Source organism: Clytia hemisphaerica, unplaced genomic scaffold, assembly GCF_902728285.1.
Source record: "Clytia hemisphaerica strain Z4C2 unplaced genomic scaffold, Clytia hemisphaerica genome assembly, whole genome shotgun sequence".
In the NCBI taxonomy this organism is placed as follows: Eukaryota; Metazoa; Cnidaria; class Hydrozoa; order Leptothecata; family Clytiidae; genus Clytia; species Clytia hemisphaerica.
The window spans coordinates 1-137,500 of NW_027103726.1; the positions used below are offsets into that span (position 1 = coordinate 1).

Below are 137,500 nucleotides of genomic sequence, written 5' to 3' on the forward strand. Positions count from 1 at the left end.
ACCACTCTAATCCCCCTATGTTATTAAGTCCATGCTACGATGTTACTCTGTACAGTTTTATTTTTTTATTAATTTCGCCTAGCGAAAGTATTGTTTTCAGCGTGTTTCTGCGGCGACGGCGGCGGTTAGGAATTTTTTTCGGGCGTAACGGGAGGAATGAGGGCGTCACATATAGGGCGTCCCAGGATACTTTGCTAAGACAAGGCCCTGTCTATACGTTAACTTGAAATAAGTAATGCTAATTAGCTTGGGATTTATGATGAAATGTAACACGGGTCCAAATCTATCGCTATTCCCCAAGCTTCCCTGACCGCTGAAGTACAAATAGATTATTATGTGTATGGCTGAAAATGATCCTGTTTTGTATTCATCATTGTCAGATTTTTTACAAACATATCACTATGAGAATTCAATAAAGGATACTAAAACACAATTCCTGTGTAAATTTGAACAAGATTGGAGAAATCTTCACAGTGTTATGGCTGAAAATTATTGTTTTTGGACTTTGAGGAAATTTCATCATGATAATGATAATGATAATGATATATCTTTCTTTTTCAGGTCTATGTACATTTAAAAATCTCCTAAACGAAAAATAACCCTAAGGGCTTTCGAGCTCGAAAGGACATGAAATGAAAATACTATGTACATTAAAAGGAAGTCTACAAGGTGTCATAATGAATAAACAACAATAAACATTACAACAACAACAACAACAGATTTAATTAAATCTGTATATAAAATTGAATTGGGTGTGTAGAGAAGGAATAATACTTTATTAAGTGACGAACAGTCTTGATTTAAGTTTCTTGGTGAAAATCGAAAAGCTACTGGTGGATAAATCCAGGCAAAAATGGTTCCAACAATGAGGGCCATAAAAACGAATGGGAGAAGGAGAGTCAGCAAAAACTAAAGTTGTCAGTGAATTGGATGCAGGTTGACGCGTGCCAAGATTATGAATTGGTTTACTGAATAACATGTTAAGACTTTTAGGTGATATTTTATGGATGAATTTATAGATGAGTTCATCGCGGCTGGTGACCGTTCCTTTTGATTTTTCAAACCCGACACAAATTTTTTACAAACATATCACTATGAGAATTCAATAAAGGATACTAAAACACAATTCCTGTGTAAATTTGAACAAGATTGGAGAAATCTTCACAGTGTTATGGCTGAAAATTATCGTTTTTGGACTTTGTCGTAAATTTCATCGCGGCTGGCGACCGTTCCTTTTGATTTTTCAAACCCGACACAGATTTTTTACAAACATATCACTATGAGAATTCAATAAAGGATACTAAAACACAATTCCTGTGTAAATTTGAACAAGATTGGAGAAATCTTCACAGTGTTATGGCTGAAAATTATCGTTTTTGGACTTTGTCGTAATTTTATCGCGGCTGGCGACTGTTACTTTTGATTTTTCAAACCTGCACAGATTTTTACAAACATATCACTATGGGAATTCAGTAAAGGATACTAAGACACATTCCTGTGTAAATTTGAACAGATCGGAGAAATTTTTCACAGTGTCATAACTGAAAATGATTTTTTGGACTTTGTCGTAATTTCATTGGCTGGGGCGACCGTTCCTTTGAAGATTTTTCAAACCCGAAACAGGTTTTTTCCAAATATACCACTATTTAGTACATACCACACTATTGTACCATTTTATTTGGTTTATCCTACTCTCCTCCATAAATTATCCCAACAGAAAAATAATGCTTAGCTAAAAGCCGTGGCCTCTAATTAGGCTATTTTCTCCCCAAAATTTTTATCCGGACAATCAAATTAACGGCGCATCATGGCTTCACTATTGGCAAGTTTTCTCTTAAGCCGGAGCTTCCAGCGCAGCTGGTTTATTTGTGTTAATTTCAAATTGTAAAAATTTCATGACTATTAAATACTTGACTAATTATATTTGTGTAATTAATAAAGTAGTTTGATTTAGCGGTTCAAATTTCTGCCATGCTGGAAAAACGGACAAATGATGTCCACTAATTGCACAAGTTTGAGAGAAGACTGTTAAATTTTTGCGAATTCGGCCTATTATATTTTTGTCTCTTCGGGGGAGAGGCACGAAGAAGAGAACTGTTTATCTCTCTGCAAAAACAACAACAAAATAACAAGATATACACAAATTCAATTAATCGTTTAATCTATATTGGCATTAGCATGCCTACATTTACTCATATATTACTGATAGTGTATAATATCATAAAAGATGCTAACAAAGTTTTCCAATCAGCTGAATGATGAAAGAGATTGATTGAAACACTGCGTCGAAACTCGGAACTCTTGTGAACAATACACGTTTTTTTTTTATTAGAACCTAGTTTATAAGAACATATAGGCTGAAACTCGTCGAAAAATTAAGAACATCTTAAGAACATGCCCAACCTCAGTTTGGAAAAAAATGACAAGAAACTACAATTTTTTCCTCTTTTTGAGCAGTTTTAACCGAATTTAGGGGTGGATCTTCAAAAGTCGAGAGTCAAATATTGTCCAAATTTTGCCAAATTTAAGTGCTCTTTATTTTGTATCATATTGTCGATTTAGAGTAGTCTGAAAAATTAAGAACGCACTTAAGAACATTTTATCTGAAAATTGCTAAAAAAAATAAGCACATCCAGGCTCAGCCAAATTTTAGGTGTTCTAATAAAAAAAAAACGTGTATCCCATAACCACAAAACGATGAATGTAGATTTGCACATGAAAAAATAAAAATAAATTAATTAAATATAAACATCAATCAGTCCCAAAATGAAGTATAAGCTGAATCTTGAACCTTTCTCAGGCAAGAAAAAGTAAATTCTTATATTTTTTACGCCGTATTTTGACGAGACGTATATGATTTAGTGATTTCTTTGTTTTTTGAATGGTATATTTTTTGAAAGCTAGTGGGAAATTTTAGTTTCTATCTGTTATTTGTAGAAAAAACAGGCGGGTCGCTCAAGGCCGCACAACTTTGGTGGGATGGGAAGGCTTAAAATCCCACTGCACTAAGGAGATCCAATTCTAGCCCTTCGGGGCTTACTTCATTGATCAGCCCCAACTTAGGGCTGTTTTTAAGAGTGAAATGCATGCAGGGGTTGGATTTGTTTCAAAATAATCACATAGGTGTGTTTGAAAGTCTTTTGTTTAAGCACTTTTATTAGCGCATGTACCTCATATTTATCGATATACAGTATTTATAATTATCGATACATATTTTCAAGGCGAAATTTTCGACTTTTCAGTCGTCTTGTTTTTTTTATTTTACCCTGTGAAAAGTTGTATTGAGCAGCTATCTTTATACTTTTTCCAGGAAGATTTTTTGAAACTACTACAAGTATTACAAAATCGAGTACAAATGACTTTTTTATCTGTCTTTTAATTTTTTCAACATCCTCTTCTTTGACATTATTGTTATGACTCACTAGCAATAAATTCTTGGTGAAATGTAAAGGTCTTATTAGTTTGTATTTTAAATTCTGTATTAATAATGGAGTCGTCGATTTCTTATACATTTTGAAATTTCTTCGCTTTGCGAAAACAGAACGCTCGTTCCGCAAGCCCTTTTATGTTGATCCATTTTTTCAGAAGAAAAATATTCAATAAGTGACACCTTTTTTACGAACAGAAGGTTATTCTATTTAGCTGTCAAATTGAAAGCTTTGCAACATCCTTGTGTCATAGACCTGCAAATATCAGCCCCATCGGAAAATTGACTTTGCTTTCATACAAATTTGAAATTTAAGGGGAAAGATTGCACTCTAAAGCCATCCCAATGGAATTTTTGACCTGGGAACAAGAATTTCTATTTCCATTGGGAATACAAAAGAAATTTTCATCACAAATGTTGGAAGAAGCTCCACTGAGGCTTTGAGACAGGGGTGTTTTTCAAAAAGTTTAATAAGGTATTCTCATGATAATGAATAAACAACATTAATTATCAAATAACAAGATGAAAATTTTTGATGCCTTTTTCTTTTTTTTCAGAAATCAAAATTCAGTTGGCTACCGTCAGCAGATACCAAATTCCATCATTCGCGACCAAGTCTTACGTCACCCGAATCGGAACATTCTTCAGGAAATTCAGATTCCGAAACGGATTCATCGGATAATGATGACGATGACTACTCAAGCGAACGCGAAGGAACGCCTCGCCATCCTGAAGAGATAAGCTCAGTTACAGGTTCATCTAATGATCTTGAAGAATGTATCGAAACATTACGTCATATTATTGTCGATGTTGGGGATGAGGACCTTATGAGGTTGGCCCTTATGGCGGATGGTGATAGCACGAGGGCGTTAAATTTCCATTTTGGCGGTCAATAGATCAGTATTTTTGATAGACTCTATAACTTCTGAGAAGGTTGTCTGTTCACCAAAACTTTGTATTCCGCACATAATCAAAGATTGCATATAGGGAACAAAAGATATGATTAAAGTTAAAGCCTTGTTGGAAAGATACTTCTAATTTGGTTTATTTGATTTAAAAATTATTTTCAAATAAGATTCTTAGATTTTTCAGAAAAGCACAAGATTTTTTTACGCTCTTCTGGCTCCTCTAGCATTATATTATGAATGGGTCTTTTATTTCCGAGGAGGTTGTCTCCAATTTTTCACGTTTTGTGTCAGCCAGGTACACTCTCTGTCAAACAGTTTGTAAATAATTTTTCTCCATAGAGATTCATTTATACATTTCTTGTTTTTTTATACTTAATTGTATTAATGACTAATATATTTGAATTTAATTATTTTCGATGTTTTCAGTTAATTTATTTTGTAGTTCAAAATTTCATTCATGATTTTATAAAAAATTATATTTTTCAAAATTCTGTAGATCAAATTACCACTATTTTTTCGTTGAATTGTTACCGGGGGTAGTAGGATTGCAAGATGACGGGTATGTGCCGCCCAGATTTCGTTCACAACACTTAATGGAACTGAGATGTATTTTTTTAATTTTCCAAATCCTTACAGGGACTGCCACGTTCCTAAAGGCACCCTTAAGGACGACACATCCCGTACCCTTCACATACCTAAGTACCCTCTCCCTGGAATGGTCACACTTTGCAAACATTCTGAGATTGATTAAGCGTTCTAATGGGAATAATTTGGAAACTTTTTACGCTTATGAGGTAAAACCAACCCTCAGACCCGTGAGAATTTAAACCTTTTTGCGACACTTATTTTTTCCTGGTTCTGGTCCTTCTTCACCGATTTTTGGTCCAAGATTTTAAAACCGTGACCATGTAAAAGATTTCTTTCGAAATAAACTCATTTCAATTTCACTTTGAGGTTTCTGGGGAATTCGTAAATACTAAACTGCATACTGATACAGTCTGCTTGACATTAATATGGTAATATTTGCTCTTTGATTTTTTCTACAGTGATTAGATTGACACATGCGCGATAAAAGTTCTATTATTGGTCTTCAGAAGTTAATATATTCTTTGAAAACTTAACCTCTGATACTCAGGGTACGAGAATGTATTTGTTTCTCATTTTTTAGCATTGTAGCCCTAATGATAGTTCAACTTCATAAAGAGTTGTTTCAGAACATATTGTTACATCTTACTGATTATATCTGGACATAAAATTTTAACTTGAATTAATTTTTTCCAACGAAAATCTGAATGGAAGTTGATTGAGACATTTTTTGAATAAATTCTCTAAATCGAAATCTATTGGAATTAAGTTATGATGATAGGGTATTTACTTAGTCCTAATGAACGAAGGAAATGGGGAAAATAGTTTCAATATTTATTGTTCTATGCTAGATATTTTGACGAAAATGTTTGACCTAACTTTTGGGATTACAATTTGGGGGCCTTTATAACTCGACATAATAAGTCTGTCAAATTATATAAAACTTGTTTGTTATACTTTCATAACATGAAAGTACTACCTGAGAGATGATTTATGTTGACATTTTCAGCTTTTACGATGTGTCCCAGACCCACTGGGACCCCAGCCCAATCAGAAAATTTGCCTAAGTTTGGAACAATAGAATTTCTATCCCAATTTGGACTTAAGTAGAAATTTTTGGACCCGCATTGGGAAAAAGTTCCACCGGGGCTGTGAGGCAGGGGTGTTGTTACATTATTCACATATTTCTACACAAAATTTTCAACCTACAAAATAAAAACAATTTTCTTGTCTCTTCTTTTCGTCCTTTCTTTTACTTTTCCTCATTTGTAGCACGATAAAATTTTAATATCTTTGTTAATTTTTTGTCAGAGTATATTTCTAAAGTATGAATTTCACTTAGAGAACAATAATTTCCGAGGAATACCGAAATTCTATTCTCAACAACCGAATCTTTTCACCTACATTCTGGGGGTTAAAAAGTGAAAAAATCCAATTTTCAGAATAACACAATGCTCTTTAGAATACACGCTTTTTTTTATAAGAATAGTGTACTTTGGTTGAGGGTGAGCATTATTCTTATTTTTCTATTGTTCTAAACAATAGGCCTATTGTTTTAAACCCGAAATCTCACCCTGATATTCTTATAGAAGTTATTCTTATAAAAGAAAAAGCGTGTATTGTTTTGGCACAAAATATTTCTAAAATTTGCTGTTAGAGTTAATCCAATTGAAAAAATGTCAACATTTTACTATTACTAGATATAAAGCCATAAAACCAAACCTACATTCTGGGTGCTATAAGGAAAATGGGAGTCAACTTCAAAGACTAAAAAAATTGGCCTATCTATCAAAAGTAATGAAAATAACCCCTGGGAAAGGATTTTTGGGAGATTTCTTTGAAAACATTTAAAATCTTTTAAAATGCAAATCTACATCTTTCAGGTCTGATTCAAATTTCACCTACATTCTCGGGGTCATGTGCTGTACCCTTCAATACTGGACAAAAGGTTGTAGACAAATGAAATTTCAGTGAAAAATGATGAGAAAAATGACTCTTCAATGTGTCCGAGAGGGGATGGAAGTTAAGAAAAACACTTTTGAAGTCGTTGCGTTGCTTTTGAATTGCTTTTGAGGGAACCACAAGCAAAAAATCAGCGTTTTGATACTGGTGTAAGCCAGTTAATCAAGCCCTTGTGGTATGCCCTTGCGGTTGGATTGTGGATGGGTTTGGAAAGCACCCACAGCCTCTTGGGAACTTGTTTTTGATCGATATTGAAGTATTTTGCAAATATTGCAGAAGTCTACAAACCTTTTGTCCAGCATTGTTACCGTTCCCACAAACCTAATATCCATTCTGCCTGGATGGCCCCCCCCCTTCCACTTTCATCAGAAAAAGGATGCTTTTCAGTTTTAGATGAAAAGTTTAAGAAAAATACTTGAAGTCTCAGGGATATAATCACCTTGGTAATGGTTTCAAAATGGGGCAGACGTTGCACTCAAAACAATTTATAAAAATGCCCATTGCAATTTCAGACTCCGCATTGTTTTTAAGTTGTTCTTTACAGGGTGTCCGGAAAAAAAGTATCGAGTCTTACCACTTCTATAGGAAGAAAGTTCTTGTGTGTGTTTCACTAAATTTGCAATGTTTATTTGAGTTTTTCTTTGTGTCATATTAATTGTCATGAGACTACATCTTTTATGATTAACTAAAAAAAAACAATTCTGAATAACTTTAACGTCATGAGAATAGCACACCGGTATGCAAACGTCATAATTATTACTTTTGGTTTTTGACCGAAATTCAATCCCACAATCCTTTTCATATTGATTCGTAATGCGTGCAAGTTATTACTTTTGTATTGTCAATAAGTGTAATTGACTTGCAAAAGCAATTAATGCAAGGGATGATGGGATTAAAAGTCGGACAAATAGTAATTTTGATGTCTATTTTTAGAATCACTACGGTATGCTATTGTAAAGAAAGTTATTTGTTTTTAAATCATACTGGCTTTTGCAAAACAATATTGTTGTGTTGATATATTATATATATTTTCTTCACATTTTGTTAAACTCAGAATTATGTTCTAACTCGATACTTTTTTCCGGACACCCTGTATTTTTTGACGATTAATTGTTTCATCGTTACTCTATTTCTTTTTCAAAAATCAATTTTGATAGCTTGGGAATTGAACAAAGAAATTCCATCTCAATTCGATTATTTCTAACTCCAGGGAGATAGTGAGTTTTGATTGTTTTACTCTGTTCCATTTTTTTTCGGACACACTGTATATTCTGTTCGAATTTCATTTTAAATGGTTTTATTACTGTTTTATAAAGGTGTTGACTTTTATAAAATACAGAGTGCCTCTCTTACTAATAAATTATGTACAAAACTCTACTAAATAAAATCCCTAACAAACAAACAAAAAAAATCAAAAAGATTATCATCATGCATAATGCATCTAAAATTTCAACTGTTGCAAAAAGAATTTGTTTTCAAAATAAAAATATTATGTTAAAACAAAACTTAAACTATTATTTGTAGAGTCAAAAACCCTTTACGCCTAGACTTAAATTCATAACAGGGAAAAGGGCTAATAGTTTTTCATAACCGCCATCGATAGATCTTTTCCTAAATTACGTTATGAACGTCACTTGCCTCGTATTCAAACAATTACCATTGTGATTATGTCCCTTGAGACGTGATCTTTTATGAATAGAAAGTAGTTTTAATAAAATCCACTGCGGGAGTTAATCACTATGGCAATAATTTCTAAAAGAAGCAAGTAATGTCCGTCCTAAAAAATTGACAGTCTGCACGTTTTCAAACGTTGCTCTTGAGGAGAAAAAAATATATAACTAAAAGTAACACCTCGTTGGAAAGATCATTTCGAGCAGTTTGAATTCTGTGAAAAGTTTAAAATGAAAAATGAAAATTAAAGAAGACAAGATTTTTCCTAGTCGGCCAAAAATTTTTATTCAGCTAGAAAAGGGCAAAAAAACTTTTTAAATTGAGAAAGTTATCCAAAAATGTGTAACTAGCCATTACCTATTAAATTATTTTACGGAAATACAATAGAAACATTAATTACACCATAAGTGCGCCTTGGATCATCCATTAATACATTCATTCATTCATTCCTTTATCTTGGGGGTGAATAAAATAAGTGTGAAAGTTTACTGTTTTGTATGCAGTAGAACAGTGGGGGACGTACGAGATTTCGGTATTGCGGAAATGGGCCTATTTTTGTGCGGAATTTCGGTAATTACGTCAAAACACTTCGGTATTTCGGAATCCAAAAAGACTTCGGTTTCGGAAAAATTCCTATTTTTACTGCAGAAATTCGGTCTGAAGAGCTTTAATTTCGGTTTTTCGGTATCCAATTGTGTGCTTCGGAATTAATTTCTATCCACAAAAGACGCTTTCTGAATCAATGGCGTCAAGCTAGAGGTAAACACAATCTTATTTCTTGCGCGGACCTTTTGTAAGCAGCAAAAAATGGAAGATTTTTCAAAACGGACCAATGTATGGCACGATGCCTTGAGAGCTTTGTGAGAAGGTCATTTATTCTTCTTGTTTTTTAATATGGCCAGTATTTAGTATAAAGTATATAACTTCGGTTTCAAGGTCAAGAATGTTTTTTGCAGGGGCTTCTTAAAGGGTCTCTATCTAATTATAATTCATTACCCTCTTCAATAAGAGTGAACAGGAATAAGAGGGTACGCAAGCTATTGAGGCGATCCATTTACATTACCGAGGACATTGGTGTGAGCTAGATTTTTTCCCTTTTCCAGAGAACAGTATGAGCTGAAGCCGCTTCCAGAGGCTATTGGTATGGTATCTGAAGCATTGTTCTCTATTTTGTCATTTGAGACAGACATCAGAAAGAACATTAATAAAACCCCGGATACTCTAACTGATGCTCATGGTTTTTTTTCGACCAAATCGTTTATCTCACTTCAACTTACGGAATGGTCTTTAAAAAAACTTAAAGAAAACACCGACATGTTTAATTTGAAAAGCACTAGCACGTTGAATATGATGACACTTTTTGTTGAATTTATAAGGTTCGTAAGAATCTCTTAAACGTTTGTATCCATGTTCGGCTCACTATTTTACCAACAGAAAAGGTAGCTGGTATCCTGTGACCAAAAGTTCGATAAACTTCAAAGAACTTGTTCAATGATTTTTATTAATTTTGTAAAGTATGTTTATTTTGAAACTAGAATTAGGGTGTGATAGCAACCTCGTTCCCAGCGTACTATTGGCTTTTTCGACGTTTACTGATGGGCGTCAGATACTGGAATTGTTTGGTTTTCAAACGCGTAAAATTACGCAATCGTAAATGAAAACGTCAGATTTCCGTGGGTCTTTAATTTTGAAGTCATTGCAGCGTAGTGCATCTTTCTAACGTCAAATCATTTTAAGACGTAGTGTTCCCACTGACCTTTATATACCCTGGACCAAGCTTCTCAATCCCAGCCAAGCAAAATCTTTGATCGGAGTTTTTTGAAAATTGGTACCCTAATGGCAGCACTACTCGATAGCAGTGTAAAAGCATCGAGAGTGCTAGGTCTACATTTCCTCTGATGACAATTCTTTTGATGATGTAGCGGCGTTAGACGTTAATTTTTAACACTGCAATGGCCTCTCCTCGGGTGCCAATTCCAAAAGAACTCCAATCAAAGATGGCAGATATTGCTTGGTCCAGGGTTATAAAAAGGTCAGTGAGGAACTCGACCAGCCAGTTCCAGGGTTTTCTCTGGCGTCCATCAGTAACAAAAATAAAGCCTGGGATACACGGGGCACGAGCTCGAGGTTGGTGTAATAGTTGTACTGTATGACCGCGACCTTACTTCAACAAATAAAAATATTCTTTTCCCACAGTTTTCCCACAGTTTCTTCCTTAATTTTGTCCGCGGGAATAGCAAAGTTTTTCTTTAAGTGAAAATTATCTACAGAAAAAAAATCGGTATCGGAATTAGCAAAATATTTTTGCGGAAAATCGGAAATCAGGTAAAAAATGCTCGGAATTTCGGAAATCAGAAGCCCCGTACGCCCCCCCCCCCCAGAACACCGCTTTCTCGCATAACCGGTAGAACTTTTTCAGCGTGTGGGAGTAAAAATAACTAACTGAAACTCCATGAGGACTTTGCCTGTACCAGACTACCACGGCTTTGCCCTCGACACCGTCCATATTTTTTAAATTCTTGTATTCCTCCGTCTTTATGTATGGTGGTAAGCTCTATATTTTTTATTCAAAAAATTTGAGCAATTTATTTTCAATGCTTTTATTGATAGATGTATGGTTGTTACTTTTCTGCTTTTTACTTTTTAAGCAATGAAAATTTTATAAACAACACTCAATACATTTCTTGTTGTGTTTAATTTTTGTAACATTTTGTAAAATCAACACAGCGAAACACCTCAGAATATTTAAAAAAATTCTGCGGTAAGTCTCAACAACCAAGATTTTTCTTTTCCTTTCCACCCGCCCTTCTTTGTTTATGTTTTCGGCCGCCATCTTTTTTCGTCGCTAGTGACGACGAATTTTATAAAAAAAACACGGTGTCGATAAATTCGGTCAAGTTCTCCATCGTAGACGCGAAAGTGGTAACAAGCGATAGACCAACAGAGTGATAAAAAATCGCGTGTTGGGATAGAGATAGGCTAATGAGGACTATGATATTCCCATGTTCTATATAGCCGGGGATTTGTTATCCATCATTTTTGAGGCAGAAAACTCAGTGGGAATGGAAAAAATAGCATAACATTTACGAGGATCGGTTTATTTGATCATTTTAAGTGGGGTAAAAAATTTGAGTATCATTTTCCACTGGGGACAATATTTTGGCCAATTTTTACGGTGGGAAGGGGTTCCGTGGGTCAGTGAGATGGGTGTGTAGTGGATACAAGAGTTAAACAACAGTGAAATGAAATCGAAAAAAAAAGAAATACTTAAGATGATTATTCATTCATTCACTTAATGTTTATCCATTCATTCTCACAACCCACCATCAGACAATTCATCTTCAGAGGGATCAAGAGACGAAAGCGAATTAAAATCATTGTAGTCTTCTTGACATTCAACCAATCGAAGTTCGTCTGAAAAATAGGAAAATGAAAGAAAATTAAGTTGTTAATGATTACAAAATTATATTTTTAAAGCAGTCTCTAAAGCTTAAAAACGCACTGGAAACTTAAATTTGCTATCAGAGTTAAGGAAAATTTGAGCAATAAAGGCTGTCTCAATATAATCTCATAAAAACCTCATGGTTTGGTTCCCCCTGCTAAAAATCCAAATTTTTCTCGATTATCATTTTTATCCCCCCCCCCACTATATTTGAATTTTCAGTCCGGTTTGTCCGGTGCCAAAAAGTATCTCTCAGCCACACCGGAAACATTTTTTTTCCGGTGTTAATTTTCGAATTTCTGGACACCGGACAAAGTTTGTTTCAAAAGTAATGCGCACCGGACACGCCGGACTCAATTCCGGTGTCGAGATCGTCCGGTGTTAAAAAGTATCCTCGATCAACACCGGAATTTACGTGTCCGGTGTTTGTAAAGTCCGGTGCGTCGACAGGGGCGTTACAACTTACGTGTAACCAATGTAACGTTAGATTGACGTCAAAATAAAGTGATCTGTCAAAAAGCTTCTTTATTGAAGAAATCTTGACTTACGTAGTTCATCCAATGTTTTAAATTCAACTCCAGAATCAGCCAGTTTGATTTCCAAATGTCCCATTTTCTCTGTCAGTAATTCCAATTCTTTCTGCGACGATTCCAAAAGAGTTTTTTCTCGTTTGGCTTCTGCCTTGTACTCGTTATATTCCTTTTTGTTTCTTTCTACTTGAAGTTTGTTCTGACGCTCAGCTGCTTTCTGCCATTTCTCTTTAAGAACTTTCATCTGTAAAACAAAAAAAAGGAACCATGCAAATTATATATAACTTTCAACCTACGCTTTTATAAGCTTCATCTGCACAAAACAAAGTATCTCTTTGGGCTTGCCAGTAGAATCCTGGAATGAAGAAATTGAATATTGGGGAAAAAATACGCGTCAAAGTGTTCTATAATGCCTCGTTTATTTGATAATTAGCGTTTGCCTAAGGACTTTCAAGCATCAACACCAAACAACTTTCTTAGATCTATCTAAGTATGAAAACAGCAACTCAGCGATGACGTCATGCTTAGCCATATAGCAATGGTAGAGTATCCAGCTACGGTTTAATTCCCAGCAGTCATACTAAAGACTTCGTTCCTACTACAAAAATGGTACTTAATGCCTTTCTGGTAGATGCTCAGTAATTATGAGAAGGAACGAGGGTAAGTGGAGCAATCCGGAGAGAAGAGTGGCGTCCTCCGCTTACTTCGGGTGAATAGCTATCGAAAGAGCAGCCTTCGACTGTGATCGAAAACTTACTTAGCTACTTAACCAATATAACAGCTTGAAGTTGTCTAAAACCAATACACTACTTGTGTGTACACACACCCAGTAACTACGATTAATTTCAAAAATTCATTGCCGTAGAGGTATGTTGTTATTGTTTTTTCTCATTTGAGATTTTTCAAAATGACCACTGCGATGGAGTGAGGGAGACGACAAGAGAAGTGTTGCTATTCATAAATCATACTTCATCGCAGAGGCCTCCGTACGGGGATTTTTATATCAAATAGACAATGTGCACAGAGTGTACTACGAAGCAATTTTCGTTAGATACACTCTGGTACAGAGTAATACACTACAGGCTAAAGTCCCCCCTATGGTTAAGAGATTTATCTTAACTTACATTATCTTTAGCATCGTCGATATTCTTGGTAGCATTATCAACTTTGATTCGTAATTCGATTGCACTGTGAGCCAAAGCATCTCGCAACTTCTCAATCACTTGAATCTCCAAATTGCTCAACTCTTTTAAGAATTCTCCTTCCGCCTTCATGGCTGATTCCACTAACGCTTCACCGCAAACTAAAATGGAGAAAAAAATTCTCCGTAAAATCTACTCTATCACATGTAAAAGGGACATAAAAGTACTGACCAAATTTGTAAACAAACCGTATGCAGCGGGATACCTAAAACAAAATCACCATAATTGAATTGGCAGTGAAAATGAATTTATCCTAACAGTCACAGTAATTGTTATTCTTATTTTTCATGGTCAATTCACACATTCTACACATCACTTTTCTCGAGATAGAAAAAAAATTTATTACTGACCACATTTTCAAAGAGAACAATTATCAGCTATCTGGACTGGTATTTATATATTTTTTCTAATTTAGATGTATTCCAAAAGCGACTTACTGCTCATTTTCTCGACCACTTTGCGAGCAGTGTTTGCTTTAGCCTGGATATCTTCCAATGCAGCACGATGCTCTTTCATTTCTTTCATCAAGTCGTCATGAAGCTAAAAATTTAGGAATTGAAAAGATATTCATACATGCTGAACTCGTATAATTTGTCTAATTTTGAATACAATCAAAGTCATAATATTTGAGAAAAAAGGGAAATTCTTATCATCTTACAACCACAAACGATTTGGAAGTGCTCTAAATCAGGTTGGAAGGGTAGAGTTTTAACGCTGAGGATCCAAAAGTCTAAGAATGGTCCAATAGGGCAGAATATAGAGCCTGGAAGTCTATAAACCCAACCCGATTTGAAATATTCGAATAAATTTATCAATCAGCCCAAAAACAACTTTCTCGCCCGAACTGTAAAATGCTAAAAACGAGGAATTAACCTAAATTCTCAATATATTTTGAGCGAGATTACACTTCATCAAAACTGAGGATGTTATTAAAAACATTTTTATAGAAATTTTTAAGAAAATATCTAAAAACAGAGAATGGATAAAGCCCTTTGCAGAAGAAACATAAATCCCAGCCTTTTGAGAAAAAACTACTCAAGATAAATCCCAACCTTTTGAGAAAATAGTAATCAAGTTAAATCCCAACCTTTTGAGAAAAGAGTAATCAAGACAAATCCCAACTTTTTGAGAAAATAGTAATCAAGTTAAATCCCAACCTTTTGAGAAAATAGTAATCAAGACAAATCCCAAATTTTTGAGAAAATAGTAATCAAGTTAAATCCCAACCTTTTGAGAAAATAGTAATCAAGACAAATCCCAACCTTTTCAGACCTTTTGATAAAATAGTAATCAAGACAAATCCCAACCTTTTGAGAACGTAATTGAACTTGCTTTTGGAAGCTCAACTCTACTCTTCGGTTTTCAGCTTCTTCTTTCTTGATTCGTAATTTCTCCTCTAATTCTTCAATCTCTTTCACGTTGAAATCTAAATGTTCGTTCCTGATCTTGATGTCTTGGTTGTAGAGTTCAGTTGCTTTCTTCTGCCGTTTCTCTTGTTCGTCCTCGATTTCAGCTGAGAGAAAAATACATCCAATTAAAATTCTATATAGCTCAGTCCATAGAGCATTAGCCTTACAACCCAAAGGTTGTGATTTCGTTCCCCTGTCACCGCTAATTCAGCAAAAGAGTATATAGTAGATTGGGAATCCGATCAGGCTCGTAGATGGGAGCTGAGAGTAGGTTTGGTGCTCAGTTTCAGCATTCGATCTCCCAGGCTAAGCGCCAATAGAAAAGGGGTTATAGACTCCCTCACTCTCAACTCCGAAGAGAGCCACACAAGATGAATGTTCTTACTATGCTAAAGCTCTGCAAAACTGCAAAGAGAGGTAGTACGCGAATTAGTCCTAGACCTAAAGAATGGAGTCACCTCATTACACCTAAATAACTACTAAAGTTATGAACGCGAATCGGTTACCCTTGCTTTTTAATTACAAGAATTTAAAAAAATTTGAGCTGTGGTGATTTTCGAAAACCCTACCTTGCCTTGTCGCACTCATTTTTCCCGCGTTAAATACTTGATTATTTATATAAGTGTACTCTTAGGTTCAGAATAAACGTATTCGCTGGGTTATAAGTTTGAATAGGAACATTAGAGACCTCAAATTTTTCAAAAGAAACCAAAACGAATGAAATCATACTAAGTTTTTCTTTGTCCGCTTTGCACGTTGTAATCCACGTGTCCACCATATCAATTTCACTCTCCACCACAGCGTCTATTTCAGTTTTACTATCATGGCATTGAGACATACGGTTTTCCTCTACTTCTCGTTTGTTCAACTTGGTGATTTTTTCAACATCTGCCTCAGCAAATTTGATGGCATTATCTGTAGAATATAATTCAAATAACTTGCATATTATAAGTGTTTGATGAGAAATAGTCAATAAAGCGTGGCATGCCTTTTGAAATATTCGGTGAATGCAACGGTGAGACATGAGTTTTTTGCCTAAAAGCTATCATAAGTCAGAAAATAATACGAATAAAAAAAACTTTCCAATTTCTTTCAATTGCCAATAGAAGAACAGCACTTTTTATTAGAGAAAGTAGATAGCAGGCCATTTTTCATGGTCATGCCCTTTAAGCACCCGGTTATCAGACACTGCCCTTGAAATTACTAAAATATTGGTAAAAACAGCCTTTTTAATAAAAAAACACTGGAAAAAGTGCCCTTTTTGGTCACCAACAGATGCTGCCTTGTCTTTCTAAAATATGGCCTGGATAGCAAGAAAATTCTTACCAATATGCTGTTTTGAAATGTTTGATTTCTCAATCCGAAGATCAACATCCAATCCAGCTTGTCTGACTTCATGTCTTACTTCTTCAAACTTCATCAATTCATAATCTACTTGATCATTTTCAGTTGTACACTCTTTAGATTTTTCCCAGATGGATAAAAATGCTGGGAATACTGATTGGACGATTTCCATTGCTCTTTTCAATGTGCTATCACCATCGTTTGCAATTTGTTTGGTTTCTTTCATTTTGGCTGAAAAAGAAATTTAAAAATTGTTTCTAAATTGTAAACAATCATGGTTGAAATATATTGAGAATTCCGATTATTTTAACGTTTTTCAAGATTTAAAGTTCTGGCGAGAAAGTCGATTTTTTCTCTTTAATTTTTAAAATCGAATATTTCAATTTGGGATGGGGGATGGGTTTGCAGACCTCGAGGCCTATATTCTGAGCCTTATTGGACTATTTTTGAGCTTTTGGATCCTTAGATCCTATCTAGCGTTAAAACTCAGAGTTAAAACTCTACCCTTCGAACCTACTTTAGAGTACTTACAAATCGATTGTGGTTTCAAAACTTCCTGGGGAATTTCCCTTTTTTCTCAAATATTATGACTTTGATTGTAGCTGTATTGTTGCAGGGTACTGACCCTTACTGACCCTAATTATTCAGGAAAAATTTGTCTTAGATACCACAACTCCCTCTTAGTACCTGGTAAAATAGGGACCCCCACCCCCTACATAGAAGCCGGTTTACCAAGAAAAAACATTCCCAAATCACCCTAGTACTAACTTTTTTAAGATTGAAAATTAGAGACCGACATGGGTAAATTTAAAGGACCTCCGAGGTAGGTCCAATAAAGGCGCGAAAGTTGTTTTACCTAATGCAGTTTCGGCAGCTGCAATCAAATATTCTCTTCTGACATTGTCCTTGTTTTTGATCATATCCTCAAGGTTTTTTATCTCAGTCTCAATTTCACGATCTAGAAAATGAAAAGTTTACTCCATACATTTGTTTTGAAAGGAAGATGAAATATAATTTTTCTGTAGTTTGGAGTAAGATTCTCAGTAAATTAGTGATTAACACTATGTTTTCAATGTAAATAATAAAATTTATTCATATTATCAAAGATTCAAATCAAAAATACTAACCAAGATTTTTCTTTGCTTGTATTCTCTCAATAATTTCTGGAATCTTTTCATTATCAAAATAAACCAATTCCTTTTTCATTCGAACTTCTCTCAAATTCTTCAACTCTTTAATGTCTTTCCTTTGTTCATGTCTATCACCGTCAGCGCGACAAGCAGTTTTTATTGAAGGTGGAGGAGCAAATGAATCAGACATATGTGGAACAATGTCAAACCCACTATCATGTGAGGTACTTCTTGTTGATGAATCATCTTTAACAGGTGAAACCATGACTGTATCATCCATTCTTGTTTTGTTTAATAATTTGTGATTCAAATCAGCTAAAAATATCTTAACAACACAGATAAAATTATATCAAATAAACACTTAACAAATCTTTCATTCGTTAATGGTAAAACTATAATGTTCCCAATCCAGGTTTCTCATAAGTCATTTACTATTTATTGCCTGATCATAAAATTAACATACTTTGGATTTCAAATTACCCTTGGTCAATTAAATTCATAAAATGTACACAATGATAATATAAGATAAATTCATCAAGCCTTTTTCTAAAAAGCAATAATAAGCAGTTAATCAACAATCAGCACTGAAACATATTGGCCATTTTGAATATTTCAACTTTTTTCAGAATCGGGTGAGAATTGCAGTTTCAGTACTTCCATTTTGCTTCATTGGATTTTACAAATTGGGAGGTGATAAGTAGCTTCCAGGCTACATTCTCAGCCTTATTGGAACATTTTTGAGCTTTTAGATCCTGAGATCCTAAGCTCCTAAGTCTTAAGTTTAATGTTAAAACTCAGAGTTAAAACTCTACTTCCAAACTGTACTTCAAAGCACTTAAAAATCATTTGCTGATTTTTAAACTTTGGAATTCCCCTTTTGTGCCAAATATTTCGGCGCTGATTGTAGACTGAAAGTCAGTTAGTGGAAGTACTTCGATTTGTGCCTTTACGTCACATAGAACGATAGAAAATAGCAAAAGAACAAAGGAATTACCCATAGCCACCATTTCGCAACTATGGGAATCACGATTTTACAGAAATGGGAATCTTCATATAGAATAAAGCATCTTCTGAAAATTTCATTCTTCCCCATAAATGCGAAAATGAAAGCTTTTGTTTTCTGATCGTCTTTTTAATCTGCCATGATGTGTTATAAAATTTCTTATAGAAAGACACATTCTCCTACAAGAGGCTTCTAGAAAAAAGTTGTTAAAAAGTACCGTCAACTGCTCTAATCTGGGACTATCTGACAAAACATGGGACGGCAATTCAATCACCATTTCACCGAACCTCTAAAGTCATTTGATTTGAGTTAATGAACAGCTTTTTAAAAAATACACAATTTCCCTTTCACACCAAGTAAGCTTTTAAATCAAAATATGAAAAAAATCCGTAGTGGAACATACACGAGTGTCTGTTACGAAGAAGAACAAATAGGCCAGGCCAGATATCAACAAGTCCCATGTCGCGTACACTCGTACGAAGTTGGAGCAGTTGACGGTACCTCCTGAAGTTAAAATTTTCCTATTTTTCCGACCCTTAGTGGGACTGAAATTTGATTTTCTGATTTTTCCGACCCTTAGCGGGACTTTGGAAGTCCAAAAAAGGTACCCTTAAGGGCGGCAAATACCGTACCCTCCATTTGCCTGAGTACCCCCCCCCAGTATAGACCCCACAAAAATTACGGGAAACGCATGTTTGGACTTTGTACCCTATGCTGCACTCAAGCACTTAAGTTTATTTTTCCTTTTTTTGCAAAAGTTCTAGGAATGAAAATAAAGGGATAATGATAATTGAATACTATCCATTGATGACCCGCTGCACTATCGTAAAGCTAGAATCGCTTCGGGTACTCTCCGCTTGAGAAAATGATTGACAGATTGAAGTTTTTCACCCGCGCAGGAGTTTGCGGAGCATTCTCGGCTCAATCCTCGGACCGCGCTAAAAATGGTAGACTGAGCTGTGATAGATCATTTCGATGGAAGTTGTTGGAATGTTTACAAGGCTCTTGACAGAAAATCGTTTGTTTTATTGTCAATGATGACAGTGCGGTTATTAATTTTGTTAGATCTGACGAATTGATGTTTGTAAGTGCACTTTATAGTTTTGATTCCCATTGAAGAATCATATTCTGGTTTTCATGTTATTAGATGCTGTTTTAGAGCTTTAGGCAGCCTAGACTAATGTTAAATTTCGTTTCCGCGCAAATTCGTCACATTTTGTCTCGATAACCTCATAACTATAGAACTTATCGTTAGAGGCAATCGAGCAAGAACAATAAAAAAAATCTTTATTTGGCTCTGTAGAAAAATTGCAAAATAGAAACTCGCTTAAATTCGCAATACTGATTCTTTACCCCAAAACGAAACTTTTCTATTTTGTAAATCTTTCTAACACTTCCCCATACGTAAAAAATAGAGTACTTTCGTTTTCCCCCCAAACTTGCGAAAAATGTTAAGACCGCATGTTGTCCTCGCGGACTTTCCCAGCGTAATTTATTTGTGTGATGTCATAATGTTATTGTTCTCTTCTCAGATTATTACTGACGGCACTTCAATCGCTTACGGGATTGGACAATGGTTGACAATAGATCGTGACGTATACAACAATTCGATGACGTGGACGAATAAAAGTTCATTTTGGGTGGCTTGATAACACTCGTAAATTCTTTATTTTTCTCGTGTATTTTGTTTTTTCGTTTTAGAAGAAATACTATACGGTAGAAAATAAGGTTTTATACTATTATTTTTTAATTTGATATTTTAAATGCCTATTATAAAGAAAAATTTGTAAGTGGGCGGAAAAATGAAAACGCCTTTGTTTTGAACGCCCGACTGCAAAAAACTCGGGATTCTGGGACTTCTTTTGAGACGGGGGTTAGACATGAAAACAAAGAGCTAAGTAGAATAGCAGAATCGACTTTTTAAAAGTTTAAATACAGTGTAAAGTATTTTTGTAATCAAACATTATATTTAGCAAATATATTGAAAAGAAATATTTCGTTATAAGCAAAGATAACTTGTTCGGAAATAAAAAGTCTTCATTCTTCAACCCCCGGGTTTTTCATCGCATAATTTCTACGGGAAATCGAAAGTAATTTCATTCGGCTTGTGATGTTTGAAAGCTTGGATGTTGGGAAGCTGCAGGAAAAAAGGTAAACAAATTATAGTCTTTTTTCTGAAAGAAAAATTAACATTAGTCTAGGCTGTTAGGTCTACACTGCCACCCCCCCTGGCTGAAAGTTGACTCAAACTCAATTTTAGACATAAAATCTCACTGCAGATTTATTTTTTTACAGGACTTGTAGTTTTAATTAAGATTGTGTGGTGTGGATGAAAAGATTCTTGCCAGAGCTATATGCCAGCTTATAATTTATGTATTTTACAATTGGATGCTCTTATATCGGATGGCCAATAGTCACCTTCATTTTTTTATTTTATTTTTTTATCCACGGATCGCTGATAGTCACTTTTCCGGGGGTTAGGTAGGGTCGGGTTGCTAGTAACGGCTTGTCACTGTGCCGGGTGCATACTCGGCGCCTTGGGCCCTGCAGGGTTGCTAGTAACGGCTCGAATTTCAGTCAGGTTTAAAAAAGGGGTACTGTTACCCATATTATAATAATATTACCCCCGTCTTTTGCCAGTTCAGTATAATATGTTATGAATTGCGTAGTTTTGCTGTGCGGCGATGGCTCAACGGATAGAGCACTGGCTTCCGAAGCTGAAGGTCTTTCTTTGGTGGTGGTTCGAATCCCACTCGGTGCGAAAATTAGACTGGTCAAAATTGATGGACAAATGATTGACAGGTATGAAAACTCAGTCAGAAATGATAAACTAAGTCTCAGAAACTCAGACAGTCAGAAAAGAGAAAAATAGGATAAGAGATCGGAAAGAAAACAAGGTGACGATTGGCCATCCGATATAACATCTACCTTTACAATTGTTACTTGCACTTAGGTGGCCGCATCTTTATGATTAGTCCAGGCTATAAGGCGGTCTCCATCCTTTTTATTTTGTGGATACCGTCTCTCATGTATTTTAAGTGTTCAAATGGTAAATAAATAGTTACTTACTAAAACAACCAAAATTAACCAAAAGTGAAAGTAAAAGTAAGTCCAGTCAGCCAGTAAAGTCTGATCTGAAAGTATCTCAAGAAGCCATTAGATTTGATGATAATGACTAATGTGCAACAAAATTAATCTTAAAGGTAAAGAAAAACACAAGCAACGATCAAGTCAATTGAAATTTAATTACTCACCCTCTTGAAAATCTTTTGGTTTTACGACAAGAGAAGGGTCTGTTTAGAGCAGGTATTTGTTTTCGGTAAAAAATTTTAAAAGTGAAAGTACCGACATGCTTTGCGAAGAATCCACAGTCCTCTAATTGTTCTTCTCCGTGAAGGTTTATGCCAGTCAATCTCCTATGGAATCAAAAATAAGCAAAAGAAAGAGTGCGACTTTTGAGTTCTCAGGAATTTTGCCTCGCCTACCATCACTATCATTCTAAATTTGCAAAGGAGACATCGAGACTATTTAGCTGGCTCTTTTATAGACTAGAGTCTACTTTTGGCTGAACTTTGCTTTTTGATAATTTTTTATGACGCTGAGTCCAGTGAAGTAGACTAGGAGCATTTGGCGAGGTTGCCATTTTGAAAAAAAAATTAAATAATCCAAAGAACAAAAAAACTACTTGGAGTTGAAAGATATACTCAAAAATGAGAAACAAACATCAGTAACAGATTTGCAATCCCATATTCTCAAATAAAAACATCGCTTCATACTGTTTTTATTTTCAAAAAACAACTTAAATCTGGCGGACTGTTTTACAGTCCGCCTAGGCAAAAGGCTATTACCATATACTACCGGGCCACTTAATCGCGCCATCCAGTCTATAAAAAAAGCTTTAAGTGGACCCCGGGCTAGCTCTTTTATTCAAACTAACAGGAATACCAAACTAACAGCTAAACTCAAAAAATTGTTGTGGGCAGCAGCGTTTTTCCAGTTTTTAGTGTTGAAAATGACAAGTTGATCGAATCCTAAATGCTAGAAAAAATCAGGTTTAGAGCTAACGAATTCTGATCCTTCGATGAGTCTATACATGTTTGAACGGAGATGGATCAAGTATCGTTTTTCGAATGGCTAGAGCAACCAAGACAAATAGTTTTATTTTCATCGTTTTTTATGATTTTATGTTTTGCTATAACAAAGATTTCAAAACTGCGAAAACACAGACATCATGATTTCAGAGTTAGAGATCCACGTAAAGGGCACCATTGGGTACATTCAGACTTTATTATAAAGCCAACTTTTTGCAACATCTGTGAGACAACAATTGTTCGGGGAGTATTCTGTGACACATGCTGGGTTTGTGTTCATGATGAGTGTGAGGAGGATGGAAACAAAAGATTAGCATGTAAAGTTATGAGTTTATCAACAGAAAGAAGGACTATGAAGCATCACTGGGTCAAAGGAAATCTTGCTCTCTGCAGCGCATGTGCTGTATGTACCAATCCATGTGGAGTTGAACCAAAACTATGTGATTATCGATGTGTTTGGTGTCAAACCACTGTCCATGAAGGCCAATGTTTTGGACAGTTTTTAGATCACTGTACATTTGGTGAAAACAGTAAAATGGTTCTTCCCCCATTTTCTATAACTTTGAAGACAGTTGGGTGGAAAGGTGTGTATACAAGATTTAAATCATATTGTTTATACAATGTAAAAATCTTTTTGCTGTGTGGAAAGATGTGTAAACTTTTATGAAAATTCTCAAAAATTTGAGATATGAGGGCATCTTGGCGATGATGATTTCAAGTGGGTCTGTCAAAATGTCTAATCAGAGTTGCTTTAACTTAAAAATTACAATTTTAAGGTGTATCAATAGTAAAATTATTGATAGCTTGATTGATTTTATTGATAACTCTAGAAGCGGCTAGTTCGAAACGCAGGTCACAGGCCACAGGTCGCAGGTCACAGGTCACAGGTCAGTGATGACAGGTTGACTCTAATCAATGTCATTGCAGAGGAAAATGTTTGGAAAACACAAAGAATTATCAAAAACATAATTCTCAAGCAATTTCATCCATATAAAACCATTTCAAACATCAAAATTTAACCATGTACTTTTATCGATCTTTCGCAGTTTGCGCCGTGTATAACGCAGACCAGAAAATTTAAAACCATATTATACGTATGACAGGTATATTACATATTGTAATGTTTGTAATGTTATATGATGGTTACATATAATTAAAACTCATCGTTCTAAAACTACCTTCTCAGAGAACTCACGAGCTTCTGATTGGTGTAATTTTATATCCAGCCATATTGTTATCATCACATTCGGTATGCTAAATATTTTTGGTGTTTTTCTCTTGTAAGACATGATATTTTGTGATTATGTCAACATTTTTGTCAAAAATTGTCATTAAGTCATTAAAATAACAATTGGATGATTAATTAGTTTCATCCTTCTAAAACCACTCTCTTAGGGACCTCACAAGCTTCTGATTGGTGCCGTTTTATATCCATTCACACTATTAACATCACATTCTGTATTATAAATATTTTTCGTGTTTTTGTCTTGTTAGGCATCATATTTTATGATTTTGTAATTATTTTTGTAAGTAAGTGTCACTAGGTTGTTATTTTATTCAATTGTCATTTTATAATATCTAAATAACATGTATTACTTTTTTGTAATTTAACGCGTTATGAATTGATGTTATGTTATGTATATGTTATGATCTTATTATCTTTTTTCCGGTCTGCACTTTGTTGACCTGTGACCTGTGACCTGTTGACCTGTGACCTGTGACCTGCGTTTCGAACTAGCCGCTCTAGAAGGGACATCAGTAAAAGTTACAAAGAAAGCAAGCTGTTAAAACAAAGCACAAGGGATGCTCGTGGAAGTTAAGAAAAAAGCGAGTTGATAAAACTAAGCATAAGAGACGTTTGTAAAAGTTATGAAGAAAGCGAATTCTGAAAACTTAAACATAAGAGACGCTTGTGAAAGAAATGTAACGAGTTGACATTTGTTGACCATTCTTGTTATTTTAAAGCTTACAAAGAAAAACAAGTTAAAAACTAAGAAAGTGAATTAGAAACTCTAGTGAAATTTATGAATAAAACAACAAAGGCTTAGAGAAAATGTTAAAAACGGATGCTACGGTTGTGCCTAAGAGACAGGGGTATTCTGTTTCTCAAAAAGTCTGCTATATGTATCATGCAACCGTCATACTCTGTCTTTAGACATTTTGTTTGTAAAAATTTGGACACTTAAAAACACTACAATGACTTTTAAGTTGTATCAATAATGTTTTATTGCTTATTTTCTATTGCTTATTTTTCATTGTTATCAATAACTTTCTATCGCTAAATAGCACTGCAATGACTTCTTTAACAAAAAAGCTCTTATCGCTATTTCTATCGCTAATTTGGCATTGCTAAATTCTTATCGATAAAAGTCTATCATTAAGCCTATGTGATGTATCGATAGGTGTATCGATAGAATCGTTAATTTAACCATATCGATAAAGTGTTGAAAACGAAAGTAATCCTTTTTCTATGGAATGTCACAATTTTTCTTTTCTTGAAAACTAATAAATAATTACTTCAAACTTGATTACTGCACCTCAAAAAACCATAACATTAGACATAAACTCAAGCTGAAAAACATCAGCAAAGGTGCAACAATAATCCTTATTCAGCTGATGGTAAATTGTTTTCCTGGGAATAGAATCGCACGACAAAATGACGTCATATTTCAAATCAAATAAAATTGATCTTAATCCTTGATTTATAGCAACAAAATACTTGGTTTTACTACAGTAATATAATGTTTTTGCTGGTTCTTGTGAATTTAGAAACACCTTTAAAAGTTAAAAAGAAAGCAAGTTGATAAATGTGAACTTAAAAAACACTCTTCAAAGTTAGGAAGAAAGCAAGTTAGTAAAAGTAAATCTAGAAACACTCTTGTTTGAAAGTAACAGAGAAAGCAAGTACTTAGAAACACTCTTCAAAGTTACGGATAAAGCAAGCCAAAACATTGAAAGTTATGGAGAAAGCAAGTTGATAAAAAGAGTGAACCTAGAAACACTCTTGAAAGTTACGAAGAAGGCAAATCAATAAAACAGAAAGTTATAAAGAAAGCGAGTTGATAAATGTGAATCTAGAAAAACTCTAGTTTGAAAGTAACAGAGAAAGCAAGTTGACAAAAGTCAACTTAGAAACAGTCTTGAAAGTAACGAATAATGCAAGCCAATAAATTGAAAGTTATGGAGAAATCAAGTCGATAAAAAGAGTGAACCTAGAAACACTCTTGAAAGTTATGAAGATGGTGAATCAATAAAATTGATCATACACTCTTGAAAGTTATAAAGAAAGCAAGTTTATAAATTAAAAGTGATCTTGGAAACACTTGGTAAAGTTGTGATAAAAGCAAGTGGATAAAAAAGTGAACTTAGAAACACCTGTGGATAAAATTACGAGGAATTTGGAGATAAGAACATTGTAAGAATAAGATCAGCCAAATTTGCTCAAAATTATCTGAATTCAAAAGAAATTTCATAATGGCGGTAATTCTTTTAGTTCCCAATTTAAAATGAAACAAATTTGTTTGTCCTTTCAATCCATGGTAATTTTTTAAATTTTAAGCAAATTGATTTCAAGAACACCAATAAGAACATTATGGGCTAAATATTGTTAAAAAATATACGATTGCATTCAAAAATAGAACCCCAAAAAGTGAGGTTTTCAATCACAGCCACTTTTTAGCCCACAGCGTTGATATTCTTGTGGCTGCTGTGTAGTACAAAATTCTATAAAATAAGGAAATTGATGAGCTTTCCAAAAATGTGGCTCCCTTTGAAGTTGAGTGATTCAGTCTTGAAATATAAGATGGCAAATTTAGGGCAGGTTTTGTGGCTGTATGTCATGTGGCTCACTCAACAGGTTGGTTGGCTTATATGTGCTGTCCTGCTTTAAGACTTCAATATTTTTTAACCGTTTTTCTTGGAATTTGTAGTTTGAGGTCTGATAAAGATACTTATGGGTTTAATTTGTGGCTGCAGGGTTTTTAATGGGCTTAAAACAGCTTAAAATGTGGCTTCAATCACTAATTTATAAATTTATAAATTCCAGGTTGGGTTTTGTTTTCGAAATATGAATATTTGCAAAACCTGATGCAAAGCAAACACAATCTGATACAATACAGTGTTATTTTAAGAAAAAGTGTACATTTTGTTGCTGCAAATACCATTTTTTGTACATAAAACCTTCTGAGCTGTTACATATAAGTATTAGTTGGCATTTTTAGGGTTGGCTCATGTGCTGTCCTGCTTTAAGACTTCAATATTTTTTAACCATTTTTCTTGAATTTGGTAGTTTAATGTCTTATAAAGATACTAATAGGTTTAATTTGTGGCTGTAGGGTTTTCAATGGGCTTAAAATGTGGCTTCAATCAAAGCATATTAAAAAATCGTCAACTTTGAGCCGCAATTCTAGCCCAGTGACCCAATGATTTTGGTTCCATTTTTGATATTTTGTGGATAAACCCTTTTGCTACGAGTTTCATCTGAAAAAAATGATTTTTACTCAATGAACAAATTTGTGGCTGCTGTTTTATCAACATAGTGTTTTTCTTGATTTGTGCCGCAGTTTTGGCCCATTTTACAAAAAAAAATTTTTCAACCTACTTATATCACCTTTAGAACCAATATTGTGAAGTTTCGTTTGAAAAGAGTTATTTTTAAAAAGGATATTCAAATTTCTTTTTTTTTGCTGTTTTTGAAAACCTCACTCAATTTTTGAATGCCATCATACACAACTGTAATCAAGAAGTTCTAATAAAAAATGTGTATTCCAATCTTTCACTCTTTGCCTCCAAAACTAAAAGCCTTCTGCACTGCATGGAAAGCTTTATCAACCAAGAGGAATGCATTGGAAATGCTAAACTGTTGTGGTGATTTCATGTTGCAAGATTATCAGACATTCTACTCAAATTAAACAAAGTCACAGGAAAAAAAGTATCAAAAGTTGGAGTAATTTCTTTAAAACACCTCACAATTTTAATAAAAATTAGAAAATGATAATTACTTACCTAACAAACTTACTTCAACCAAACCAGACTTTTTATTTTTATTATTAATAAATCGCTTGCAGGGACACATATGGCTTATTACAAATGTCTACTAAAGAATTAACTTTTATCCTTCATCCACCTCAACAAAATCAGTCATGAAAAGTTTTATTTTGTAGCTTCAGTATTGACAATTATAGTGGATCTTATACATGCTTGAAAAATGCTAAAGTCATCATTAAAAAGCCAATGTTTTTATTATCATTGCAAAGGTACATAGTAGGGGAATAACTCAGGGTATTTCCAAGTTTTTTGTGGTTTTTCCCAATTAACATTTTTAATCCAAAACTGCTGACATAATTGACAAAGGATCCATTCAAAGAATCATCAGAATTTCCCTTGGAACATTTAGTTGCTGTTTAGTAATGTACACTATGGCTTTTTTACAGAGTAACAAAAAGGAGAAAAATAACATTCAAAATATCAAAATTATTACTAGCTACCAATTTTATAATAAGCAACTAATTAAAAAGCATCTTTGTCACTAAATGTATGAAAAAAAGTTAATACTTAAAATTACGAGTTTATGGTCCCGTTACGCTGAGCAATAATGAGCTACAATTTAAGATATCTTAGAAATAGAAATAAAGGGCCTGTAGTTTTAAAAACGATCTGCTCAATATCTAGTGAAGATTTGTTGAAATAAGCAATTGTTTTTTTCCTCAGGACGAAGAAGACATGTCATAAAGGAAGTAAAAGCACCTCCATTTAAAGATTGGGAACCGACGCTAGTTATTGCCAACCCAAAGAGCGGCAGTAACCAAGGGGTCAAATTATTGAGAGCCTTCCGACTTTTGCTGAATCCAGCTCAGGTATGAAGGATAATCACTGTTGGAACCTTTTCATCTGTAGACAAATCTGCCCGATGAGATTCTTCCTTGGATTGTTGTTCTCGTTTGTGACCCTTAGAAGAACAAAATTTTGCCAAATCTATATTTTGACTTTCTGGCATTACATCCAGATTCACCAAAATTGGTTGCAACACAGGATAATTTTTAATAATTTAAGTCAATAAACTGACTCTCACTTTGATGTTTATTTTAACTCAATAAAAATGAAACCCATTAATTGAAAAAGTATTGTTTTAAACACCCAACCATGAAATATCCTAGTCTATTTTAATTATTAATAAAGGTTAGACTTTTGTTCATGTTATTGCTATTGGAAAGGAATCAGGAAAATTCAATGAACAAAAAGTGACTCATGTTATGAGCAAAAGAAATTTTAACCAATAATCAAAGCACTCTATTTTACGTTATCTATTATTCAAATTAAATTTTAAGGTTATTGATTTATCTGAAATACCACCAGAAACTGCATTGGAATTTTGCAGGCTTCTACCAACAACACAATGCAGAGTTTTAGTTTGTGGTGGCGATGGAACAGTAGGATGGGTTCTTGATGCACTTGATAAAGTTGAGCTACCTGTAAGTTAAGCTATCTGAGTGAATAATTTTCTCATGTGATTCTTGGAGTTTCTATAGTTCAGGGTGTCAAATTTCCTTAAGGGTGAAATAAGTTGGTCATCCAACATCCAATGGTCCTGTCATTTTCTAGAACATTGAAGTAGCCAGCCATTTGAAACTTCTGTTACACTGAAAAGCTCAGTTTTGTTTCATGAAATGTTTCAACATAAGCTTTAGAGCAAAAAATAATTACCAGTTTTGTTTGATTTTCTAGAAAAGACCATTAATTGGTATACACCCAATGGGTACTGGCAATGATCTTGCACGTGTTCTTGGATGGGGCGTCAAATATGTCGGGGATGAGCATGAGATTGACGAACTCTTACAAGATTTTGAGAATGCTACCAGAACACCCTTTGATAGGTATATTGTTAGAAACAATCTAACATCTTTTATAATAAGCAACAAAGTCCAAATATAAGCATTATATTTTTTCTAATTGTCTGGTTTTGCTGGTTTCTAATTTTTTTATTGTGGATTTTTCTGACCAAAAATTGTTCAAATTGTCCTAAATGAATGTCTCATAATTTTTGCAAATATATACTTTGAGATAATGCTTAAGGAGTTGTAGCTTTGTCCTTTTCAGCTTTTCTGATGAGAATCTCTAAAACTCGATAATTGCCATAATTCAAATGATTTTTAAAAGGCCTGTTCCCTGTCAAAAATATGTTCTTTTGGTTTTATAGATGGACTGTCAATATTAAGAATACTGGTTTGTTTGGAAAAAATCTTCCTGCAAAGGTAATACTAGTTTTTCCAATTTCTAACCTTAAACTTATTGTGCTTCTTGCAAAACTTGAATCCATGAAAATGGAACCATTTTATGTAAAGTAGGCCTAATTTGATTTTGATTTTTTATTATTTGATTTTATTATTATTTTATAGTGCCAAATTAATCACTTTTAAAAAGATTTATTGATAAAATTGAACTCAAATCAAAGTGCACATTGTTTTATTACTATTTTTATTCCTATTGAAAAAAAAAACTTCATATTACTTGAGAAATAAATCACTACAATTTTTTACATCATTTTCCTCTGAAAATACACCAAAACATCACTTTCCTTAAAAAAAGTAAATCGTTTTCTTCTAAAAATACGAAACATAATTTTCCTTGAAAATGCACTGTATCATTCTGCTTGGAAGGTACAAAAAAACAATTCCCTTTGAAAACACAAAACATTAACCTCCTTGATATATAAGAAAAACCATGTACCTTGGAAATATGCTGTGCCTTTTACACTGAATTACAAAGAATCCAGGAATCCAGGAAAATGAGAATAGGAAACAGCATTCTCCTTGGAAAGTAAGGAACATCATTCCCTTGGAAGATACAGCCACATAATTTTCCTTGGAAAAAAAGAAATATCATTTTCCTTGGAAGATAAAAAGAATCAATTTCCTTTGAAAATAAAAATTGTTTTTCCTTGGAAAATACGGAACGTTATTTTCCTTGAAAAATATGGAACATCATTTTCCTTGGAAAATACGGAACATAATTCTCCTTTGAAAATATGTAAAGTCATTCCCTTTGAAAATGAGAAATATCATTTTCTTTGGAAGATAAAAAGAATCAATTTCCTTTGAAATTGAAAATAAGAAATATCATTTTCTTTGGAAGATAAAAAGAATCAATTTCCTTTGAAAATAAGAAACATTATTTCCTTGAAAGATAAAAAGATTCAATTTCCTATGAAATTTAGAAACATTATTTCCTTGGAAAATACAGAACATTGTTTTTCCTTGGAAAATACGGAACGTTATTTTCCTTGAAAAATATGGAACATAATTTTCCTTGAAAATTTTCCTTGGAAAATACGGAACATAATTCTCCTTTGAAACTATGTAAAATCATTCCCTTTGAAAATAAGAAATATCATTTTCCTTGGAGAATACGGAACATCCAATAACATTGCTTTCCTTGCAAGATCATTTTCCTTGGAGAATACAGAACATTATTATCCTTGGAAGAAAAAAAGATTCAGTTTCCTATGAAATTTAGAAACATTATTACCTTGGAAAATACAGAACATTGTTTTTCCTTGGAAAATACGGACCTTTATTTTCCTTGAAAAATATGGAACATCATTTTCCTTGGAAAATACGGAACATAATTCTCCTTTGAAAATATGTAAAGTCATTCCCTTTGAAAACAAGAAATATCATTTTCCTTGGAAGATATAAAGATTTAATTTCCTATGAAAATTAGAAACATTTCCTTGAAAAATATGGAACATAATTTTCCTTGGAAACACCATTTACATTGGAGAATACAGAACATTGTTTTCCTAGGAAAATACAGAATAGAGAACATCATCTTCCTTGGAAAATACAGAACATAATTCTCCTTTGAAAATAAGACACATCATTTTCCTTGGAAGATTAAAAGAATCGATTTCCTATGACAATTAGAAACATAATTTCCTTGAAAAATATGGAACATAATTTTCATTGGAAAATACAGAAAGGTGAATTGTAGAAAAATAGTACAATGTCCCGTCCGCATGAGGCACTTTTTGATGAACTCTACTAAATAGCCTTCCTTAGATTGTCATATAATTTTTTTGTTACAGCCCCAATCTTGAGAAAAATGTTGCGGACGGGACACTTCGTTGTGGACAGGACAAAAAGTTTTTCACTCATAGCTAGTACATGTAAAGTCAAGAAAAATGATACTGCTGCAAAAAGCATGTGGTTCCCTAAAGTTCATTGGCTTGATACAGTTAGAACATTAAAGTTGTCTAGAAAAAAAGAGAAATCAAGACTTTTGTGCCGTTGCAGACAGGACAAATTTTTGCACCGTACTAGTTTTTACCAGTTAAAAAATTCTAAATAGATTATTTAAAGGCAATAAATGTCTTTAACACAAGAAACCATTTAATATGTCACAACAAAACAAAAATGGGGGTCCTCTAGTTCCCAGATCTTGTCTTGTAAGCATAAATAGAGCCTTTGTTGCGGATTGAACATTGTACTATTTTTCTGCAATTCACCCAGAACATTGTTTTCCTTAGAAAAAACAGAATGTCATTTTCCTTGGAAAATACGAAACATAATTGTCCTTGGAAAGTACGGAACATAATTCTCCTTTGAAAATAAGAAACGTCATTTTCCTTGTAAGATAAAAAGAATCAATTTCCTTTGAAACTAGAAATATTATTTCCTTGAAAAATATTGAACATTATTTTTCCTTGGAAGATACGAAACATTGTTTTCCTTGGAAAATACAGAACGTCATTTTCCTTGGAAAAGACGGAATGTCATTTTCCTTGGAAAATACGGAACCTCATTTTCCTTGGAAAAGAAGGATTAGAACAAATTATTAACCTTGATAAAAGCATTGAATAATTAATACTTTGATGTAATTAGCTTTAACTGGGATTAAATTTCATGTGGATCAACTCTATGATTTTGGCCAATTTTCACAATTCAAATTGTTGTCGAAACCCTAAGAAAATGAGAGCAATTAGGTCAAAAAGAGACTGGTAACCAAATTTTGTCCATGCAAAAATTTCAAATTTCAAATTTCCTTGAAAAACTTAAATAATTTTCCTCTAACAATAGGAGACAATGTATTTCTTAGGGAATACCAAAACCTCATTTTCCTCGCGGGAAATACACTGAATAATTTCCCTTGGAAAATACCAAATATCGATTTACTTTAGGGAAGATACTGTATCATCTTCATTGAAAAACACAACGCTTTTACCATAGGAAATACATAAATACCGGGTGATTCACACAAAATTTTATACATTTCTTTTGAGTTTATGCAGTTAATTAGAAAATGACTTATAAATTGACTTAATTAATAAGTTTTATGACATTAAAAATTATTAAAAATGCCTTTGAAAATCACTTTCAAGACGCAGGCAATCGCGCTCGTGCTAAAAGCGTTTGTGCTTTATTTTGTGGATTTTTTTATAGATTTGAAAGAAAACAGAATTCTGTACAACTTTTTATCAGAGTGGATGAAATCATACCAAAATTAAGTAAATAAAAATTAGCCAAAAAAAAAAAAAAATTGTATGCACATGACCAACCATAATCACGATGTGAGCCTCAGCCCGAATTTCGCGTATGTTTTCCTTTGCAAATACAAAACATCTTCTTTTTTTTCAAGGAATTTTCCTTAAGGTTAACACAATGATAAACTTCTTACTTCAAACTTATATTTGATCAAAATATTTATTTTTGTTTTCAGAATCTATCCATGAACAGCTATGTTTCATTGGGGTGTGATGCTCAAGTTGTTTTGAATTTCCATAAGCACAGAGAGCATCAGCCATCACTATTTACAAGCAGAATAATTAATAAGGTGGGTGTTAAACCTTTATGTTTACTGTGTTTTATTTGTTGTTTTGTCTTTCTGTTTTTGTTTTTATAATCATTTTTTACCTTTTTTTGATTAAAGGGATTAAGGTTTTCTTGTTTACTGCTATGATGATTGATGGTAAGTTAGAAAAAAAACAGAAACCTCAATCAAATGGATTTCAACTTAAAGAGATGAGATAGCCAAAGTTGAAATGAATATCTCGATCAATACAATTACTGCAACCAACCTCAAGTTTCAACATTTCGCTTTTCAGCTGATGTACTTCATCTACGGGTCAAAAGATGTCTTGGAAGCGCAGTGCAAGAACTTACACGAACGCGTAGAGTTGGAGCTGGATGGAAAGAAAATTAAATTACCTCATTTAGAAGGAATTGTTATATTAAATATAAATAGTTGGTGTGGTGGATGTCAGATATGGAACAACAACCAGTTTGAGGTCGATAAAGAATCAAGGTACGTGGATTAATTGTTGTTAATTTCTGTTACATCTTCATCGTGGGGAAATAATTGGGTTGAGGCTTTATTTTTACTTGAAGAAAACTATCGCTGTGACCTCAAAAAATTTTCTTTCTACAATAGCATAAGATATTTCATGAAGTCATCTCACTATTTCAACAGCCATGACTTAAATACTGGAAACAAGGAAATTTTGTATAGCTACTGTTTACATTTTTTATAGTCAATCCATATCCATTTGGGTAATCATTAGCGAGCATTCAAAATTAAAAAACCTTTCTTCCAATTAACAAAATGAATTTCAAAACTTCTGTGTAAAAAACAATCAGCCATTAGTGAAACTATATTATACCTTTGCCTCATCTAGTTTTAACGATGGATATTTGGAGATTGCTGGTTTGTACTCTGCCCTTCATATTGCAAAACTACAAGTCAAATTGGCTGAACCAATCAAACTAGGACGAGCCAAAGTTGTCAAGGTTGGTTGGTTTACTTTTGATACGTTTTGCCTACGAGTACAACTTATTAGAATATCTGATTGATTATATGATTATGTCTTACTGCCAGTGTCAAAATTTTCCTTTGAAAATACAGGGAAATAGTACATCGACATGTCTGCAACAGAAAGCTGTCGAGTTTGGTTGGCTTTTCATACTTTTCTCTTAAAGTAGAAAATAGCCTAATTGATAATTTTGCGTAACTGCCGTTGTTAGAATTTTCCTTTAAAAATACAGGGAATTAGTACCTAGTCTGCAGCAGAAAATTGTAACGTTTAGATTGCATTTTCATACTTTTTCTTTAAAAGTAAAAATAATCGGATTGATAATTTATGCGTAACTGTTGGTATAAAAATTTTCCTTTAAAAATACAAGCTAATAGTATCTTTATATAATCTGCAGTTGAAAATTGTTAAGTTTCGTTGGCTTTCCATGCTTTCTTTCTACGCGTGCGGTCAAATGTATCCTCAACTGTTGGTGTCAAAATTTTCCTTCAAAAATACACGGAAATAGTACCTCAATATAGTCTGCAATAAAATACGTTTCATTGACTTTTGATTCTTCTCTCTCTCCGGTATAGATAATCTGTTTTGTATTTTGTTTTTAACTGCTGGTGTCAATATACACTAACCACTCACATACCCCGGGACACTCGATCCCAACAATGGTTATAAAACATCTCCTGGAAAACTTAATTTCTGAATTTTATTTTGGATGTTTACAATGTTTATCTTACTTTTCATCACAGATCACAGTTCATAAGACGAAAGAGGCGAAGAAAGTTCCCATGCAGTTGGACGGTGAACCCTGGGAACAAGGTTCATGTGTGATCACTGTCACACATAAAGGACAAGTCCTCATGTTAAAGAAAAAGGATGATAGTTGACAACGCTTTTGCAAAAAAGTGATTAGGTAGTACAATATTGAGGGCTTTTTGAATGACTTCCGGGGTATTAGGTTTGCGAATAGATGGGTATGTTAGAAGCACAGTTCAAAATTCAACCCTGTGAGAGACTGAATTTCGAAAATTTTACGACCTTGTGAGAGATTTTTGTCCAAATTTTCAGCCAAAATTTTCAATTTGGTCCAAATTATGAGAATTTATGACACTGTGAGGGGGTCAATTTTTGATATTTCGTGATTGCTCATTTTTTGTACCCCTGTAAGAGACTAGGATGTAAAATAATGATCCTTGTGGCACGCACATACCCCACACCCATTTTGCCGCTTTTTCACTTTTAAAACTCTCAGAGGAGTGAGGGAAAAGCTTTGATTTTAAACAAGTCGAGTAAGGGACCACTCACATATCGATTTTCCCACGAATAACGTCAAAATGACGCTAAGTCCAAGACTATAGCGTCACTGCCTTTGACTCACCCTGCACTTCGCGTCAATTTGACGTAAGTCGTGGCAAACAATGATATGTGAGTGGCCCCTACAAAAACCTTGCGAATCATTATTTCAAAAGGTCGTTATTAGTTGTTTTACATAATCATGTCAATATTTAAAAAATGTATTTTTATTTACTTTATATTTTTATTACCCAGTGGTAGCTTATTATACAAGAGTACATACTTTTTTCCTGGATTTTTTGAAGATATACTTTTATTAGGCGGATTTTCAGTTATTAAGATAATTGGCTACGAAGCCTCAGTTAAAATTCGATTCGTTTTTCTTTTGCTCCTTGATTGGGCAAAACGGTTTAAACTCATTTAAGCTGCAGGGCCTTTGCCATCTGAAACCTTTTCCCTTCATTAATAGGAGTTTACAGACAAAAAAAGTACAAGAATTACCCAAAATAATGTCGTGTTCAACAATGGGGTCAAAGCAGGGTCAATGCAATATGAAAGTGGCCGAGACATGACAAAACATGGCAGATATTGTTTAACAGATACTAAGATATTTTATCACCTTTTTGTCGAATTTTATGGTCCGTGCACTACGTAGCATCTGGATTTAAAATATTTTTTGACAAAGGTCGATTTCAGGAAAAAGGACGATCATTAACGATTATCCAGATTAAACTGGCATTCATTACTCTTTTGTGCTTAATTGTAAGGGGTTGTAAGGGGGGTCACTTTGCAATTTTTTAGAAAAAATCACGCCGCATTAGCATCCTATAATGACCACCCATTTTATGAAATTTTACTGAAAAAGTGCCAAAACCTTCATTTTCCTAGAGGATTTTGGGAAAATCACCCCAAAATGACTTAATATTGACTCTCCCGCTCCCCCTCCATTTTATGGATTTTCTCCCAGAGTACCAACCCTACCCCCCTACAATTAAGTAGCGCAAAAGAGTAAAGGATTCGTACTCCTTATACTACCTGGGGCTTTGTAGAGGTCTACCATTCAGACTGGGTGAAACTGAATGAACAGTCTACAGTGTTCCTCATAAAGAAGATACTCAGAAAATAAGATCGCATCTCTTAAAAAGGACGGAGCTATTGAGCTTAATTTTTTAAGCCAGCAACTAGCTGAAAACATAGCCTTTAAGTTTTGTTTGGTTTTAGAAATTTATTACAAGGATAATTTTTGGACCTACCTCCGGGTACCCCGGTGGAGGTTCTATAAATCAACCCTTGTCCGTTCGTTCGTCCGTCCGTCTGTTACCAGCTTTTCTCAGGATTGGCTCATTAGTTTTTTCTGATTTTTTGCACGATGATGCAAAATGGCAATGCCCAGAACGTGACGGAGCCCGATTTTTGAGAAAAAATTTATTTGGGCAAATTTGGGCCAAAAACTACCTAGGGTTTTTTGGACTTTGTGCAAAATCCTGTCGTTACTTTTTTCTGATTTTTTGTACAAAGATGGAGGGCAAAATTCTCTAAAGAATGGCAGAAAATATAGCTTTTCTCAATGTTGACTCGTTATTTTTTTCTGATTTTTTGCACAATGATGCAAAATGGCAATGCCTAAAATGTGTCGGAGCCCGATTTTCGAAAAAAAATATATTTGGGCAAATTTGGGCCAAAAACTGCCTAAAAATAGGGTTTTTTGGACTTTGTGCAAAATCCTGTCATTACTTTTTTCTGATTTTTTGTACAAAGATGGAGGGCAAGATTCTCTAAAGAATGGCTGAAGTGGTTTTTCCTGGAAAATTCTTATTCGCCTTAAAAGACGGATTTTCGTATTCTGTGGAAATTCCCTTTAACCAAATAAGAAAATATAGCTTTTCTCAATGTTGACTCATAATTGTTTTCTGATTTTTTGCACAATGATCCAAAATGTGACGGAGCCAGATTTTTAAGGAAAATTATTTCGGGCAAATTTGGGCCAAAAACAGCCTAAAAGGTTTTTTGGGCCTGAATGGTTTAAGTGATTTTCGTATTTGGGGAAATTCCTTTTTACCATTTTACATTATTCAACACACAAGCTTTATTTTTCCATTCTGAATTTTTGTTCAATTATTGTCACTTTTTTCTTATATTCATCTGATGTTAATCATTAGGTAGGTCCATTGGGGGGGGGGGCCTCCATTCAGCATGTTGCTTGTTTGTTTTGTTTGAACAGATCAAGTACGTTTTCTGATAGTTACTGAATTGAAAAATGATGACAAAATCCAGGTTTTTTAGCAAAATAAAGACTATATAACAAATTAAAGGAAGAAATTTTTCGGTTCAGTTTATTTCTTGACAAAAATCAGATTAATTTTCGTGAGCGAAAAAATCGCGAAATTTTATGGATCCATTTTAGAGAATCGGTGTTTTGAAAATTTTCGCTTAAATTTAATTTCACGAATGAGCTAAGGCTCAGTTAAAAATTGCCCTGAAAACTTCCATTCTCGTCAAAAATAGCAAGTTTACAGGGTACACGTTTTTTTTTATATAAGAACATATGTAAGGGGGGGTTTGTAGGGGTTCGAAATACCGTTTTCCCGTCAAAATTTTTGCTGAATCCCGGAATCCCGAAAATAATAACACCGTCACACCGGTTTGTACAGGTTCAAATACCGGCATAATGACAAAAAATAATCTGATTTTAAAATACCGTTTTCCCGTCTTTTTTTTCGTCAAATCCCGTAATACCGTACTAAAAAAAGGCGGGCAGTCAGGCAAATTGACCGACGGGTATGTGCGGCGGTTAAGGGTATGTTTTTCGAAGATTTTATATTTATTACGATGATTTTGAGGTTTTATAGATTTCCAATTTTTTTGAGAATTTTTCGCGAGCATAAATTTCGCGAATTGCCCTGTTAAGATTTATTTTCGCGAAAAAGGCCAAAATCGCGAAAGTTTCTACAGAAAATGGCTTCGAAAATTTTGGATGATCTCTTAAAAAAAAGATGTGTATTTTACGCCGAAAATGATCTCGCTCGATATCCGAAAAAAAGCAACAATTCGCTAAAAAACGCGAGATTTCCAAATTCCATGAAAATGACAATGAAAAGACATGTCAATTAAAAGAAATTACAGTAATATTTTTTTTTTTTGATAATAAAAAGTAAGTTTTAACTTATTGTGTGTAATCTGTATCATATCTCTAAAAGGTACAGCCTGTTACGAATAACATGTGGAGGTGCGGGGGATCGAACCCCGGGCCTCTCGCATGCAAAGCGAGCGCTCTACCACTGAGCTACACCCCCCTGTGAGGCTAATATACACACGGCTGATATGTTTGTTAATAATAAACAATACACCGTTTAAGAGTCTCGCCATCTCCACCGTAGAGGCAGTAGTTAAAAATGCTCACTTTAGTAGTTTAGTACTGTGGAAGGTTAGAGAAATGTAAACATTGGCATTTTTTTTCTTTCCTTTAAAGAGAATGTTTTAGATATTTGAACATGATATCAATGATAATTTTATGGATCTCTCCTGAAAATTTCATAAAAATTCATCAAGAGGAAAAGAAGTTATGATTAAAAGGAGTTCTTTACATACCATTTCTCTGCTGGGTTTTCTTATGAGAACTGGACAGCTCGATGTTTCCTACCATTTTTTACGGGGGAGAGTGAAGTTTCCCGTGGTTGCAAAAATCAAAACAATGGAAAATTGTTCATACGCGTGCGCAGTCGTCACTGTTAAACGGTGTATTAAGAAAAAATGTTTTTCCGAAATTACCCTTTGGCTACTAAGATGTGAAATGAGAAGAATCTTATCTATACATCAGGCCCGAATATAATAGGCCCATTCTCGCTACATATAAAAGTACAATGATGTAGTCAAAAAATCTCATGCCTTTGTATTTTGTATTGACGAAAATTCTTCGGCAGAATTTCTGGGCGTGGTTCTTGTTTGAATCTTCACGTGACTTTAAATAACAAACGACATGAAAAGTGTGGAAACATTAGTAGGAAAATTGTCGTGAAATCAAAATCGATCGGTTATAATTCTATATACACAAGAAAGTTCCTTGATACACACAATCGAAAAAGCTAGAATACAGAGAATATCAAAAAACTTGAATGGCTTGAGAATCAGGGAGGTAGTAGAGGTCACTATGTCTTCCCGTGTGCAGCAGCTTGTACAAAGGGATTTTATGATTGATGATTGATCCTTGAATGTAGAAGATCAAAATTTGAGAGGTGGGGCCGGGTGTGACCACCTGTTGCCATGGAAACTGACGTCATTGGTTACCATGGCAACCAAAATAAAAAGTCGCCAAAATTGAGAAGTTTTCGTTTCATTCGAAAGAGCATGAAAGAATATCTTCCAGTAAACATAAAATATTACTACGAAAACATTTGAAAATTCGTTTAAAAAATATATTAGGCGAGACCAATTTGATTAGTTGTTATCAGGCCCGGACCGACCCTGAAATTCCGAAAATCGAAATAAAAATAAAATTGATTTTGGCAGTGCATTTTTATTTTCATTGCTTTACAGATGGACAAATTTTCAAAATTTATATAGTTTTTTCAAAGTTTCGAGAATTTTATGTTCAAATTTTCAATTTATCTATGAATTCGAGCTATTTGTGTCTTTTTATTTTCTATTTTGCACTTTTGTCAAGCGGAAGTAGTTTTTGCTGCCTTTTTAGGAGATTTCATAGGTAAAATTCTACTTTTATTTTTTTGCCGACCGACCGACCCTCTTTTTTGGGTAGCTTGGCCCCTAAAACAACAAATCAAATTGGCCTCGCCTTATTAGCCAAAATTGATATTTTCAGTATTTTTCTAAATAGCAATTCTGTAAGAACTAGGAACTATTATCGGCCTTTATTTTTCTGTAAACCTAACAATCAGGCTAGGTCAGTCAGGTTAGAACAGCACCATTTTTTTCCAATCTGGAGTATCTAAAGCATCATAAATCATCTCTCATAAAACGAAGACCACGCAAAATTGGATAAATATGTGTAACAGAAAATTTCGTTCCTTATATATGACGAGTTTCAATTTTTTTTTGGAATTTCTAAATTTTCAGTTCTTTAGGCTTAGTATAATTTTTGATTCACCGAAAGATTTTGAAGTTTTGTATACGAAAATTTCGAGGCTTACCCCTGAACTAAATAAATAAATCATCTCAAATGTTTTATCCTTGAAGCTCGCAATATCTTTTTTAATACAACCGATGTCTCAGCCACAAAAATATTTAAGCGTTTGTAGTTGATAGTAAAAGATAATATAGAATATATTTTTTATACAATGATGAAAAAAAATTAATGAATAGATACAAAAAATTGTTATAATTTTGTAAGTGTTGAAATCGAAGAGAGTGACATAAAATAATATGAATGGGAAAAAATAACAAATAAAAGAAATTGACAATATTTTGAGAGGAAAAAAACACAACAACAAAAAAGAGAGCAGCCCCTATTTATAATATGTCATTTTTTTCTACCATATAACATAAAAACTATCAAAAAATAATTATTAATACTAAAAACTACAGAATAGTAATGGCTGTATTCTAAACTGAGCGGCGATTAACCGCTTTTTTGTTTAGAAAATACTTGCATTGTCAGGCAATCCTTGACCAAAAAGTATCTTTAAATTTCTTTTTTTAATTGATTAGCGCTAACATTTGAAGTGTAACATTGTTGAAGCTATAATTCAACTATCGTTGCATTTCTAGACCACCATACTCAAACACGATAGCCTAAATCTATTAATAACATCATCATCATTTAAGACTTTTATCCCTAAAGTAATAGTGTCGGGGTGTTAAACTTCTTTTCATGCTTTAAATTTGTAATTTTATCTATAAATATACTAAAAAATGTTTCCATCTATACCCTGAAGTAAAAAACTGTTCTTTTTGTTCATGATTCATTAAATTTCCAGTGGGGAACCTCTCAAGCATTAGTTGCTACCTCTCCAGTGGAGTGAGCAGGTGATGGTGACCCTTGGTTCATCTTCTCCGCCAACTTCAGTCGACGGTAATTCTCGTAATGAATGGCTTTGGTGACTTCGATCATGTCCTCCATGTGTGTTCTGTAAACATCAAGAAAATAAAATTTAGTTGAAGAAAAAGCGGGAAGAACTCAGCTTGAACGAAGAGCCTTAGAACAAAGATAGATACAACAATCATAACGTCCTAATAACGTTCATAAGGTGGACGCTGAAACGCTGTTATGCAGCAGCAATAATCAGCGGTCAAAACAAAGCTTATTATCTGAGACGGAAAATGACTCAACACGACAAATTAGCTTTTCAATATTTTTGCTGAGTTTGGCTAAATACTAAGGGCTTAAAAGCGGGATGAGGTGGAGTTTTTACAAGCTATTATTTAACGCTTGGTTCTAAAGAACGCGTCATTTTTATCACTTCAAATTACCAATAATTAAAGTATCTTATAAAAACTCAATCTCATCTGGTAAAAGCCTCTTTTTCCATACTTCTTTGAGACAGAAATCCGTCTGACACAGAAGAATTGTGAACATTGAATTTATTAAAACTCAGTAGACGAACAACCTTTAAACGTTCATACAAACTTGGAAGTTAGCACTAGGTTAACGTTGTTTTGACGTTAAGAGTAAGGTTGGGCAGTACTGTTATTTGTACAAAAATGTACAAAAATACGTGATTACCTTATTGGAACTAATTTTCGCGGGAATAAATTTTAGCGTTTTTCGCGGTTTTTTGGAATTAGTTCCAATAAGGTATCTGAAAAATCTCGGAACAAGATATTGAAAAACGTGGTGAGAATAATTCCATGAAATAAATAAATAAATATAAATAAAAAAGTTCTTACTTAATGAGTAGATCTCTCAGGAGTGGAAATTCGCAATGTGCACGGTTTTCAACTGAAAAAGAGAAATGCTTGAAATTAACATTAGTTTAAAATTGTAGACTAAAATATTAGGTTTTAGCTCTCTTTTAAGAAAATCAAAATATCAAAAAATGTCTTGAATACGTTTCGTTCGAATTTCCTTAGAAAAATTGCGTCAACGTATCTCTATATCCTGGAAACGATCATCATTGAATTCTTGCTGGAAAACATGAAGAATCGGAATTCAAAAAATACTAGAAGTTCCATAAAAACCAAAGTTTTTGACGAGTAAATACAATTGATATAATATATAAATTAAGCTTCGAGCTCACCTTCGATGATTCCCCATTTCGTTTTGCGACCGAGAACATTTTTACTTCCAACACTGACGTATCGATCACTTCCCACAACTGCAAATGGGATTTGCTCCTGGAATGATTGAATAAATATAAATTTCATTTTGAGTAAGAACTCTATGTTTCGGGGGGGGGAGTACTAGGGTAACGAGCTGACGGGTATGTCAGCGGGACTAAAAAGAAGGAAAAAAGGAAAATTTTGTGAATTTTACGACCCTTATTTGGAACAAATTAACCAGATTTTTCTGGGGGCAAAATTTTCTTATTTTTCCTACCCTTAGTGGGACTGTCAGGTTCCAAAAAGGTACCATTAAGGGCGGCACATTCCCGTACCCTTCACTTGTCTAGGGATCCCTTCCCCTCCAGCTCTATGTTCCTTTGGAGCTCCCACATAATATGGATGATTAAAGAAGTCGGACAAGTAAAATATTCTTTTTTTATCTATTTAAAAAATTGTTCAAAATGGCCCTGCAAGTAAAGCAACATAGTTTAACAACATATAGTTAAAGTCACAAAAATATATAAATCCCCAGTTTCTTTAGGAATATGCAACACTTGAATGCTTTCTAAGATCGAGTCACTTTTACGACAGCTGATTGGTTGAAAATGAAGTAATAGGTAGGGAAAATAGAAGAGTTACATCATTTCGGAGAGTGAAGCGGATGAATTTAAAATCTTTTACCTTGACTTTGTTGTTGAATTTGATCTCCTCTTCTGTCAGGTTAGAGTGCATGATGGGATAGATGTTCAAGTTGTTCAATTGGACGTCTTCGCGAATCTGTAGTAAAGTAAGATAATGTTATTCAAAAGAGCTAAAAATCGACACCTTAATAGAAACATCCAGTATCAAGTAAAAGGACTTATAAATAAATGATGGATGGATTTTGGTAGTTTTTGAAAACAATAGATTAAAAAAAAGTTGGTAGTCTATTATATTTGTAAGTCGTTGGTTTGAAGTTCCAATGAAATTTGGCAAGTCCTCTCTAAAAGGATTTGTAGAGCTACTAGGATCTATTTGGACACTGAGAAACAACATATACCCTTTTCTTGAAAGCTTCTCGTTCTTCCAGTGTCAAAGTATCAGCTTTTGCAATAACTGGGATGACGTTGACACATTTGTCCAAATGTTTCATAACAAGGATATCCAATGGCTTCAATCTAAAAAAAGAATTCAAGGGGGGGGGTTACTGAAGCATTATTGAAAACATAGCTTTCTAAACAATGCTGAAGGTTATGATGTCAATGAAAAAACACCTCTGGAGTATTAATAAACAATCTGATTGTTTTAAAAAGCTCGAAATCTGTGGCAATCACCTAGAATTCCACAATGCATTTTGCTCTAAGGTTTTGCAATGTCAATAGAGTCCAGGAATTTACTTTACTGGCAGTTCAGCTAAAGCCTAGACCTGATAACTACTTTTATTCGCCTTTGACTGCCATTCATGTATTCATTTATAAAGGTGGAAATCTCAGAGTAAAAATGAAAAGATTCATGCAAGGTAAGAATAAAGAAAAATGATACCCACCTGTGTCCAGTAGGTGCGATAAAATAGAGACAACAATGAACTCTGTTATCAGGGATTTTCATACGTCTGTTGATACTGATCTCTTCGTTCAAATAAATATCGTATTGGCGATTGATGTATCCAAGCACAGGATCCCAGCTAGAAAACAATAACCATTAAAATATCTGTTTACCTCATGATAGATAAAAAGCCATTTTCTCATTCAAAAACATAAATACTGCTTACTATTTTAAGTTATGCGACACAATGTGAGCTAAGAAAATTAATGAGGACCATAATTGTATGCTTTCTATAGCATGGTCAAATAAAATAGATATTTTGCAGAACCTGAAGTAAAGTCAAAGGTTAGAGGACTGCAGAGCTAAAAATTGAACTAGAAGCTGAAAATGGTAGTCTGGGTAGTCAAATATTTTCTATACCAATTTTTATTATTGATTTGATCACCGAATCCAGGTGTATCTGTCACTGTTAACTTCAGGTTGACGCCCTTTTCCTCCAACACTGTAAAAATGTTATTCAATGTTTTTTTAAACCATGCTTAGTCAGAAAGTTTCATATAGGAATAATTGGTTATGTATCTCTTAAAGAAAATGAGTAAATTTTACTATTGTATTAGGCGAGACCAATTTAATTTGTTGTTAAAATCAAAAAAATAATAATATCGAATTTCCACTACAATATATTTTACACACTAGTTATTTGCAAGAATCAAATTAGATTAAAACTGAAAATTAATTCAAGAAATTGAAAATTTTAGAAAATCATGCATTCCATCCATACACTGATCTTCATCGAAGATAAAAAAAGTGAATTTTTGAATCTGGATATATTTTTTGGAAAACATTTTCGGTACTTTACCAACCCTGATAAATGAAAAATTTATTCTTATTTTTCCGACCGACCAACCCATATTTTGCTAACGATCTGCCCGTAGAACAACAAATTAAATTGGTCTTGCCTTATCAAAATAAAAATCGATTTTGAAAGAAAACATTGCTGTGTATTTTAAAAGGAAAATAAGTAAATTGTATATTTCTAACCTGTTCTAATAGAAAAATAACTTTTGACAGAAATCATTAATGTGTGTTTAAAACTTTAGGAAAATAGTCAATTAGGAATATTTGAAAGAAAAAGTTGAAGAAAGATGCAAAGTATAAAAGTCAAGATAATAATAATTCTTACCATGTGTAACACTCTTGATTTCTACAGTTTTGGGGATTTCAGAGTTTTCAGGTGTACAACTTGTTCGAGAAGCTCTTGTTTTGAATAGTGTGTTGATGAGGGTAGATTTACCAAGACCAGAGCAACCTATAAGAAAAGAGAATTAGCTTCATAAAATCAAACTAAAAGTAAAAATATTCATCTATTGGCTGTCAGAGAAGATGGGAGTGAGGGAGTCTGTTCACTTTTCTATTTCAAATGCTGGGGTGGAGAGTTCCTGAACTCTTATTACTTGGATCAGATTGCCAAACAAAGTTCCTCAATGTCCCAGTAAGCGAAAACCAGGGATCAAATCCACAACACTGAAAAATGCTCTAATCAGCTACCTGACCATTAAAATAAATGGTATTAAATCAAAAACTATTCTAAAATCTTGATTTAGGCAGAATTTGTAGCCTTGAAATAATATACCTTAAAGGAAGAAATTTTGGCGGAAAGAAAATTTGGCGGATTTGGCGGATTTGACTGAAATCCGCCAAATTAAGTTCCCGTCAAAATTTCTTTTTTCTGCCATCCGCCAAATTAAATTCCCGCCAAATTAAACATTTTGAAAATATGATCTCTTTTAAGGTGTTTTTGCTGTTTTTTCGCTGTTTTGACGCCATCTTAAGGTTAAATTTTTAAGCGACTGCCAAATTAAATTCCCCCCAAATTAAATTTTTTCGTCCATCCGCCAAATTAAATTCCCTCTGAAAAAACTTTTTTGGCCATCCGCCAAATTAAATTCCTGCCAAAATTTCTTCCTTTAAGGTAATCCTTATGAAAAGACCTAAGGTACAATTTTAAGATAAATTTATTAAGAAAAGTTTCAATGCAACAACAAGGAGCAACCCTAGCAAAGAGAGAGAACTACTATAAAATAATCTACACATTATCATACTTTTATCAAGCAGAGAGCTAAAATAGATCATCAAACTTACCAACAACCATAACATTGAACTCAAAACCACGTTTCAAAGAATTTAACCGAATTTGTTCTTGAATTGAATCAAAGCCAACATAGCCATCAACTTGAGTTTTCAGTTTTCCTCCCCATTGAGTGGTCATTGACATTGTTTCAAGCATTATATTTAAAAAGTTTGTATATGAAAGCATTCCTGAAAATGAAATTATGAAAGCATATTAGAGATAAAAAGTTGTGACAACCTGTTGAAAATATCCATTCTAAAGAGGCAAGATATATTTCTTTAAATATTTGTGATGGTTTAAATTCTGTGATATCTGTTGACTTTTCTGTCACCCCTTTTCATAAATCTCAGTTTCTTTTAAGTGCAATGGCTTTGTGTTCTGTTCTGTTAAAATATTGAATAAAAGAACAGTAGATAATGGAAAATGTATCAATTTAAATTTGACAAATTAAAGAATGAAAAATATATCATACCTTTCTCTGCTCTGGCTTCAGCTTTTTTGCAAACGCTTTCTTTTTCTGCTTCGCTAAAATTTGGGCCCATAAGTTGGACTGCTAGAGTTATAATTGTTGCAACATCAACTTTGCCTGTTTCTTCCACATCTGCAAACTTGTAAACTTTCAACAAAGCTGAAATGAATGAACATAACGAGAATTCTTAAATTGTTGATAATAGGAAAAATGCAACACAAAATTACAAAATCATCAAAGAGGGAAAAAAACTTCACACAAATAAATATGACCCCCCAAGCAATTTGGAGTACATTATAAATGAGACCGGTCTTGGTGCGGACAGATCGATAATATGTGCGGCAAAAAAGCGGCGAAAAGATTACCGTGCAGTAAAATGATACCTTTGTATCTACCAGAAATTATCCGAAAATCTTTCCTAGAAATTCCATTCAAACGCACTTGATCGGTCACTAAAGAGCACCATTAGAATGAGTGCGGTATTCAGTGCGGTCATGGTGCGGACATTTTGTTTTTATTGTTTTGCTTGTTTGAACTCGAGGCTGAAATTCTTACGGCAATCGAAAGAAATATAAACAAACGGCTGGGACCGCACCATCGTCCGCTTTCGTTGGCACTTTGTCCGCACGGACCATACGGTACTGTGTGGTCTTCTGGCCGCTTTTTCAGGCTTTTAGTCGCACAATTAACCAGTCCAAAAGCGGCAGAAGCATGACCGCACCAATACCGGTCTCATTTTTAATGTACTCCAAATCGCTTGGGGGGTCACAAATTAGCCAAAATATCTTCAAGAGTCTTGTCTAATTTTCTTGACCTTCAAGACAGAAACAGAAATATCTCTTCCATACTTTAATAAGCAAAATCTTTGAAAACTGAAAAATATTCTCTCTCAGTGCACATTTTTTTTCTTACCAGCTTTTTTAACATAGTCACTTACAGAAAAATAGAGTGAACATGACTAATTCACAAAATGAAACAAATATTATACCTTCAGCTTGGGCGTTGGTCAAAATATTCTAAGAAGAAAAGAAAATAATTACATAAACTAAACATAAACCATTTTACAACAGCCAGGCAGAGGAGTAACTAAAATAATCCCATCATCTTGGGGAACCTGCCATTTAGCCCAGGATAGGTGAACTAGCCCTAATATATATAGGCAAGTTAGCTGATAATGAAGAAAAAAATGTTTTTAGATCAAGTACCTTTATGACAATGATTTTTACATGTAATTCTTTTTTTAATATGGGTACATATTATCTGAATATGGCAGATGGAAAGCCAAAGGGTCTATTTTGTTCTAAGACTTGGCTCCCGGCCAGGAATTCCTTTTTTTCCAAAGAGTTTCAGGCTCAAAGTTCCTTATAGAGTTCCTTATTTACTTTATTTAGTTCCTTATTTTGAAGTTTATAACTTCTGTATAGGTAGAACTTTTCTCTTTTTGACACATTGCATACCGTTTCAGAAAAATTTCACCATCTCTTTATTTAGGTTATTGTAAATGTTTGTAAGTTCAAGTTTAACTCTTACTGGTCCTTAACTTGATTTCTTATTCTCAGCCTGAGCAGTTCCTTAACAATGCCTTATTTTTTGGACCAATTTCAGGCTTGAGTTCCTTACTAACGTGCTCCTTATAAAAAAAATGTAATATCTGTCTATTTTAAAAATTAAAATAATTAATAATATAATAATATAATAATTAAAAAAAATGTAATATCTGACTATTTTGGCAAGAAGAGAAGATTTTTAGAATAGAACAGACAGTTTAGACCTAGACTCCTATTAAGATTACAGGATTTCAGGCCTGGCTATGAATAATAACTTAAGCGTGCCAAAATAGCACTCCATAAAAAATATGTCATAGATTATGGCGTGTTATTTTTGTACGTTCTTGCATATTTTAGAAGTGCTATTTTAGCACTCGCTCGGGTGAGTTAAGGCATGTCCCAAATATATTTTGCGTGACGCGCACCGCTTCCCATTATTCCTTAACTCTCATATATAGCTCAAAACAATCGTATCAATGAGAAGATTTTGAAAAGTGCTGGGTCAAAAATTTACAATAAGTCAATCTGAAGATATTGGTCAAAAACTGATTTTGACGTTATAAAATACATCGAAAAAACACGTCAAAAAGACAATTTAATTGATGTCATTATTGAAAAAAGGCAATAATTCTGATTAACTTACTACAATCAAAGCAAAATTTTGACTGGAGATGTTGAGTATTTATTTTGAAATATTTCGTGAAAAAAAATTGGAAATTCATGATGACGTCAGCATTTTTTGACGTTTTTTAAATTTTTTCGACAACAAATGACGTCATTGAAATATTCTGAAATTTTTTTAACAAATATTTCAGAATCGTTAATTTACAACTCCAGTCAAAATTTGGTGTTGATTGCATTAATAGAATTGAAGTTATCGCCGTTTATTTGAATCTTACTCATGACGTGTTTTTTCGATGTATTTTATAACGTCAAAATCAGTTTTTGACTGATATCTTCAGATTGACTTAATTTAAATTTTTGACCCAGCACTTTTCAAAATCCTCTCGTTGATACGATTGTTTTGAGCTACATATGAGAGTTAAGGAATAATGGGAAGCGGTGGGCGGCGTCATGCAAAATATATTTGGGACATGCCTTAACTCTGCCGTCCAAAGCAAAAACCAGGTAAGTCCAAAATTTCGAAAAATTATTTTTTGCTAAAAATTGACTCTATAGCACCCAAGTAACCTATTTTTGAAAAAAAAAATTCAAAATATTTTTCCTACCGGGAAAAACGGCCATGTCATTTTCAGGTGTGTCCATCGAAAAAAGGAAATTCCCAAGCAAAGGAAGGTAAGTCCACCTATTACACAGAAATGGACATACCTTCTTTTTAAAGAAAATAAATTATTTCTCTGAGATGGACTTACCTCTTTTATGGACTTACCTTAGTCTAATTATGGACTTACCTTCTTTTAAAAAATGCTACTGCACTGTCAATTTTCCAGATACGAACGTTTAGCATTTCGAATGTGTCAATCGAATGTTCGAATTCATTCTAGAATTCTAAAGTTTGTTTCGAAATTTCCCTCACTCTGAACTCGTCTTGTTAATTTAAACATGGACTTTTTTTGAAAAAATACTATATAACCACGACATTCATTTCTTATGTCAAAAGCAGGTAAGTCCACAATCTCTCAATAAATCGATAATAAATAGCTGAGTAAAAGAAATTGACTAGCCTTTTACTTTCTACAATTACTTTCTTTCCAAAAATACAAAACTTGAGCTAGTTAATAGAGAAAAGGTACCAAATTTCGGCTTGCACGCTTGATGATTCTTGTCGCCTGAACAAACCTATGCTCAGACAGGGTGTCTACGGATTTTTTTCTCAGGATTTTCAAGGTTTTCAAGTTTTTTTGGTCCTTTTTAAGTGGTTTTTCAAGGTTTTTTGGCTAACGATTTTGCACTTTTCAAGGTTTTTTTTATACTCAGTTGACATATCTCTCTACAGGGTTTTTTTTCAGAGTGGTACTATGCGAAAGTAAAATAGAAGACGACAAATAAAATTTATTGGCTTTTAGCAACCGGCGAATTATTTCCACAGTTAAATTCCTATCTCCCTCTCGAGAACGATATATACCACATTTTTACTCCAGCTACCTAGTCTTTCAACTGTTGAAATAAAGAATTAGAAGTAAAAACCAAATGTTTACAGTGACCTAGGAGGTGCAACCATGGTTTGCGTTAACAAGAGAAAATTTTAATTTTGACTCTTTCAAATGGCTAAAAAACGTCCTGTTTTTGATTGCTTTTGCCAAAAGTGTTGTCTTAAGTAAATTATTTTCGATGCTACAATCTTTTAAAAAATCTTAGAGTTTGATTATTATTTTTAATCGAACTTTAATCGTTCAATGGAGTTCGATTGGTTCGATTGTTCGATTGGTTCGACAAATTCGATTGATCGGGCCTGGTATATTTAAGGTATTTTTCCTATGAAAAGACCTGCTACATACATTTCTCAGGTGATCAAATTAAGATTACATTGTAACAGATCACCATTTCCAGCTGTACAGCTGTACCCCAGACCCGATCAATCAAACTTGTCGAACCAATCGAACTAATCGAACTCCATCGAACGATTAAAATTCGATTAAAAAAATTAATCGAACTGTAAGATTTTTAAAAGATTGTGAGTGTTCGATTAAGTTTGACCAATGGGTTTCGGTTCGATCAGTTCGATAAACCAATTTTGTTTGACAAGTTTGTGCTGCTCCACCACCGTATATTAGTTTCTTTTCAAAGCCAAATTCGGAATGTAAATCGGGAAATTACTTCCGATAACGGATTACACACTTTTCCTGTATTGTTTTAGCGCCAGAGGCGGTTTGTTGGGGCGTAGTATTCCGCCACTCGGCCGCGCACGAAATCGCAACAGAGGGGCTACGGACTTTATTTTGGATAGACAAATATCCGGCTACAATAAACGTTAAGCTGTTTAGTCCGGGAATTGTTGAAATGGCAATCACGTGCCAGGCAGTCAGGCACATCCTGGCAAATGAACGGGGTGAGCATTTGCATGGGGTATTCGTCACCCAGTGTAAATGAGATAGGACGTCTCAGGCTAAAAACGTGAAAATGAATAAAAATGAACTTCAAACTGAAAATGGGAAAAAAGGAAGAAAACTGGGGACTTTATTTTTTCGTTAAAAGTTTCTTCAATCTTCGAAGACAAAATTGACCCATGGAAAAAAAATTTCATCTATGCAGATTTTTGAAATGAAGCAAAATATTTCCAACCTGGTGTGGTTCAATTGCGTGGGGTATTCAGTGCTATTACATCACTTTTGTTTTCGACCCCTTGCATTTGCCACCAATCGCAAGTGAAAAATACCCCGTTCATTTGCCAGGATGTGCCTGACCGCCAGGATAAAGTTTTTGCAAGCGAGGGAAGATGTGAGGATTTAATATCATCGAACTGCTCTGACCAAACTAATGGAACTGCTATTGCTTCAAAAATTGTGAGTGTTCGATTATCGAACTTTAATCGTTCGATGGAGTTTGATTAGTTCGATTGTTTGATTGGTTTGACAAGTCTGATTGATCGGGTCTGGTGTACCGTGAATTCGGGTAACATGCATCAGTGGAGGCAAACATGCATAGCCCTCAAATGAATGACCCGTCTGGTCATTAAAATACAAAGTTAGATAAAAATAAAAATGGTAGAGTAGAGCTGCAAGCGGAGCTGCGTAGTTCATTTGTTTTGAAATTTTACTGCTTTGATTGGTGAATCATTTGATGGCTATGCAATTTTCCCTCTACTGATGCAAGTTAACCGACTTCACGGTATGCCTTTCATTCCCAGCTCTTGTTTTTCTTGTCCATGAAAGGTTAGCTACAGAATAAAAATTTACCTTCGATAGATTTGGTGCTGCCATTTTTAGTGATTTGAATAACCAGTTTACACAAGATAAAGCTGTTATTTATTTGATTTTAAGCTAAAGTAAGAATCGAGTCAATCAAAAAATTATCACCTTATAAATAAAATCCCAGACAGCAAGCCAAGACAAAAAATTATCAGCTTTTTGTCTGGTTTGACTGAGAAGTTTTTCAGTCTTGTCAGTCTTGAGAAATAAAAAAAGAAACCTTTACAAAAATAAATAAAGGAAAAATTGCAATAGGAACTGTTCATTTCTATCCCTACCTGAGGAGACATACATTTATATCAGAAAAAAAAAGTCACTTTTCATTCACTTTTTACTTCAAAACCAAAACAACCTCCCACTTTCAGCGTTCTAAATAAAAATGGCCACGGCAACTTTTGGCCATAGCCCGGAGTCGCATAAGGAGGCGCCTTTCGCGCTAGAAAAACGAAATAAGTCGATCGAGTCGCGGATGTTATTGTTGGCTTAACTTGACCCATAAACTGTATTCTTTAACTTAAATATTTAATTTTCTTCAGTTGTCAAGAGTTCAATCAATAAAAACACTGTGTAATCTTTTGAACGATTTGATTCTTAGCACTAACACTCCATAGGGAGCTCTCTAAATCTACTACAATAGACTGGTGTGCGAGAAAGACATAACAATATAACATCACAAGGTAAAACAGCGATATTACATTTTCGCCGTACGAGATGTTTCGCTTACAACGAGGACGATTTCAACAAACAATGTAAAGAACAGGGTCACAAAGACTTAGAATGTTTCCGTTCGTAACCCCTCTCACACTTATAATACCAACAAGACAAGTTTCATTTGCAAAAGTTTCTAAATTGTAATTATTTAATATTCATTTTCTATTCTACATTAGATATAAATCCACATTTTAATGCGATAACATTGGCCGGTTATTATTAAAGCAATCAGGGATTATATAAACATGGGGTTTTGTGGCTCAAAAGTAATTTGACGTTATTACATTCAAGTCTACATTTAGCTCATTTCTAACCAATGACCGATCTAATCGAATATGATACATGTGAGTATTGAATGAAATTATGTGAAAAGTTTTCGTAAATTGTGATGGAAATAGAATACACGAGTTACATAACACTCCAAATGAGGCTATACATAGTCCTTCCCGTTTCGTCTGGATAAGGCAATGGTTCTTTTAAGAATATCAAAATTAACACTTCACTTCATAGACAGACTTTAACTATAAATTCAACGAATGTCCTGCTGATGGGACTGAAAATATGACGCAAATTTAATTTAAGATTTTTCTTTAAGTGGCAATTTCACTATCAATTTGGTAAAGCAACTTACTTAAACTAAAGGACAGGGGAAGAAAAGAATGGGACCATTGACAGTAATTTTAGATGTGTTTTTCGAAAGTATTTCACTTGATTACAAAAAGGGGTATCTAAAACTTGGAGAAAAAAAATCACACATTGAGAGTTCGATTTCTTCGAATCGTAGATCTGAATCTTTTAGTAAGAAAAAAGAATAATAATTTCATAAATCATATATACAATTTGTACAAAATAAATACAAAAAAATTGTCACTGAATTCTAACTAACTCTAAAAGAAGACTGGAGAGACAATAATGGAATTGCAATTTCGTAATCGTCTTTGTCAGAGTGGGGAACTGGCGTAACAGGGTACAAATCAAGCATCTAATCGATAAGAAAAATTCAAAACTGAAATTGACATTATAAAAGATCGGGGAAAAGGATAAGGGAACAGGGTCCAGGGTTTAAGTCGTCATGTCATATGAATACAATTCATAAAATATAAGCAACAAAACCGCCTACATCTAGTGAAAAAATTAATCATAAAACAAAACGAAATCAGAGTATTTTCATCAAAATTTCTCCATGAATTGTTTTTCATTAGGTAATCCAAGACATCAAAACAGAGCTAACTCTAGTATCAGTCTATTTGCTCTGTGTACGATTTGACAAGCATATAAGCACTGTCAAAATCGTATCCAATCATGTTTGTTGTATATCTCTCATTGTGACATGCTGCATAGAGCACTCGTAACAATTTCTTCTTGCCGTAAAATGCAATGTTAATATTGTAATACTTGAAATGTCTGAATCTGCTCCATATATAACTCAATAGGCACTCGGTTTATTGAGACTTACAAACCTTTCAATTTCAAGGAAATAACCATTTACTGTTCATTTATTAAGAACCACCAACCTACCGTGACTTTCATAATATAGTTCATAAGGGATACCATATATAATGCGTGCTACGTGTTGAAAATGCTGTAAATTTAACTGAATTAAAGGGTAGGTAGAAACACCATGTAGGATGAATTGACATAGTGACAGCACAGCGAACAGGATAAGATATAGGGCAGGATCTATGAACAGGACCTTATTTTTCATTTTTTAAAGCTTAGTCTCTTTTTGTGTAGTGACTGAACTACTACTACCGTGTAGGGGGTGCGAATAAAACCTTCTTGGTAAAATGAGAGGACCTTGACATGAAAATCAGGCTTCTTTCCTCCTTTGCTTTTCATTGGATGAGGCACTCAACCAACTTTCACAGCCATGAAAAAACTCGAACGAGCTGTATGCTCTCTCCCTTATGTAACAACAGATGCTTTACAATCAACTTTAGTGGGGTCGTTAGCAAGGAATATGATATTCAATTCTTGAAGCCAAGCGAGGCATTCGTCTTCAGATTTGAAGGCTAATTGGGTTGTTATATGTGCGACACTTAAACTTGGTCGATACCTATCAACCACGGTTGAAAAAGAAAGAAAAAAAAACATGAATATACAGAGAAAAGGTAGATTGAGCTTTGTAAAGGACTGAAGTTACAGAGGACAGATTTAGTCTCAAGGTCTATCCCGAGGGTTAAAACTTACCTGCGCATCGGTGAAAAAATTCCCAGAGTCCCGAGAATTTATCCCAGCGAAAAATAGTAAACTTTTTGGGGCAAATTGTTTTGTAAAGATATTTGAGATTCTCATATATTTAAGTCGAAGTTTCTCCAAATCCAATCACATTCTTACCGATACTGTCGCCCACTGGCTAAAAAATCCTCAATGGGGAGCTTAGATTTTTTAATAAGAAAATTTTAACACTTAAAAGTGCCTTAAAAAGAAATACAGGATGTGTTAACAGTACTACTATACAGAGGAGGTAATTATAAAGAAATGTATGTGCTTAGATGGGGTTGACTTTATATACTAAAAGGATAATGGTTGAAGAGATAAGTTTAAACTGCTCATTAGATGTGAGGAAAGGCGACTGATTTCTAGGATAGGCTGGCTGGTTTCAGAAAGAAGGGGAGGGGAGGGGTGTTTATATACTTACGCCTTCACTAGCCGTTTGAGCTTCTTTACGTTCCCTAGCTATAAAAAGGTCAATGAGAGATCCACCCATTTTTGGTGCTTGTAAATAAAACTTGAAAAATGAACGATAATTATCTAGTGCCAATGCAGAGCGCACCGACAGGGCGTGTTGAACAAGCGCGTCTTTCTTCAGATCTTTGGTCAGTGAGGCAAGACAAGAATTTAAGTCCAAAGTGCTTTTTGTGTAAATATAGTAGAGAATACTGTAGGCCGTAAACTCGGCTACTTGACCGTTGATTCCTTTGCTGTAAAGCCTACGTAAACACGTTTGGCATTGATTGAATTCCTCTCGATCACCCTGGAAAAAGAGAGAGACAAAATGAAAGATTACCAAGTTGTGGTTATTATAAAAGGATGGGTCATATTAAATGGCTTTAAAAATATTTAAAAAGGATGGGATACAATTATGAAGAGGGGAATGTCTGCCTAAAACTTACTTTTTCGAGAGCAATTCTAGCGTGGGTTTCATATACTGTAACTGTGAATTCGTTTTCAATTCCTTGGACGGTCAAATCTTGACGGATGGACTTCATCTGTTCGCAAGCGAAATGGTAGTCGTTCTTCTTCTTCCATTGCGTTTCGACGTGTTCCAATGACTTCTTCAAAATGTTGACGGGACGGACTGTCGATGGATCAGGCGCCTGCGAAGGAAAAATGGGGAAATCATAGAACCGAGAAATCAACTGTAATGTATTTGAAACCATACATGACTAGGAATCAAAGATGGCTCTTCCAGTTAACTATTAGTTTCCCCTAAGTGTAATGCAAGCAAGCACCTACTGAAAACCCTTCCGTAAGTTTTGCATGCATGTTAAAATTTATGTAATAACTTAACAATGTTTCCTTTACAGAACATTGTAAAAAAATCTAACGTAAAATGGAAAATGTCATGTTACAGTAAAAGGGGTTAAAACATATTACCCACCGAAGTTAAACGTAAATATGGTTTTGTCAAATCTTGGCAGTATCCGTTGATGTGAAAGTTCATGTCGACATCTTCATCCATTGGCTGCAAAAGAAAACAAGATGTATTGTTATAGAGTTGAATGGTCCGTACGATTGGTAGAAAATTGGTATGACAGGTTCCTAGTTAACCATTGAGTTAATAAAATATTTGCAAATAATAAATTTAGGAGTGAAACTTAGCACCGGTTGTTGATGTAATGGAGACTCCCCAAAAAGCCATTTACGCCATAAAGTTTGCCAAAGTTTCAGTATTGAAATCTTTAGGAAACTAGTAGAGAAAAACTTACTGATTCTCCTTTCGGTATTAAATTGGACGAATTGAAGCTCGAAGACTTCTTGAAGTCTTTCTGAAATCGTGCAGCTCGATCTTGTTTCTTCTGTGTAACCTCTGTATCGTTTTCAATCTTAAATTGTTTCATGTTAGGTGTACTTTTGCTTTTGGCCATGATGTTGTTATTGGAATTTTTGATCATTTTCTTACCGAGTCTGTTCTTCATTTTCTTACTGAATGCAGGTCGAACGTTCTCCAGACTGTCGTTAGAGGAGCCACCACTACTTGAAGAGCGCCTATGGGACGGTCTACGAGTAGGTGTATTACTCCTCGAACGACTTCTGGAGCGCGACCGACTGCCAGTGTTACGATATGAACTTCTTGAGCTACGTTCGTATCCTTTTGGTGGAGTTCTAAACAAAAACGATTAAGGGAGTCAAATAGAATGTCCAAAACCATACATGACTTCTAAAAGAAACATTTTCAAGTGTTATAGAGTACATTTAGTAAGATGGATTAAAGAAAACAATTCCTAGGTTTTTCAGCTCAGTTTAGAAATCTTACTTGAAAAGAGCCTTTAACTGCCAGTTGATAGTCCATGCACTACCATCACTGATAACTTGATTTACAAAGGTTTTCAATTTCTCTTCCATTTTATCCTTAATTCGTTCACTACCACACTGCTCAAATGATTCTCTGACCCATGTTTTCATTGCTTCAGGCCATTCCTTCTTTTTATTGTTCTCGCTGAAAAGAATTATTAAATTTTTAAAATAATAAAGACCTGTAAAGACAGCGGTATTGACAATAATTCAAATGAAAATCTATTTAAATCTATTGTTAACATGAAAAGCAGTACGATCAACTTAGCAATTTGAAGGGTTTTTTTACCTTTAAGGTCATTTACATAAGTATGCACACTCTAGAGCCATGTAAGTGTAATTCAATACTTAGTGGGATAAATGTTCGTAGGGACTTTATTTCGCAGATTGCGCTATTGGGAGACAATATTGTCACGATTTTATGCCTTCTACCGCCAAATCCTACCAGCTGGTTGTTGAAATAAACATCATTAGCGCTTCTCTGATGTCAGTAAGCATTCAAAAATTGTTTATTTGACAATTTCGAGTTTTGTTGAAAAATATTGTGCAGATGATGCCTTTCCAAATTTCCTTTGCAGATGACACCAAAATTTTATCCCATTCAAAGTAATTCCTTCTAAAGAGAGTGCACACTTCCAAACCAATGTATTTTAGAATACATACCTTTTTAAAGGAGTTGTGGGCTTGGTGTGCTTTGCTTTAGGCTCATCTGTGTTTTGATCACCATTTTTCAAGTCTTCTCTTTCACGTTTTTCAACATTTGTATTAGCATCAGGTTCTCCGTCATTGGGTTTTTCTCCAACCTTGAGGAATCCCCCAGATGCCCATCCTTTATTTTGAGGGTTCATATCATTTGATTGTTTGAAATTCATTGTAGCTAAAACAAAAATTCAGCAAAGGGTTCGTAAGTGGGTGGATAGGACAACATGACGTCAAATCTCAACATTGTTAGTTGTACTAAGTGTGAGTTAGATATTGTTCTGAGAAAAAGCTGATGATAGACCACTTATTCTTACTTATTCCACTTAGTCTTTTATGGTTCAATAACAGAACGCTGACAATCTTAAGTTCACTTTAATTGGACAACACAAGCATTTCTTCATCAATTTAAGTTTGCTAAAATATGGATTGGATGAATAGCGACAAAGGATTGAAAAAAATTTAGGTACCTTAAAGGAAGAATTTTTGGGGGAATTTAATTTGGCGGATAGCTGGATAAATTAAATTTGACGGGAGCTAAATTTTGCGGTTGCAGGATATTTTTGGCCAAAAGCGTTATTAAATAGGCCAAAAAAAAAGTTTTAAGGCTTGAAATAGCATGAATTTGGGGAATGCGTGAAATAAATCAAATTTGGCGGGAATTTAATTTGGCGAATGGAGGAAAATATAAATTTGGCCGGAACTTAATTTGGCAGAATTTGGCTAAATCCGCCAAATTTTCTTCCTTTAAGGTAGTCATATTAGGCTAATAATGCCAGTACAAGTTATAATGCTTACACTTTTGTTTCCACATCTTGTTATGTTTGAGAGCATCTGCAAAAGATTTTGGTTTTTCGATGACTTTTTCTTTGAATTCTTCTTGTTTTGATTTGTCTTTCATGTTATTTTGGTTCTGTATTGGCGAAGAAAATACAAAAGGTGTAACTAATCAAATTTTGAAAGGGTTTAGAAACATTTAAGGGTTGAATTTAGACTGATCAGTTGTCTGTACTGTACAGCTCCATAGATTCATCCCTGAGCTCAAGGAGTGGGGATCTTTTATTTTTGTTTGGGGAAATTTTTGGGGCTATGTTTTGAGTACTTGTACTGGAGGATGAGCTGATTTCAAATAATTTTTAATTTTCAATCATTTTTTCCTTGTGTGACCATGCATCATGTTGATATTTTTTGATAGGAAAAACTTTCTTATTTAGGTGAACTTGTTTTGTTTAACAACTTCCAAGGATAATTTTTCTTTTATCAATTTTCCCCTCCCATAAAAAATTGCTGGGGGACCCCCTTTGCACTTTATGCAACTGTAGTACAGACCTCCTGCCAGAACTGTACACAATAAGGAGCTTTTCAAAATGTACTTTAACGCACCTGAATGTTTTTAAGCGGAGGTCCTCCATTTTGTTGATTTATAGGAGCACCATAATAACCACCTTGAATGTTATTGTTAATGTAATTAGCAGGAGGTGGTCCATTGAATCGTGGGCGACCATTGTAAGGACCATGATTTCCATACTGAGGCATGTAATTATTTTGATAACCTTGGTAGCTAGGATTATAAGGCATTCTAAAATAAAAATAAAAGACATTAATTTTATAAAATATAATGGGATTACACATGAGACAAGAATCATGACTGAACTCGTTAGCAGCATGTCAGTCAGGCTTTAAATATTGATTATTTCTTTGTCATCATCTCTTTAAAGGGTAATCTCTTTGAAAGGTAATCTCTGGGTATCAAGACAATAATAATAAGTTAAAGCAATCACTGATGGGACATTTGGATCCACTTGAATTGTTACTTCAGGCCATGTCTAAGCTAAATTTAAAACCCAGAGATGTATACTATTATATAATAAGTAACTTTGGCAATCGGCAAAAATCCTTTAATAAAAAAGCAGCAATCCTTTTGGAGAAGCAGCATTTTTTTAAATTTTAAAAGATAAGCTAGTTAGCATCATATCATTACCTTTGGTACGGTCCAGGTGGTGGTTGATTATAATAGCTACCAGGTGGTGGACCATTAAAGTGAGGATTAAAATTATTGTATGGTGGGTATCCATTCCCAATCATTCCGTTTGAATAAGGGTTTGCATAACCACCATTCATACCATTATGTTTTGGTTTATTCTTATTAGCTTGCAAATCTTTCAATGCATTTTGAGCTTTATCCCAGGCATTATTATCAGCACTCTTTTCCTCAATTTGTGTTTCATTGTTATTCTCCATTTCTTTCATCTTTGTATCTATTCTTGTCCTTGTATATTCAATTTTTATGCTTAACTTAATGTTACTGGAAATGTAAGGAACAGTGGTCTTAATAAATCAATACCTCTTTAACCCATTAATAAACGCAATTTTAACATTCAAAAAAGTTTAGAAGCTGTAGGCTGCTCCATTATAGATATCCATATAGGGGCAAGCAAACCTTTTCAAAAACAATCAACATATTTTGAATTGTGTGGATACCTCCAGGAAAAATGGCAAATTTTGCAATAATCCCCTGCGCCCTGGAAAAGGAATTCTATTGGTCCCGGATAATTCTACTTTATTACCAGTAAAATGAGGGTTTACCCCTTGGAAATTCCAGAATTTCTTTGAACCCTTGACAGCAAACCAACATTTTCTTTTAAGTACAGCATTACTTGTTTTCTGGCCCTTTTTTAACAAGATTTACTTTCAGGGGTTGAAATCTTCAAATTTCCATCCCAGGTGGGTTAGTGAGAAATACCATTGTATGTTTTTTTGAAAGCGGAACATACTTCCTTAATTAATTGGTCTTTTTTAGTAAATTAAATGTAGCATAGGTTGTGCATTAGGATTAGTTGCAAGATGACAGGGGTAGGGTAGGGCCAGTCCCCTCCAGCAATGACCCACAAAACTGCCTGGTCATGTTTGGGCCTAAATATTGCAAGACATTCTTTCAGACCAAGTTTGGGGGGTTTTGAGATTTTATGGGGGATCAAGTAAAAATAGGGGGATAACAACTTTTGTTCAAAATATCAATCATATTTTATATTGAAATTGATATTTGGTGTGGGACAACTTAGAAACAAGTGTAGATAGCTAAATTTTTGCCTGTCGCACCATGTTGAACTCTTTTTTTCATATAATTTTAAACACAAATTTCAATGTTTTTGGTTTTGAATGACCAGTGGACTGCTGCTGTAAATGGCATGGGTTCGAAATTTCACTAAAATAGGGGAGGGGGGTACACAATATAGTTCTTCAGTTGAGCTAGAATCTGAGAATACATCTGTGTGCATGTTTTAAAACTTTGGGGCAGCCTGGAGACTTCAAAAATTGTCAGTTTTGGCTGAAATTTGGCTCACTTGTTCCTTGCGTGAATATCTGAGGGTGTTTTTTCTCATTTTCAAAAATTTTGAATTTTAGGGCCTGGGATCGAGTTTTTCACCAAAACAAGGCTAAAATTTTGGGGCAACCTGGAGACTTGAAAAATTGGCGGATTTGGCTGAAATTTGGCACACTTGTTCCTTAGGTGAATATCTGGATGTTTTTTTTCTCCTTTTTTCAAAAAATCTGATTTTTAGGGCATTAGGACGTTTTTGCCAAAACGATCTTTTGGGACAATCAGGCCTTTGAATAATCTGGTTCTCATGAGGAAACCCTGCAGAGAAACGGTAGAGCTCCTTTTAAGGCGGCAATCACAAATATCTTTGTTTTGCGTTGCCCTACCAACTCTCGAAAATTGAGTCGGTGATTTAGTAAATTTATTGTCAGACTTTTTTGTCGATGACGTTTTCTTCGTTCAAAAACTTTATTATTGCTGATTTTTTGCAAGCGATTTCTAGCGCATTCGCGGTATTTTGACTTTGTTTATCATTAAGTGTGCCAGTTTGGGTCACATTGTTCAAAGGTCATAATTTGAAACCACCCATAACAAGCGGTTGTTTTGGCTGCTGGCTGGCTGGCTTCAAGAATATACTCAAAAAATGGATGATGGAGGTCGGACGAGAAGAAGAAGCCCAGAAACTTTTACGACCGATCGGACTCACTTTATAGACCCAACGAGGACGGGAAATGAAGATATTTGTGATTGCCACCAAAAATTCACCAAAATTCGAAATTTCCAAGGCAATTGAATTAAAAAAGGCAAAAAAGAGTGGAATTTCCGATGCATTTTGCAAAAGTATATACATGGATTTTTATCAGAATTTGCGACCACCACTGGAAAAGAAAAATTATTTCCAAAGCTAGAAAAAATTTTAGAATGCACGTCGTCCGTCAGTCAGGAACAGTCGCCTTATTAGGAGACGCCTCCTGATTAGGAGACCCGTCTCCTAATCAGGAGGTTCACGTCTCCTAATTTGAACGAAGAAACTGCGCATAATTTGGTTGCTCCCATTGGAAAGAGCACAAAAATGGTGACCATAATGGTGATTTTCAGAAAAATCCACCGGTGGAATCAATCACAATTCTAACAATCCATAAGAACCAATCAGAAGTAAGAATCTGTCTTCTGAACAAAAGGGGTGCATGTCACTAGTCCGACACTTTCTAGTCCGACAGTAAAATAGTTCGAATCTATAAAATAAATTTAGAATTTGCAAGTCTTTTTTTCCGACGTCACTTTTGTCCGAAAACGAAAGATTTTAGAGTGTCGAATGTTGAATAAGGGTTTTTCACTGAGATAATATTTTAATAAAATTTCATTTTGGCGGCATTAGGAATAGGTAATTAGGTAATTAGAAATAAAAGACCGACCAGGGTTGTAAATCAATAAAGAAGGGTCGTAAAACAGCCAAATCCAATTTCTTGACTCTTAAAAGCCTAATCCTAACAAGCTTCCCAAAATTTAAGAAAAGTCGGGTTCAGGGGCCAAAATTTAAGAAAAGTCGGGTTCAGGGGCCTAACCTCAAAATCGGGACTCTGGATTTTCAAATAAAAGATGTGCCTCCTCTTCCGCGATTCATATTTCGTTTTTTATATGTTTTTTTTTACTCGTTGTCGGACAAAATTGTTGTCGGAATACTGACGCATTCGTCAAATCCAACGTCGGACATTTTTACTCTCGGACTAGAAAGTGTCGGACTACTGACGACCTCCCAACAAAAGCGTCTCAAAAAGAAAAATAGCGGACATGAAAAAAATCAAGAGGGGCTTCCTTGTAGTGCTTTATATTAGGATTGTGATCGATTGCATCAACAATTCAACATTCAACAATTTCTGTGCTCCTATAATTTCTACAATATATTTTACTTTTAAAAGGATATAGCTATGGGTTGTGAATTTTAGAATTAGAATCGCAGAAAAATTGCCTCCCCAGTTTGCACTATTTTTGGTCGACCCACCATGTTACTGTGTACTGTATGTGCAGTTTGTATGGTTGGGGAAAGCAGCACAGATATTTGTTCAGAAAAAATATGAGATTGTTGGTCCCTCAGGTTCTTGCTTGGGATTAAGATACAACAACCACAACTAACCACCAATCAAAATAATGTTGACGGAATCGAATACACCAGAAACCAAATTTTTTTTTGAGGTCCATTTCAAGACTTTTAAGAACAAGAGTCACCTGAAGGGAATCTGAAGTAAAGTCCACAACATTAAGGTAAGGGTTAACACATTTCAATTACCTTTGAATAACCCAGTAGAGTAAAAGCACGCAACATTGTAATGTCTTGAAAATTTTATCTTTACTTTTGACGTTTTTGTGCTGTTTGCGATGTTTGTCGTCGAAAACAACTCGCGATTCTTATTCACAAAGGATTATGGGTATTTTGTCTCTTTTATCCTTGAGAAATGTTCATTAAAAAGTTAGGCAATCAAGTCAAATATTGAACCAGGCTGGCACATCATTTGAAAAAGCGAAATTATGCTCAAAAACAGCACAAGACAATCCTTTGAAAAGAAAAAAACACCAAAATTACACAAAAAGTGACCCCTCAAAATTTTTCCTCCTAGTGAATGTTAGACGAAATTCATAATCGCAAAAAATCTTTAGCGATTCTGTTGTGTTAAACCCTGATAAACTTGCAACAACACTGCGGCAACAATCTGAAAACAGACGCGCGACATTTCGTATCGTCTCCGCAACCGGGTTCGAACGATTGCGACGACCAAAACAACAAAAATGGCGGAGAACACAGACACCACTTCAGGGTCTCCTGACGAATCTTCTGAAAATATGGGTAATATTGGGGGAAATATGAGTTCCATTGCCCCACCAGGCCCAACAATGAGCGACGACTCATTCACGGCAGACTACATGACCGATAGGAGTTTAAACGGAATCGACAACCAACGATTGATGGGCTTAATTCGGCAACACAAAATTTTGTATGAGTGTTCAAACTCTCACGATCAACGGGCGAAAGACGCTAAAGACGAGGCATGGCGTAAAATCGCGATTAGTTTCGGAGGTGATATCCCAGTGTGGGAACTAACAAGGCGTTATAAGAACGTTCGAACGGCTTTTGGGCGATTTCTTCGAAGAAGTATCAAGAGGCAAGATGGCAGCATCAGAACACTAGAGAAATCAACATGGGGCTTTTTAGCCTGGTTAAAGCCTTACATCAAACATAAATTTGACTATGACGAAGAAAACTATGGTGCCATCGCCGACAATAAGACTACAATCGGGACTAATCATCAGCAACCTCCGTCGTTCGCGGTTTTTCATAATTCGGCAACGACGAGATCACCACAACAACAAACTGCAAACCCAATACCTTACATTGTTCGAAATGATAACGAGATCGAGTTCATAGATAACGATTCAAACTCGAACGGAGTCGGATATATTTCGGCAAATGTACAACATTCACAACAACAAGGGTCAACTTACACACGCATCGCCACGACGCCTCCACAATCACAACAACATCCAAATTTCCAAATTACGACTTACGGGTCCACCTCAAAAGCACCATCCAGAACATACGCTACAAGTGATCAGCAACAGCAGCAACAACAAATTGTTATAGAAAATCATCCACAACAAACACGACCGTCACAATCTTTCATAGAACTACCGTCTTCGTCAACAATAAGACGAAAACGCCCTTTAGAGAATGCAGAAGAAACTTGTCCCCCTTCCACATCAACTTCCCGCCAATATAATGATCGTGTAGTTCACAACGAAGACGAAGATCTCTTATTTCTTCGCAGTTTAGCACCTCAAATGAGACGAATTCCATTACAACAAAAGTTTTCGATCAAAACAAAAATTATGAAAATATTACACGATGCTGAATTTGGAGACAATTCTTAACATGGGGTTAAGCATCGGGGAGAGTCATGAAAATATTACACGATGCTGATATTTTTGAGAGAATTCTTTAAAAAACACGGGGGTTCGCATCGGGGAAAATTATGAAAATATTGCACGATGCAGAATTTGGAGAGAGCTCTTAAATAGATAAAGCAGGTAGTTTTCGTCGGAAAATGAAATTTCAAGCAAGACTTCCTGAAAAGCACGTCACTTTTCCGGACGAAATTTTTCCCTTTTAGGGTAACCTGGCAATCACTTGGAGGAAACAATAAATCAATGAGAGACATAGTCATAATACCTACGTAGGAATGAATTTCAACAAGATGTGCTCTCTCACCCTATTAATTATCTGTGGTTATTTTTCTTAGAGATTTGTATATTTCTCAAACTACATTATACTAAATAATACTCTTATTTTTTTACAAATAGCCCTGAAATTGTGAAATTTTACTCTGGATTACGTTGATGCTGATGCTGATTTTTTTACACTCTATAAAGTTGTGAAATAACTGCAAGGTTAGTAATAGGTCCTAGCGAATCGGAATGAAACTCCGTTCATTCAGGTTCATTTAGCTAAGAATATTTTTGGATTATTTTTATCAAAAAAGTTAATGGAATAACACCATTCTTATAAACATGTGTTAATCGAGTACTGTGATCTCAAAATATGAAAAAAACTTTTCAATTTTTTACCCAGAGCCACTTTCAACACTTTTTGATTTTACTCACGAGCGCTGGTACAATCCCTTCGTGAGCGCTATCAAAATCAATTAAAAAGCGATCCAAGACTGGGTTCGAGTTTGGAGGTTTTTTCAAATTCATCTGACGTAGTATTGCCATATTCCTGCGTTATTGTTATCGTCAACAAGCTCCGTGTCGTCACATTCAATCCGACCTGGTATTAACTGAACATGATAATTTGTTTCAACGTATAGAATATGTCTATACAAAGTATTACCAGAGTTGATATCTTCATCGTGTGGTATGGTCCATCTACTACAGTCAGCCATCAAGTTGGAATTGTCCTCTGGATACTTTTGAAGGAATTGAGTACATTGTGGTTTTGAGGTAGCGTTAAGCCATTTGATTGTAAAGTCGAAAATTGAATCACGAAATGACTTACCATATAGGTTCAACTGACTTTTGAAATGAAGTGTGTGACCAATTCTATCTTTAATGCAATAAATACGAAATTGTTTAATATTAATATGACGAGATATTTGTGTCAACATTCGAGGGTCAGCAATGTATTTTCCATTATTGACATTAAGGAGATCAGCCATATTTTGGCTGTATGTTGGAATGGTAACTGCTGATTGCTCTGATTGTGAAATACTGAAATTGGTTGCTAACATCCATCCACCTGCAAAACAAAGAAAATAAATAGGAAAATGATTATACGAGGATTGATTCTAAATCAAAAAGTTTTAAGTTAAAACCTAATTTCTTCATGATCCTGACTGACTGAGAACGAGGGTAAATCCATTCGCAGGTCAAAATTGCGGGTTGGTCCAAATTGTTTCAGTTATCCCCCTCCCTAAACAATAATATGTAAATCTGTTATTCGCGAGCTCCATTGAGGCACAGAACATGATCCTGACTGACTGAGAACGAGGGTAAATCCACACTTTTACCCTCCCTCGATTTGCAGGTTAAAATTGCGGGTTGTTCCAAATTGTTTCAGTTATACCCCCTCCCTAAACGTTAATATATAGATTTGTAATTATCGAGCTCCATTGAGGCACAGAAACAAGGAAATAAAGGTTGTACCTTGATCAAAATCTTGGTCACAATATACCTGTACTGGTATATCCATTTGAATCCAATAGAATCCTGAGCCTAGACTTGGATAAGAAGCTTTTAAAGATTTACATGACTTGGCTGGCTTTTCTTCACTTGAACCATCGTTTTCAATTGTTTCATCTAGACAGAACTAAAAATGAAATGATTAGAATGTCTATTCCTACTATACGAAATAAAGTTTTTTTAAACCCAATTCAGGATACTTGAAAGTCAAAAAGGTATGCTCCTTTCTCTATCCTCTGATTTTTGCCAAATAGTGTTCATAGAATGGGAGATTGTTTCTTTCCAGATTAGGGATGAATGTCAAAATGAGCTTTTTAGCGCGGTGATTAGCTAAAGAAAGACAATCGCACAGAAACAAACATCTATCATAAACTTAGACATTAGAACCCAATCGCTTTCGCTTTTTGGCTAAAAGTTCACGCGGTTTTTGAATGTTTTGGCTGAACAACCAGGTCAGATCATAGCCAGCTCCTGTCAATCCTGATTGTTAATCTACCACTATGATTTCTCTGGCCGGTTTGCACCTAAAATCATGGCGAGTTTTTTACGTCACTGAATCTCTTAGAGAGTTTTGTACAAAGAAAAGTGGCGTCAAAGAATCAAAACAATAATGCAATGTTTCGGTACATCTTGTCTACGCTACTGTCAGGGGTACCAACAAAGGAAGATAGACTAACCTTCTTAATCAGTGTACTGCTAGTAGCACCATTCTCTTGTTGTGACCAAGATGTTTCTTCGTTTGAGCAGTAACATTTGGTACCATTTACCATTAAAGCTGCTTTAAATTTCTTATTCATACACAGTAAAGTGCATTCGATTTTCGAACGAGCTTTAGTACCAGGGATGCTATAAACGCTAGTCATTTGATCGTCTCTGATTTGGATAGGATTCTCGGTCAAGTAGATTGCTGATGTTACAGTGATGATGAAATAGACTATAAAAACTTTCATATTGGTTGGATGCATTTTACCAATTTTTCGGTACCGTTGTTTTGTCTAAGAATTTCTAAGATTACAAATAACGAAATTCCGTGATAGGAACAGCGAATATCCCCCCCCCCTGATAGTCATGCTTTTTTCCTCTTTTTTCTTTGAACAAATCATTTTCGAACTGTAATATAAGTTATACAATGCTGCGACACTTTATAATGGGTCTTTGATTGAATCGAGGACCAAGAGAAAGTTTTGATTAAGATTTTTTTCTTCAGAAAATGAATATAAAACGAAAAAAGTATTCAAATATTCATCAGGATAATCCTATCAGAAATTAAGACAAAAAAATCACAATTAGCCATTCTAAAAGCTCAGTTCGTTGCCTCAAGTACATATTCACGCTAACCAATTCACTGGGCTTCCTAAAGGTTCACCGGCTTAGAGCCTAGAACTTCACCGGGATTAATTTTTCATTCAGCAGGCTATCAAGTTGTAAAAACAAAAGCAAAACCACTGTAAAAAAGCCTCAATTTGCTGAACATATTTTCACACGCAAAAATACTGATATAAATGTTGTAAATGAAAGGTCCCATCATTTTCAATATTTCTTTGTGTACAAGAAAGAAAACCTTTTCTAACAAGCAGATATTTGGAGAAAAGAACCATAAGAGGAGGGGGAGTAAAACTAACATACATCAATACATTGATTGAGAAAAATCAAATTAGAAATATAGTGTAATATTCGGTCGAAGTTTTCGAATAAATTAACCAAATATATATTTTTCTCCCTGTTTATAAGAGAAAACACTTTACAGCCCTTTTTACACTGGGGCCTTGTAATTATAGACCTTAACTCTATTCATACTGTGGGAAACGTGACTTGAGATTCACCATGAACATATAAACGACTGGACGTATATCTTCCATTGTAGAACAACAGAGACTTTGTCGAAGTTTTGAGGTTGTTAGCAAGGTATTTCCAAGAGGTATACCATCACAATTTATTGTTTCATTTGATGATTTTAACGAGGCGGCAACGAAGCTAGCAGTGTCATCTTCAAAAGTACAAAGGAGATGGATGTCCAGTCGTCTATATGTTCATGGATTCACTTTAAATTGATGACGTATTAACCACGATCTTCTCGGTTTTGACTGAAGCAAGCCAGGTAACTTCTGGGTTCCTCGGAAAGCCCTTGGGAAAGATCATAAGTTTAATCGGAGGCAAAATTAAACTTGCTATGGTTAAGCAATTCAAACAACAATCCTGTAAAAAAATTAACAAGACAAAAATATTGATAATGCGCAGCAGTAAAGTTTACCCTTTTAAAAGAAATTTAGAAAAAAGCCTTTTTGAAAATTTGTAGCAGGTGATCTCAAAAATTCCTTGAAAGCCGCTGTCAAACTGTGTCAAAAGGTTTCTTGAAAAAATTTGAGTACTGAGGCCACAAATTCTGACCAACTCCCTTTTTTAGAATATAAGACTACCGTGAATAGCACATGTCAAAATCATATATTTACGCTGTGCCGACGAATCGAGATTCTATTCAGCGCGCAATCAACGAAGACAAAAGTAACCATGACGATCATCCAAGATCTTGGATGAAATTCAAAGTTGATATTTTTATTCCCGTCGTGCAAAACACAACTAAAATAAGTCATCAATGCTTTGTAAAAAGAGTCAGTGTTAGAGAATCATAACATAAAGTCTGTCTATTATTTCGATTCAATTAAGGGGGTAGTCATATGAGATTTTGAAAATTGGTGAAAAATTTATCAATTTCGGGATTTAGGGCTTTTTAGGATCCTTTATCCTTCCTGAACATACCCTGAAAATTTCAAGGCCGTAGCATAAATATCTGCCGATATATTGGGTTTCTTATGAGCCCTGATATACAATTTTCTCCTTAGCAACGGAAAATCGTATCCGTTGCTAGGGCCTCATTTCCGTATGGCTGCTCTAAACATAGCATCATGACATACCAAATGAAAGCTCTTTTTACGCCCTTTTTGGGCGTCTAAGTCAATACCGCCTTTTTTTCCCGGGATTTCTTAATATGACGTAATTAAAGATGGTAACCGAAGAAGTGGTATTTTCAAAAACATTCACATTTTGGAGGCAGTCAGCTGTGTTTTTGACATGGAAACTGAGCTTATGTATTGTTTTGGATTGAACTATGATATTATTGAATGTTTCATTTCATTTCTCACATCTGGGAAAGCTTTGGAAGCCTATATTTTGAGTGAAAGCAACAATTTGATTCTGCGAACGGATGTTTTCGAACAGTCAAACTTACACATCGAAAAAAACTTTTCAAAGTGATGGACTATAGACTTTGAATAAAGTTTGAAGCAAGGAACAAAACACATTCAATGATGTATCCATTATGAGTTTTAAATCCAGTGGAAATCTAGTCTTTGATGAATCATGGCACTCATGGCGCCAGAGGCAATCCTGGAAAATTGAGTAAAACTTATGCATGATTGACGTTCAACCTGAAGACACGTTTCCCTAAGATCAACACTGAAATTCAACTGTAAATGATATAAACAGATTTGAGAGAGCACAAGGATGATATATTTTGTTGGCAATATGTTTTTTGATGAGAAAATGCACTTTTATTGACTTTAAAGCCATGTTTACGCGTTGTACGCAGAGTTGACGCAAAATACTTGGAGATTCCCGGAGCACGTGGAAGACCATTTTTTTAAAAAAACTTGGACTATTTTAGTATTTCCAGTACCTTTTCAACATTAAAAGTTATGTGTCAATCCATTTTGGTCAACCACAGTAAAAATTTTGTAAAACGGTCTATGTATCGCAGAAAAATTGAGAAAAACCTCTATTTTCAACTTTCTGCGCCGTTTTCTCAAAACACGTTTTAGTGGGTTTTCGCGCACCTTGTCAGCCTTTTCTCAGGATTGAGAAAAGCTATTGACTTGAAATTTTCAGGGAAGTTTTCCATTATGGTAAGCCTCAGGATGAATGAAGCAGTTTTTCAAAAAAATCATTTTTTGACTTTTAAACTGAAAAAGTACAAATTTTAGGTTCCAGACCCCCTGGCTTGAAATTTTGAAAAATTTTTCCACTCATTCTGGAGACTTTCATAATATTAACCTTCACCAGAAAAAAATTTTTGAATAGCTTTCTTAGCTTTTCCTAAAAAGGTGACACAATATTTTTATAGCTTTTACCCCCTGGACGATATTACCCCCGTCTTTGCTATTTTTAGAATTTTTTTTTAATTTTTCATATCCTTTATAGTTGTGCTACAATTGTGGAAAGTTTCACGGAAAAATATTTACTACTTCACAAGATATAACAAAAAGTTTAAAAAATGACATTTCAAATTTCTCATATGACTACCCCCTTAAAGTGACATTTCCATAATTAAAAGTTTAGTAATTACTGTTATACATTTGGGGATCATGTAAAATATTTCTTTCGAAATAAACTCATTTCAATTACACTTGGAGGTTTCTGGGGAATTTTTAAATAGTAAACTGCATACTGATACAGTCTGCTAGACATTAATATGGTAATATTTACTCTTCATCCATCTTTGATTCTTTCTATAGTGATTAGATTGACACATGCGCGATAAAATTTCTATTATTGGTTTTCAGAGGTTAATATATTCTTTGAAAACTTAACCTCTGATACTCAGGGTAATATAAGACAGCAAAGGATCGGCCTCGGAAATTATACGTAGAAATTGGATTTTGATTTAATATTAACATATTTTCAAAAATAATATCTTTAAGATATTCTATTAGCACTTTTCAAACAAATAGAAAAAAGCTATTTCACAATAACCTATACAAAACAAACGATAAAAACAAACAAACAAAATTAATTCCAGCCAGAAAAAATATCAAGAATATTGTGGTCATTAAATTACAATTTCAAAAAAGTGTTTTATTCAAAAATAACCTCTAAAAACCAAGCTAATTGCATTTATGATAATGATTAAGTACTTTGAGGCTATCTATATAAAGTGTATAGACAGTCAATGTCTATTTTTAGCAGTCACAATAAAAAATAATTTACAAGGGCCATATATTACATACCAAAATGTTGTATCAATAATGTCAGATTGTATATTACTGAAAACAATCTAATCTATTGTTCGAGCTTTTCGTTTCTGTGAAAATATTCACCAGACTAGAAAGTATGTATAAAGTCTGTTTATTTCACTTTTACAGTCTATTATATCCGCCAGAATTTGGATAAATAGAGTCAGTATACATCGAAGATTGCCAACATGTAATTGGTTGCTGATGTTGTTGTTGTTGATTAATTGTGACATTTTGATTGATTGTAATATTGTTTGGATTTTGAATTTGTTGGTTTGAGCTGACAGGTGAGGTTCGTTGCTGTTGAGCGTTTGTGAAAGATGTATATCCACCTACTAGAGAGCAGTCAGTATAATTTGTTGTGTTTTGTTGTTGCAGATTTGTTGCATTCTGCTGTTGTTGTTGCAACGTGTTGTTATAATGTTGTTGATGATTCGAAACATTACTGTATAAACATGTTGAAGTGTTACCACTTAAAACAAAGTTATCTTGTTTACATGTTGTTGGGATATTGGTGTTGATTGTTGGACTTGTTGATGGATATTGGTTGAAGTTTAAATTTTGGTTATTACAGTCAACCCCCATCATATTGGTGTAAGATTTTGTTGAGTCGTATTGGTATGGATTGTATCTGTTTGAAGCGCGGTAATGCCTGGTTGATGATGCAGATACTTGGGAATCAATGGTGTTCATTTGATAATAGGTTGGTGAATATTCATTTCTGGTGATGCTTGATGGATATTGATATGAGGGCATCTTATTGTAGACTGCTTGGGTTTTAGTTGATGACGATTGTGTTGTCTTTTGTTCGAAATTGAATCCTTCAGTGGTTGGCAAGTATTGGTCTAGCGAATGGATGTCGAGCTCGTTGATAGCTGGTTTACTACCGATGCATTGGATGTTGCTTTTGATCATTGATTCTAAAGAGACGTTTGGAAGGTCTATTGGCTCCGTTACAGATGTTTGTCCTGTATTATCACTGTTCTTGTTGCTGCCGATTTCGTTTGGGCTAAAGGGGTTTGAGGAAGAGCACGAAGACTTTGGGCTACATTCAGGGTAGGGGCTCATTTGTGGACTTTGGCCTTCGGAATAATCGGAAGTGCTCTCGGTTCGCTGTTTGGTGAGTGTTGCACCTTTGTCTCCTTTGATAACTCTGAGTAAATCTGAAGCTGTAATTTCCTGTTCATTGTTATCAGGCAAGCCATCTTTGGACTGCTTTTTACGTCTTGGTTGGTACTTATAGTCAGGGTGATCTTTCTTATGTTGAAGTCGAAGTCTCTCCGCTTCATCCATAAACGGTTTCTTTTCCTCCTCACTAAGCATTCGCCATAAACGCCCTAATGTTTTGCTCAGTTCCGCATTATGCAAATGTGGATATTGATCTGCCAGTTTACGGCGGGCGGCCTGCGCCCATACCATAAAAGCATTCATGGGGCGTTTAACATGACGACGTGCTGCACGACCATTGGGTCCAGTTCGAACGGGCATTGGTACGAGGGTCCAATCGTAACCTGGAAATAGATGGATATTATAATTAATTATTTCAGATTGTCATGATACAGTTCTACAAGTTATCCGAGTCTAGATGTTAAAAAAAGCCCTCTTTTTTCTAGCTCTACACTTTAATTTCAAGTGTAATCAACAGAGCAAAACCCTGTTCGTTCTAAAAAGGAAAAAGTACGTCAGAGACATTAATCTAGTATAATAATTATGCGATTGATTTTAGGTCTCGATCAAGCGCTCAATAAAAAAATGAGATTCTTCCCCGCTACCCAGTTCAAGCAACATTGCATGACTCTAATCTTGAACTAAGATCGTTTTAGTGACATTAGATGATTGTGATTAACCTATTGCACCAAAAAGTAACGCCACATTTATTAAAATCTTTTACTTTTTGAATCTTTACTTGAATCCTTTGATTCCGAGTTGTCTGCCATCAGCCAATCCAGAAAAGCAGACTCAATTGGACAAGAGATGAGCATAGATCCAAAAGAACACAAAACAAACTAACATATATCTCTTTGATAAAAATCCAGTGCAAGAATAATTATGGCAGTTGATTTTATTTTGAATAATGTATGCACACTGTATACAATTTGTAGTCCCTATACATATAAGCTTTCATCAATTAGTAATCAAAGTTCATTAAAAACAGCCTTAAGCATGTTCTTTTGTCTTGTTACTGCTAAGTCTCAAACCAAATACAAGTGTCTGATAGCGTCTGAGCAATCTTCTGGCATATTTATTAGATTTGCTTGCATTTTTTCCCGCCCACTCACGATATACCAAAGCAATAAAATTGGAATTTAGAAAAAACACAATTGAGCTGGAAATCATTCCTGTCAGTTATTATCCGGGTATAAAAGGTGTAATATATCATTGAGTGATAATTAATGATGTCTTGTTTTTACTTTCGTCGCTAATTAATGCATTTTAAATTCTAAAAGGCGGAGTTAACTTGTAGACCTTAAGTTCTAAATTTCAAGCATTTTTAACGTCGAATGTTTCAAAAAAAATTCCTTTCACTTTTAAATGTGCAATCTTTTTTCTACACTGTAGAAACCATCTCGGCGTAGCTCGCCTCCTTTCCATTGTGCTGTTATCTTATATCCGGGGACCCTTTCGGACCGACGGAGGTGGGCTGCTGAGGTTTAAAAAATGACTTTGTGTTGGACTCACTTTTTTGAAAACTTTAAACCTGAATCGAACTGAAATTCCAAAATTTTAATAAGGTTATCCACTTTTTCCCCTAATTCCCCAAAAAAGGTACCCTTCAAGGGGATTTTTCAATTTTGGTATTTTTGCGACTCTTCCTGGGACTCGTGGAGGTAAAAAAGATACCCTGACCAACAGCACATTCCCATACCCCTTTTTGCCCAAGTAACCCCCCGGGCTTACATCTCAATTCGTAAAATATAGCTGATTACTGCAGTTACGTAGAACAAAAAATCATCATGTACCAAAAACACGAATACTTTGGAACAGGCTAATGAACCCAGAGACAGTCGATAAGTATGTATCTCAAAATTCACGAAAGATAGACTTTATCCCTTAGTTTGAGACCTTTAAATGTCTAATATCAAGCAATCAGACAACAAGACCCGTAATTCAACAAACCTAGAACCCCAAATTATAGTTCAACTCATAGTCAATGACCAAAAACAAAAGGGAATTTGATTAACCGACAACGCTCTAGGAATGAGCATAAAGAAAGTGCCGAATTCAAAAAGTCGAATAAAACTGAAAAGAGACGCCTATATAGCATTGAATACTAGCCATGCATTAAAGCACGTCTCTCTAACGTGTTTCGTGCAACACCGATACGTTAATTACTAATTGGAATTTCTTGCATTATAAAGAAAGGAAAATAATGTAATAATGATTGATATATGATGATTTTGAAAGATTATATTAAAAGAAGGCGTTTAACATCCTGACGACCATGCTTCGATCCATGATAAACATTCGGTTAAAGAAAGATCTTTTATGTAAATTCCTGTGAGCACTTTGGATATAGAAATTCCAAATTATATTTTATAACAAAAGTATCGTTTCCTGTCTGTAGGATAATCTCATCTTGCAGTCCTCTGGCATATTATATTTGACTTGAATATTTCTTTTGGAAAGATTTGATATTGCTACTTTCTAAATGGAGGCCAAAGATTGACGTACTTTAGACACATTTATATTGATTTTTTTTTACCTTAGAGAGAAGTGTATATAGGTTTTCTAAAATTATAGGGTACTTGATTACTCTTTTCCGTATGGTAATAGTGTAATACCACATTTTAGAATTTCCCCAACTGGCGTTGGAAGTCAATAAAACGTCCATGCAACGTTTGTAACATCCACTTAACGTTAGATGAATGTTGAAAACATGGAATTGGTATACCAAATTTTGAAAATTTGAATTTGTATCAGAATTATAGGTAACAATTGTAAAAAGATGACAAAGCCCCTCAGGAACTTATAACATGACGCTTGAGTATCTATTTTTCATGTTTTTTAATGTGTATTTCCTCGTATAAGTGAAACTGAAAGTAGATTGAAATTATGTCTGTAAATCTCTTCCGAGCCTTAGTTTGAACGTGCTTGTGAGATATTGGATTTATACAATTCATACCGATAATGAGCGATTGTTAGATGACGGGTATATATGATATTTAAGGCTAATCTAATACAGAATTCAAACAGATCAGTGAACAGTTCTTGAATCATCGAAATCTCAATAAGGGTTTGTAGGGGTTCGAAATAGCGTTTTCCCGTCAAAATTTTTGCTGAATCCCGGAATTCCGAAAATTGAAAAAAACAATAACACCGTCACACCGGTTTGTACAGGCTCAAATACCGGCATAATGACAAAAAATAAGGCCAAATACCGTCACCGTCTGATTTTAAAATACCGTTTTCCCGTCTTTTTTTTTCGTCAAATCCCGTAATACCGTCACACCGTAAAAGTACAAACCCCGCCCCTCAATAAGGATGGAAATTCTATTGTTTCAAGCTAAAAAAATCTCTAGTGGAGATTATTTTGGAGAGTAATCTTTAACATTAAATTTCGAATGAGGAATAAATCAAAGTCCATTTCCCCGTGGGGCTGAAATTATAGGGTATCTTAGTGGAAATGGAAAGAATAGCACAATAATTTCCAGTCAAGATTTGCTTATCTGATTATTTTCAGCGGAAACAAAAATTAGAGTAAAATTTTCCACCGGGGGCGATATTTTTGCCAATCTTTCCAGTGGGAAGGGTTCCCTTGTCACAGCCCAACTGACAAGGGGTGTGTAAGAGATTCATTTCAAAAAACAAAACAAAACAACAACAACATTAGGTTCCTACCATTCAAAACAGAATTAACAGCATTTGATATCTCATCTTTATCATCAGTAGGTGATTTGATATCTCCGTCTCCTTCAGGACAATTGCCAATAACATCTTCCCCAAATTTCTTTAACTCGCCTGGTGATAATGGTGATTGACTATCAGATATTGTTGAAGTTGATAGATGAGTTGATGTTGATGAGAGAATGTTGTCGTTTCCTTCATCATTGACTGTCATTGTTTTCTCCAAATCCAAGTTTCCAATAATGCTCTGGAAAGAGAAAGTAAAATTGTTCTTTTCATGACGGTTATAACCTTATCGGGTACAGGAATTTCATAACGTTGACATGTCATCGTTCGTTAAAAGCGATCTTAAAGGTGATCTTAGTTTGTATAGCTAAATGAAACTGACGAAAAACAGTAAGTACACGTTTTATCATTAGAACCCAGTTCAAAAAAATTAAGCTGAAATTTGGGAAAACATAAGAACATCGTAATAGAAGAATTGCATAGTTTGGCAATTTTGTTCAAGATTATCTGAATTCATAAAAAATTTTCATGATTGCAGTAATTTTTTTCCCAGTTTTCAAAATGAGCAGATTTGTTCGGCTTAAGGACTAATCTTCATATGTAATTCTGTATATTCATGTGAATTAATTTCAAGAATGCCAATAAGAACATTTAAGAATAAAACTAGCAGATCAAGGCTCAGCCCAAATTTAGATGTTCTAATAAAAAAGGTTTTAATTGTAATTGTGAAATTGCAAGTAGGGTTCAAGAGGTCTTAATTAAGACAAATCAAAATTCAAAATAGAAGGAAAATCATTTGTTGGTTTATTTGGTTTTAATAGTTAATTACCAATTACCCAAAGCTTCACTAATGCGCTTAAAGGAAGTCTATTACGGGACAATTGAAATTGCGGCAATATAGTAAAATGGGAAAGACTAAGTATGAAAAACCCACTCTCTTTTCAACATTTAGGGCCTACGCTTTCAGCGTAATGACGCAATCGAACAGGAAAAATAGTATTAGATTTACAATGCAATGTCCTTCCAAAAGTGATATATATCTTGGAAATATTTCTAATTAATTGCATCTATTTTTGACTTTGATTGATATCTTAAATATCTCTGTTTTTAAGCTTATGAACTTCGCTCATCTAGCATTGCACGGGTAAGTCTCTTAGTTGAGATACCTGGCAAAATTAAAGCTGTTTTGCACAGATCGTTGCTTCTAGCTTTTAAATTGAATCTTTCAGGCTTACATGTTGAAACCTTCTTACCCTTAAATACATTATGCGTTGCAATTGTTAAATCAATTTTACTCCACTCATCTGTCTGATCAGGGAATCTCAAATTTCGATCCTCTCGTTATTACGATTAATTTCGTCAAGTTTGACTGATATTAGCCTTTAAGATGTGACTGACCATACCCGATAAATAAATGTCTCTAGGGCAATGATAATCGAATGATTCATTAGAATTTATCGTGTTTCCACCACCCTTCATTTTTTTCAAACTGTATAAAACGAGACTGATAATTGTCTTCCTCAACTTTAATATCCATATGCCATCGAGAACCGGAAATGTTGATGGTCCGTTAAATACACCATTCAATATCTTAATGGCTATGGCAATAAACTTTCCTTCTTTGACAATCAAAGTTATCAAAAACTTTCCTAGAAACAGTCAAACCTACTGGTTACTAATCACGCAATGGATGGTAGTAGAATTACTGATGCAGTTTGTATTACAGCGAGTAGCACAGTGTATTAGTATCACACTGTGACGACAAACAACGATTCTTTTTAGCTTACATTCAGCTCTGAAGAAGAGTAACCATTGCAGTCATTCAGAATCTATCATCGTTTCAACAAAGCGACAAATCTTCTAAAGTCTGTCCTTAAGGGCTCTGACCATAGTGAATTTTTCATAATTGCCGTGTTTAAAATGTGTTTTCTGACTGATGTAACCAACAAAACTATGGCATGTTATACATTTTCTGTTAGAAAAACTATTCCTAAATCTGAAAATTCAAAAGTTGCATTGAAAAAATTTGACGAAGAAGAAAATGAAGACTTTTGCGAGGAAGAGTATATATCAACTTTGAAGAGCTTAGTTTCGGCGAAGAAAAAACATTTTGAAAAATTTTTCGCAGTAGATGGTGTATCTTTTACCGAACAGTAAAAATTTTTGCGGAAAATTTTTGTAAATGCTTCTTTGTCCCGAAATCTTCAAAATAGTGGTTTTTCATCAATTTTTCATCTGGATTTTGCTTACAAAAACAGTCATAACTTTTTGACACATCTTTTTAGAAAAATTTTTCCGCAAAATTTTAAAATAGTTCAATTCTTTCCGGAAAGTTTGAAAAAAGTTCGAAACAAAAAGGTTAATTACCAATTAAAACTTAGCACTTTTTATAAAAGAAGGTGATGCAACATATTATTAACGTCTTTTTAAAGTTCATAACGTCATTCTTGCAATTAAGTTCTTAATTACTCTTAAAGGGTTTGATTAAAAAGCAATTTATAAGGGCAATTCTATTGTTAAAAGTGTTAAAGAATCTAAAACATAACTTTTATGTTCAGATACTAAAATCAATTTTCTGACTATGGTCAGAGCCCTTAAAGGTTAAATTTCCATAAAAGCTAAACTGTGATGCGCACTGTAAGTTTGCTTCTTATAAGAGTGATAATATCTACTTATCGCGTTTCAAAATTCGATATATATTTTGCAATCATGTTTATTCTTTCGAACGAAACAATTCGAACGATGATAAGTAATGTTTAATTTAAGATTTGCTTACAAATCGCGTGCTCCAATTTTTGAATCGCACGTAATTTGCTGAATAGAACTTTGAAAAAGATTTCGACACCTCAAACACAGCGTTATTGCAAAAAAACTAAGCACTTATAATATCATTGTAACAAATATTTTAAAATCGACAAATAATTAACGTTTTCCTGTCTTTAATATTTGTATATTTAATCAGACGGCACGAATCGAGGAAGCTTCGAGTCGCATCAAACGCAGGATATCGGAAATGTAAGAATCTCATAAAAACCCAGCCTACTGACGCTTAAATGACCATTTATTAACAAGGTAATTATCAAAGTTTACTGTTTATTTAGTATCCAGGGGCAACTTAAATTTTAAATGACAAAGTCAATCTTTGAGGTCTTAAAAATCCGGTCGTTTGGTCAGAATGAAGAAGTCTATTGACGCAAGCTTTTGCGGTAATTATACATCAAGTTCATTGACGTGGATACCTTAACTAGGACCTAAGACACTTTTGATTTACTCGCTAGGCCCCAGTATGAGCTTTAACAGAAGAAACGTCCAATTTAATGGATTTCAAGCCAATAACACTCTAGGCCAATAGGCTAGCACTCTTGAGCAGTTTCATGACGAAATCTAAATAGGCCCAAACAATAGCTGTTTAAAGATGTGAAATAATAAAATGACTTAAACAAGGCGAACAACAATATGTATAAACAACGTCCGAAAATCACTCATAACTTCCATATAATATTTGAACGATTGTGGAACGATATTGTGTGCAATAGTTGGAAACTGATATGAAAGCCATTTTGGTAAAACAGATTTATCAATGATCTTTAAACTATGCTAAGATAGACAGTCTGGCATTGGCAAAAACATTAGAGTACATAATGGTTCTTTAATGGTATCTGAAAGTGGGCGAAAAAGAGGTACTTCGTCTAGCTATATGCAATATTTTAACTGTCCAAACTGTGGCAAGCTGTTTGAATAACATAATGTGTTAGCTTTATTCAGGCGAGAACAAGGTATTCGTGGCTATCATTAAAATCTTGACAAACATTTTCAAGATTAATTTTGAAAACATCAATTTTAGTTTCATAAGAGCATTGAATTTGTACACTTTGAAAATAAAATTGATGTCAGTTTCTTGAAACTATAGTTAACCTTGCTAATATGAATTGAACGAGGTGGATTGTTCGGATTACAGAGAGATTTGAATAGTAAAATTTTGAATTACCGAGAATCTACCATATTATACAATGGCTGCAAAATTAAATCCACCCTACTGTTCATAGGGGGGGGGATAAATAGAAATAGTCACAGACAGAATTGTCAAAAACTCCTAAATAAGACTATGCCAAATATGAAGTCATTTCTTTGACTTAAAAACAAAAATGATAACACCAGGGTCACTATCAAGACCAAATTGCTTTTGACACCAGATTTGATAGATTACTAGTTTCCGGAAATAGAAATTCCGGGCAGAAGAACAAGCAATAATGTCAATGGCACGTATAAAATAATTGATTTATAAAATAGATAGGAAAAAAAAAATGAAATAAAAAACACACGTTTTATGTATTGAGACAAACTGGGTTTCCCTTATTCCGGCGGAGATGAAATATATAATTTCTTTATGAGTTTTTCCCGCTTCACCTTGCACTTGTATAATTCCTGTTATACAAATAAATGAGGACACCTAGGTAGACGGACAGTGCAGAGAAAATCTTTAGCCTGGGGGTAAACCATTAACCCTAATAAACCCTGAGTTAAGTTATTTCTGCTATTTATTATTTTTTAGAAAGATGGTAAGCTAATAATGATGGATCAGCCTCAGTATTGGTCAATTTATTTATTTTCATATTGGGGGGGGGGTTGAAGTTTAGTGACACCGCGAGGGCCAGCGGGTTTGGCCCGAGGGGGGGAATTTTTGAAAATTTGAGCTCTACATTACTTGAAAATACACTCAAAACATGCACTTAAAAGACAATAGACCTTATCGGAGTTTTTGATAAAAAATATTTCTAAAAAAGCGATGCATTGCGGGATTTTTTCGAGTGTATTACAATAGAAATCTCTTAGGAATTCCTCGAGGGAATTCTATTGTAATACACTCGAAACAATCCCACAATGCATCGCTTTTTTTAAAATTAAAAAACTCCGATAAGGTCTATTATGACAAATTAAAAAAGAAATATTTGCATTTTGCAAAATAACCATTTTTGAAAAAATTACTTGCCCCCCCCCCCCCCCAGTTGCTACGGCACTGTCGTGTGTATTGTTTTCTCATTTTTCTTTTCAATGCTGGGACTGTAGATATAATTGGGTCGTTAGTTCAAAAATAATGTTACCTTAATTCAAATTTCAATTTCCAAATATTTCTATTTCTACCTAGGTACTTAAGACACGCTAAAATTTTTGATGAACTTAAAATTGCTGAATAAGTACCATGCAACGATGTAAAAATAATAGATAACCAACTACCTCTAGAAGGCACTTCTCCCAAGAGAACAACCATTGTTTTCCTATTGAAATGAGCACTCCTTTAAATAGCTCTGTGTGCAGTGCGTGTTATGCTTTTAGCTAGATTTTTACACACTTTTTGACATCCACTGAATTGATAGAAAATTTGAATTGTTATTTACTGCAAATTTTGGAATTTTTTTCAAAAGATAAAGGTACCAATCTTTAGACAAATTGACTGCGGATCGGCCTGATACCACTTAATCTTCATCTAGATAAATAAACGCACATAAAATGATGTTATCTGAAAAATATATGTGTGATTTGAAGTGCGATATCTAACGAATGAAAAGTGCATGAAGGTTGCCTGATACAAAATAAACAGATGAATGTTTATAGAACAATAATATCTAATTAAAAAATTCCTTCTGTGAGGCTGCCTATAGGAAAATACACTTTTTTCTAACCCAAATTTTAGAAAAATATACATCACGTGATCGATTCTGTCCAATAGAAGGTTGCAAATGAAGCAAGTTTTTATTTAATTGCACTTTTTACGATGCAAAATGTCATTAATATTTTTACAACCGTAACACGGATGTTTTTTGAGAATCAAGGCAAGTTGGTTATCTATTATTTTTACATCGTTGTACCATGCGTTACTTTCCATTATAATGAAATGAAATTAAATACAAATTAGAATTATGTAAAAAAAGTGAGATTATACTCACTTAAAGAGATCAGTCACGAATTAGTGTCAGCAATATTATCATTCGAAACTTAATTTAATCCAGTAAATTATAATTAATTCCGGTTTCCGTTCGAATTATATAATGTGCCTGAAGCACGTATTAGACATCTGAGTTAGACAGAATTTAATATCATTTCTCGAAGTTAACTTCCTGTGCGTTACATATGATAGAAACTAGATGCACGCAAATTGTTAATGTACTCTTCCTACAACATCGTGTGTCTGTAAGACAAGATAAAGTTATTTGGAGATACAAAATACTATTATGATACTTGTTATGTTATGTTTCCAGGATGAAATTATTAGGATGTATAATATGAGAATAGTCGGGAGTACGTATTGAATTATCGCACGAGTCAAATGATTTGTATTTTTCTTAAGCTGCTTGCATCCACTAATGAATGCGTGCTCCTTATAGATATAGATCCTTATATAAACTACCTTTGTAGAGGTCTGCGATTCAAACTGTATTTTTCTAGGAGCGATCCAAGGGGGCTAGGGTGTCAGCACCACAAAAACGGGTTCCCATGTTCATGTCTTCAACCACTCTAATGATTATAAGTTTTTTTCCCTTCAACGATAGTCGCTGGAATCATCCCTGTATATGGGTCCATCAAATGTCATCAATATTGTTAGGTACAGGCCGAACAAGCACTTGGTTCGGGGTTTTGTATTCAAAGCCAGTGGGCTTATTCGAACTATTTTACGATGATTACAACTAATTTTCGCTTCTAAGCTCACACAAAGTACTTTTTGCTATTCGAATTCCTCTGTAATTTGAATAATTTTTTTTTGCGTTTAAGTTCAAATTAATTACAATGAAAATCCCTAAAATAAGTCGGTATTGAGGGAGGGATCAAAGCGAATGGAATGTGCTGAAATGTCTGTAAAGGGGTAGAATTTAAGAAGGAACGAGATAAACTTATTATTTTACCAGATACATTTCGAAAGTGCCCCATCAAAGAAAAATTAGATTAAAGCTATTAATCGGATTAACTAATTAGTGGGTTCTCAAGAGTATTAAGTTTATAATTTGGTTAACAATTTATCACATGATGAGCAGAAAAACCTCAGTAGACCCGGGGGGGGGGGTACTAGGGCAAGATGGGTTACGGGGATGCTCCGCTGGTCAGGTTACCTTTTCTAACCTCCACGAGTCCCAGGTAGGGTTGCAAAAATACCAAAATAGAAAAATCAGTCCCTCGTAGGCTGCCTTTTTTTGGAAAATTTGGGAAAAAAGTAAAAAACTTTGGAATTTCAGTCCCATTCAGGGTCACTTTTTTCGCTAATTTCGAGTTCCACGTAGGGTCCATTTTTCGAACCTCAGCGGAGCACCCCCGTCGGTCGACAAGGGTAGTACCCCCCCGGGCAGTAGACTATAGTACAGTCCCAGTACAGTTGACTCTTGATAATTCGAACTTCTTTTATTGTAATATTTCTATAATTCGAACATCTTTTATTTCTATAATTCGGACTAATTTTCAATCCCCGTCAAGAATAAACGCTCCAAACAACCCTTTAATAATTAGAATGTTGTTGTTCGAACAAATTAGTTTTCCTGTTCGAGCTTGAGTGAGAGAAAGTACTATGTAGTTTTATTTTGAAACCTCGATAGTCATAACGGAAAATATATTTTAATATTCATCAATAGTATTGCGAAGTTTATCAAAGTCTATTCATTTCGTTTTTTGTAATTTTGTTTAGAAGTTTCCTGTATATGCAATTTAAAAGTTTCTCTATTCTTTAAACGAACTAACTCTAGCGCCTAATACATTTGGGGTCTTCATGACTCCGAGCATGCACGGGGGACACAAATTTGTTCGAGTTGAGGATATTTCGGGATATGGAGGAAATTTTATATAAAATTATCAGCTGATGTGTTGGTGTTATAAACTTGTTCCAGTTAAGGAGACATTCAAGTTATGGAGGATTGAGTTTAATAAAATCCATTGTATTTCAAAGGTTTTAAATAAACGTCAGAAGGGCGTCAGAACTTATTAATCACTACAGTATCTATCCAGCGTCCATGATATTGACACACTTTTTTATGAGAGAAAGTGAACAGCCTGAACAGTCGAGCCGCAAATTTCCAGGCTTTAGTAACCATTTTGAGTGAACTTGATTCATTCAAGTTTATCATGGGAAAACAACTAAACAGAGTAAGTTTTCTTATCAGAGTTAGATTTAGCCATAGTCATTATAAAAAACCCCGGTCTGGAAGGCTTTTGTTTCTTTCTATTGTTAACAGTTAGAGCTTGTGTTCGCAAATCGACTTTATTTTGCATACTTTTTGATCATGTGATTGAAATTTAGACCAATCCCAAAAGGAGAATTTGGTAACGTGATCAAAAAGTATGCAAATCGCAACTTGCCTTTTATTTATAACAAAAGAAAATTCGACAATAAAGCTAAAACAATACATTGCCAGACCAGTGTTTTTTTATAATGACTATGATTTAGCTTTCTTCTATATTTTCCACATATTAACAAAATTACTTTTATTGACTTCCTTAGAATTTCTACTCCCTAATTACTACACATATCCCAATTACCACTTAGATCGTTAAGCATAATTCAGTTCATAGCATGCAAGTTTTTGTTGATTTTCCGTGTCAGTGTGCACGATTTCGAAAATTTGCCAAAAAAATGCCAGAATGACTGAAAGGTCAGTCAAGAAAAATATATGTTCATTGAAATGTTTTATTTTGATGACAGTTTTTGATAATGATTGATACATTTAAGGAGAAAAATATCTTGAAAGATTTAAAAATAAAATGTTAAAAACACACACAAGTAGAATGAATATTAACGAAAACATATTTTGAAGATGACATAAATTTATGATACCAGTTTAGGGTTTCAAAAGTATTTGAATAGAAACATTAAAAAGAATTCCCAAGAAATGTGCCATTTGACCTAAATGATGATTTTAAAACCTGGAACTCTCATCAACGATATAAGAAATATATGTAAAAGGCGCTACATGTCAGTGAGTAAAATTCTAATAATTGAAATTGAAAATCCTCTGTCTATTACGAAGCTAATTTTCAAAACTTGTGCCCAAAACCCGGGGGATACTTAAGCAAAATGGAAGCTGGGCATGTGCAAGCCTTTTTCACAATCTTGAAAGTCCCTCAAAGGGCACAAAACCCATTAAAAAGCAATTGAGTCTGAAATTCTGAAATTCTGAAATTTTCGACTAAAATTTGAATATTTTGGCTGAAATTTTGGAGATATAGACTCTCTAATGGTGGCATAAACGGCTGGACAATGAACTAAATTCGGACAAAATTCTCAAAATTCATTTGCCAGATGACTTGCAAACCTAGTACCCCATCCCCCGGGGCCAAAAAGCTTGATATGGAACCAAGTGATGACGTAGAAATGTTAACTTTAAACGACGTGGTTTCTAATTAGCTTTTCCCTATAAAATTTAAAACATTCGACGATCGGTGTGGGACATTTAAGCACACTTCTCTTTCATATGACGCGATATTCGATCTGGTTTGCTACTATGCAATGAAACTCGGTGCCTTTTAAATTGTAAAGAGCCGAAACTAAATAAAAACACACGATAAAAACTTCAATCACGCGTGTGAAAGTCACACCCGAAATTACCAAGTCGAAGTTTTTATTTCCGAAATTGGAGAAAAAGCCAGAAGGAAAAAAAGCTATTATTTGAGGCTTGAGCGTTATCAGGACTATGAAATAAGTAGAAGTAAAAATACCTTTGCTTGCTTTCGTTGAATGCGAAAAGTATAAGTTGTTTTCTTCAGCATTTTTGCACTTGGTAACATTTGGGATTCTAATTTATTGAGTCCCAATGTGCCTTTAATCAATAAAACTCGCGAAAAATCTCCAAACCAGGTCAAGTAAACAATTATTTTTGATATAAACAAAATTCTACACAAAATATTCTTTGGAACCTCTACGTAGCAAAATGTTATTTTTCGTACTAACAATCAATGATATTTTAACCATAAAACCAGATGATATCATCATATCATATGAATATTTGGAAAATTTTGATTGATTGAATCCAAGAAGAAAGATAAATGTCCTTGAAAAATATTTGTTTTGTATTGATTAAGCAATTTTTAGTTCTTTATTGTCGTTATGAAGTGCTTGTCAAGTGCATTTGACAGATAAAAAGTATCGATTTATTTTTTGCACAGATGGTTAAGTCATTTTGTTCTGTAGAAATACCTATATTTTCTTTTCTTGATATGAAGCTAACACGTTTAGCCCCTGGAAAATATCGATTTGAAACGCGATTTGGAATTGTTCATGTTTGCTCAATTTCAACAGATCATTAACCGAAATGAAATGAATCAAATTTTATCAAACTTTTATCAAACGTTTGAGCAAAGTCTTCGAATCTTTGGAATAATTCTTTTTGAGACCTTGCGGAAAAAATACCCTGAATCTGTTTGCTCTAATATCAACCCTTTTGGAACATTTTGAGAGAGTTCCAATGGACTTTTAAAGTAATAATCTACCACATGATTTAACCGTTAAATAGATATGCATGTAAAACTTTACTTTACTATTAAGACCATACCAGGTTTGTGGTATTCTTATTCTAAAGCTTAAGAAATTTTTCAAGGTCTTAAGAAAAGTTTGCTTACGTTCATAGGGTCCCCATAATCTATGCTATCTAATTCCCTCCTTTTATTAATATTGGTGCAAATTTTTTACATTATGGCGTTAAAGAAGAAGGGGTGGTTCAGAAGATACCGCCAAAAACGAAAACTGAAATCCTGTTGGTAAAAACTGTTAGAAATACTAGGTTGTAAAATTTTTCCTTCAAAAACATTTGATTTGCATATAAAGAATTACAATAACCTGCATCTTAAGACATTGAGAAGTTTGAATCATTACCACTTGCAAAATTAGCCCCCTAACAAAAGGCCCGGCGGAAGCGGGGAGACTGGGGAGATTTCAGCCTTCCCAACTTTTGAACAAATGAGATTTCACCATTTATTCTTAAGTCTAAAACAATCCAGTCAACCTAACTTCGGTGGAAGCGGGGAGACTGAGGAGATTTCAGCCTCTCCAATCTTGAGCAAATGAGATTTATTTCTCAAATTCCTGGCGAGTTTTATGTCATTTTGAGCCTGCCAATCACTAAATCTCTTTGAAATTTGAAAGTTATTAGTAAAACCAAAAAAAATCTTACCCTTTTAAAGATGCATGTAAAGTTAAAAACGTTCAGTCAAAATCAAAAGGTAACAGTCTTTTAGCGTTTTAGCAAAAAAACGTTGTGCTAGAGAATGATATATAAAAAAATGTCAATCCAAACAAAAAATTTACGAATAAATAAAATCTGGTTCCAGCTCCAAAATAAATTTGGCGCGTCATTAGACTGTATTTTTCTTAAGTTACATGAATTTATACTAGCTATACCCCCATTTAGTCGGTTGATTACAATCTGAAAACTTTTTTTAGTTTGTTTTACCTAAACCACAATGTAGGGATTTCGCAATACTCAACAAAAATTAATTACAGTAATTTCTTTAATGGCCTGAAATTGACGTCAGTACCTTTCTATCTTTAAGTCAAAAATTCAAATTTGATTGTTCCTGATTAATCACCTTTATCATTCAATTAAAAAAATTTGAATTTCAATTCAAAAATTCCGTCCGTTGCCCCTTTCCTTAAAACTAAAAAGTATAATTTCGAAATAATACTTCGATACAAGAAATTATTTTTCTTTCCTGCTTAATTTTAAAAAGAAAAAGATAATTACTATTTAACGACCCGTTTACAACTATTTTCAAAGATTTCTTGCATACGCACCAGGTCATCGACCATTCTAAAAAAGAAAACACGCTTATGGGACATGTCATTAATTACACCAGAGATTTAGTTTAAACAAAGGTAGGGTAGGACGGCACTCCTTTCGCTTGCTTTTGGTATAACCCGGATAGGGATCAAATCAAATTAACAATCTTGCGCACCTTAGCTCGATGCTTCATGTTACAGCCGCTACAAAATTAAGCGCGTTGTCGCGGCAGTGTAATTACGTGGAATTATGTACCTTTTAATGTGAATGTAACTTATAAAAGGGATCCGAAAAATTTTTTATCCCCCTGGTATCCTATCTTTTGATGTGGTGCAAAATGATTTTTATTGGCACAGTTTCAAAAAAGACATTATAACAAAGGTGCCATTAGGCGCTATCGAAACCCTAATGTATTATATTTTTAGAAATTTCCTTTATTCTGCTCAATTATAAACTCAGATTTTTCACATTAACAATCTTTCCTTGCCTGGCAACTTGTGGATTTCAAAATATTTCATACATAGCTAAAATTAACCGCGGCGGCCCGCTCAGAATCGGAAGAAACATCAACAACATGAATATTGTTCTGGCGAGCAAGTCCGCTACTTGAAGCAACAAAAGCCCCTAGGGGGCAAAAATATTACTAGTTAATTTCTTTACCATCGATGGAACAACGTCAATTTAGTGATATATAAATATCTAGGCTTAGTATATACGGGGCCCCCAGCGGTTTGCGTGAATGCGTGAAAATTAAAAAGAGAATTGCGTGAATTGCAAAAAAAATTTGCGTGATTGCGTGAATTGAAGTGGGGGGGGGGGCTCCTGAACTGAAGGCACCCTAGAACATTTGAACCCCTCAACAATTTTTTTTATATTTTAATGGAAATCGAAGTAATTAATCTTACATTAATCTTAATCGTAAAATAGGTAATTATTCAAGAAAAACCTAATGACATTATCGATCTGTCTTTTTTGAAAAATCTAAGATTTATGCAATGCGACTAGTATTAATGGCCATCTTACGTCCTTATATCATTAGTAACTAGTCGATTTTTAATTTCATTAAAGATCTCATGGACGCAGGGGAAGTAATTAGTGAAAAGAAATGCAAAAAGTTGAGGTACAAAGAGTTCCTAAATATTTCGGATGCTCAATAAAACTGTCAAGAGATTTTTCAGATTGCTAAATCGGTCACAAAATCTTAAAAAAAAGGAAATTTGATTCGATCATTTATGATTTTTCTTTTTGAAAACTACAGATTTCCCATGTACTTTTCATTTCATTTTTCATTTTTTATGACTTGATTATTTAGGAATTTCTCTTTCAGATTTGAAAATATTTTTTACGCTTATCAATTGAAATCAGCTCCCACAAGAAAATCAAATTTAAGGAAAAACAAATAAAAAATTGTAATTCCTTGTGAGAGAAAATTTGACAGTCAATGCGAAAATCCCACTGGTTTTACAGTCAGCTTATACTAAGTCCGAGGTGATACTAACGGTGCTATGGCACGACGAAACGGGTACGGCAGGTACAGCGGTCGCCGTACCAGATTTTCACAAAATACCCGGAATTTTCCTCTTCGTCGGTAAAATCGCTATATAATCGGTTAGATTTCCTTATTCGCCGTACCAGATACAAAAAGCTTCCGTCGTGCCATGGCATTTTTTTTTCCACCAGCAATGCATTGAAAAGGGACTTTTTTCAAAATGCTCATAAGGTTTTCAAGCTAAAAAATAACCATTGGTATTTTGCTCTTTTACTTCACCCGGGGAAACATTCTTAGGTCACAGGAGTGTAACAATGTTTAAAATTTGGAAACAAATGCAAGAAAAAATAAAACAACAATAGATTTCGAAACTTACAGGGATTGCCCAGTTTATTGTATTTCCATGTCCTTGGCTGTTCATGTTTGCGATACCAATTTTAAAAACATTTGTTAACACTAATAAAGGCTCCAATCTAAATATTCCCACATAAATCGTGTTGACCTACCAGGGGAAACTCTCCTTAATGCTCAGCTCAGCTCTCTTTTTGTGCAAAAAAATCAATCTTCAATTTTTGACAGCTAAAACATCTTGTTGATTGGGCCAGCCATATATGGGCACCATTAACCGCAACAAAATCTAATATATTTCGCTTATCCTTAATAACTAGAATTCCACCAAAACTTAATCTCAAAGAAAATTCGAAGAGCAGGAGACTCACTCAACGTCCTTTATCTTTATAAGGAAAGAAATGTTCTCTGTCATAGATGCAAAATTTCTGCATACGATATTTTACTAGATTGTACACAAATCTTGGAATTGTATGAATATTTTATAAGAAACTATGATTCAATCTTGACTAACTTCTAACTAGAAATTGAAAAGGATTCTAGCGTAAGATTCCAGAGAGTTAGGTAGAAGGCTTCATCTACTAAGGTGGTAATGAAAAGGATAAACATGTTAAAAGCGACAGAAAAGCCTTAAAACCACAGAGAAGAATAAATGCGACTGAATCGGAGGCTCAGCCAGAATTTACTAGTTCTTATAAAAAAAAAGATATGGATTGTATTATCGAAACGCATGTTTCCGAGAGGAAACTACGAAACTGATGTTATTTTCATGGTTGCCTAATCCATTTGACAGCGCTGACAGGTCCATTGAATAGTTTCGGATGTATTTAAGGCTTTTTAATGCATGTATCAAGGTCTAGTTTGCGTCAGGCTGAGCCATATGCATATATTTCAAAGAAGTGATTAATTAGAAAGCTTTGGTAAATCTTCCAACTGCAGATTTACATAAAAAGGTTTGAAAAAAGTGTCATTTTCGCAAGAACTCAAACTCTTTAAAGAAGAATTGAAATTGACGGGAGTCAGAATTTGTGCATCAATGAATCTATAAAAACTGAAGCTTTCTATTGCTTTCTTAAAAAGGTTTTATTGCGGTTATATCACTGACAGACTATTGCTCTTAGTTGTCTACTTAGCCACGTTAAAGTAGTCTTCTGTTTTTGTTTGGCATAAACTACTGTATGTGGCTTAATATTAAGTGCACGAAACTTTTAAATCAGGTTACATGGCTTTAATATAACTTAGCTTAGGTGCGAATATCTCTTTGGTAATTAGGCTCCATTTGTAGCTACGAGAGTTTCAGAAACCTTTTTGTTCCAAAAGTTAGCCTGTTAGATATTTTATGCCAAGATCACTCTTTTGCGAATTTTTTTAACCATTTTTTCGGTAAGGAGTTTTTCCTCTAGCGCTACTCTTTTGGTCAGGATAAGTTTTGCAAGGCCTAATCAGCGGGCTCCTCTCAAAAAGATTGGAAAATCACATCAACTTTTCAAAATTTAAACACACATGGCGTTATGTCCCACGAAAGATGTCACGGCTCCTATTATGAATAGCCTGCGGTGTAAAGTCAGCTACGCATATATTAAGGGCTCTGACCATAGTCCAAAAATTGATTTTGGTATTTGAACATAAAAGTTATATTTCAGGTTCCTTAACACTTTTAACAAAGAATTGCCTTCATAAATTGCATTTTAATCGAATCCCTTAAAATTAATTAAGAATTTAATTGCAAAAATGACGTTATGAACTTTAAAAAGATGTTAATAATATGTTGCATCACCCTCTTTTACAAAAAGTGCTTAGTTTTAATGGGTAATTAACTTTTTTGTTTCAAAATTTCTTTACACTGTCCGCAAAGAATTGAACTATTTTAAATTTTGCGGAAAATTTTTCTAAAAAGATGTGTCAAAAGTTATGACTGTTTTTTTAAGGAAAATCCAGATGAAAAATTGATGAAAAACCACTATTTTGAAGATTTCGAGACAAAGAAGCATTTAGAAAAGTTTTCCGCAAAAATTTTTATTGTTCGGTAAAAGATACACCATCTACTGCGAAAATTTTTTCAAAATGTTTTTTCTTCGCCGAAACTAAGCTCTTCAAAGTTGAAATACTCTTCCTCGCAAAAGTCTTCATTTTCTTCTTCATCAACTTTTTTCAATGCAATTTTTGAATTTTCAGACTCAGGAATAGTTTGTCTAACAGAAAATGTATAACATGCCATAGTTTTGTTGGTTACATCAGTCAGAAAACACATTTTAAACACGGCAATTATGAAAAATTCACTATGGTCAGAGCCCTTAAGTCTACAAACCACCAGAAAGTAATAAACAAAAATTCTAAAATCCTTACCATTCTAATCATCTCCTTTTTGAGTTAATGGTGAAATCAGCGCAAAAAAATAATGAGTGCAATCGACAGGAAAAGGTCAAAAAGAGAACTTTCAGCTTATCTGATACCAAAAACCGCATTTTCTTTTTGTCAATTAAGCTTCGTATATGTACATCCTTTAGAGTAATTCAATAATTTGAAATAATTACAATTGGCCAGACCTCTGACGTATTTTAAAACCGTGATTAGACTTAACTTCTCAAGCTGAGCTTTTTTACAACGTATTCAATGATTTACAGTCTGAAAGCGTATGACAAACCCCTTCTCAGTAGGAACTCAATTAAACGTGACATTTTTTATAAAAACTTCAGCTCTTCTCTTAAACTTTGCGCTGTCATTGTTGTGATTATATGTCGTTGCATTTTTGGTTTTCATTTATCAAAATTTCGTGTTTCCGATGTGGCCTTTTGTTAATGACCAAATTATTGCAACATAGTATGGCACCTTTTTAGTACTAGTCTAGTCTTGCTCAGTGTTTGGGAAATTAACAAATTGCTTTGTAGCCTATGGATATCGAGGTTGTAACTACTCAATGGCCTCAATTACTTTTCTGCAATGGGCTTTTCCAGCTTTCCATTCCACTTTATTAGTAAAGACCCTCTGGATATCCACTCTTAAAATATGCTCAGTCCCCTGATATGCTCTCTTATAAAGATGCTTACCACTGTATATCGTATTTTTTACTTGAAAAGACACTTTAACCCCTGGATATCCGCTCTTGTAGAATTTTAACCCCCTGGATATCCACTTTTCGAACAAAAATCGTTAACCCCCTGGATATCCGATATCTTCAACAGAACGGGGGCACGGACTATTTCTGGAAAAGCCCAATGTAAGAAGATTCTTCTTAACCGAGTTGTCAAGGAGACTGTTATATGATCACTTTCCCACCAAAATGACATATCCATGATATGCACTATTGCAATGGCTTCTGACATTACATCATGGACCCAATAGCTGATTCGCTGTAAATGACGTAAAATCAGTTAATACGTCACTTTCAACTATAGTATAAGAAAGCCGCGGCTTTCTTATACTATGTTTCAACTAATCAACTATTGGGGCCGTGGAATACATTGCAATGGTGCATATCATGAATACCGAAATGATAGTCGGTGAATGGTGAATGTAGTGATACCACAGAAAAACTAAGCGTTAGTTTCATTTAAAATTCCCACAAGGAAGTTTAGAATTCAAATTCAATACCCACGCTAAAAAACAGTGGGGGACGTTGGACTAGAAAAAATAAAGCTGATCAATTCTTTGTTTCTGTTAAAATTGAAAAAGAAGAACCCTTTTAAAAACATTAAGGTAAGTGTTGTGGTATGATGATAATTAAATAGTGAGAGAGCTGCGCAGGTTGCAGCTCTGCGTAATTTCGTACAAGCAAACTTACACCATAATTTATAGTTATGTAAAAAAAATATTGAAAAATCGCATCCCACAAAATCCCACGCCAAAAGAAAAATTTTATTTTTTTTCGACCGAGGCCTTGTTTTTTTTCTTCTAGATTTTCCACGTAAGGTTTTTGTTTCCAAAGGTCATCAATTAGTCAGCAAAAATAACGTATCCATGTATAGGATGAAAGTAGTCACCAGATCCCTGATTAGACACTTTAAAGAAGTAGTTAGGGTTATCTGTTCTTACTAAGCATTCTTACTAATCCGATCTAAAACCTCCTTCTCACAGACCCGGAAGCATTTTTTGAGCCAGTGGGGGTAAACATGACTAAAAACTCGACGGGGATTGGTATTTTCATGTTTTTTATGGCCGGGTTTTGAATTTTATTGTTTCGAGCCAGAAAATTCAGTGGGGACAGGGTGGAAGGAATAGCACAATATTTTGCAGTGGTATTTGATTATCTGGTTATTTTCAGCGGGGACAAAATTTAGAATATACTTTATCACTGGGAATAATATTTTGGCCAATTTTTCCAGTGGAATAGGTTTCCTGGGTCTGCGAGAAGAGGGTGTGATCTAAGTCGATTAGCATTAGACCTGACCAGAGGTACCCAGGGATGAAAAGTTCGGTCTAAAGGTTCCGGTTTCCCTTAAATATCATAGTGAGAAAAATGGGTAATGATGTCTAATTCACTTCTGGGGATAAAGACTTTTTCCGCTCCACTGCGGACACAAAAATGGTTAAATTTACCATGAAAGAATCTCACTTTTTAGTATTTATGATATAAAACTCAAATTCAACTGTTAAGCTTTTAATTCTCGAAACCTTTTTATACACGAATGACTGAAATCAATAACAAGTCATAACTATTTATGACTTCATATATAGAGAGTACTTAAGATGACGAACGAAAGTTGACGAGAAGTCCAAGTTTTCAATAACGGTTGGTAATTTATAATACAGTAGATTCCCTTTAACTCGAACCTCTATAATTCGAATGTTTCCTTATATGTCAAAAAGATTTTCTCATCCCTTAAGTTAACAATGCCTTAATTATTCTATATCTTGAATTTTCCATAACTCGAACAACCCCATGTGTGTTCGAGTTATTACTTACTGATATCTGTTACCCCAGCGAAAGTGTTTTTTAATACGTTACAACTCCCTGAAAGGAATGATTGAAGGACATCATTAACAAGCTTGGCCAAAAGAAAAGATCCATATCATCTCAGCAGGTCATACAAGCTAATATACACGTTTTTTTGCTTATAAGAACAAACTATATAAGAACATAAGGCTTCGATGGCCAAAATGTTAATACCAAGTTAATAACATTTTAAGGCTTTGCAAACTCTAAAACACCCAATTTCTTAGGGAAATGCTCAAAAAATGGTAAAAATAAAAACATGTTCAGAACATTTTTAGGCTTAAAACTAAAAAAAGTTGAGAACATCCAAAGGCTTCAAAAATGTTGGATGTTCTTATAAAACAAAACGTGCGTATAGCTGCAGAGCATTATTTCAGTTTAGGATAATGATCCAGTTCTTTCCAAAATATACTACAGTATAAATATTTAAACCGAAGTAAGTGAAACTTACCTCTTCTGATAATATTGCCATTCGTTAAGCTTTCAGTCAAATTTAAACAACTTTGATACAAAGTCTTGTAAAATAACGGTACTTCCAAATAAATTGAAATGAGAATTGCTTAAAACGCAATTTGAAAATAAAGCGATGCGGTACAAAATTACCAAATAAGATATATACACAAACCCAAAAAAACCAGTTTCAGGTGCAATGATTGAATCAAGAGATTGTTCCGTACGGTAATTTCTCTCGGCTAGTCAATAGCGTGATATCAGTCTGCCAAATAATAATGAGATAAAATAGTTCATCAACTTTCTTAAAACGAAAGCTCTATGATTATTGCGTAGTAGTAAATAATTACTTGATTATGTTACATACCATTAAATCAATCAATGGTCCAAAATCAAAGTAAGAAAGTCGAATTATTCGCAAATTAATGTTTCCTACAGTCAAAAATTCAGTTTCGAATCTCATTAAAATGCAAAAGCGTACCAGTATCAATTGTTGCAGATTCGATTTTTTTTATCATTAAAATCACACAAATATAACGCGAATTTCACGTAATTCTATGACGGGGCTCAACACGATCAACGCGAGGCCTAACACGTCTGTAACACATTAAAGCGAGTGTACTGCTAGTGGTAAAAATTTGAACATCAGGAGTGTGGAATGAAGTGATTTATAGGTGATTCACTTCCTTCATCATCAACTAAAACAATAGGACCAAAACAATTGGAAACAATAGGATCAATTGGCCGTATATGGAGATTAAAAAGTAAACCTAAGGATGATGACCTCATCTCTTAAATAAATAGGTGTTTTTCTTATATTTAAATCACAACTTTTTTTTACAACTTTTTGTTATTGATTTCATAATTAAGGCTAGTCTTCGTCGTGTCGTGTGTACTTTTTATTTAATAAGTGTATAGCAAATATAGTATTCATTAAGCTATTTATTGACACAGTAGGTAATAAATCTGGCACCCGAGACTCTATTAACTAACATTTATTTTATCTTTAGAAATCATAAGTAATTTTTGTCCTCTATTGGATTCTCAATATTAGGTTTTGGGATGCAGTAATATTTGCTTAACTATTTGTTTTTATTTACATTATATTATGTTGCAACCGCCTTATGATTGAGTGACACTTGTACGCAGGCGAATTTTATACTTCGATTAATCATATACCAAAGAATTTGATTTAAAGTATCAAAATTCATTGCACGTACAGGAAAAGAGTATTCACCCCTGAATAAACATTGATTAAAATTAAATCGCATTATTGGGTGTCAAAGAATCACCACAAATTTTTCTAAAGAAATATTACACCCCTGTCTCAGGTAGGTCCCAGGGAGATTCATTTAGTGAGAATAGCGAACGAAGCTGAATCCCATCGGGGATGAAGAGTAACCTATTTTTGATGTAGGGCTATGTAAATTATATTTCTTAAATATTAAAAATCAAGTCGGCGTTATCAGAATTACAAAAGAATTTTCCCATTGGGGCGAGAGACAAGAGTTGTCACAATGGGGATGAAATTGCGGGGTATTTTCTCACCAGAAACGAATTTTGAGCCAATTTTTCCAGCGGGGAAAACCGAGGTCCAAGGGGATCTAATATCTAACTTGTGGTTCCATAATTCTTCTTTCCGAGTTTTAAGTATTCTTCTTCCTTCAGTCATTGAGATTCAATGGTGGTCTTAAAAGTGTCTGTGCAATTTTGAACCAAAAAAAAGATGAACCTTCAAATACCTTATCCAAATAAATATGTGACATCAGAGATTTGACATGATATATCACTTGGAACATGAAAGAAAAAATATCATAATAAAAAGAGAAATATATATCAAAGATAATCTGATATTTAAGTCAGCTCATGAGGTTTTGGGTGCAACCTAGTGCTAAGTCAATTTCAAAAATGATTGATAGGCTAAATTATAAACATTGTTATTAAGATCAGGTGACAAAGTAAAAGTTGATCGTTATATACTCTAAGACTTGTGGACAGTTTCAAGTTTTGTTTGGGTAATGTCAAGCCTCTAATTCATGATCTTCGTTACGTAATGTTTTCTACGGAAACATCCCGTTTTTTGCCTGTAGTGGTAATTTTCAAACAGTTTAGTTCTCGAGCTTAAATTTCCCACTACTGGCAAAACTAGACAGTTCTCTTAATAGAATTATCTTTTTATCTGTCATTGATACCCTTTAAATGACATTAAACCTTTCATATGTGACACTCAGATTTAAATCCTTTTAAAGATCCTTCTCATTGAATAAAATTGGTATGTGAGAGAAATGGTATGTCAAAGAAAATCTTCGGCTGAACAATGAGTTTCGGGTAATTCCCAGAGTCTACTTCTGGCCGTGCTTTTTGATAATCTTTGATAACGCTGAGTATTAACCGCACCATCCAGTCTATAAAAAACTTTAACTAGGCTAGGTAATTCCCTTTTTCATATCAAAGTGTACCTAATAGGCTAATAATGGCTGTATCAACATAATCAATTTGGCAACTACGTCTCTTGTGAAAGCCACTATTTCTACATAGTAGAAGACAAAAGTGATACTGCGGTCATTGAAAGCTTAGATTCAATACCAGCATACTTCATATTCCTTATGTGGAACAAGCTCGTGAGGTTATTGCTAATCACAGATGATTATCATAATCCAGAAACTCCAGTTTCCATTGTATAGTATAAAACTGATTAGTTTATTAAAGATTGAAACCTAATTAAAATGCCTACACACAGCTTGATTATGGTAATTGGAAAATGAAAATAGCTGAGGCTGCTGCTTTTGATCATTTTTAGATGTTTTTTGCAAGGAAATCCAAATTTAGCTGATTGCATGGGTGAGGAGAAGGTACCTTTGCAAATGATTCCCTTTTTCAGCCTATAGGGAAAGTAAAGACGATAAAATCAAATTTCAGTCTCCATTAAGGGTTACCAAAAACAAAAAGTTCCTAATTTTTTCCGGTCATCTGGCAAAGCCAGTACCCCTGACACTGATTGATAAACAGAGTTTTCTTCGAAGTTTTTGAAGTCGTAAGATTATTTCTGCTATCCCTGGTTTTAATATGACTTTAACAGACTTTTGATCCTGACATGACATAGTGAAGGATTTTTGGCAAAATAGTACACAATCTTACGTAAAAAAGGAATGACATAAGTCACACGTAACTGTCACTGAACAGGTTTTTAAGCTCTTGGAAATTGACATTTTCATGAAATTCTCCTCCAAAGTCAATTCAATATACTGCGACTACAGTCAAGTCAATTTTCTCTAATTCGAACTTCTATTAAGCAAATTTTTCTGTAATCTTTCTTGAACTAAAATATTAGTCCCCCAAGCTGGAAAGAGGTTTTCATCACTCTCTGTAATTAAAATCTTTCTTTAATTGAAAAAACGCTTTTTTTCCTTTGGAGCTGGAGAGTCAACTCTATTTTGTAGACTCTTTTTTATCTCTACACCGTCACCAACTAACGGTTTTCGACCATCCTAAAGTAAACAAAAAATAATAAACCCACGCACAAAAATAGAACCTATCATCGAAGAAGTTTATTTTCAGTCATATCACTAACCTAAAAATTATGTTTTGAAAGTCATTTGAAATATCAACATTAATGAAACAGCGACAAAAATGATGTCATTTTTGTTTAACTTTTGCTTTTTTTTTAAAAAAATCTTTCGGAGTGCAGTCTTGGTGAATCATAATCAGCAAGTTAAGACTTTTTAATTTTCATTATTTCTAATTTACTATAAAAACAACTGAAGTTAAAAACTATCTTTCTTAAAATTCTCAAACAGGGAGCCCTATATCCTTTTAATTCCGCTCTTAAATTCAGTCATAACAAACGTTATCAAAAAGAAGTTTAACAGCAAATAATTCAGCCGAGCCGACACCCGCTCACACTCCATCATGCTACCGCACTTCTTTTCTTTCGACGAGGTCATAAAAAGTATCTTCATAAAATATTACATCGGTGTCAAAATATTCATTTATTTTGCAATAGTCGATCAAAAGTGACGATCCTACAAGATCATTCAATAACACCATAATTATAAGTACTACAACCGGAAGTTCTCACAAATGGAATCGAAATACCAAAATTACCGATTACTTGACAAAGCTCCGCCTAGTGGTGTCGATTATAAAGATTATTGGGGTTTGAGTATTTCCGGTACTTTTAAAGCTACTCTCTCAGGCTTCTCACAAAAAAGTCATAGCATTTGATGATTGTCTCGCCAGGCGGAGGTATTTGTTTCCTCGCAAAAAGGGTTCTGGGTATGTACATGTCATTAAAGAGTTGGTGTTTTCACTTTTATCTAGGCTCTCAAAGGATCACAAATGAAAAACAGCTTCACTGATGGTCGTGTTTTCGACATTAGTAAGTCAAGAAATAGCAAATATCCGAAAGGCAGGAGTTTCTTGTGCAAGTAGGGGACATCCTCGATCATTGTACTAGTAGCATTTTTCCCTGATTTCTCTATCTCCTCTAAATATTGGTTAACCTTGAGTACCAATGTTTTTTTTCTGTCGCATACACCTAGAGGATCAGCAGAAACCAGAATATTAAATAACTCTGAATAAGAAAGGAGCTAATCTGATCTAAGGAATTGATATTGAATTTATCCCTGCTGTGAGCGAAAAATACGTATAATTGAACGCCCACTAAAATTCGCAAATTTTTAATCCTGGAGAGTTGGAAATGAGTGAACTATTGAATAATAGGGACAATCCTTAGACCCTGCCAACTTTATTAAATGTTTACTTTGAATCTACATTTTATAAGTCAATAAAGATTAATCAGCAGGCATATAGGTATATCATGAAGTGATCTTTTCAATTGCCATCATCTTTTCCTACCGCCCACGCTTTTTATGAATTCAGGATCAAGTTTATTTGATAAAGACATGATAAATTCTTATAAGTTTACTCTATTACAATTTATGGAATGATGTCATCACATCATCTTTCAGGTATTCCAAAATCTTAGAAATCATTTGAAAGTATGCAGTTTCCGGGAAATTGGCAGTAAAGCAAACTTTCCAATAATCCAAAGATTTCAGATTTTGTACCTCAACTTTCCTTAATGACCTGTCGAACCACAAATTCGGATAATTGTCACATAATCACAAATTCGGATAATTGATTTTACTTAGCAAAACGATGCCGCAATTTACGATGGTTTAATAATTGTATCGAATTATCAATTAAGAAGCGATAATATAATAAAACACTGATCACAAAATTACACTCACAAGCTATTAAGAATCTCCTTTGGTTACTTTCAACAAGTTCTTTACTTGCAAAAATTCATACACCCCCTTCTCACAGACCCTGTAGGATTTTTTCAACCAGTTGGGATGAAATGACGGACTGAAACTCGACGAGGATTGATATTCCTATGTTTTTAATGGATGGGGATTTCAATTCTTTTGTTTTCAAGTCAGAAGTTCAGTTGGGATGGGAAAAAGAGTAGTAAGTATTTTGCAGTGAGGTTTGCTTTAATTTAATTTTTTTTTAATTTATAGAAGTGTATTTCTCAGGTCTATTGACCTCTATGAAACAATCTTACATCTTTACAATTTATGGATCTTATCATTCCATTAGTTTGTCAATTCTATTATAGAGTTTTACAGCTACTGGGCCTCTGACCCACTCTTCTTACAATCATGATGTTATTTCCGTCGTAAATTTCTTTAAATAGAGTTTTATTTGATTATTTTCAGTAGGGACAAAAGTTGAAGGATAATTTTTCATCGGTGACGATAGTTCAGCCAATTTTTCCAGTGGGAATGGTTTCCAGGGAGTCTGTGAGAAGGAGGTGTATTCATAAGGTAAGATGTTGGAAATACACCAAAGATTGAAAATATTTGAATATTTCTTAAAGATTCTCTCGTTCAAATCTTTCAGGTCCTAGAGAGGAAAAACTTGCCTAAAAACCAACCTATTTTCATCAGAATTTCCGGCTCTTTTCAACGGTAGCTACATGACAAATTCTCCGGAACGTATTTACACCCCTGTCTCACAACCCCGGTGAAACTTTTTCCTAAAATGAGACTCTGAGGGAACCGGTCAGCGGGGAAGTTTAATGATGTATTTGCCTTTCGATTAACTAAATTTCAAGATTGGCATAAACAAAGATTGTGCAATTGCTTTGAAGCCATGCAAAAGACAATCCACGACGCTTAAAATCTTTTGATAAAGATCTCAAAAGTATTTGCTATCATTAATTAAACTCCCTGCCGATTATCTGAATCAAATAAAAATCGAATTAATAGAGTTTAGTATGGTATCAATAGAGATTAGTGAGTCACGAGAAAGTCTTATCGTTTACAATGACTTGTCTAGAAATCAATAGTCTCCATGGAACTTAATGGGGGTTCTAGAATGACGTAATTTTGTTTACAAGGATCAGCCCTGTTCGGAACAATTTGCTCCGGTGAGCCTATTTGTCACTAAGTAGCTTAGCACGATAACATTAGTCTGGTGGTAACTCAAAACTTCCTTTTGCAAACCCCGTTTAGGGACCCTGCTTGAATTTTGCAGCTATTGAGGGTAACATGAGGCAGCTTACTTATATTAATAAGATGAATGGACGATATTTTAAGCTTTTGTTGGGGTGGATATTTCAAAGCAGGCCTAAAACATTATTTAAATTTTTGAAACTTTATATGGATGCCATGGACGGCGTCAAATGAACGTTAGAACAACGTTCAGTTTCAGCAGAGATAGATACCAATCAAATAAGGAAGCTAGAGCTGTTATCACTACAACTGCAGACATTTCTACTGTTTGGAGAAAACAGCAAAACGTGGGTGTAGGGCATAGCTTACTGACAAATTCAAAACCATTGGAAACTAAATAAGCTCGTGCTGGGGTATTTTAAACAACGACAAAGGGCACACAGCCATATTAAAATTTTCTTGAATACAATGGCACCATTGTTCTACATGGGAAAATTTTAAGCCAAACAGACCTAGTGAGATTTCATAATCCTTAAAATCAAAATAAACAAACAAATTTGAGGGTTTCTCGTTTTTCTTTCTATCGAAAGACAGCTTTAAGTTACTAAAATAACTCTCTTAAGTTTAAACACTTTTCTCGTTTGTGGTCTTTAGAGCATACCCTTAATAACGTCTAATGGTACGTATTAAATGGTAGCAAAATTCCTGCAGATGACCTGAAATTCGAGCCTTCCTAGTTTATACTAGGCTTTACCAAAAAAAAAAGATCTTTAGGCTTCGACCCACCGCGAGACATCAAGTCTAATAAGTGGTGACACAATTTGATATATTGAAAGATAAATTATAAACTCCGAATAAACTAGAAGCAGTAAGGCTATTAGCAAACTTAGGTGATATACCGATGGTGGATTGGTGGCCGCCCACACTTAAGTTCTAAAGAAGTGGACCTGTAAATCCCCGAAAACGAGGAGCGGAGCTCAATACCTTCCACTTTAAATTTCGTGTCGCAGTCTGGTAATCTATAATTTAGACGTTCCACAGGTTGAAAAATTTCCCAAATTTTAAAGCTTTGGATTCCGAAAATGTTTGAGAAAAATTTTCAGCCTTTTTCCAATTTCACAATTACAGTAATTCAAAATGCAACTTTTTCAACTGAAGCAAAATAGGTCATGTTTGACTTCATTGGCTCATCTTAAGCGCCTCTCAAGATCGATTGTGCCACTCTCTGGACTTAAGAACATACATCAAATCAACCGGCAGCCGAGGTAATTGTCCTAAAAAAATTTCTGTTTATATGTGCTGGTCGATAGGACCTTCTAATAAACTGTTTCTACATGAGAGTTTCAAAAGATCAAGATTTAAAAATCATACCGAGATAATTTGGTCCATTTGTTCTTGTGGCAGACGGAATTGTCTTCCTTTTAAAGCTTTCGCTTTTCCTTCCTCAGCCATTTCAAAAATCTCCCAAAATTAAACTGATTATCAACTTCCAAATTTTCAGAAAAATGTTAAGAGGTAGCAAAAGAATGATTAGCAGTTGGCATCAGAATTTATAAGAGTTTCCACTGATGGTATAACGCTTTTAAATCAAAGAATTTAACGTAATCAACCCCTGCAGTTTTTATTTAGTCGGGATTCAAAATTTTCACATACCTCGCCTAAAAGCAATTGAATGCCGCTAATTTTCTTTTTGTAACCAACATAAATGTCTTTTATTCTTCTAGAATTCCATGATTTAGCAAAAAAGTAGAATTAAAAAGGAATCCAAAATTTACATCTTTTGAACGTATTAATGGCGTTAAACTGTCCTAAACTTTATGAAACTAGGGAAAAATGATTAAACACCCGAAAAGTTATCTCGGAATTGCTGGAATTCTTTCAAGGATTACTTCCTAATTATGCACCCTCACTAAATCTCTACAGTGGAGCACACTGTTTAACCTTCTAAGCTTAATGACTTTTAAATTTACTCTTCCCCCTTGAGGCAAGAAGCACTAATACTTTGAGGAAGTAGACATCTGTTTTGATCCGGTTCCCAGGCGCCTTAGTTCAATCGACAAACCCTACCCCCTGAAAACCACAATTTTCCAATACATCAGTAATGAAATCAAAGAATAATCAGGAGGTATTCGAAATTAACAATACAACATCCGGTTTTATAGCAAGGTCAAATTGTGTGGCGTAATTTGTTTACGAGTCACTGACAATAGCACGATTAAGAGGTATCGTGATGCTATTGAATAAAACAGCGGGAACCAAATCCTTAAGACGGAAATGCTGTGGGAAAAGAAAAGGAAAAGGCGTAAAAAATCCTTTGTATTTATTGTCTAGCCTTTATTTTATCGTATGCATTATAGCTTAAACTTTTCAACAAAAAGGGGAGAAAGGTGCCGACATTTTGGCACTCAGTCCAAGTATTGATTATGTACTTTTGAATCCTAGGAAGCTAGCTGGAGAAAAAATGCGAGTCACTTCTCAAGTTTTAGCATCCCTTAAAGTATATACGGAAATGAAACCCGGATATCCGGCGGGAATTCTCAAATTTACAGTGATTTTGCCATTGGGGATGACAGCTCCAAACGTTTTGTAATGGGGGTGAAAGTGAACTTTGGACGATTTTCGGCCTATTTATCGAGTTATCAGTAATTACCACACATAAGATTCAGTTTGCTTAGTATTTGACTAAAACATTTAAAAAATAACAATTCTCTTTAAAGCTCTGCAGTACTTTACTCTACATAAAAAACTATTGCTTCATAAAAAACATTTGGAATATGCCTTTTCAGAAGTGTATTTGAAAGTATGCCAAACAAATCCAACATGTTTGATAGTAACGTGTACCAAATAGTCAAACCTAAAATGTGAAGTATTCTTAAGTGTATCTCACAAGTCCATTTTATGAATAAGTCTATTCATCAAGATGACCACACTCACATACAAGGTGATCCAAGTTTCTACGAACAAAAATTCAAGTGGTATTTTCTCCTGTCTGGAATAAGGTTACCTAGCAACAACATGCATACGACACTAAGAGCTGGATTGTAAATAATTTTAACGTCCATTTTAATGTTACTAAGATGATACGTGATAAATGTTACTTGAATGTTGCTTCCATAACATTAAAAAAGTTTTTTATAATCGCATATGCAGGGATCCGACTCTAACCATTTGAAATTAAGCAAAAAGAATTCCCCGGTGAAAAAGATATCCTAAAATTGCGCAGAAATCTCAGTATCAGAGGGAAACTCAGTATATACGTAGCTATTGAGTGGAGATAATAGAATAATTCCAATAATTCAAGCTGTATTCCAGCCACTTTTACAATGGCACAGTAAAGTCTCCATAACTCGAACAGCCAGGGGGAGGGGGAGAAAACCATCTCAGGTTATTGAAACTCTACTGTATTTAGTTCTTTCCTGCTGTTCGAGTTGTAGTGAGACAAGGTTGTCTTAACCTGGGTGTTTACTAAATCACGAATCACACGGCACCGAGGAGGTAAGCAAAGGGTACTTCGTCACTTGTTAAAGTCTACGATGATCGATGATGATACAGTTAAATAAACAATGTTTCAAAAGGCATGTTTTTGAAGTGTTTCATCTCACCTCACCATTAACAAAGAGATTTATATAGTAACAGAACGGAAAAGGTTCTTGACATATTTTACAAATTATCAATTATTTGATTATCAAAGATGATGAGAAATAGTGACTCAAATCTCTTGATGAATTTATACAATGCTTGATTTTGGGAAATCCGAACAATAAGGGCGAAAAGTTAACTTGACTTTATTTTCAACATGATAAGATTTCAAATAAAATTTCGGAGAAGCTTGTATATTTGAATTTTAGCCTGATCTTCCAATTTTAGTGACTTTATACCAAACAGCAAACTTTATTAATTTAGTATATAATATACGGTAACGAATTTTTCGTCTTTCCAAAAACACTTCAAGCACTACCGTGTAAAAATTCCACCCAAAAACCCTGGCTCATCATAAAGAGACATCATAGGGACTTATTTAATGGTTCCAATGTTAGCTCCTACACATAAATCAAAATTCTAAGTCACATTTAAGTACGCGGCGTGATAAAGACCACGCGCTTTTCACCATTTGTCACATTGAATAAGATCTAAAGAGTTATAAATATTTCTTACATAAAATCCTTTGGAAATCCTGTTCAGTTTGGCTTGTACTTGCGATTCCATCATAAGATAATGGCGAAAACCTCTTCGAAAAAGTATGAAAAAAGCTACACTCTTCTAACCAAGCGAAAGAATTGATTGACGCCAATAGTGGATTCGAAAAATGTGACCAGCAAAAAAATCGAAAACTTTTCAGACAGACAAAGTTAAAACATTCAATAAACAGCAGATGAAGCATGACGATTATCTATAAGAGCAGCCAAAGAACGTTCAATGTAAGTCTTAGTCAGTACTTTAGAGTCGAACTTTACTTCATACCCGGTCTGAATGTTATGTAGACGTTTCATGAACGTTAGGCTATAATTATAACGTCTTATTAAGGTCTGAGAGCAGATCTCATTACACTTGTCTGCGGTCTTGTCCTGAGGTCTTGATAGCCACTTATTATCATCGTTATGATTTTGTATTGGTTAAAACTTAAACCTGATAGTGGCTTTTGTCGATCATTCTCAAAATTGAGGGCTTGACGATTGAGTTCAAGTCAATCCATGAGGTTCAGGAAAAAAAGTAACTACCATGATTGCAGAACCAAATTCAAAAATTTTGACAAAGTTTTTTAAAATCACAAACAACCTAAATTTGACCAATTTCGTCTTTTATAGTCCATTGCATTAATTTGAAGTTTGAAAAAAAAATTGGATATTTGGGCAATTTTTGCAGTTAAAATAGTTAAATAATAATGATATTTTAATATCGGCAAAATAACATCTTTGGTCTAATTCCAAGAACCTTTTCTTAGTGTAGGCCAGGGTCATTCAATCTTTTTATTCAATTTCAAGTTCCTTATTTACGAAACAAAGCTACTCCAACGCCGTTAGCTCATTAAAGTTAATATTTTTCTTTAGAAGTAGGCAGACTTAATTTTTCTTTCAAGAAATGAAAATCGGGGGCACATAAATCGTTTAGCTTTTAATTTTCTCTATTTTAAACTGATATATCAAAATTTGAAAATCGCATTACAGACTTTAGAAAAACAGGGGCGTTATGTAAGAAAAATTGCTATATGTCATATTTTGCTCGTATCAAAAATCTTTGACGCCGTGCAAAATGAAATGCTTCCTTGTTCAAATGTAGAATCTTTTCGCAAACGTTTTCTGGTTGATTTGTGAATACCAACCTCTGCGGTCCGTCCACATATACCTTCCTCGTATTTTCGCCTATCTACCGGGCATTCGCTTAAATCCATTCCTTTGCATATCTGATGTCGTTCACGGAAGGCGTCGATCAGTAAAATCAAAAACTGGTATAATTGGTTCTGGTATACCTTCAGATTTTCTTAGCTTTTCTGGTTTCAAGCCTGAAAATGTTCTTGACATGTTCTTATTTTCACCATTTTTTTAGTATTTTTGTCCATATTTTCCTAAGAAATCAGGTGTTTTAGGGGCCGCAAAGCCATCTTGAGAAGTTTGTTCTTATATAAAAAAACTGAATACAAAACTTTCACCCCTTTGGTAATGATGGTATCAGATCATGAAGTTGACCTTGCTAGAATTTTTTTAGATCCTGATCTCTAATTATAAAGTATGACTCATTCCCTTTCAGACACAAATAATTATCATATAGCCCCCAAAAATAACAAGAATCTTTCATATCTTACACGTCATCAATCGGAAATGAAAGATGTAGTCATCTAACAACTATTTGTTTTTGTTTGTTAACAGGCTAGCCTAGAAATCTGAGTTAGTTTGATAAGTTTGATTTGAAGTTTGTGACTGGATAGCTAGTATTCCAAGGCAAACTTCAAAATCCATAAAATAATACGGCAAAAAATCTTTCTTGAGGTTCTTAGTTGAAGGGTGGTTACTCTCAGAGGACATTCCCAATAGCTTGTTATGAACTTTTTGTTGCTAGATAAATATGAAATGAAACTAGTTTTCTTTTTAAAATTTGTCAACTTTATCATGGGGTTAGGATTCAATCTTGCTGGTTCAAATTCGTCGATAAATAGTAATTCACTCTAAAGTGTTCTCTTTTGTTTTAATTCCAATTTCTTCTACCCTCTAACCCCTATTGAAGAAATCCTAACATCCCTTTTGTGGCCATGTTCCTATCATTTGCCTTGATTTACATAAAACCTCTATTACCTTGAAAACAAAACCTTGGCTCCTTAGAATGTCTTTAGCAGTCTTGTCTGGCTCCCTACGGGAGTTTTAGCACTTAGGTGAAATCAAGTAAGTATTACCTTAAAATATTCCTCAGTAAAATGTTTTTCACCTGCGAAAACACTTTGGTCTTTTCCAAAAGACCAAAGTGTTACGATTGTAAAACTGAAGTGTTATAAGCTTATCGAGGTCTCGCGAACGTGTTTGCTTTGATGTTTTCAAAAACCGTTAGACTTATACCCGTGTGTAAAAGATTTGATGAGTCACCATTCATAACCCTTGTCCTTGTTTCGGAGTTTTTTTGAAAATGAGTCTGAAAAAATTTTCCAGGTTAAGGTTTTATGCTCTATATGGCTAATATAACCAAGGTTTAGTTCTCCTCTGTAGCACAAACATTGTAAAATCTTCCGAGGTGGATTTTATCCTGATCTTAAATCTCAATTGAAATTTTCATCCTTTAGTGAAAGACATTCACCTGTGGGGCATTGAGGCAAATGAATTTTAGTCAAACTCAAATCATGGTTCCAAGGATCCAAAGAAGCTCTTGACTACCTCTTTTTTCAAAGCTGCTAAACTATTCGCTCCATTTGTCTTGACCCTCTTAGACTACACTCTTAAGGCTGAAATTTGCAACAGCCATCTTTTACACAGGAACAGAAGAGAACAATCAAAAGATTATCAAGCGTAACCAGTACCCAGGGCCACTTGCACCACTTTTTGATTTTACTGATGAAAGTTGGTACAATCGCTACCCGAATCATCAAAAAGCGTCGAAGGGGCTGGAAAAGAGTGTGCAATCATTGGTGTAAGCGTAGTTAAGAAATATGTCATACCTGTGTAAATCTAAGTTTGAAGACTTTCATGTTCGTTTCACTGCTTTACCAAGCTTTCTTCTTCCCTTCCAAACTCAATTTAAACTTTTTTGTGCAATTTACCAAAGGTTTAATACTTGTCTATAAAGTGAAAATTAGTCAGTATAGGCTTAATTACCTTCAACTTGGCCAATAAAAAGCAATAAAAATCAAGTACGGTAACAGAATCAAAAGGTCTGAAAATTGGGTCCAATTAAGAAAAAAAGAAGGTAAATGACCTACCATACGTGTGGTCCTTGAGGGTATATTTTCCAAGCTTCCCAAAGTGCACTTTAAGGGTGTAAAATTTTGAAAACTGACCACATTTTGCCTGAAAATGGTCAAAAACTTTCTTAAAAATGCACCGTAAGGGTCAACATTTGTCGCTCAAATTTTGTAAAATGTTCTCTGCATTGTAAGGGTCCGATTTCAAAGATCTAGTTCTGGGCTGCACGTATGGTCATTTTTGAATGGAGTGCCCTCCCCGGGCCTTTTCATTACCCATCCTTACCCACACAAAATGCATAATAAAAAACGGTTCACTCAAATCGAAACTTTTTTTTAATTTAAAGTTTCGAACTTTGAAGATCAAAATAGAAAGGGAGTAACTCAAGTAAACCCAATGTCTGATTCATCAATAACATTTAATGAACATTAAAACAATGCTGATGCTGCACGCATATACGGGTCAAATAATTCCATAGACGACTCTTGATTTCAATACCTTCACTACCTGCCTCATACTTAAAATAAAACCTCTTCCTTAGATGGAGCACGAGTTTTCATGAACATAAGGAAATTCAAATCTAAAAACAAAAGTCGAATTTTAAGCATTTAAAACAATTTTCCATTGTTCTTTTTTTGCAATAAACCTCCAACAATCAGGGCATAGAAACATTTAAAAGACTCTCGCTTGTCACCATTTTAACATTACGTAACCTTGATTTCCAAAATCATTTTTCCTTATCAGAATAGCGACAAGTAAAAAGTCCTTATCAAAAGACTTTTGTGGTTTTTTGCTTCTTTTCCACAAATGAAAGTTTAGCTCCGTTGGTCATCTATGAAATTTGCTGGAAAATCAACTGATACTGATAAAAGAAAATTTCGAGTTTTGGAATTCTGGTCCTGAATCATCATGAAGTACCAGCTAAAGAAAGACACCAATGTATGAATCCATTGGAAGATGGACTGAAAAGAAACTCCACAGACTACACCTAAATCTACACTAGAACAATATTTTGGAAAACCTACTGCGCTGTAAACAATAGGAAATTAAAATCGCTTCCCATCTAAATTAAAACATTGTTGACAGGCCGGCATTTAGATAACTACTGTAAACCGACATTTAGAGAAGTGGAATGATAGACTTGTTTCAAAGCCTTTTTCAGTAGAAGATGGTAGAGTAGAGATGAAAAACACCTTGCTATGTTCAAGCGGGCTGGCCCGTTTTGACGGGTACTTTCCTTTTACGCATAGGGTTCTTTGCACATTGATCCAATTTGTTACAAATATTACAATTAAATGACTGTTTGGACCCTGGAGGTACCCACCTTGCAAGTGAAGGGTACGGATATGTGCCAGACTTTTTTGGAACCCGGAAGCTCGCCTGTATAGTTGGATCTCCGTCTCACTAAGGGTCTTTGGTCGTTGTTAATATTGAAAAAATTTCAGCTTCTTTCCCCATTTGAAAGATCAATAAAGTTAGGTCAAATTAATCCCAATGAGGGTCGTGAAATTCACAACATTTTCTGTTTTTTTCTCTTTTTCAAATCCCGCTAAGGGTCCGAAGATCAAGAGTCGGGTGGCACATACCCACCAGCTCTCAAGCCCCCCCCCTGGGAGCAAGATAAACGAAAACTTGCCAATGATGCTTTGTTAATATTTAAGGATGAAATGAAAACTGTTTCAGGATTGAAAAGAAAAGTTTTTTTCCAGGGGTCCTCATTGAATCATCAACCACATAACGGTACATTGGTCAGACCACATTATAAATCTTCATAATAATAGTGAGCGAGGAATATTATATTTCATAATACAGATCATAATATGAGATAAACAAGATATAGGATTGCGAAAATACAATCAATGTGTGGTTATGAGCTCATTTATCTTTCAATGATAATATATCTTATTTGGTTTTAAGTAAAGCCCTTACGACTGACTGGGTTGTCAATCTTTCTATCCGTGATATGCACCATATGCAACGTCTTCCTAGGATCCAACAGCTGATTGGCTGAGAGTGATGTATTGACTGAGTTTACGTCACTTACAACCAATCAGCTGTTGGGTCCATGATGTAAATTAATTTACCGTTTTGAGGAAGAAAAAATGATTGAAAACGATTTATTAAATTAAATTTAAATTTAGGAATGTAAAAAATACTAATTTGTCATCATCCTTTGTCACTCAGGAGTTCCAAGTAAAAGACAAAAAAAAACATTCCACCGCAGAAAACATAGGAAACAAATCTCACTATTTGGAGACATAAAAATCCCAGTCATCTACATAAATGGTGATAAGATGGTCTTTGGAATACCCGAATGAGGCTGGGTCTAAAAAATTATTAGAAAGCCTCAGCACTACACGCCGGCGATTTTTCTACTCCACTTGTACTGTTAAAGATAAGCACAAGAAAATGAGAAGAAAATCTATATACTCAAAAAACGAACGAGGTCAGAGTCTCGTTTGATGTGGTGTTTTTTCTTTTACAGGCAAATCTTGAAGGACTGCCAGTTTTAGCTTCTGATTCCTAATTGAATAATAGACTAATTTTTGATCAATAAATTTGTTTGCAAGGCCGAATATGAGCTACCTAATCAATACAAAATTTCTAGCAAATATCCTACGCTTGGAAACTTTATCCCACAGTTTAACCAAACATTATTAAAATCTAATGAGTTGCTGTTTATTTCTCGACAAAGAAAATCCTCCACACTTAAAAAGCGAGGTCATTCAAAGGATAATTAATTTGCACGTTGCTTTATTTGGAAAATTACCTCATCGAGATTAAGAGAATCATTTTTGATTGTCGCCAAGTTGTTAATGATATGGCAGATTATTACGTCAAGCAGTTTTCTTAAACTATATTGTCGTTTGGTATAAGTTTCCCAATTTCCACACAAAGATTTTTGTCACTTTTCTGGAGTCTTTCCGCTATTTTTCCCGGAATAACCGGTAAGAGATTGGAAAGGGTTTGCTTCTAAAGGTATGGAAAATCTTGCGTTTACTCACAAAACTAATATTCCGAAGCTTAATTTTCAATTAAACGGAGTCCTGGTCTTTTTCTGCTAGAAAAGTGGCAAAGGAATCTTACTGCAGAAATGGGAAACTTATACAAAACGACGGTAGTATTCAGATACTTTTGAAACGATGCAGCTTTCATAAATGTCGTTACCATTGTTTTCATATAGCAATTATGGTGCACAAGGTTCTGGGTTTTGCCACTGGAATCATATGAGTAGGTTCAATTTGTACAGTCCTGTATAGGTAAGTCTGGATCTAGGTGCACCGTAACCTATGTCGATATGTTTTTGACCCCGTCTGAATAATATGGCAGGAAACCAGGAAGAAAACAAAATACGATAAGATCACTACTAAAAGCTTTTCGTAATTAATCTTGCTGGAAAGACGATAGTTTTACCCTTCAGTTAAACTAAAATGTCGGGAAAATACACTTTGAGGGTAAAATTTTGGCCGCCCTTGGTAAATCTTACCAGCACTCGTTTCTTTTTTACTCGGTCAATAGCCCTCAAATTAATGACCTGGCTGGTCATTAAAATACAAAGTTAAATCAAAACAAACCTGATTTACAAAATTTACGGGCATTCGTTTTGAAATTTTGCTGCTTTGAATGGTCAGCCATTTGAGATCTATTCAAGTTTCCCTCCACTGATGCAAGCTACTCGACGGTAGAGACGGTATCAAAGTACTGAGTTTTAAGCCTGCAGGGCTAGAGGCGAGATTCCAGAGGTGAGACTCCCATTCAGAACCCCCACACGTAGTTTTTACACAAACGCCGGATTGAAACTAAAATCTATCGCTAGATTTCAAAAAATGTAGTCCTCAAAAACAAAGGAACCACTAGATACAACCCGTCGTCATGATTACGGCGCGTTTTGGATGGGAAATAAATGGCTTCAATTTCTCTTGCCTGAGAAGGGTTGCCTCTAGCCCTTCGGGCTTGAAATTAAAAGAATCAAAGAATATGATTAGTGGAATGAAAATCGGAGAGATTTTGAAACCTTGCACTTCCCCTTGCCTGTTTGTCTACGAAACCTCTCGAGAAGTTAAAATTACGTAAATTTGTCATTAACAATTAATTTTAGTAAAAAGACTAAAATAGATTTTCTTTAATTTGTCGAAATTACTTACGGAAGTTTGAAAACATACATACATCACTTGATACTCAATAGTTTCTGAACGTATTTATTGAAATTTCGAATTGAAATTTCCACCCATGCTTCTGCGTGGACTAAATGTGATTATGTAACTCTAAATCCAACTTTCCACTTCCCACGACACTTCTTAATGTACTTCAGTTTTACACCAAAGAAATGCACTAGGCGTCTACAACTAAACAGTAGAAAGGGCTAGATCCGCGGCCTTTATCGAAAAGTGAAGCAAGTTTTGGTAGGATTTCCTACCAAAGAAATCACGTGACAACAAGCCATTTCACTGGTTTGAGAGTTGCCAAATAGCGTTTGCCGCCTACTTTTTTTAATCTCGCGCTCCGAAAACAATTAAAATGCTATCCATCGGCACGAAATATAAAAAGTAAAAATTTTTGCTTCACTTTTTTTGCTGGAGAAGGCTTAAAGTTGCCTATTTAACCCTTCGGGCTTTATAGATCTGTGGTAATCACAAGCTCCATTAATTACTCTCTCCACCTCTCAACAAATATCAAATTTAAACATACAGTTGTAAATTGCAGGTCCCACGTGTACGAAACAAAACCGAAAACAAATATTACATACCTCCAGAAAAGGATCCATGTTCCATAAACTTCCAGGTCTCAAGAACGTAAACAAATTTATGCTTAAATCAACCAAGTAAAATGATAACAATATACGCTTTAAAAAATCAAAACCTTGGTCTAAGCAAATAGTTCAATAGTCTTTTACCAATTTTGAGCAGATTAATTCAAGAATCAGGTCGAAGGCGATGCCTCTCGGTTTGTATCGTATCTTAAAATGAACTGGACCAATAATTTCCCTTTATTGTAATAAGGGGTATATTTATTTTAAAGTCTCTAGGGTGATTTGGTGCACCTGATGGAGGCTGAAGCCTGCAGGTGGGAGGAGATAAAGCCGACGATGCCCACGAATCTAAGAGGGATTAAAGGGGATTAAAAGTGATTTCTTTTACAACTTAAGATACCCTTCCGCTTCTAGATGGTTATCTGTGGAAAACTGATAACGTCCTAATCATCAATAAACTTATTTATAAGAAAATAAAAAGGTAGGTATTAAATGATGGAAGTTAACAGGATATATCTTTCAGCTGGTATGGAACATTTGCTCCATAATAAATGCTTCCCTATTCAAAAAATCACTTGAAATCTGCTGTAAAGTTAAACTTATTTAAAAAAATGTTTAAAGGGACATTAAAGTAGTAAAATGTAAACATTGCGCAAACCACGTGTCATTAAAGAGAACAATTAAAATCACGTGTCCAAAACAAACTTGTAAAACAATTGAAGAATCAAAATTAGCCATATTTGGTTTGATTTTTTATTTTAACATGTGACATTTGTTTTGATTTTGTATCCGCTGCATACAGTTTGTTTACAAGTTTAGCAAGTACTGTTATGTCCCTTTAAATCAAGAAATCACTTGCAACATTGAAAACCTGTGAGATGAATGTCCACTCCGAATCAAGAACTTAGCTATATCTAAAAAAAAGGAAAAAAGAAAGAGATGCTGCTTTGGAGGCGGTTTTTGAATTTAGTTTTCCTTATAATACACGGGTTGCAAGATTATATCAATGCAGTCAAAATATGTGACTACTCAAAAAAGTTGAGATGATTTTATTCCCATGTTACTTGTTTTACAACTTTATTAGTGTCAATAACTTCGAACCAATCAGAAATAAATGTCATGTAACAAGCACATAGAAATTTCTAGTAAAAGCGTGATTTGTCTTCAGACTTTTTATTTTGCAGCTTGTGTATTGTAGTGCTGCAATGTTCCAAATGTTTCCCAAAGATTTTTAACTGTTCGACTATATGAACATGTAACATTTTTATGTCGAACAGCAAGCGATTTCGTTTTTAGAAATTTCTAAGCATTCTTATAAACCCATAAACATAAACGTGAACTTAATTGAGAACCGGGGTAACAAATTAATAATTTTGAAATTCTTTAGCCAATTATTTACCATGGTAAAATTTTCTCACAAAATATTAAGGAAAACTGACACGATGGAGCTTCAACATGCACTTAATTAGAAGAGACTAACCTAGACCTATACTCCTTCGCAGATGAATTGTTGAAATTTTCAGATAAAGATGAAAGATAATTTCCATGGAAAGACCCCGAAACTTTAGTAGGAAAACATATAAACGCCGACACCTTCCTTATTGACTCATCATTCGTCTCTGATAAGGTGTGTGGAACATATATCGAGTGGTTTTAAGATAAAGTGATAATTGCTTCAAAATGGCAAAAAGAAACAGGAATAATTTGACTTCAGCAACAAAGTGGTATTCAGCTATTTTCAATTTCTCATTCAAAATTAAATTAACCGTCGTTATAATTTTTATATTTACTATCTATTTGCAAAATTTATTTATTGCCAACAAGGAACTTTAGCAAAACAAGTAAGGGGCATTGTTTCCACTTTTCCTTCCCAAAACCATGTATCAAGGAAGCTTTGCATCCCACTTGAAGTCAATCTCACCTACTTCTTAACTTGTTACGAGTTTCCAACCGAGTCTCGTGAGACGGATCTGCGTTCTACCGTCTATATCACCATGCTTTGTTTGCATTATCAACTATCTACTATGTTCAAGAATAGAAATTCACGCCACTGCCTGTAGACCCTTAAAGCCTCATGACTTTGATGCCGATAGTCTGCTGAATTCCACCAAGCTGACGACTGTAAAAGCTGGCCATCAAACTCTTTTTCTTTGACTTTTCAGCAATGTTCTAAAAATGTGAGAAGCAAAAGTTTGAAGAAAGTTATCTATTTCGCGGGGGTGGGGTGTACTTAGGCAAAAATATGCGATGGGTACGGATGGACTGCTGTGGACGGTAATAGTCAGTTTTTTCAAAGTCTCTCTTAAGAGTCGGAAATATCAGAAAACTTTAGATTAGTCTCTGTAAGGGTCGGAAAATTCACGATTTTTAGGAAACTTTTGTAAAAAAGTCTCTCTAAGGGTAAGACTTTTTTCGAAAATCCAAGAAAATTTTTCAAGAAAGGCCCAAAGAGTGACCTTTTCAGCAAAACTCTCTAAGGGTCGGTTTACAGAGGTCCCGTTCGCATATACCCCTCATCCACCCACCCTATTTCTTAGTGTTCCCGACTCTTAATCTTAAAATTCTCGGATTATAGACTGAAAACTCGGGCAAACAGATTAAAAGCCAGCAGACACATTGTCATCCTTCCCGGAACTCGTCACTGCGGCTCGAGTAAGAAAGCATATGATGTAGATGTCACAAGATTGATCAAAACACATATTTATTGTAAATAACCTCCGGGAGGGGGGAGGGTAAAATGCGTGCTGGGTATGAACGAGCCATAAAAGTTCCTTTTCCACATTCTCGAAGGTCCCTCAAAGGTGTAAAAAACCATTAAAAAACAATCATATAAGAGCTCAAAAATTACGAAAATTAAAAACAAAACCCGTCAAAGGGTCATAAATTCTTGAAATTTGGACTAAAAATTTGTAAATTTTGTCAGAAAATTTGGGGCTAAATGGTGGCAAAAACTGAATAAAAATGGACATAATTTTCGAAAATCAGTCTCTCTAAGGGTCGATTTTCGAACTTTGGCTCTGACATTACCATCAGCTTGCAAACCTAGTAACCCCCAGAAAAAACTATATTCAAAGTTATATATAGAGAGAACGATAAGAGCTTACATCTGGCGTAATTTCCACAATCTTTTTGAAAGTGCTTCCCTCCTTGACGTCACTGAAAAACAAAGTTTATGATGAAATCAACAAAATGAATAAAACGATTGCCACAATAAATCCTACTGATACATTATTCGATTCTTTTTGAATCACGCAATGGGACTTTTCCCATTTCTTAACTGACTTTGCCAAAGATAGCCTGTTAGATACCGAAGATTATAATTTAGGACCTGGCCAAATAAGGCTTTTTCATAATTCTTTTGAGTGCAATGACTGCCTCATTTTGAAACCGTTACCAAAATGAGTGTTATACTTTCATAAAAAAACTAAACTTTTTATGAACTCCTTTGGGTTTCTCCAGACGTTATTTATGAAAAGGACTATGCATCTTTTCAACCGTTTCCACCAATTAGCGTGCGGGTATTTTTTTGTTTGTTTTACCACCCTAAAACCCTCCCAGTTTTTTTTTCGTACATGTAGACAATAGAAGAAGTGTAAAAAAGGATTGAATCGAGTTTAGGGTGTAATTAAATAATGATAATCGCCTGACCACGCGACTACGGTCGAAAAAGTTTATTGCTATTTACATATTTACGACGCAGAGAACAATAAAGAACGGGTTTCAAATTAGTTTTGTTAGTCGATTTCGTGTAATTTGCACGAAGAAATCTAGATTTGGATCTTATGGACCCGAAACGCGTGACCCGCGTGGTTTGTAAACAGACGCCCGATTGAAAGTAAAACGCATTGCTGGATTGTGAAAAATATGACTCTCAGAAGCAAAGGAAAGGTTAGATTCAATCCATCATTCTAAAAACAGCGCAAATCTTAAGGCTTCACTTTTTCTTGCTTCAGAAAGGTTAAAGATTCCTTTCTAGAGCTGTCTTGGTTTTAAGCTCAATAGTTTCACACACCTAACTTCTTCCACGTGTCGATCTTCAATTACACTGCCGTCAATTTTTACTTCACATTCTGTCAGTATTTTCGATAAAGGATTTGTCATAGATAGCTCACATTGCATTGGTTTGCCAGCCTGAAAATGAAGTTATATATTTTATGAAGTGTTGAATGGTGAAAAAGAATGCGGCTATTATATTTTGATTTTTCCCTATATTTTATAAAGTGATAACTGCGAAAAACAGTCTTCAAAAATACTTAGAAAAACTAATAAAACCAGGTCTCCTCGATCGGAGCTGCTCTGTTTCTATCTACAGAGTAAAGGTGCATTCGACTAAGGTTTAATATGGAAGGGGTTTATTTAAAGAATCCTACATTTACTAAAAATAAACAAAAAGAACGATAAATTTCATAACAAACGACAAATTTCGACGTCGACAACCCCGACCTAGTTAGTTTGTCCACCCCTACGAATTATTCTTCTTTGGTTATCACGGGAATTAACTACATATGGTTTTAAAGAACGAAAAATTACGCATGCGTGTTACAATGCAGGATTCTTTTGTCCTTTAGAGGAACAGACTGATGGCCAGCGCACCGGTACAATGATATATATAGGTCTTCTCTTTGTAACCACATTCCTCCCGTGCTATGTTCAGCTCTTGAGAGAATCAAAAAGCTTTCGGTCGACTATGTAAATATTGGCTCTACCATCCAATCTCCAGATTCCCCAGCAGATCCCAGAGTGAACTGTTACCTTAACATCTGGTGTTAGAATTTTCAGCATTAATTCTGGTTTATCAATGTTAACAAGATGACTAGCAACGGCCAATTGTTTAGTGGTATCCACGGTAACCGTTCCCGTGATTCGGAATAACGTTTCTTCTGAAAGATAGTCTTCAACTTCCTTTGTGTTTATTTCAAAGAAATTACTGTGTTCTGGAAAATAATAAAGATGACGATAAGATTAGATTTTTAGAGTAGTGGAGGTTTTTCGATCTTCTCCGTTCGAAATTCTGCTTATGAAGCCAAGACATTTGAGTAAGTTTAGCGTTATGAAGAGATTACTGAGCGAATGTTTCTCTACAAGCTCTTACTTTCAAAACGTCAGGCTTAGTTTTAGCTCAGAATTAAAAAAAGCATATAAAGAACAATCACAGCGCCAGATTTCAGAAATGGCTAAGAAAATGATGATTTTAAGCCAATTTTAAGTCAACAAGTTAATAAAGCGTATTTTAAGAACATTAAAGCCTAAAGTTACTAAAGAATAAGCGAGTAATAAAACGAGGGAAAAAATTTACTCACTTGTATTTCCTTTGACGGTGATTTTATGTTTATCAGATTTGACGACTTTGATAACGACACCGTCATATCGCACAACAAAAACACGCCAAAATAACGTCATCGTTCGCAATTCACCGCACGTATTTTCTATTTTGATCTCGCCTGTCAAATCACTTCCCGGTTTAAAAGCCTCTTGTTCAGTTGAAATTTCCACGACGATTTCTACAAACCAGGGATATAGTTGTTAAAATCAATAATCCTCTATGTTATATATGGTTAGGTAGACTACTACGCTTATTGTGGCTGTTTAAACTCCTTAAGTACTGAGTGAAACTGAAATTTAAGATTTGCTCAAAGTCATGGTACGCCAACATCAAATGCTATTTTCTCGGCCTTGGTTATAAATAGCAAAAAATCTTTTCTAATTGCCGCTTTTTTGAATTAGGTCGTCAATCAAAATTACTGACAGCTAAACGAATTGTTAATAAACTTTGCTTAACTGAAAAAGTTAAGGAATACAGATCACTTTCGTAATTAGCAAAGTATACGATATTACAAAACAGAAAATGACAAACAAAATCACAAGATACCTTTGGGTACAGCTTTCACAGCGATATTCTTTGACTTAAGTAATGCCTTTTTAACGGAAGCCCTTTCCATCATTGAACCCTCAACGAATTTATACTCATCAGTGATGTCATCTGCTTTGTCTTCACCAACAGCTTTGGTGACCACTTTCTCACCTGTAAATAGCGAAAAAAAGATATCATAATCCAGATGCAGTCAACTCTCTCTAATTCGAATCTTTTTGTAATTCGAAATAAAAGATTGGCCCCTCAGCATGGAAAGTCGTACGTAATCCAAATCTTTCAGTAAGTCGAAGAAAATCTCCCCTTGCAGATCAAAATTAGTCCCTTGAAGATCATATTAAAGTGAGTCAAATATAAAATGCTAAAAAATACCCGAATTTTTGGCAAAATTTTCCGAAAATGGTGACCCTTGAAGAGACAATAGTTTCCATGTTTGTGATTTTGTTACAGAGTGACGTGGTTTTTGAACAACTTAGAGAGATTTTTGAGTTGTAAAGAAAGGAACCCTTTATATACCTGCGCAAACCTAAAACATGTTTTGTCAAAATACCTAGCTAAAGTTCATGACAAAACTTTGCTTACCAATAGTAGTACGATTTCTGTAAACCGGGTCGAATTTTCCATCATCATTTTGTTGCCAGTAAATGGTGTCTGCATTGACTTCAGCAAATACAAATCCAGTGTCATAATTCAAATGGATTTCACCCTCCTTGATTGCTAGCAATGAGCAAGGTCCCATTTGGTAAAGACCTGTGAATCAGAAGTAAAAAGCTTCGATTAACCATGGTATAGCTATGATGGGGAAGAAATGATAGTTTTATGGTTTCAAGTTTTCATTACCCTGAGTATCAGAGGTTAAGTTTTCAAAGAAAATAGTAACCTCTGAAGACAAATAATAGAAATTTTATCGCGCATGTGTCAATCTAATCACTGTAGAAAAAATCAAAGATGAAGAGCAAATATTACCATATTAATGTCTAGCAGACTGTATCAGTATGCAGTTTACTATTTACGAATTCCCCAGAAACCTCCAAGTGTAGTTGAAATGAGTTTATTTCGAAAGAAATCTTTTACATGATCCCCAAATGTATAACAGTAATTACTAAACTTTTAATTATGGAAATGTCACTTTAATTGAATCGAAATAATAGACAGACTTTATGTTATGATTCTCTATCACTGACTCTTTTTACAAAGCATTGATGACTTTTTGTAAGTTGTGTTTTCAACGACGGGAATAAAAATATCGACTTTGACGCTCATCCAAGATCTTGGATGGTCGTCATGGTTACTTTTGTCTTCGCTGATTGCGCGATGAATAGAATCTCGATTCGTCGGCACAGCGTAAATATATGATTTTGAGCTGTGCTTTTCACGGTAAGTTTTCATAGTTTCTCTTTATGTTTCATTTTTATTTTATTTAGTACTTTCGACACTTGCTCTCCTTGAGGTCTGATCTCTGATCTTCACCATACATATAATAGAAATTGTTCTAGGCGCCCATAAATAAAAAATGAAGACATGATTCTTTGATATAATCAATTAAGCTATTGACTATCCATCTTTTATCAAAATTCTAAATCTCATCACCTTGTTTGTCTGGCTGTTTATAAGGTCAGTTAGATTGGTTTGAGATACCTCAAGAATTATTATTAGCTATCCGATTCTCTTACCCATGCTTCTTTCTTGAGGCGTTGAGTCAACCGCCTGCCATCCGCCATAACCAGGTGGAAGATCAGGGCGTGCCATCCAGACATCGTTCCAAACATGGAAATTCCTGAATAACCAAAATGAAGTTAAGCTCGTTGGTGGACTTAAAAACACCAATATTTTTAACACTAGATATAACTATTTTATCACAAACCCTCTGGGACCCCTATCCCACTCGAACATTCGCTGAAATTTTCTCCCTGGTGAACTACTTTTGCTACAACTGCTGTCCCAGCTGGCACACAACGTTGTTTCAACGTTTATTTAACGTTCACAACGTCTTAGATGAACGTCGAAGCATCGTTGTGTGCCAGTTGAGGCTCCTTGAAAAAGATAGAGACGCTCTATTTAGTGTTTAATATATGAGAAATCTCTGCTTTATAAGGGTTTAAATTTTTGGCTCACTTTAACAAGGGCGAATATTACTCCTTGATCATTATCCATGACACTAAAACATACGTTCTCTTACCACACAGAATCTGAAGACTTATCATCCAGCGGTTCGCCCTCCTTATCAAAATAAACATCATTCGAACAATTGCCATCAGAATCGTGTGCAGAACTGTAATTTGTTACCGGTCGACATGGAATGCCAATCGCCCTGAAAACTAGAATCAAAAGGAAGAAATATCATTAATCCGATATCAATATTTTGAGTAAATATGTTGCAAAATACAAAATAACAGCATATCCTCAAAATTTTTCACTAAATAAAAAAGTTCATATCTGGCCTCATAGAAATTTCATTAAAGAAGCAGTAGTCTGTGTCAAAGATAATTTTGAATAAAGGACAAAGTGGTTCAGTAAAGAGATGTAAATTTATTTTGAGGCCAACTCACTACTTCCCTTTAGCCTAAAATATATGAGTTTGCGTACAGCCTTAACTAAAATGTAAAATTCTTGTCCATCTACCACCTAGACTATCAAAATAGTCGTCTACGACGCTGCAGCTAACGCCCGCCTTACGCTTACTATGTTCGCCTAGTTCATTCATCATTTCCAAACTAAACTAGCGGCTTTTTTCCAGATTAATATTATCCCTGTTTCGACTTATTTCCCCGATTTGTGTGTACGAGAAAAGGACTGTTCTACAGCCGATTGTCTACCTGTCGTCAACATTGCACTGAATACCCAACATTGACCGTATTTGACAGACAAGTTCTTTTGTTGATAATGTTGCAGGATATCTGGTGTGCTTGACCACGATGTCGGTGCTTTACCGTCGTCATAATTGCCGTCCCAGCGTCCTGAAAGCAGCCCTGTGTTGTCACAACTATTTCCCTAAAATGGAAAAAAGTTTTTTGTTTTTTAAAGAAGTACATTGTTTGTGAAAAATAAAATAAAACTTTTTATATATCAGTAGAAGAAGCTGGTGGTGATTTTTGTCTAAAGTGTAAATATTCAATAGAAACAATAATGACCAAAAATCTAAAAAAAGTCTGATAAAAAACTCTTCAGAAAGTAGCCCGCAGGGCGTAAAGAGTTTTTCGTTTGATATATCATATCTATAAACCAGTGAAAAGCTTAAAAGAAACGTACGGAAGGAAGAATTACAGATTAAAGGCCTTTTTGCTAGTGCTTGGCAAATTATAAGTTCTTGTTTTTCTCACCTTTGAAGATAAGAATCTAGCGATCAGAGCAGCAGATGTTCGTTCTTTCCCTTTCATCTCATCAAGCATCTTCAGAACGGTGAACAAACAAATCTCTTCAAACTAGAAAAATAAGAATCAAGACTTGAAGTTGGCATCAATGAAACTAAATGAAGTTTGATACCCCTGTTCCAAAGCCCACGGTGAGAATTTTCCCACAGTCGGGATGAAAATTTATATCGAAATCTCAATATCTCTTAAATTTTATTTTTCCTAACTCCAAGAATCCAGTTTGAATTGTTCTAGAGTACAAGCTAAAGTCAATTTCCTAGTTTAGCTGAAAATTCATCGTAATTATTCCAACGGGGACGAAATTTCAGCCAATAGTGGCTGTCAGTGTTTTTGAAATATTAGTATTCAAAATTCAAAAAACAAGAGTGCTATTTCAAAAAAGGAAAATGGGTAAACTATTGGCCAATCTTTGCAACTTTGCAAGGTATCTAGAACTGAATCATTTGACTTTTTAGTTCCACACTGGCCGGAAAAATCAGTAGACGGGGATGTCTGCAATGATGGATGAACCAACAGATCAAACTTCAAGGAGTAGACTCAGGAAAATCTTTCAGATGAATAATATTAAGGCTTGTTGCCCAGCTTTAAGTGTTAACTCTTTTTTATTAGCATGTAGAAACCATATCAGTGTAACTGGTAACTGGGGTGATTCCCTTGGGAGCGGTTTCCATATGGTAGTAAAAAAGGTGCATACAAATATACATAAGATTTCCATTTTGTCGCAGAAAAGAGGAGACATACCTGTCCAAAGTACCATTTGAGGGGAACTGGTCGATAACCAGTACCACGGTAAATCAAACCACGTTGTCGGAGAAGATACTCTTTGATTTTATCCTCATCCTCCATGTAGACTTCGTCATCTGCGAAGAGAAGAAAAAGATGAGAAGAAGATGAATGCTGATTTCTTTAGAGGGTGCAATTTTCTCGTAAGTTTCAATAGTCACTCTGCAAGATGGCCAATGTTATGGCCAATTTCTGATTTTAAAATACTTTTTACAGTAGGATGAAGAAGTTACGTTACAAGAGTAGAGTTTTCGTCTGTTTATTGTACAACATTCTTAACTAACCACTTCACCAGTAGTATAAAGACTTAAAGACTGTCAATGTGTCATTGGTTAACTTTACCTACTACAATATGAGAAATTAACCAAGTTTTCTGCTTAGTTAGTTCACAACGATATACACTACGTTCGTGAAGGGTATTTGTCCTTGAAATAATTTTAGAAATTGCCCATTGGTTTTTTTAGAGAGCGACTATAAGATTTATGAGGATCTTCTCAAAATTTTCATGGTCAAAATCTTTGGTGATATTCTTTGGAAGAAGATACCATGCATTTTTCTTCCATCATATGCACAGAAGATATTAACCTATTTGTTTGAGGAACGATGGTCAAATGGCTTATAGAGTCAGCGTTACCAACAAGGGGTTCGTGGTTCAAATCCTAGTCCCTTCCAAAATTCGAATCAGTTTATAGATAGCCAAGCCGGCTGGCCGTGCAACAAAAAGGCCTATATTACTGGCCTATCCACGTTAAATATTCATTCTATCTAGTTAACTCTTAAGTATTCCATTGTTACCTTTACACCATGGATTAAAGAGAATGCAGCATTTCGAATCATGTAAATAAATCACACCATCGTCATCTTCAAGAGTTAAACTGAAACAGCCAACTAATGCATCTGACGGAATGAATATTTCGACATTGACTTCAGTTTTGGTGAAATCTACGATACGGTAGCCCCATTTATCTGAGAATGAAGAAAAGTCATATACATTGGAGTCCTCATAACAAGGGGAATACAAAGTCAAGCAAATTTCAAGTTATAGAGTATAGGTCTATAGGGCATTATTAACTGAAGGGACGAGAAAACCCGTTCGAGTTAAGGAGATACGTTAAGGTTTTCTCAATGAAGCTTCTTCTATACAATAATAGTCGTGTTTCTGAAAGCCTTTTTTGCAGGGTTTTTTGTTTTTATGAGTTAACTGCTTAGTTTTAATCAAAATAGGAATAGTTGAATCCCCCTGTTCAAAATCATTAACACATCACAAAACTAATAGCAAAATAGAGCTATTGAAATAATGAAGAATCGTCTTTGACGACGTATTAGACCACCAGTTTCAGACACTAAAAAGGGTTTCTAGGGGATGCTCTTCTACTTTAAAATATAAGTTAATCTAACCATATATGATCTAACCTTGTTGTTTCCGTTGTACAAATTCTTTCCCTGTACATTCCTCTATAGTCACCAATGTTTTATTGATCGATCTCGCATTTTTCCCAGTCTTTAAAACAAAATGAAAATCATCCGTCCCACCGTGGTATTTACGGGCTAGAACAACCGTCATTTTGAAGGTCTGCCCACGTCGTAGTAAAATTGCATCCTCTTCTATTAGCTTGAATTTGTCGGTATGATGTTCGACTGCAGTTTCAGGGAATGCCTCCATTGTGACAATGGGGATACCTATTCAGTAGATAAAAGTTGTATTGATGTATGTCTTAAGGGCTACTTAGACTGCACAATATATTGGTGAGCAATATTCGAAAATATAGTTTTCGGACCGTAACGTACGAGGTAAACAACCGGTGCTCTAATATAAAAAGGAATTTTCATTATGTAAACAATCCCCCTATATTGTTGGAATATTGCAAATCTAGCTGACAATATATTGCGGACACCTTTTCAATTTATTGCCAGCACTCAGCAACATATCGTCAATATATTGCCTGACAATATATTGTGTAGTGTATGTAGCCCTTTAATACAGCTTTGTTACGGCCTTGTTGCGATGAATTGACCCACCTACTACATTCTAAATGTTTACCCGTGAGATTTCAAAGTATTAAGAAATCCTTGGGAAATCTAAGGGAAAACAATAATTCGAGCAATCTTAGTGAGGTGTTGTATTAAATCCAAACTTACAATATTGAAATTAGAATGTTTAATGTCAAAAATAAATAAATAAAGCCCACCATCTAATTCAAGATTTTTTGTTAGTCCACTATTATCAGCCGAGTTTTCTTTGAACAACCAATCATAAAGTGGAAACACCGATCGTTTCAATGAACCATCCTCAATCTTCTCTCGAATGATGATCTTTAAGAAAAAAAAATCGAAAGCTCTTTAAAAGGATATCATGGTTTTCCTATAAGCATAACATATATAAGCGTATGCAGGCTCAGGTTTCGGTACCTAAACAATGGCTCTATTGTTTAAGAACAATAGAATACTAAGCATGGTGCGAACCTGATGTAGGAGCAGACACTTGCTTATAAAAAATATATGTATTATATTAAACGTACAGTTGACTCTCACTAATTGGAGCTCGAACGGGCAATCTTATTTGTTCGGATTACAGACAGATTCAAAATACAGAAATTATTTTAAGTGGGTTTCTCTTTGACCGGGGCATGGAGCAAGTTTGAATTATAGAAAGATTCAAATAATAGAAATTCGAATTTAAACGAGAGTCTACTGTATCTACTATCATTTGCTTACATGGCATCTTAACAAAAAGAGGGAACGAACCTCTGCTTGGTCAGCATAAAAGGTGCACCTGCTTTGTACATTATAAATATGTCTATAAGAAAACTTTGTTGGAGTTTCTCAAAGACTTTGAAGTTAATTAAGCCTTACATTGAAACGACTGATACTCAGTTGAAAAACATTTCTTTGTGAAATAACGACGCTTTCAAACACATGTTAGCATTTCATGACTCAACATTACATCAAGATTCCTCATAAAATCCAATTAAAAGGGAATGAATCATGTAATTACCTGATTTAGAAACCATCCAGGAAAGATGCCTGTATTATCATGACAAACTTCAACACGATACAAGATTCCTACATCGCGAGCTCGAATCTCAAATTCATCAACTCTGGAAAGATAAAAGTACGGTTAAGGAGCTTATACTAGGTTAGCATTGTACACTGACTACGCCCCCTTTCCTTCTCACAGACCCGGTAGGATTTTTTCAGCCAGTGGGGATAAAAATAACGGACTGAAATTCGATGGGGATTGATATTCCCATATGTTTTATAGCTGGGGATGTCAATTCTTTTGTTTTTTTAAGTCAGACAATTCAGTGGGGATGGGAACAATAGCATAATATTTTGCCGTGAGGATTGGCTTATTTGATTATCTTCAATGGGGACAAAAATTGGAGGACAATTTTTCCACCGGGGAAGATATTTTGGTCAATTTTTCCCATGGGAAGGGGTCCCAGTGGGTCTGTGAGAAGGGGGTGTATGACTCAACATTGCATCAAGATTTCTCATATAATCCCATTAAAAGGGATTCTTAAAGTTTACGATAATGGCTGTCTTTTGATGAGCTTGGATCGTTCTTCCCCAAAGTATTTCCGGATGCTCTACTGTAACAGGCTTTTATTTTAAAGGACCAGTAGCTGTTTTATGCTTGCCTGTTTCTTGCCTATTTTTTTATTTCAATAAATTCAAATCAACTTCTTAGCAATTTCTTCATAATAAGGAAAAAATTAATTCAGCATTGCTAATTATCACTTACTGTCCACGCTCGAATGGAGATTTCTTATTGTTCGAATTATTAAGCGGTATTTTAGTAGATTGTCCTTTAGAGCCGAAAAGAGTGAGGAATACATTGGCATCGGTGCCGGCATATTTGATGTCACCAGTATGAACGATCACGTGATATGACTTCTCACCTGAAATTGACATTCCAAAAATAAGCATTCAAGATTATGAATAACTCGGAAATATTAGTAAAAGGCTTTTTGAAAAGATTTTATTCCGTTTTGCTTTTTCATTCTTTTCATTGATAATACAGTGCAGTCTCTCTAACCCAAACATCTATAACACGAGCCTCCTTAACTGGAACAAGGTTTATGTCCTTTTTAATAAAATGGAGTTATGGAGACTCCACCGCATGCCTTTTGAATCGGTGGGATCCTCTTTTAATTCCATTTTACTATTAATGATATAAAAAACTTTTTTGCAAAATTTATTGGATACTTACGAACATCACCTCCTCGAACTGTGACACGAACCGAATCTCCAACTCGATAACTTGCAAATCCGGCAACACCGCCAATGTTACTGTTGGGACCGCCATTACCACTGCCTCCATTGTTGTTGTTATTGTTTCTCCCGCTCGCTAAATAAAAACAGATAATTTCGTATATAGTTTCAATGTACACGTTGAATAATTTTCGATCAATAGCTCGTGGATGGGTGATTTGCTTTCAATGCTTACAGAAAAAAGAGGATTTATCTCACCAACCTGACATTCTTATCTCATTAAAACCTCGAAAGTTACCATAAAACCTCTTCTTTATTGTCCCACAAAAAAATCAAATATCTTCTTTAGACTTCTTCTCAGACACAAGATAAAATGGAAAGTGAAAAAAGAAATCTGGGATGGAAGCTTTTGCTTTTTTGATTAAGATTCGTGTTCGTTGTTAATTATTTATCAAATCAACGATACACTTTTGGCATGCATTCTTTGGCATTAATTTTGAATGGTTGAAAGTAGATTTGAACGCGGCTTAATGAATTAGAACAGCTGCATTGAAATGTACTTCAGCTAAAATGTATGAATAATTTAATGGGAATGTAGCTTTTCATTGAGTATAACATTGGAAGAATAAGATTTTTAGAAAATGTACGCCTTCTAAAAAAGCAGCCAAACTCTAAGAATTTATATTGAAGTGTATAAATAACCATTTTCGAACCAAGTCAATCGCTCTACAAAACCTATATATGAGAAAGAGAAATATTCATTTGAAAATATATGATTTGACCATATATAAATGGTGAAACAATGATAAATGTGTGCATCAAGATGTGCACCGAGTTATTTATAAAAGTATTATAATAGGTAAAGAATAGCTAAATAAGCTAAAATCGTAGGTATTTGGTAGTTCACATCATGTATTAGAGTTCTACTGAGCTGTACAACTTTTGAAGAATCGAAAGAAGTCCTTTTTGGTTACCGGGTGACAACCGCCGTACTGGACAAACTATAAGATTATGAAGAAACCTTATTTTATTTTGTTGCTGTGTATTGCCATATTGGCATTTTATTTCATGTTTGAGTCATGGAATCAAGATATACTGGACAAAAAATCGATACTCAACATTCAACCTTTACCGGTAGCAATTGAAGCTCAAGATTCTGTTACAGAAATACTTAAAAGTAAAATCATTTTGACCGCTAAAGAGAAAAAAAGGAAGAATATTCATTTTCTGTATGAGGATGAAAAGGCGTATATAAGTAAGACGCCAACCGACAAAATTGTTTATCAACGTGCAGTAAACGATATGGCGTCCATTAAAACAGATACCTTATCGAGTAGTCTGAACTCTTCATTTATGAATTTTTCAAAAAGCTTAAACAATCGGAAAGTCAAGAAGAGTGTTCAAAATTTTACTGCCAATATGAACATAAATGAAACAACAAACTCAGCTTATCTTAATGATACCAGCTTTAAAAATCGAACCCAACAAAAAAAAAGCTCAAAAACGATACTAGTTTATACAAGATATTCAGAATCGAAAATATGGCCAAGAATGAAACCAACGGACCTTGTGAAAGAGCTTGACGGTTCTTCATGCGGTAACAGCATTTGTAGTTTAACTTACAACAAGACAATGCTTTTGAAGAGTGATGCAGTGTTATTTCACGAGCCTTACCTACCTTCCAGCATATTACTGAAACATCTAAGAGCGATTGTTCCAGAATCGCAATTTTGGATATGGAATTTACGGGAGCCTCCGACGCATCTTACAAAAGATTTAAGTCGATATAATAATATTTTCAATTGGACTTGTACGTATAGTCGAAAATCTGAAGTTTATGATCCTATTTTTCATATAGTTAGTAAGGCGGGGAAGAAAACTTTGACAAGTCAAGATTTCTCTAAAGGCAGGACAAAGATGATTTTTGCAGCAATTAATAATTGTTTTGTTGAGAGAGTTTTAATGATTAAACGATTAAAGAAATTGGTCTCGTTTGATGTTTATGGAGCATGTGGAAGAAAAGTTGGAGATGCCAACCTACCACCATGTCCAAGGTAAATAAAGAAATGATTTAAAACTGTTAGAAAACTATTAGAGCTTATTAAACACAGAGCAGAGCAGCTAAACCAAAGCATTTCTCCAACCAATTCTCATCATGAAACTGCGAAAGTTTTAGATGAATACAAAATGGTAAAGTTGATCCTCGCTAATTCGAATGGGGATTCTTATTCGTTCGAACAACACAGGGAGATTCAAATTATAGTAAGTATTTCAAGTGGGGTTTCCCCCTATGCTTCTGCTCATCCTCTAGCGAAAAAAATTTCTTATAGAGGCTGCTTAGTACTCGGTAAATCCTCTTTCCCACAAAATGCCGCTTCTCGCCGAAATTCGGCGAAAAGCCACCATAGCGGGAAACCAATCCATACACTATTAAGCAGACCTCTAGGAAGTATAGGTCTGCGATTCAGACTAGTTTCCCCCCTGACGGGAACTGAGAATAAGTTCGAATTATTGAAAGATTCGAATAATAGAAGTTCAAATAAGCGAGAGTCAACTGTATTGAATATTCACAGATCTTGCAGCATAGTATAAGATAACCGCACCTTTCTTATACTATGCTTGCAGCTTGTAAAACACCATTAACCATGTCGTCATGCCACTAAACAACTATTGAGGTAGGGGTGTAGAGATATCATAATTTGTCAAATCGAACTAAGATTTAGAATATTTCTATTTTAGGTTTACTGAATCCTGTTCCAAGATAATGCGAAAATACCATTTCTATTTTGCAATGGAGAATTCGTACTGTGATAATTATATTACGGAGAAATATTATCAAAACGGTTTACTAAACGGTCTTATACCCATTGTCCTCGGTGGTGCACATTACGGAGATAATCGAGTGGCAATAAGTCATAGTTATATCAATTTGCAAGATTTTGATAGCTTAGAAAATTTAACTAACTTTCTTGAATATCTTGCAAATAATAAGACAGCTTATAACAAATATTTTTGGTGGAGAGATTTTTATGAAATCAAAAGACAATCAAAAGTATGTGCTGTTTGTAAAAGACTTTGGGAATCAGAAAAAGCGGATAAGGAAATCGACACCACAAGTTACAATTCAACAACCGGACACGAGTTAAGTACGTTTTGGAGCGTAAAGAAAAATTGTAAAAGTTGGATGAAAATAATCTCGAAATATATTTAATCAGTTTTAAATTTTTTTTCAGTACGCTACCGTACACTTTTTTTCAAATCCAAGAAACTTTCATGTTCATGTTTCTTAATCTACCGACGGAAATTTCGATCAGCAAAAGTCCTTTCTTTTCTGTCACCACTACAATTTTATTGGGCAAAAATGAGGTTTTCTCAAAAATTTTCAATTTTCAGCAATTGAGACCATGCCCTATCTCATTTTCTATATGGAAATGCTTTTGAAAAACATAAAAAAAACATTAACATTAAAGGGCGGAACTTCTCGCCTTAGGTATCCCGAATTAGTAAACTTTATTTTTCCTTCGATGAAAAGTATAGCCTGGTCAGGGTTTAAAGTTTTAATGGGCCTGTTTAGAAAAAAACAGTGAAATTCTTTATAAATATGAGGAGAACTCACCATCAACAATCACCATAGTATTTTCTCCGGCTCTTGCTATCACCCCTTTGTTACTATTCGGTTCCGATACACATATGCGCATACGTAAACTGTTCTTATTTGTCATTATTCTTACACTAAAACCATATGTCCAAATGATGTTACAATATTCTTGGATTAGAAAAGAAAGCGAATTCACTCACAATAAAAACTATATAATTTCATAATTTGCTTGATTAGGCGAAGCCAAATTAATTTGTTGTTTTACGGGTCAAGCTACCCAAAAAAGAGGGTCGGTGTCGGCGAAAAAATAAAAAAAAAGTAGAATTTCACCTATAAAATCTCCTAAAAAGGCAGCAAAAACTACTATATCTTGACAAAAATACGAAATAGAAAATAAGTCGAATTTTTGGATAAAATGAAAAATTGAACATAAAATTCACAAAACCTTGGAAAAACTATCAAAAATTTGAAAATTAGGCTGTCTGTAAAGCAATGAAAATAAAAATATATTACCAAAATCAATTTTATTTTTATTTCCATTTTTGGAATTTCAGGGTCGGTTGGGCCAGTAAAACAACTAATCAAATTGCTCTCGCCTTATGGAAAGTTAAAAAGGTATCTCATTCTAGAGCTTAATCGTGATCTGTTGATAGTAATTTTTCTTCCAATCTATTAAAAGATCATGAAATCAATAAACAGCTTGACTTTAGTGGATATATTTTTGACATGATCAAAGACGAATAAGAAAAAGAGAACAAGCAATGTCTATTCATTATACTGAATAACTTTTTCATGCTTTGTCAAGACGACAATCGTACTTTGATTTATATTCACATTGAATCAAAGATTGTTGTTTTTTCTTCCCACGAAGTGTTGAGAAATAAATGCTCAAATGATCACTGGACGTTTGCATAATGATGAAAATTTCAATGAGAAGAAAATATTTACCTCGAGTCCCCCCTCCCCGAGAGTCCCTCCTGTTCATTTAAGTTCCTAGATTTTTTTCTTTTCTAAACATCCTAAAAATAACAGAACATTGTTATCAAGGTATCAATTTTAGGGTTTTTCTTGCTGTGCTGATTCATGGGATAGTTTTTCATCACAAAGAGAGGCTACTCCCTTACGATTTACTGTGGAAAAAGTGACACTTCGTATTAATTACGTATATATAATAATAGCCATGCGTGTCTGAAGCCTTATCTGCAGCGTTTTTGTTTTTGTTAGTGATTTTAAATCCCGCGATTCTTTTACTATGCGGGTAATGTTTCATTAAAAATAACAGTTTACTGCCTGTTTTATTCAAAATAGGAATAGTCGAATCCCCCTGCCAAAAAGCATTTTGAGACTGACTTTTTTATCCTTGACTGTTTATAGTGCCAAAACTGGAAACTCAGAAACTAATCCCGAAAGTGAAGAGAATCAATCCCAATTGAAACTTGAAACCAATCTTAACTTTTAATGACATCATTTGGTCATATCTCACCATTTTCTCGATTTGACAAACTTACCGGTAGTTTTAATTTCAGGAAATAATAAACTTCTAATAGGTTTTTAGGAAATAATGGGAGTTTCTGGGAGATAATTAATATAAATCAATAAACGATTCACAAAATAAAACCACCACCTAGGAAAAGAAAATATATCAGAGCTAGGGGGTAGTTTGCGTGATGACGTGATACTTTTTGAAGAGTGATTATGTGATTTGGAAACTTTTTTTCGTGATTGCGTAATTAGAGTGCAAATCGTGATCAGAATTTGAAAAATTTTTGTGCCGACATTATGTGATTTGGACATTTTCAAAGGAAAGTGTGATTACTCTGTTTCTTTCAACTCAGTAACCACAAGAAATTATTTAGCTTAAATATAGGGGATGCGTCTATAGACGCTTTGCGTCTACGCTTTGTGTATTAAGCCCTTTGCCCTCTGCCCTCTACAATTGAAATTGATAGTGACAGCCAGTGTAAATGTTACAATGCCTTAAAAGTGATGATAGGGGAGCAGAACAAAATTAGAAATGATTATTACAAGAAGAATTAGTCCAATTAAAGTTGGAGAAAATGCAAGGGGACGCACCTGGTCAGGCTCCGTGGCGCAATGGTAGCGCGTCTGACTCCAGATCAGAAGGTTGCGTGTTCAACTCACGTCGGGGTCATGTGAAGAACAACTTTACCTTTGCTTCATTGGATGCGTCGATGAACCATTGACGAAACGATGTACGCTGGTGATGTTCCAAATATACGGCGTCTTATTATGTTCAGGTTTCGTAGTGTAGTGGTCATCACGTCTGCTTTACACGCAGAAGGTCCTCGGTTCAAACCCGAGCGGAACCATTATAAGATTTTTTTGACGTCAAATAAATCTGATTAGAACATGCACATATTTCACTTTGAGACGAGAACTTTTCGGTTTCGTAGTGTAGTGGTTATCACGTATGCTTCACACGCATAAGGTCCTCGGTTCAAACCCGAGCGGAACCATTTAGAATAAAATTAGAAATGATTATTACAAGAAGAATTAGTCCAATTAAAGTTGCAGAAAATGCAAGGGGACGCACCTGGTCAGGCTCCGTGGCGCAATGGTAGCGCGTCTGACTCCAGATCAGAAGGTTGCGTGTTCAACTCACGTCGGGGTCATGTGAAGAACAAACTTTACCTTTGCTTCATTGGATGCGTCGATGAACCATTGACGAAACGAATGTACGCTGGTGATGTTCCAAATATACGGCGTCTTATTATGTTCAGGTTTCGTAGTGTAGTGGTCATCACGTCTGCTTTACACGCAGAAGGTCCTCGGTTCAAACCCGAGCGGAACCATTATAAGATTTTTTGACGTCAAATAAATCTGATTAGAACATGCACATATTTCACTTTGAGACGAGAACTTTTCGGTTTCGTAGTGTAGTGGTTATCACGTATGCTTCACACGCATAAGGTCCTCGGTTCAAACCCGAGCGGAACCATTTAGAATAAAATTAGAAATGATTATTACAAGAAGAATTAGTCCAATTAAAGTTGCAGAAAATGCAAGGGGACGCACCTGGTCAGGCTCCGTGGCGCAATGGTAGCGCGTCTGACTCCAGATCAGAAGGTTGCGTGTTCAACTCACGTCGGGGTCATGTGAAGAACAACTTTACCTTTGCTTCATTGGATGCGTCGATGAACCATTGACGAAACGATGTACGCTGGTGATGTTCCAAATATACGGCGTCTTATTATGTTCAGGTTTCGTAGTGTAGTGGTCATCACGTCTGCTTTACACGCAGAAGGTCCTCGGTTCAAACCCGAGCGGAACCATTATAAGATTTTTTGACGTCAAATAAATCTGATTAGAACATGCACATATTTCACTTTGAGACGAGAACTTTTCGGTTTCGTAGTGTAGTGGTTATCACGTATGCTTCACACACGCATAAGGTCCTCGGTTCAAACCCGAGCGGAACCATTTAGAATAAAATTAGAAATGATTATTACAAGAAGAATTAGTCCAATTAAAGTTGCAGAAAATGCAAGGGGACGCACCTGGTCAGGCTCCGTGGCGCAATGGTAGCGCGTCTGACTCCAGATCAGAAGGTTGCGTGTTCAACTCACGTCGGGGTCATGTGGAAGAACAACTTTACCTTTGCTTCATTGGAATGCGTCGATGAACCATTGACGAAACAATGTACGCTGGTGATGTTCCAAATATACGGCGTCTTATTATGTTCAGGTTTCGTAGTGTAGTGGTCATCACGTCTGCTTTACACGCAGAAGGTCCTCGGTTCAAACCCGAGCGGAACCATTATAAGATTTTTTGACGTCAAATAAATCTGATTAGAACATGCACATATTTCACTTTGAGACGAGAACTTTTCGGTTTCGTAGTGTAGTGGTTATCACGTATGCTTCACACGCATAAGGTCCTCGGTTCAAACCCGAGCGGAACCATTTAGAATAAAATTAGAAATGATTATTACAAGAAGAATTAGTCCAATTAAAGTTGGAGAAAATGCAAGAGGACGCACCTGGTCAGGCTCCGTGGCGCAATGGTAGCGCGTCTGACTCCAGATCAGAAGGTTGCGTGTTCAACTCACGTCGGGGTCATGTGGAGAACAACTTTACCTTTGCTTCATTGAATGCGTCGATGAACCATTGACGAAACGATGTACGCTGGTGATGTTCCAAATATACGGCGTCTTATTATGTTCAGGTTTCGTAGTGTAGTGGTCATCACGTCTGCTTTACACGCAGAAGGTCCTCGGTTCAAACCCGAGCGGAACCATTATAAGATTTTTTGACGTCAAATAAATCTGATTAGAACATGCACATATTTCACTTTGAGACGAGAACTTTTCGGTTTCGTAGTGTAGTGGTTATCACGTATGCTTCACACGCATAAGGTCCTCGGTTCAAACCCGAGCGGAACCATTTAGAATAAAATTAGAAATGATTATTACAAGAAGAATTAGTCCAATTAAAGTTGGAGAGAAAATGCAAGAGGGACGCACCTGGTCAGGCTCCGTGGCGCAATGGTACGCGCGTCTGACTCCAGATCAGAAGGTTGCGGTGTTTCAACTCACGTCGGGGTCATGTGAAGAACAACTTTACCTTTGCTTCATTGGAATGCGTCGATGAACCATTGACGAAACAATGTACGCTGGTGATGTTCCAAATATACGGCGTCTTATTATGTTCAGGTTTCGTAGTGTAGTGGTCATCACGTCTGCTTTAACACGCAGA

General features: G+C 34.7%; 7 protein-coding genes and 16 non-coding genes across 26 annotated transcripts; 16 read left to right on the plus strand and 7 right to left on the minus strand.

Moving 5' to 3' along the window:
- Nucleotides 1–8,162: 8,162 nt before the first annotated feature.
- LOC136804632 (myosin heavy chain, clone 203-like) lies at nt 8,163–27,916 on the minus strand. The gene is made up of 11 exons (XM_067061235.1): nt 27,709–27,916; nt 21,868–22,029; nt 17,608–17,925; nt 17,337–17,438; nt 16,463–16,711; nt 15,866–16,051; nt 15,035–15,240; nt 14,165–14,267; nt 13,650–13,828; nt 12,544–12,769; nt 8,163–11,967 (listed from the first exon to the last, which is right to left on the minus strand). Exons 3-11 carry the CDS (start codon nt 17,888–17,890, stop codon nt 11,867–11,869), a joined length of 1,635 nt encoding a protein of 544 aa, XP_066917336.1. The 5' UTR covers nt 17,891–17,925; nt 21,868–22,029; nt 27,709–27,916; the 3' UTR covers nt 8,163–11,866.
- LOC136804633 (diacylglycerol kinase epsilon-like) lies at nt 22,565–36,162 on the plus strand. The gene is made up of 9 exons (XM_067061236.1): nt 22,565–23,288; nt 28,414–28,559; nt 29,031–29,174; nt 29,428–29,576; nt 29,900–29,954; nt 33,418–33,531; nt 33,803–34,002; nt 34,373–34,484; nt 35,251–36,162. Exons 1-9 carry the CDS (start codon nt 22,721–22,723, stop codon nt 35,386–35,388), a joined length of 1,626 nt encoding a protein of 541 aa, XP_066917337.1. The 5' UTR covers nt 22,565–22,720; the 3' UTR covers nt 35,389–36,162.
- Nucleotides 36,163–39,015: 2,853 nt separating this feature from the next.
- Nucleotides 39,016–39,087, minus strand: Trnaa-ugc (transfer RNA alanine (anticodon UGC)). The gene has a single exon. It is a non-coding gene; the product is annotated as a tRNA-Ala (tRNA).
- Nucleotides 39,088–41,046: 1,959 nt separating this feature from the next.
- On the minus strand, nt 41,047–52,620 carry LOC136804634 (neuronal-specific septin-3-like). Its single transcript, XM_067061237.1, has 12 exons — nt 52,538–52,620; nt 48,122–48,149; nt 47,137–47,292; nt 46,676–46,852; nt 45,717–45,842; nt 44,954–45,035; nt 44,535–44,672; nt 44,049–44,166; nt 43,691–43,786; nt 42,985–43,081; nt 42,635–42,686; nt 41,047–41,874 (listed from the first exon to the last, which is right to left on the minus strand). The coding sequence occupies exons 1-12, from the start codon at nt 52,559–52,561 to the stop codon at nt 41,736–41,738; spliced, it is 1,233 nt and encodes a 410-aa protein (XP_066917338.1). The 5' UTR covers nt 52,562–52,620; the 3' UTR covers nt 41,047–41,735.
- A 1,403-nt stretch (nt 52,621–54,023) lies between these two features.
- LOC136804635 (leukocyte receptor cluster member 8 homolog) lies at nt 54,024–60,802 on the minus strand. The gene is made up of 10 exons (XM_067061238.1): nt 60,459–60,802; nt 59,861–60,056; nt 59,276–59,390; nt 58,442–58,655; nt 57,741–57,923; nt 57,193–57,589; nt 56,865–56,948; nt 56,377–56,580; nt 55,902–56,237; nt 54,024–55,316 (listed from the first exon to the last, which is right to left on the minus strand). Exons 1-10 carry the CDS (start codon nt 60,725–60,727, stop codon nt 55,260–55,262), a joined length of 2,055 nt encoding a protein of 684 aa, XP_066917339.1. The 5' UTR covers nt 60,728–60,802; the 3' UTR covers nt 54,024–55,259.
- Nucleotides 60,803–66,341: 5,539 nt separating this feature from the next.
- Nucleotides 66,342–68,489, minus strand: LOC136804636 (uncharacterized). Its single transcript, XM_067061239.1, has 3 exons — nt 68,207–68,489; nt 67,494–67,656; nt 66,342–67,086 (listed from the first exon to the last, which is right to left on the minus strand). The coding sequence occupies exons 1-3, from the start codon at nt 68,477–68,479 to the stop codon at nt 66,542–66,544; spliced, it is 981 nt and encodes a 326-aa protein (XP_066917340.1). The 5' UTR covers nt 68,480–68,489; the 3' UTR covers nt 66,342–66,541.
- Nucleotides 68,490–72,176: 3,687 nt separating this feature from the next.
- On the minus strand, nt 72,177–107,043 carry LOC136804637 (transcription factor Sox-9-B-like). Of its 4 annotated transcripts, none has more exons than XM_067061240.1 (3): nt 106,973–107,043; nt 77,375–77,627; nt 72,177–74,046 (listed from the first exon to the last, which is right to left on the minus strand). In XM_067061240.1, the coding sequence occupies exons 1-3, from the start codon at nt 107,024–107,026 to the stop codon at nt 72,659–72,661; spliced, it is 1,695 nt and encodes a 564-aa protein (XP_066917341.1). In that variant the 5' UTR covers nt 107,027–107,043; the 3' UTR covers nt 72,177–72,658. The 4 variants fall into 4 exon arrangements, with proteins under 4 accessions (XP_066917341.1, XP_066917343.1, XP_066917342.1 ...); XM_067061242.1 differs by lacking the exon at nt 106,973–107,043 and adding an exon at nt 96,358–97,000; XM_067061241.1 differs by lacking the exon at nt 106,973–107,043 and adding an exon at nt 91,002–91,189.
- Nucleotides 107,044–116,671: 9,628 nt separating this feature from the next.
- LOC136804639 (protein-glutamine gamma-glutamyltransferase E-like) lies at nt 116,672–129,583 on the minus strand. Its single transcript, XM_067061244.1, has 19 exons — nt 129,450–129,583; nt 129,186–129,323; nt 128,718–128,874; nt 127,968–128,070; nt 127,162–127,285; nt 126,386–126,652; nt 125,768–125,938; nt 124,931–125,049; nt 124,139–124,240; nt 123,635–123,809; nt 122,998–123,136; nt 122,492–122,595; nt 121,401–121,568; nt 120,819–120,971; nt 120,250–120,450; nt 119,702–119,883; nt 118,962–119,080; nt 118,054–118,105; nt 116,672–117,118 (listed from the first exon to the last, which is right to left on the minus strand). Exons 1-19 carry the CDS (start codon nt 129,454–129,456, stop codon nt 117,014–117,016), a joined length of 2,586 nt encoding a protein of 861 aa, XP_066917345.1. The 5' UTR covers nt 129,457–129,583; the 3' UTR covers nt 116,672–117,013.
- A 5,282-nt stretch (nt 129,584–134,865) lies between these two features.
- On the plus strand, nt 134,866–134,937 carry Trnaw-cca (transfer RNA tryptophan (anticodon CCA)). Its single transcript has one exon. It is a non-coding gene; the product is annotated as a tRNA-Trp (tRNA).
- Nucleotides 134,938–135,042: 105 nt separating this feature from the next.
- Trnav-uac (transfer RNA valine (anticodon UAC)) lies at nt 135,043–135,115 on the plus strand. The gene has a single exon. It is a non-coding gene; the product is annotated as a tRNA-Val (tRNA).
- A 74-nt stretch (nt 135,116–135,189) lies between these two features.
- Trnav-cac (transfer RNA valine (anticodon CAC)) lies at nt 135,190–135,262 on the plus strand. Its single transcript has one exon. It is a non-coding gene; the product is annotated as a tRNA-Val (tRNA).
- Nucleotides 135,263–135,346: 84 nt separating this feature from the next.
- Trnaw-cca (transfer RNA tryptophan (anticodon CCA)) lies at nt 135,347–135,418 on the plus strand. The gene has a single exon. It is a non-coding gene; the product is annotated as a tRNA-Trp (tRNA).
- A 107-nt stretch (nt 135,419–135,525) lies between these two features.
- On the plus strand, nt 135,526–135,598 carry Trnav-uac (transfer RNA valine (anticodon UAC)). The gene has a single exon. It is a non-coding gene; the product is annotated as a tRNA-Val (tRNA).
- Nucleotides 135,599–135,671: 73 nt separating this feature from the next.
- On the plus strand, nt 135,672–135,744 carry Trnav-cac (transfer RNA valine (anticodon CAC)). Its single transcript has one exon. It is a non-coding gene; the product is annotated as a tRNA-Val (tRNA).
- Nucleotides 135,745–135,828: 84 nt separating this feature from the next.
- Nucleotides 135,829–135,900, plus strand: Trnaw-cca (transfer RNA tryptophan (anticodon CCA)). The gene has a single exon. It is a non-coding gene; the product is annotated as a tRNA-Trp (tRNA).
- A 105-nt stretch (nt 135,901–136,005) lies between these two features.
- On the plus strand, nt 136,006–136,078 carry Trnav-uac (transfer RNA valine (anticodon UAC)). Its single transcript has one exon. It is a non-coding gene; the product is annotated as a tRNA-Val (tRNA).
- Nucleotides 136,079–136,151: 73 nt separating this feature from the next.
- Nucleotides 136,152–136,226, plus strand: Trnav-cac (transfer RNA valine (anticodon CAC)). Its single transcript has one exon. It is a non-coding gene; the product is annotated as a tRNA-Val (tRNA).
- Nucleotides 136,227–136,310: 84 nt separating this feature from the next.
- On the plus strand, nt 136,311–136,382 carry Trnaw-cca (transfer RNA tryptophan (anticodon CCA)). The gene has a single exon. It is a non-coding gene; the product is annotated as a tRNA-Trp (tRNA).
- Nucleotides 136,383–136,489: 107 nt separating this feature from the next.
- Nucleotides 136,490–136,562, plus strand: Trnav-uac (transfer RNA valine (anticodon UAC)). Its single transcript has one exon. It is a non-coding gene; the product is annotated as a tRNA-Val (tRNA).
- Nucleotides 136,563–136,635: 73 nt separating this feature from the next.
- Nucleotides 136,636–136,708, plus strand: Trnav-cac (transfer RNA valine (anticodon CAC)). The gene has a single exon. It is a non-coding gene; the product is annotated as a tRNA-Val (tRNA).
- An 84-nt stretch (nt 136,709–136,792) lies between these two features.
- Trnaw-cca (transfer RNA tryptophan (anticodon CCA)) lies at nt 136,793–136,864 on the plus strand. Its single transcript has one exon. It is a non-coding gene; the product is annotated as a tRNA-Trp (tRNA).
- Nucleotides 136,865–136,969: 105 nt separating this feature from the next.
- Nucleotides 136,970–137,042, plus strand: Trnav-uac (transfer RNA valine (anticodon UAC)). The gene has a single exon. It is a non-coding gene; the product is annotated as a tRNA-Val (tRNA).
- A 73-nt stretch (nt 137,043–137,115) lies between these two features.
- Trnav-cac (transfer RNA valine (anticodon CAC)) lies at nt 137,116–137,188 on the plus strand. Its single transcript has one exon. It is a non-coding gene; the product is annotated as a tRNA-Val (tRNA).
- Nucleotides 137,189–137,500: the final 312 nt, after the last annotated feature.

Bases quoted from the DNA above. Each gene is read 5' to 3' on its own strand.
- LOC136804632 (XM_067061235.1), bottom strand. From the start codon at position 17,890: ATGGATGATACAGTCATGGTTTCACCTGTTAAAGATGATTCATCAACA. The intron at 15,241-15,865 runs GTATGATTTCAT...TTTTTCTCTCAG, and splicing joins AGCGGACAAAGAAAAACTTA to CTGAAATCGAGGACGAACAA. The intron at 13,829-14,164 runs GTAAGTCGCTTT...TCTCCATTTTAG, and splicing joins AGTGGTCGAGAAAATGAGCA to TTTGCGGTGAAGCGTTAGTG.
- LOC136804633 (XM_067061236.1), top strand. From the start codon at position 22,721: ATGGATCAAGTATCGTTTTTCGAATGGCTAGAGCAACCAAGACAAATA. The intron at 29,175-29,427 runs GTAAGTTAAGCT...TTGATTTTCTAG, and splicing joins TTGATAAAGTTGAGCTACCT to AAAAGACCATTAATTGGTAT. The intron at 34,485-35,250 runs GTTGGTTGGTTT...TTTTCATCACAG, and splicing joins GACGAGCCAAAGTTGTCAAG to ATCACAGTTCATAAGACGAA.
- LOC136804634 (XM_067061237.1), bottom strand. From the start codon at position 52,561: ATGGCAGCACCAAATCTATCGAAG. The intron at 45,843-46,675 runs GTAAGTTTGATG...CTTTTCTTATAG, and splicing joins GTTCAATGTTATGGTTGTTG to GTTGCTCTGGTCTTGGTAAA. The intron at 45,036-45,716 runs GTAAGAATTATT...ACATTTTTACAG, and splicing joins AATCAAGAGTGTTACACATG to TGTTGGAGGAAAAGGGCGTC.
- LOC136804635 (XM_067061238.1), bottom strand. From the start codon at position 60,727: ATGAAAGAAATGGAGAATAACAATGAAACACAAATTGAGGAAAAGAGT. The intron at 56,949-57,192 runs GTAAGTTTTTCT...TTTCTTTTGCAG, and splicing joins TAATACCGAAAGGAGAATCA to CCAATGGATGAAGATGTCGA. The intron at 56,238-56,376 runs GTAAGTTTTAGG...CTCTTTTTCCAG, and splicing joins CTAGAATTGCTCTCGAAAAA to GGTGATCGAGAGGAATTCAA.
- LOC136804636 (XM_067061239.1), bottom strand. From the start codon at position 68,479: ATGAAAGTTTTTATAGTCTATTTCATCATCACTGTAACATCAGCAATC. The intron at 67,657-68,206 runs GTTAGTCTATCT...TTTCATTTTTAG, and splicing joins GCAGTACACTGATTAAGAAG to TTCTGTCTAGATGAAACAAT. The intron at 67,087-67,493 runs GTACAACCTTTA...TTTGTTTTGCAG, and splicing joins TGACCAAGATTTTGATCAAG to GTGGATGGATGTTAGCAACC.
- LOC136804637 (XM_067061243.1), bottom strand. From the start codon at position 87,148: ATGTTACCAAGTGCAAAAATGCTGAAGAAAACAACTTATACTTTTCGC. The intron at 77,628-87,079 runs GTATTTTTACTT...TTCTCTTTCCAG, and splicing joins TTCAACGAAAGCAAGCAAAG to AGCATTATTGGAAACTTGGA. The intron at 74,047-77,374 runs GTAGGAACCTAA...ATCTATTTCCAG, and splicing joins TGTTAATTCTGTTTTGAATG to GTTACGATTGGACCCTCGTA.
- LOC136804639 (XM_067061244.1), bottom strand. The intron at 118,106-118,961 runs GTGTGTGAAACT...TTTGTTTTTCAG, and splicing joins CGACACGTGGAAGAAGTTAG to TGACGTCAAGGAGGGAAGCA. The intron at 117,119-118,053 runs GTAAGCTCTTAT...TCACATTTTTAG, and splicing joins TTGTGGAAATTACGCCAGAT to AACATTGCTGAAAAGTCAAA.